Source organism: Rhinolophus ferrumequinum (assembly GCF_004115265.2).
Source record: "Rhinolophus ferrumequinum isolate MPI-CBG mRhiFer1 chromosome 15 unlocalized genomic scaffold, mRhiFer1_v1.p scaffold_54_arrow_ctg1_1, whole genome shotgun sequence".
Classification (NCBI taxonomy): Eukaryota; Metazoa; Chordata; class Mammalia; order Chiroptera; family Rhinolophidae; genus Rhinolophus; species Rhinolophus ferrumequinum.
The window spans coordinates 4,372,027-4,492,253 of NW_022680357.1; the positions used below are offsets into that span (position 1 = coordinate 4,372,027).

At 51.2% G+C, this 120,227-nt stretch overlaps 7 protein-coding genes, 1 long non-coding RNA gene and 1 pseudogene across 32 annotated transcripts; 6 read left to right on the top strand and 3 right to left on the bottom strand.

The window, feature by feature from the left end:
* Positions 1-1,799: 1,799 nt before the first annotated feature.
* Positions 1,800-11,948, top strand: ELOB (elongin B). Its single transcript, XM_033101216.1, has 4 exons — positions 1,800-1,878; positions 2,005-2,139; positions 3,400-3,505; positions 11,775-11,948. The coding sequence occupies exons 1-4, from the start codon at positions 1,876-1,878 to the stop codon at positions 11,885-11,887; spliced, it is 357 nt and encodes a 118-aa protein (XP_032957107.1). The 5' UTR covers positions 1,800-1,875; the 3' UTR covers positions 11,888-11,948.
* A 425-nt stretch (positions 11,949-12,373) lies between these two features.
* Positions 12,374-30,466, bottom strand: SRRM2 (serine/arginine repetitive matrix 2). 15 transcript variants are annotated; one of them, XM_033101203.1, is made up of 15 exons: positions 30,267-30,461; positions 26,719-26,991; positions 25,714-25,821; positions 25,363-25,527; positions 25,096-25,173; positions 24,569-24,631; positions 24,446-24,478; positions 24,184-24,234; positions 23,967-24,059; positions 23,120-23,318; positions 15,497-22,146; positions 14,464-14,751; positions 13,273-13,386; positions 13,024-13,134; positions 12,374-12,934 (listed from the first exon to the last, which is right to left on the bottom strand). In XM_033101203.1, the coding sequence occupies exons 2-15, from the start codon at positions 26,958-26,960 to the stop codon at positions 12,925-12,927; spliced, it is 8,205 nt and encodes a 2,734-aa protein (XP_032957094.1). In that variant the 5' UTR covers positions 26,961-26,991; positions 30,267-30,461; the 3' UTR covers positions 12,374-12,924. The 15 variants fall into 15 exon arrangements, with proteins under 15 accessions (XP_032957094.1, XP_032957093.1, XP_032957092.1 ...); XM_033101202.1 differs by having other exon boundaries at positions 26,719-26,990; positions 30,263-30,461; XM_033101201.1 differs by lacking the exon at positions 30,267-30,461 and adding an exon at positions 30,049-30,072 and having other exon boundaries at positions 24,569-24,628; positions 26,719-26,990.
* A 5,676-nt stretch (positions 30,467-36,142) lies between these two features.
* Positions 36,143-36,827, bottom strand: LOC117019482 (motile sperm domain-containing protein 3-like; annotated as a pseudogene).
* Positions 36,828-40,785: 3,958 nt separating this feature from the next.
* On the top strand, positions 40,786-43,575 carry LOC117019483 (uncharacterized). The gene is made up of 4 exons (XR_004422499.1): positions 40,786-40,937; positions 42,266-42,347; positions 43,059-43,160; positions 43,379-43,575. It is a non-coding gene; the product is annotated as an uncharacterized LOC117019483 (long non-coding RNA).
* Positions 43,576-54,494: 10,919 nt separating this feature from the next.
* FLYWCH2 (FLYWCH family member 2) lies at positions 54,495-66,870 on the top strand. Its single transcript, XM_033101456.1, has 3 exons — positions 54,495-54,758; positions 61,750-62,181; positions 63,868-66,870. The coding sequence occupies exons 2-3, from the start codon at positions 61,851-61,853 to the stop codon at positions 63,960-63,962; spliced, it is 426 nt and encodes a 141-aa protein (XP_032957347.1). The 5' UTR covers positions 54,495-54,758; positions 61,750-61,850; the 3' UTR covers positions 63,963-66,870.
* Positions 66,871-68,964: 2,094 nt separating this feature from the next.
* FLYWCH1 (FLYWCH-type zinc finger 1) lies at positions 68,965-93,633 on the top strand. 4 transcript variants are annotated; one of them, XM_033101454.1, is made up of 10 exons: positions 68,965-69,285; positions 71,083-71,199; positions 81,813-82,238; positions 82,485-82,943; positions 83,946-84,377; positions 84,500-84,763; positions 87,628-87,891; positions 88,871-89,143; positions 90,033-90,105; positions 92,488-93,633. In XM_033101454.1, the coding sequence occupies exons 3-10, from the start codon at positions 81,914-81,916 to the stop codon at positions 92,528-92,530; spliced, it is 2,133 nt and encodes a 710-aa protein (XP_032957345.1). In that variant the 5' UTR covers positions 68,965-69,285; positions 71,083-71,199; positions 81,813-81,913; the 3' UTR covers positions 92,531-93,633. The 4 variants fall into 4 exon arrangements, with proteins under 4 accessions (XP_032957345.1, XP_032957343.1, XP_032957344.1 ...); XM_033101452.1 differs by having other exon boundaries at positions 68,966-69,285; positions 82,482-82,943; XM_033101453.1 differs by lacking the exons at positions 68,965-69,285; positions 71,083-71,199 and adding an exon at positions 81,216-81,315 and having other exon boundaries at positions 82,482-82,943.
* A 3,762-nt stretch (positions 93,634-97,395) lies between these two features.
* On the top strand, positions 97,396-101,335 carry KREMEN2 (kringle containing transmembrane protein 2). Its single transcript, XM_033101699.1, has 9 exons — positions 97,396-97,690; positions 97,905-98,079; positions 98,844-98,935; positions 99,036-99,160; positions 99,359-99,512; positions 99,894-100,226; positions 100,300-100,425; positions 100,509-100,593; positions 100,788-101,335. Exons 1-9 carry the CDS (start codon positions 97,600-97,602, stop codon positions 100,996-100,998), a joined length of 1,392 nt encoding a protein of 463 aa, XP_032957590.1. The 5' UTR covers positions 97,396-97,599; the 3' UTR covers positions 100,999-101,335.
* A 987-nt stretch (positions 101,336-102,322) lies between these two features.
* On the top strand, positions 102,323-105,909 carry PAQR4 (progestin and adipoQ receptor family member 4). The gene is made up of 3 exons (XM_033101612.1): positions 102,323-102,814; positions 104,160-104,381; positions 104,528-105,909. Exons 1-3 carry the CDS (start codon positions 102,649-102,651, stop codon positions 104,959-104,961), a joined length of 822 nt encoding a protein of 273 aa, XP_032957503.1. The 5' UTR covers positions 102,323-102,648; the 3' UTR covers positions 104,962-105,909.
* Positions 105,891-115,004, bottom strand: PKMYT1 (protein kinase, membrane associated tyrosine/threonine 1). Of its 8 annotated transcripts, XM_033101609.1 has the most exons (9): positions 114,820-114,959; positions 114,322-114,429; positions 109,801-110,310; positions 108,373-108,866; positions 107,625-107,731; positions 107,316-107,488; positions 107,071-107,228; positions 106,119-106,196; positions 105,891-106,032 (listed from the first exon to the last, which is right to left on the bottom strand). In XM_033101609.1, the coding sequence occupies exons 3-9, from the start codon at positions 110,149-110,151 to the stop codon at positions 105,921-105,923; spliced, it is 1,473 nt and encodes a 490-aa protein (XP_032957500.1). In that variant the 5' UTR covers positions 110,152-110,310; positions 114,322-114,429; positions 114,820-114,959; the 3' UTR covers positions 105,891-105,920. The 8 variants fall into 8 exon arrangements, with proteins under 8 accessions (XP_032957500.1, XP_032957502.1, XP_032957499.1 ...); XM_033101611.1 differs by lacking the exon at positions 114,322-114,429 and having other exon boundaries at positions 109,801-110,168; positions 114,820-115,004; XM_033101608.1 differs by having other exon boundaries at positions 107,071-107,488; positions 109,801-110,168.
* Positions 115,005-120,227: the final 5,223 nt, after the last annotated feature.

The window sequence follows — 120,227 nt, forward strand, 5'->3', positions numbered from 1 at the left end:
CCACCCATCGCCCCCCCACACCCCCCCACAGCTGGTGAACAGGAGTTGGACCAACAGCTGGGCCAGCCCCAGCAAGTCAGGTGTCTACATGCTGGCCGGCAATAGAGCCCAGATTCGGGAAGATGTAGCCAGGCTGTACTGAGCTCAAACATCACGGGTGGACAGGAGGTCCCTCCTGTCCCTGTACCCATGGACTCTACCTTCACCTGCCTCATTCTAGGAAGTCTGCTGGCTGCAGACTTGGCCCTCACCACCCACATCCCTTCCTTCTCCTTCCTCAGCAACACAGTATGTAAAAGCCTCCAACTCTGTACACAAAGATGATGAGATTAAGAAGGAAATCTTCAGCCTGGACTAAGGATTCACCCCATCAGTTGTGTGTCCACCTCCCCATGACTGAGGATGAACCCAGGGCAGAGATGAGCACGGGGTTGGTGTGCTAGCAAGGAGCCAGGGCTGCCCTGGGGTGCAGAGAAGGAATTACAGGAGGGGAAGGGCCTTCAGAGGGCTCCCAAGGAGCCAGAGGATAGTCAAAAAGAACTAGTTAAGAGTTTACGAAACGTCTACTGAGTGCTAACTCTTGGAGAGGCTCTAAAAACTTTACAAATGGATCTTCTCCCATCTTGAAGAGGAGGGAGTTGGGCCTCCGTGAGGTTAACTGCCCAAAGCTGCACAGGCAGCGCTGAAGCAAGGACTCGAATACCAGCTGGTCTGAGCCCAGAGCAGCCTGTGAGGTTGGCCACCAGCAGAGTCCCCTCACTCTCAAGAATTCTCAAGTTGCAGCCCTAACAACTGCAAAGCTGTTCGCCGTCCAGGCCCATCCACTGGCTCGTCTCTCTCTGGGTGCCGTAGCACGCCTTCTCTGACACACACCAGCAACGATGCAGCTGAGGCTGCTCTCCCTCTGCCGGGAAGTGAGAAAAAAGCCTCTACCCCTCGCTCTAGCCTAACTGTAATTTGGGGTGACGCAGGACAGTGTCCAACAGCCAAGATGGAAGTATAGGCTGTCGGTAGCGATGCCCCCGTAAAAGGGCGGCTAGACAGGGAAATACAGTCCCAAGGCCCTTTCGGGGCTCAACTCCACCTACGCAGAGAGGCGGGGAGGTGCTCAAGGCCCGTGAGGCTAAGGGGCTCGCCATTCCTCCTCCTGGGCAACCGAGCACCAACTTCGGCCTGCGTCTTCCCGGGATGCTCGCCCGACCCAGTCCCTACCCCCAACAGCAGCTTCCCGAGGTCCTTACAAATCATAAAGCGTCTCTGAATTGGATGAAACAATTCTTACACCCAAGGCTAGGGCAGAGACAAGGTGTCAGTCCTCCCGTACGGTGGCCAGAAAGTCCAGAATTTAAAACCTCCTCAAAATGGCCGCCATGGAGCCTCAGAATCATGAGTCAGACCCCTCAGTATAGCGGCCCAGGTCTCACTGAGATGTGAAATGTCTTGCCCCTCCGATGACCAAGATACACATCACTTATTCACTCTCCCAGGAATGTCGGGGTACCCTACACTCGCGAAACCAGTCCCGAATACCCTCAAAATAAGGCTGGGCCCGCGCCTCCCCGACTGATGAACACGGGGACCTCGCCTTTGACACTCCCAAGATGGCGCCACTGCCTCCCGCGTCTCTCCAGCGCTCGAGGCCTGCCCGTCTCCCACCACCTCGGCCACCCTGCCAATCGGCACTGCCCAGCACCACGGCGCCAAGATGGCGGCCGGACGTTCGGCCAGCGCGAAGGCTTCCTGATCTTTTAAAATGGCGGCCTCAGGGGCGGGGCCCTTGGGCGCGGGGCACGCTGGGGGCCACCGCGCGGACCGCCGGGAACGGGGCGGAGCGCGGCCGCGCCGGCGCGTCGAGTGGGAGAGGCAGCCGCTGCGATGGTGAGCGGGCGCGGGGGGAGGGGCGCTGGGCCGGGGCCGGGGCCGGGGCCCGGGCCGGGGGCGGCGGGGGCGGCCGGCCGCGCGGGGTGCCCGGGCTCTGCGCTCACACCAGCCCTCTGCCCTTAGGACGTATTCCTCATGATCCGGCGCCACAAAACTACCATCTTCACGGATGCCAAGGAGTCGAGCACCGTGTTCGAGCTGAAGCGCATCGTCGAAGGCATCCTCAAGCGGCCGCCTGACGAGCAGCGGCTGTACAAGGTGCGGCCCCGCCGGTTCCAGGCGGGCGGAGGCCGGGCAAGGGCCGGGGCTGGTGCCGGGGGCGGGCGCTGCCCGGAACCGCCGTCCCGAGTCTGGCCGTGGGCGCACGGCGGCCGCGTCATTGATGTAAACAGTGGCGAACTCCCCCGCATAGGGGCTGTTGTTCCGACTCGGGGAGATGAATCACCAATAGCTCTAGCTACACGGGAGGTATCGACTAAAGGTGGCTTTAAAGTCGCGCGCCAGGCCCTGTGCTGAGCGCTGGGGGTCATAGTATCTGATACTTAAGAACGGTCCCACCCGCGACACGCAGGCCCGTGACATCTCTACTCTATGGTTAAGGAAACTGAGGCTCGGCGAGGTGGCCACTTAACAGCCCAAGGTCATTGGCAGAGGGAGGATTTGATCCCCGTGCCCATAATCCTCTGCAACCCCATCAGACTCACACTGCCCGCACACGCTCCTTAGTACAAAAAGACAAAAATGGAGAGTGTCAGGATGAGTCAGGTCTCCCAGTTCTTTACCCAACCGCTATTTATTATTCCCCAACCTGCTGCTGATGTTCGAAAAGCAACCTCCCTCCCCCGCCGCCCATTCCCCGCTTACAAACCAGCTATTATCCAGCAAGGATGGGATGGGGTTTTGGGGAATCTGGTGTGTCAGCCCCTGATTGAAGTCTCTGGCAGCATGAGGGCCCTCACCTAAGGGTGCTGATGTAATTTTGCCTGGAAACTAACTGGGAACCTGGCCTTTCACTCCCAACTGAACCTCCACTGCCTTGGTCTCTAAAGGCCTTTCCTCCCTGATACCTCCTGGGGCATCCCTGATAAGGATCCTTCTTGGTCTCTGTGGTATTTCCATGTGTTGTACTCCTTCACACATTGAAATCTCCTGGCTGCCCTTTGAGTTGGGAATTCCAGTAATTCCCATTTTACAGATAAGGAAACTCACATCAAAAAGATCACTTTGTCTAGGGTGGCAGAGCTGGGATTGAAGCCAGGCTCTTGAAATTAGATTCGCCTGGAGTTGGGGGTGGAGGGGGGACAGATTTCAGAACCCTACCCTGGGAGGTTCTGATTTGGAAAGTCTTGAGTGTAACTCTGGAAACTGTGTTTGATAAACTCTGGGGTGGCCCTGGGCCCTTCTTTGGGCTGCCTCTCTTACCCTTTCTGACTTCCAGTGTAGTTGCTGACCAGAGAAGTCTTTGGGACTCGATCCTCCTGGGGCCTGTCCTGAGACCCTGCCTGCCTCTTTCCTCAGGATGACCAGCTTTTGGATGATGGCAAGACACTGGGCGAATGTGGATTCACCAGTCAAACAGCGAGGCCGCAGGCCCCAGCCACCGTGGGGCTGGCCTTCCGGGCAGGTGAGAGGGGCAGCCGGGCAGGGTGGAAACAGCCAAAGAAAGGGGTCACAAAGGATCCTGCAGTTGTTCTTCCAAGCCTTCAGGTACAGTGTCTTCCCAGACCACAAACATCAGGCAGTATCCTGTGACAGTGTACTTGTTTCCCCACATACAAAAAAGAGAAGCAAACAACATGCGTGTAGAAACTGAAGCCTGTATCATACATGATTCAAAGATTCCTAGTCAAGATACCAGCTTACCTTTACAGAGGACTTTTTTAAATTCCCATCTCCGCCATTCACCTCCCCTTTGGCAACCATCAGCTCATTCTCTGTATGGGTCTGTTTCTGTTTTGTTTCATTTATTCATTTGTTTTGTTTTGTTTTAGATTCCAGGTATGAGTGAAATCATGGTATTTGTTTTTCTCTGTCTGACTTATTTCATTTAGTATAATATTTTCTAGGTCCAACCATGTTATTGCAAATGGCAAGATTTCATTTTTTTTTATTGCTGAATAATATTCCATTGTGTATATGTACCACCTTTTCTTTATACGTTCATCTGTTGATGGAAATCTGGGTTTCTTCTGTATCTTGGCTATTACTGACAATGCTACAGTAAACATAGGGGTATATACATCTTTTTGAATTAGTGTTTTTGTTTTCTTTGGGTAAATACCCAGAAGTAGAGCTGCTGGATTGTATAGTACCTCTGTTTTTAATTTTTTGAGGAGCTTCCATACTGCTTTCCTCAGTGGCTGCACTAGTTTTCAATCCCATCAACAGTGCATGAGGATTCCCTTTTCTCCACATCCTCATCAGCACTTGTTTGTTCATTTATTGATGATGGCCATTCTGACAGAGGAGGTGATATTTCATTGTGGTTTTAATTTACATTTCTCTGATGATTAGTGACGTTGAGCCTCTTATCATGTCTGTTGCCGTCTGTATGGCCTCTTGGGAGAAATGTCTATTCAGGTCCTCTGCCCATTTTTTACTCAGATTTTTTTGGTATTAAGTTGCATGCGTTCCTTATATATTTTGGATATTCTTATCAGATTATCCTTGGCAAATACCTTCTCTCATTCAGTAGGTTGTCTTTTCATTTTGCTCTGTATCCTTTGCTGTGTAAAAACTTATTTTCGTGTAATCCCATTTGTTTATTTTTTCATTTGTTTCCCTTGCCCAAGGAAATATATCCAAAAAGATACTGCTAAGTGATTTCAAAGAGTTTACTGCTTATGTTTTCTTCTAGGGGTTTTATGGTTTCAGGTCTTACATTTAAGTCTTCAATCCATTTTGAGTTTATTTTGGTATGTGGTGCATGAAAGGGGTCCAGTTTCTTCCTTTTTTTTTTCTTGCACACATCTGTCCAGTTTTTCCAATACTACCTATTGAAGAGACTCTTCTTTACCCCGTTGTATATCCTCGCATTCTTTGTTGTAGATTAATTGACCATATAAGCAAGGATTTATTTCTGTGCTCTCTATTCTGTTTCATTGATATATATATATATATATATATATATATATATATATATATGTTTTTATGCTAGTACCATACTGTTTTGATTATTGTAGTTTTGTAGTGTAGTTTGATATCAGACAGCATGATACTTCCCACTTTGTTCTTAATGTTTCTTTGGCTATTCAGGGTCTTTTGTAGTTCCATATAACTTAGAATTAGTTGTAATTCTGAGAAGAATGCCTTTGGTATTTTTGTAGAGATTGCACTGAATCTGTATATAGCCTTAGGTAATGAGGACATTTTAACAGTATCTTTCCAATCCATGAGGAAGATACATCCTTTTATTTATTTGTATTTTCTTCTGTTTCTTCAGTGTCATAGAGTTTTCAAAGTGCAGATCTTTCGCCTCTTTGGTTAAACTTATTTGTAGGTATTTTACCTTTTTGATGTAATTATAAATGGGATTGTTTTAATTTCTTCTGGTCGTTAGTTATTGGTATATAGAAATGCAACAGATTTCTGTATATTGATTCTGTATCTTGCAACTTTATGATTTATTTATGTATTTATTTCGGTGAAGTCTTCAGGGTTTTCTATATATAGTAGTATGTCACCTGCAAATAATGAGCATTTTACTTCCTTTCCAATTTGGATGCCTTTTATTTCCTTTTCTTGTGTGATTGCTGTGACTACTAGGACTAACAATACTAAATACTGTGTTAAATAGAAGTGGTGTTAGTGGGCATCCTTGTTTTGTTTCTGATCTTACAGGAAAAGCTTTAAGCTTGTTAACCTAAAAATAAAAAGAGCTTTCAGTGTGAGATGCAACAAACATTTATTTGGGATTAAAAAAAGAATAGTTATTCGGGAAGCATCAATTCTTTCAGAAGCCCAAATAATGTTCCAATTAGAAGACAGAGACAATGGGTATTGAGAAAGGGAAGGGAAACAATTATATTTATAGAAAGGAGGCATTTCTGTTGGTACAGATAACACAGTGACATTAATTTTAAACAATGTTTTTAATTTTCAATCCAGTAGTCATAATCATTGCTTTCTTGTTATCTTTTCAAACAGTTCTTTGGGGCATAATGTTTCTTTGGGCCCAGTCCAAAGGTTATTTTGCAGTAACTTAGAAAGTTATTCCAAACATTTGAGGTATAAGACGTGCAAGGCAGCTCCTCTGGTGTGGCAGCTCTGGCTCAATCTTAACAGTGGCTCTGTTTATTTTTTTTTTATTTTTTTTTGACAAGCTTTTCACCATTAAATGTGATATTAGCTGTGGGTTTGTCATACATCGCCTTTATTATGTTGAGCTATGTCCCTTCTATACCCAATTTGTTGACAGTTTTTGTCATAAAAGGATGTTGAATTTTGTGAAATGCTTTTCTCTATCTGTTGAGATAATTATATGGTTTTTATGCTTTATTTTGTTAATGTGATCTGTCATGTTGATTGATTTATGGATGTTGAACCATCTTTGCATCCCTGGGATGAATCCCATTTGGTCATAGTGTATAATCCTTTTAATGTGTTGTTGTATCTGGTTTGCCTATATTTTGTTGAGATTTTTTACATCTGTGTTGATCAAGGATATTGGCCTATAATTTTCTTTTTTTGTAATGTCTTTGTCTGGTTTGGTATCAGGGTAATGCTGGCTTTGTAGAATAAATTGGGAAGCGTTTCTTCCTCTTCAATTTTTTGAAATAGTTTAAGAAGAATAGGTATTCTTCTTTGAGTGTTTGGTAGAATTCACCTGTGAGGTCATCTGGTCCTGGATTTTTATTTTTAGGAGTTTTCTTATTATTGCTTCAATTTCATTGCTAGTACAGTAGTACCTCGGTTTTCGAACGTCTCCATTGACGAACATTTCGGTTTATGAATGCTGTAAACCTGGAAGTAAATGCTTCCGTTTTCAAACACGCCTCGGAAGTTGAACATGTCACGCGGCTTCCGCTGAGTTCAAGATCCTGAGGCCTCGCTGTCGGCTCTTTTCAAACATTTCAGAATTCGAACGGTCTTCCGGAATGGATTACGTTCGAAAACCAAAGTATCACTATAATCGGTCTGTTTAGATTTTGTATTTCTTTCTGGTTAGTCTTGGTTATATACTTCTAGAAATTTATTCATTTCTTCTAGATTGGATTTGTTAGCTTATATTGTTTGTAGTATTTTTTTTAAATTGGGGAATATTGGGGAACACTGTGTTTTTCCAGGACCCATGGTCAATCGTTGTCCTTCAGTCTAGTTGTGGAGGGCGCAGCTCAGCTCCAAGTCCAGTTGCTATTTTCAATCTTAGTTGTAGGGGGCGCACAGCCCACCATCCCATGTGGGAATTGAACTGGCAACCTTGTTGAGAACTCAGGCTCTAACCAACTGAGCCATCCGGCCGCCTCCTGTAGTGTTTTTTTTTTCCCACCCCACAGGCGTCTGGGGGGATCTTGGCCTTTCCTGAAGACTCGGAGTGGCTGTGCGCATGCCCGCCAGGCCCCATGATGGACATGGCGGGGGTGGGGGGGGTGCGTGGTGTGACCACGACCCCCCGCACCTGAGGGGGGTGGGAGTAAGGGTTGGGGGCGACGGGGTCCGTAGGGAGAAGGGCCAGGTCACCTGACTCCCCACGGGCAGACCGGAGGAAGGGCAACCCCCAGGGGTCTTGAAACCTGTGCACCAGGATGCGCTAGGTACCTGGAGGAAGGATAGAGGCGTGGGGTCGAGTGCCTGGGGCCGCGTCCCACAGCCCCTGCCTGGATGCCGCCCGGCCTGCGTTCGTGGTCCGCCTGTGGGAGGCAGAATCTTGGCGCTGCCCGCTCTGATGGGGGATCCCCGCTGGCCACCTGGCAAACCGCCCGACGCCAACCACCGCTCCAGGTCGCCGCCCGGGCCCCCAACCCTCCCACTCTGCCCCCGCAGGCCCGGCCCCTCGCCGCGGTAGGCGAGGGGCTGCGCGTAGTATTGATTGTGTTTCTGTGGTGTTGGTTGGGAAGGTACAAACCTCTTTCGTATTGTTTTTTTACGTTTCTATTTTATTTCTGCTCTGATCTAAACTGTTTCCTTCCTTCTCTTTACTTTGGGTTTTGTTTGTCCTTTTTTCTAGTTCCTTTACCTGTGGAGTTAGATTGTTTATTTGGGATTTTTCTTGTTTCTTGAGGTAGGCCTGTATAGTTATGAACGTCCCTCTTAGAACTGCTTTTGCTGCATCCCATAAATTTTGAAAAGTTGTGTTTTCATTATCATTTGTTTCAAAATAGCTTTTGATTTCTTGTTTGAGTTTCTCTCTAATCCATTGGTTGTTTAGTAGCAAGTTCTTTAGTCTCCACATCTTTGTGTTTTTTCCAGTTTTCTTCCTGTAGTTGATTTCTAGTTTCGTGCCATTGTTGTTGAAAACGGTGCTTGTTATGATTTCATTAGTTTTTAATTTATTGAGGCTCGTTTTATGGCCTAATACATGATCTGCCCTGGAGGATATGCACTTGGAAAAAAATAAGTATTCTGTAGTTTTTAGATGAAATGCTCTGAGAATGTCTGTTAATTTGATCTGGTCTAATGTGACATATAAAACCATTATTTACTTAGTTTTCTGTCTAGATGATCTATCCATTGATGTGAGTGAAGCATTAAAATCCCCTAGTATTATTATATTTTTGTGGATTTCTTCCTTCATGTTCATGTCCAGTAATAATTACTTTATATATTTTGGTGCTACTGTGTTGGCTGCGTAGATGTTTACAATTGTTACATCCTCTTCTTGGATTAATCCCTTTATAATTAATGTGCAGGGAGGCCAGGTCTTTGTGGTGATTGTTTGTTCCTTGCTTGTTCCTTGTTGGGAGGCAAAAGACTGGGCAGTGTAGTCAGGAACACCGAGTAGTGATCTGGCAGGTAGACCAAAGCACCCAAATAGAGCCCCCCACCCTCCCTAGGGGGATGTAAATAGCGGTGCTCACCAGGTCCTCTGGCCAGGAGAATTCTCACAACTGGCGGACAGCTCCCGTGGCTTCCCCTCGAGGCTTCCCACCCTTCTCTGTTCGGTCTCTTTCTCGTTTGTTGTTCAGAAGTTGTTCCTTCAGCCCTCAGTTGTCTCACCGGAGTAATGGCTCCCTATAGACGTATGTGTTTGAGTTTGAGCATGGGAGGTGGCGAGCTCAGCCTCCTTTGCCACCACCATCTTGGACCTCTCAGAGGACTTACTGATTACTGAGTACCTGGTGCTGAGCTCTGCATTTTATTTCTAACATACCATTTGATCCTCTCGATAGCTCTGGGAGGTAAGCCCCGCCATCCCCATTTTGGAGACGTGGACACTGAGGCTTGCCAGGAGCAGGGTTTCCAGACAGGAATTCCCGCCCGTTTTCAGGAATTTCTTTCACTTTCCCGTTCCCGAGATATAAACTGTTTTCTGTTCTCCACGATGAATCATTTCCACAAAGTGATGGCCGATACTACCAACCACCTGGGTTCAAGGAGCCAGTTTTCCCGATTTCCCAACCAACTTTTCTCAGGATTTGGGAACAGAAAAGCGAAAAAAATTCCCGAGAATGGGTGAGAATTCCCCTCTGGAAACCCTAGCGATAAATAGGAAAAATGTCTAAGAGATACGTTGTGAATAGTGTGTTTATTTTCCATTGTGGGTATTACTGGGTTCAAGGAGCCGATTTTCCCGATTTCCCAACCAACTTTTCTCAGGATTTGGGAACGGGAAAGTGAAAAAAATTCCTGCGAATGGGTGGGACTTCCCGCCTGGAAACCCTAGCCAGAAGGCACGTGGGGAGCCATGGTTCACAAGCAGGCAGCTGGGACCTTCCCACACACCACACCAGATGCTGTCTTTGCAGTGCATCACTTAATCTCCCAGCATCTCTGTGAGGCCAGACTTGTATTGTGCCCATTTTAAGGATGAGTCAGCCACTTCTGGGAAGTTTAAGGTCACTTGCTGGAACTGTCAGGTCCTGGCCCTGCCTGCCCCAGAGCCTATATCCTCATCAACCATGCGCCACCCAGCCCAAAATTTAGAAACACAAGGGTTGGGAGTGGTGTACTTCCGTCCAGTGTACCTCCTTCCCCTAGAAGAGAGATTTGAATTTTATTTTTTAACAGCTGCTATGTGTTTTCACAGCTGTGGACCCAGGGGCTATGTGGATAGCTGGGTAAACTTGGGTAAAGTTACAAGGAATTGTTTTTCTAGCTAAGGAGGGAGGTACAGCCTTAGCCACTTTTCAGTTTCGTAAGTGTGCTAGGCCTTAGCACCTGTCTTCAGGCAGCTACTTCACAATCCACCCCTCCCAGCCTGGGGTTCCTGTCTTCATGAAGGAGTGTGGTATTAGGAGCAGCCTCACAGCCAGGCAGCTTGAGCCCCCACGCCCCTCAGGCCCCAGCCTTTGAGTGCTCAGCAAACAGAAATCTTAGAAAACTCGCCTTTCAGTGAGTTCCCACTGACCCTCAGTGATGCCGAGGCAGGTGCAGAGCTGATACAGGCATGCCTTTCTGAATGGCACAGATGAGGGTTAAAAGCTCATCTTTTCTGCTTCCTAAGCCAGCCCCGGCACCATTCTCCTGGAGGAAGTGTCCCTTTCTCACTTGAACAAAGGCACCCCTATAGGTTTGCAGCAACTCTTGGAGTATGTTGATAGGCCTACTTTGCAGATGGCAGGGGTCACGGTGTGGACTGTGGACTGGGTGCTCTTAGCTTCCACCATGGGCAAAAATGCACTTCTGGGGGGTAATTGTTTCTTTGTGCAGCTTGTGGAAGGACAAGACACAGGTCTGTGTCCTCGCCCCAAAATGGGCTTGTTAGGAAGATGCCAGTATTCATATCAAGTGTTAAATGGCATTATCCAGACTTTACTTCCAAAGAGTGGGAAAGATGACGAAGGCAAGAACAATCACTGTCCGTCTGTGGCTTGGAACATGAATTAGTTCTTCAGCTGGTGAGGTGTCTTAGTTTCAGCACTTGACATTTGGGGCTGGGTAATAACGTGCTGTTGTCTTGTGCGTTGCAGGACTCTTAGCATCGTCTCTGACCACTACCAGAGATGGCCATATATCTAGCAGATGCTATTTGCACCCCAAATTATGACAACCCAAATTTTTGTCACCAGATAGGGCCAACTTTCCCTGGCGGGCCTAGTCCAGAACCCTGAGCCAGGTAGAGGAAAGTCTCCCAGGTAGAAGAAAACAAAGAGAAACACTAAGTGAAGGGGGTTTCCTTCCCTGTGCTGACAGGAACAAGACAGGGAAAGCTTTCCTGGAGCCACTGTTCTAGTGGGGGTCAAGCAGCTGGCCAAAAGCAATGGTCATTTTGGCTAGTGGTTAAGGCAACACACCGGGCATTTGGATGCAGTGATCGTTTACATGGGTGGCTGGGGAAGGCTTCTCTGAGGTGATGTGAAGGGTTGAACACTGAACGTCAGAGTAGCAGGCTAGAGACCAACAAAGTGACAGGCCCTGCGGCAGATAAGCTTGATATGGGAATATGGAGAGCACGAGTCAGTGATTGGAGAGACATTATGGCAAGGAGTTGGTATTTTATTCAGAGTATATTGGAAGGTTTTAAGCAGGGATGAAATAGTCTGGTTTGATTTTTAAGATCACTGGTTGGTAGAGAAGGGATGTGAAGGGAACAACACGGGGTGAGGAAAAGGGTCCCAGGATGGCAGGCCGGGGCAGTGGAAGGTGGGCGACATTCCAGTAGGGCTCCAGTCCAGGCAGTTGGATGAAGGAGGTATCGGCTGTGCAGGAGACTTTGTGGGGGTGGGGGTTTGCTTGGAGGGTCCCAGATGCCTAGAGGCAGCCATCCCCTCCAGCTCTCCCATTCTCCTCTCCAGATGACACATTTGAGGCCCTGCGCATCGAGCCCTTCTCCAGCCCACCGGAGCTGCCCGACGTGATGAAGCCGCAGGACTCAGGAAGCAGCGCCAATGAACAAGCCGTGCAGTGAGAGGGTTTGGGGCCCACCCTCCAGTGCCCCATCCCCCTCCAATAAAAGAGATTTGGGTGTCCGCCTGGTTGCTGCCTCTTTCTGTGCACCCTGTCCTGATCCAGGCATCACCCTCACCAGGATGGGGCCCACTCCCCACAAGGCTCCCCAGCCTCTTGCTTGCCAGGCTGGCCTGCTGGACCACAGGCTGTGTGGGCCTAGCAGTTTACTCCCATGCCAGCCTTCAGAGGCCATGGGGAGAGGACTGGAGGGAACTCGAGCTCCAGGCTAGCCTTCTGCTCACCCTGCGGACAGAGGTTCCTTCAGTGCCCCACTGGCTGCCAGGCAGGGACCTCTTGTCCTGCTCAAAGACCAGGAGCCAGTGTCCACCAGAACTAGTGTGGGCTCTAGAGCGGGCTCTATGGGGGGCCCACAGCTCCGGTGGCTGCAGTCAGTAGAAGGGCAGCTCCCCTCTCTACCCCTAATAAACAGTCTATATAGACCCAATTCCTGCATTTCTCATTTTTATTTGACAGAAAAAGTTGCTCTTACTGTACAGATTTTAAAAAACCAAAATGCCTTTAAGAAAGGTGAAGAAAAGTTGGGGGGAGGGGAGCACAATCTTACTGGGGGACAGTAAAGGCCAACAACTTTTTACTCTTGACCCTTCTTTCCAGGAACGCCTCACACAAGTTCCCAAGTCCCAAACCATCATTCCCCCAGAACTTGGATAAAGGGGGGCGATAGTGCCTCCCAGGCCTTTTCTGACTCAAAACTGGGGAGTCCTGAACTGTTTCCTCCCCACTAGCAACTCCCATTCTCATTCCCACCCACCCCAAACCCCCCAAAAAACGTGAACCAGGAAAAACTCACAGAGATTAACATTTCACAGGAACAAAGAAAAAAACGGGGGAGGGAAAGAAGGGAGCCCTCCCCCCAAGAGGCTGCCAGGGTTGGGGGGGCAGACAGGCACCCCTCCTGCAGCCTTGTTGGGGACAAAGGGATCACTCCATGTGGCTCCAGAACTTGGGGTACGGTGTGATTCCCCAATAAAACATTCATGGAGACCTGCAACAGAGAAGACTGGCATCAATGCAAAGGTCCCAGCCAACCCAAGCTCTCAGGAGGGGCCCAGTCCTGGAGTATGCGGGACGCACCTGGACGAGCGGTGCCGCGCAGGGCAGGGGCTAGGTGTCTCTCTCCTGCGCTTGTGGCCCGGGGAGTGGCTGTCCCCACGTTGGCCTCTCCGGGAACCCCGCTCACTGCTGCTGCAACACAGGATACATGTTTAAACCATATACACACACACCAACCCATCGCACTACTGAATCTCAAAACTTTGCAGAAGATGGTAGCCAGACCAGGTTGGCTACGGGCAGGAGGCAAGAACACACCCGTGGCCCTACCTCTGCTGGTCCCGTGGTGAGGGCTGGGGCGAGGGGCGACGGCGCTCAGCAGGCGAGTAGCTGAGGGAGCGGGAGTCTCGGAGGGAGTCTATTGGTTTCCGGGGGCTGCGGGACCTAGGGAGCAGAGTAGGTCTCCATAGTGCCACACATTTCCAAATCCACCTGCCAGCACTCAGGACCACCCTCCCCAGGTCTTGACCACCAAACCTCACCACACGGGGCCAGCCTCAGACCCACCTTTGTCCGCTCACTCACCCATCCGCCCGCACACCATCCACCGAGTGCCCCAGTGGGTTGGGCATGGGGGCAGCGGGGGACACAAAGATAAAGACAGTCCCTGCCCTTGGAGGGGCTCAGTCTGGTGATGAAGGCCAAGGGAGGATTGCTCAGCCCCGTGTGTGGGAATCGGCCCCGCAGGGACCAAAGTAGATGGGTCTGGGGACCCAGGGGAGGGAGACGAAGGGAAGGGAAGGGGCAGGGTAGTCGTCTTGAAGGTGCTGTTTGAGCGGAGTCTTGCAGAACGAGGAGTTCACCAGACGGACAAGGGAATTCCAGGCAGAAGGAACAGCATGTCCAAAGGCATGGGGTTCTCCTTAGACTGCAAGGCGCTGGGTATGGCTGGAGCAGAGGGCATGTGTGGGGGCGGGCAGGAGAGGAGAACACAGGGCAGGCAAGGCCAGTTGGTGAAGAGCCTCACACGCCATTCCCGCAGAGATGGGGCTTTATCCTGCAGGCCACAGGGCGTCCCGGAAGGATTTGTGGAGTGGAGGGAAGTAACCAGATGTGCGTTTTAGAAAGATCCTTCTGGCTACATGTGGAAGAGAATGGCGTGGAGGCAGGGAGACAGGGAAGAGGCTGTGGACAGAGTCGGGAGATGACGACGGTGGCCAGACCAGAGCACTGGCAGTAGCAATAGGGAGACTTAAAAGCTAGACTCCCTAGAACCTGGGACCAGGCTGCATGTCAGGCCGGGAGAGGAAGGAACCTAGGACTCCCCAAGTTTGGCTGGGGCACCCACTTGGATGGTGCAGCCCTTTTGTCAAAACAGGGCACAACAGAGTAGGTGGGGAGAGGAGAACCTGACTCCTCCCACACAGCCAGACACCACAAGTCCGTGTGAGACACCCAGCAGGCATCTCACCCCCCAGGGTCACACCCCACCCGTTCCATCTCAAGCAAGGCAGCACTCACCTCCGCTCGCCAGGGCTCGGCTTCTTGGGGCTTGCAGGTTTGGGCAAGGCCTGAGGGTCAGGCTTAGCAGGGGAGGGGGAGGAGGAAGTAGAAGAGGAAGAGGAGGAGGAAGAGGAGGAGGAGGAGGAAGATGAAGAGGAGGAAGAGGAGGAGGAGGAGGAGGAGGAAGAAGAGGAGGAGGAGCTGGAGCTGGAGCTGCTAGAGCGCCTCTTCCGCTTGGCTGGAGTTGGTTCCTGAGGACGTCCCTCTCGAACAGCCTCCTTTGGGGCTGGGGCCGGGCTGGGGACCCTGTGGGAGAAGTGGAGTGTCACAAGGAGACAAGCTGCCCCAGCCCCAACCCTACCTTCCTTGGCCTGGAGGAAGGGCAGTGGGGGAGGGGTTCCTGAGCAAGGCCCTGGGAGCTCTCCTAGCGGAGAGCCCGAGAGCCAGTGAGCGAATTCTCTGGAGAGCAGTGGCCCCGAGCTGACCCAACCTCTGCTAACACAAGCAACAGGCTGGGGCCCGCAGCACCAGGGATCAAGGTTAAACCTCAAGAAATGTCCCTGATGGAGGAATATGGCCCCTGGGCTCAGGTGTGGAAGCGAAGCTGGGTGGTCTCCTTCCTTGGAGAGCCAGCTTGGGGAGGCCCCTGTGTTTGCAGGCTGGCTGGGGATGGGGCCGTCCTGCCTGGAGGCAGGGAGAGGGATGGGATGACCTCTGAAGATCCTTCCAGCCCAGGGAGTTCCTCTTGAGGTCTAACTGCCATCCCTCCTGCTGTAAAATTAAGTCCATTTCCTCTAGTTCTGTCCTCTGTAGAGACGGAAAACTTATCATTATCCTCTAGAGAATTAACCTTTGGAGACTTTTCTGTCCCAGTCCTCCCTCCACCCCCGTCACCCCCACCCCAGCATTCTCTTCTACCCCCAGCTTAATGGTCAAGGTCCCCATACCTCCTCAACGAGCCAAGAACCTCTGGACAGGGCTTTCCCGTCCCCACCCCCATCCATCCCCCAAACCTTCCCTGTGGAAAAATTCTAAAAGTCAAGCCCCTCACCTCTTCACTGCTACCTCAGGTTGAATGGGAAGGCTAGAGCCCTCCGAGTCACTAGAACTGGAGCCAGAGGATGACGAGGACGATGAGGACGACGAGGACGACGAAGAGGAGGAGCTGGAGGATGAGGAGGAGGACGAGCTCCGCCGCTCCTTTGCCAACTGCAGGGTGGCCAATGCAGAAGGCTGCTGGGCCCCCGTGGAGGAAGGTGGTTCCCCACCCTCAGGGTGTGACACCCCAGGGCCAGGGCCAGACAGCATGCCATTGTGGTCACCAGCAGAGGATGTGGCCTTTGCCACCGTCCCAGAGGAAAGGGCCTGAGACCCTGCTACAGGGGTGGTGGTCTGGGCAAGCAAAGATCGTGATTGGTCAGAAAAAGCAGATGGCAGAGGGGACCTAGGCCGATCCTGAGTTGGAGGGAGAACAGACTGTGAGGGAGCCTGGACCATTCTAGAGGCAGGAGAGGGAGCCCGCTCAGAGGTCATTCTCGACTGGCTCGGGGCAGTTGGTGGGGTTCTGGAGCCTGGGCCTCCTGGCGGGGTTCTAGACCTGGCTCGGTCAAGAAGTGGTGGTGAGGTTCTGCCACTAACACGCTCATAGGCAGAGAGGGGCACCCTAGGGCTGGTGAGGTTTGCACCAGACAAAGCTGGAGCCATTCTAGCACTGGTGAGGCTTGCAGGAGCCAAGACTGGAGGGGTTCTTGAGCTGGCAATATTCACAGCAGCTGTGGCATGTGCAGATCTAGGACCCACCAGGTTTGCAGGGGTTGGAGCCTGGGGTGTTCTGGAGCTGGAGGGATAGTTTGCAGCGTTCGGGGGTGTGCCAGAGCCTGTGAGACTCAAAGCTGCCAAAGCCGCTGGGGTTCTGGCTCCTGCTAGGTTCACAGCTGGGGCTGTAGGGGTGCGAGGGTCAGCAAGATTCACAGCAGAAGGTGTCACCGCTGTTCTGGGGCTGGCCAAGTTCATTGCTGCTGCAGCTGGTGTTCTCGAGTCAGCCAGGTTCACTGCTGTTGGTATGGCAGGTGTCCTGGCACTGGCCAGATTCATGGCTGCTGCAGAGGCTGCAGGAATTCTGCTGGCAAGGCTGGCAGCTGGGGCCGTTCGGAGACTCATGAGAGGCACTGGAGCTGGAACCTGGGACATTCTTGCAGCAAGGCCAGCAGCAGACATGGATGGAGGAGGCCGAGCGGTGCCAAGACTGATGGCTGTCAGGGCAAGTGCAATTCTAGACTGAGCATGATTTTCTGGCACAGATGCTCTAGGGTGATCAGGAATTCGGGGACCTGGACCATCCATCATGGAGCCACCAGCTTGCTGCAGGACAGACATGGGTGTTCTAGAGCTGCCAAGGGGTTCAAGCATTCCAGGTGATCTACAGCGGTCAAGAGGAGTTGGTGACATGCTAGGGCGACTGAAGCAGCTCATTCTGGAGCTATTTAGTGCCACTGGAGGTGTCCGAGAACCAGAATGATTCCTTGTTGCTGGAGGACTAGCAGAACGTGAATGATCAGAACTACTTCCAGATACAGAACGCCTGCGGATGGCTGGAGGAGATCTTGTTAAGGACCGTTTGCCCCGGGTGGTCCGTGGAGTACGGGATCTAGACCTGCGGCGGATAGCAAGTGGTGAGCGACTTCGAGAACGTTTGCGTGGCAACAGTGGGGTTCGAGACCTAGAGCGGCGCCGAATAACTAGAGGTGTTCGGGACCTAGACCGGCGGCGGGTCACTGGAGAGGTTCTAGAGCGGGACCTCCTCCGAGTTACTGGAGATGTGCGAGACCGAGATCGCCTACGGGTGACTGGAGATGTTCTGGATCTCGATCTTCTGCGATTGATAGGCGAGGTTCTGCTTCGAGATCGCCGCCTCGTTACTGGTGGAGTCCTAGATCTGGACCTTCTGCGAGTCACTGGTGGGGTTCTAGAACGGGAGCGGCGGCGAGCTGGTGTTCTGGACCTTGAACGACGACGGGTCACAGGTGGTGTTCTGGACCTGGATCGCCTTCGACTTACTGGGGATGCTCTTGAGCGAGATCTTCGTCTAGTCACTGATGTCCTAGACCTTGACCGTCTCCGACTGACTGGTGAAGTTCGAGACCTGGACCTACGTCGGCTTACCAGGGGTGTTCTGGACCTGGAGCGTTTCCATGGGGCTGGTGAGGTGCGTGAGCGGGAACGCTTCCGACTGGTTGGTGGTGTCCGAGAGCGGCCTCTTCGACGTCGAGAGGAGGTCCGGGAACTCTCCTGCCGGGCAGGAGACCTTGAGTGGTAACCCGAGCCTCCCCTCCGCCTACGAGTAACCCGAGACCGTGACCGGCTCCGCTGTCTTCTCCTAGAAGTCGACTGGGAAGATCCAGACCTATCTCGACGTCGGGTTGTTCTGGTTTTCTCCCTCCTTGAGCGGGAACGGGACCTCTGGAGTCCACGAGGCTTTGGCGAAGGAGAACGGCCTCTCCTTGAAGTTGTCTTAGTGCGTGGGGATGAAGCTGAACGCCGCCGGCGTGAGGATCTTGACTTTTCTGCTGGCTCTGGGGAAGACACTGAGGGACTTCTTCGGCGTCTTGGGGGAGTTCTAGAGCGGGTCTCTGGTGAAGATGATGCTGAGCGACTTCTACGGGAGAGTCTAGCTTTCCTAGTCAGTTCAGGAGATGATCGAGAGCTGCGACGGCGAGGTGGCGTGCGAGACTTGGTCTTGGGCTCCGGTGATGACCTGGAGCTTCTTCTAGCCATTCTGGATTTGGGTGGGTGTTCTGGAGAGGACTCAGAACTGCTGCTTCCTTCAGGAGAAGGGCCTCTGCCTTTGCTTGATGAACCTGATCTGCTTCGTCTGGGAAGGGCCCGAGGGACAGGAGCCTTTGGTTCAGGAGAGGAATCAGAACCACTCTGTGCCCTGGGTGCTGCTCTTGGCTTATCTTTGACTTCAGGAGATGAGCCAGACCTACTACGCCGAGGGGAAGGTCGGGATTTGCTGTCGACCTCTGGAGATGACCCAGAATGACTCCTTTGTCTAAGTGGCATTCGTGTCTTAGCTTTAGAATCTGGAGAAGAGTCTGATTCACTTCTTTCCTGAGGGGATGCACTGGGTTTCCCATCAAGTTCTTGAGAAGATCCAGACCGACTTCTCTGCCCAAGAGGAGTCCTAGCCACAGTCTTCTGTTCAACTGATGATTCTGAGCCACTTCTTTCTCTTTGGGGAGTAAGACACTTGTTGAGCTCTGGGGATGATGGAGAACGACTCCTTGGCCTTGGAGTCTGAGGCAAAGCTTTGGGTTCTGGAGAAGAATCACATTCACTTCTCCCCCTTGATGGTGTCCTGGGTATATCTTTCATTCCAGGAGACGACCCAGATAAGCTGTGCCTTGAGGGCGTCCCAGACCCATCTCTAAGTCCTGGGGAAGACCCAGACCTACTTCTCCTTGAGGGGGTTCTGGGTAAACCATCTTTCAGTTCAGGAGAGGATGCAGAACTACTTTCCCTTGAGGGTGTTCTGGGTATAGTATCATGTACTGGTGAAGAAACACTCTGATTTGAAGACATTCCTGTTTTTTCCACAGCGTCTGGGGATAACTCAGAACTGCTGCGTCTGGAGGACCTAGTCGATTGTTCTTTCATGTCTAGAGATGGATCTGTCTCTAACTGATTAGGAAAAGCTACATTCAAATCTTTAACCTCAGGAGAAAATCCAGTATTCACTTCTGCAACAGGACCTGAGTTTCTAAATTCTAAAGGTGATTCATAGCTCTTCTCTCGTGGAGGAGAGTCTAACAGTTCTTTACGTTCTGGAGAAAAATGGGGCCCACTCCAAGCTGAGGCCATTGCAGGGACTTCTGCTTCCAAAGCACCCTGTGATTGGCTTTGGTCAAGAGTCAAAGACACAGCAGGCTTTTCTTGTATCTCAGGAGATGATTCAAAGTTACTTCCAGCCATTTCCTTAAGTTCTGGAGACACATGGGATAGAACCTGGTTTGAGGATTCTTCAGATTTCTCAACCCCCTCCATTAATTCCTCGTCTTGGCTTGGCTTAGCTAATGCACTACTTTGGTCTTTTGTATCTGGAGATGACCCGACACATCTTTCCTTTGTTGGGGTTCCAGGTGTGTTTTTGAGTACTGAAGACTCAGGTCTATCCTGCACTGAAGGAGGACTCAATTTGTCTCTTAGTCTACACGAGACAGTGACATCCTCCTGAAAGAGTAAATCTGTTTTCTCTTTTGATTCAGGAAAAGACTCCAATCTGTTCTGCCCCAGAAGAGATTTACAGTCCATTGCAGGATATGGGGAAGAGTCAGAATGGGATCTGTTCTGCTCAGGAGACAGTCCAGATTTCAGCCTAGGACTTATTGACAATTTGCTTCTATCTTGTGTTGCTGGAGATCTGGGCGCCAGCTCAGTGATTGGAGATGAGGACCTGGACTGGCCACCCTTAGGAGGTGTTTGAGATTTGCTTTGCAAAGATGGAGATTCATAACGAGTCTGTCTCGTTTCTGGACTGGAAGTATCACATCTAGGGTCTGGTGAAGTTTGAGATTGTCCTTCCTGTAGCAGAGATGAGGTGCCAAAATAGCTCTCTCCTGGTGGTGTGCTAGACTTTACTCTTGGACAGAGGGAGAAGAATCCAGAGCAACTTTGTGCTGGTGAGTCTTTAGACTTCTCTTGAGAACACGGTGACTTTGATCCAGAAAGACTGTGCCCTGGTGGAGTTTGGGACTGTACTTTAGGGCACGGCGAAGTAGACCCTGAGTAACATTGTTTTGGTGGTGTTCCAGGTTTCACTTTGGTATCTGGTGAGGAGGACCTAGAATGGCTCTGTCTTTGCAACAATCTAGATTCCACATTGGAGCAAGGAGACTCTGATCTGCTTTGTCTTGGTGGTATTTTAGACGTCACCCTACTAGGACTTGGAGAAGAAGAGCCAGAATGGCTCTGGACTGGTGATGTTATTGCCTTCACTTTGGGTTGTGGAGATGACGACCCAGATCGGCTCCGTCTTGGAGGCGTGCCAGATTTTACTGTAGGAGAGGACCCAGAGCAGCTATGCCTCAAAGGGGTCCTAGACTTCACCTCAGGGTCAGGTGACATTTCAGAACAGCTTTCTTTTTGTGGTGCTGCAGATTGTTCATTTGCCTGAGGACTTGTTACAGACCCTTGTCTTGGTGGTGTTCCCGATTTCACTTTAGGTTGAGGAGATGAACTAGAATGACTTTGTCTTGGTGGTGTTTTAGATTTCTGATTAGGAGGAGCAGAACCAGAGCGACTTCGTCTTGATGGTGTTCTAGATTTAGCTTTAGGTTGGGATGATCCAGAGCGACTGCGCCTTAGGGGTGTCTGAGACTTTTGTTTAGGACACGGAGAGGACCCAGAAAGGCTTCGCCTCAAAGACAAGCGAGATTTTGCCTTGGACCGCGGCGAAGAGAGAGACCTGCTTCGCCTTGAAACACGAGATTTTTTCATTTCTGGGCTTGAGTTGGACCTGCTCCTTCTCTGTGATGCTCTGGATTTGTTCTTCCGCTCTGATGACGAGCCAGACCTGCCTCTTCTTTGTGGTGTTCTAGAGTGAGATCTTCCCCGCCTAGCTAGACTTCTACTACGGGACCTTCCCCGTCTAGCTAGACTTCTACTACGGGACCTTCCTCGTCTTGCTGGTGTCCTAGATCGAGATCTCCCTCTCCTGGCTGGCGTTCTAGAGCGCGACCGACCACTTCGTCTAGCCGGTGTTCGAGAGCGCGACCGACCACGCCTGGCTGGTGTTCTAGAGAGTGACCTGCCACCTCGCCTGGCTAGCGATCTACTACGAGACCTGCGCCGTATTGGTGAACGGGTCCTGGATCTGCGTCTAGCAGGTGTTCTAGACCGAGACCTGCCCCTCCGGGCTGGTGTTCTAGACCGAGATCTACGCCTATTGGGCGTTCTGGATCGCGATCTCCGCCTGGTGGGTGTTCTAGAGCGAGACCTGCCCCGCCGGGCTGGTGTTCTAGAACGAGATCTGCCCCTAGTGGCTGGGGATCTAGAGTGCGACCTGCCTCGCCTTGCTGATCTAGACCTGCCTCTTCTCTGGGTATTTCTGCTCCTGGACCAGCCTGGTCGCTGTGGAGACCTAGAGCGGCCACGTCGCTGGGGGCTTCTAGATCGTCCCCACCGCTGTGCAGACCGAGATCTACGCCACTGAGGGGACCGGGACCGAGAATGACCTCTCTTAGTAGGGGTTCGAGACCGTGATCGCCCCCTCTTGGTGGTAGGGCTACGGGACCTCCCCACCCTACGAGGAGTATGAGAACGTGACTTATCCCGCTTTGCTCGGCCATGTGAGCGACTCTTAGATGCAGGAGAAGAAGAAATCTCTCGGCGGGACCCAGGAGCTGGTGTGGGTTTAGGACTTTCAGGAGAGGAGCTGGCATGCCGAGAAACTTTGGTCGGTTGAGGGGATGGTGGGCAGCTCTCCGAAGATGATGATTGGGGAGGTTTCTCAGGAGACTTAGGGGGTAAACGGCCCCGGGTTGGGGAAGCCTCAGATGGGGGATTCACTGGCTCCTGACTTAAGGGGGTTGTTGCAAGGGGTTGTGGGGAGCTGCCATGTTGCTCGGCAAGGAGCGGAGTGGGAGCAGGTTGTTCTGGGCCTGTGCTCTTTTCCGGAGAGGGACTAGGTCGAACTGCAGATTTCTAAGAGTGGAAAAGAAAGTAGGGATAGGGATATATAGTCACCAAAACTTCCTATCACCCATAAGATCCCAACACCATCTCCAATGAAACTTTTCTTCTACACACCCCATTATACAAACTGGTACTTTTCCTGATGATAGGTAGTCACATTCATTCAAGAACAAGAGATCATAAAACATAAAAAACATTTGGGGGAAACCATGAAGATATGCACAGTCTGTAACCTCAAGTCTTACAATCTAGAGAAAAGAATGCTAACAAATACCCATTTTACAATGACTATTGCAAAACGCTACAAGAACAGGAAAGAGGATATTTCTAAATGGAAAGCTAAAGCAGTTCCTCAAAGTAGGTCGCACCTGACTTTATCCTTGAAAAATAACTATATTCAAGTAAATGAACAAAGGGCAAGGTTTGAAAACATGATTTGTGTGAATAAAAAAGATGAGGATGGAGCACAAAGAAAGATACAGAACATGAAAAAATGGACAAAGCGAAAAATTTAGCAAAGAACAATTAAAACATACTGTAATAGTTGAAACATGAAAGTATTAGGGCTTAAATTAGAATAGCAAGTATGAAACAACAGGTGCTGAAAAGACCATTCCAGAGTAGTGTTTTCGGACTGCAGGCGGCTACCCAGTGGGTTGAAATGTTTTAGCCATGACCAACATTTAATGAAATAAAACAACGAGAAGCATCGTAAGTAGTTAAGACTAAGTAGTTCAAACAAATGTTTGAGTTCTATATACCTACGTGAACAGGATAATGATGAATGATGTAAAACCTAAATTCAATGACATTTAAAAACCACAATTCTAAAGGATTTGCAGCTGTAGAAAAAAATAACCAAGAATACAGAAAAAACACATTCGTTTGTTGTAAGTTCTTACTTCTCTCCTCCACTTCAAACACCTACTCTAAAGCCCATAACTCTGCAACTCAACCAACATCCATTAACTCAAGAACATACCTCCTTCTTGTCTTTAGCTTTGTCTTCATAAGGGCTACTAGGCTGCTTTGTAGAGGGCTCCGGGCTGCTGGGATGCCCTGTGTTGGTGGTACTTGGTTCCCTGGAAGGTGCATCTCCGTCCCCTCTACGCCCTGAAGCAGGGGAAGGACTTTGCCCGGTCAAGGCAGTTGTATGAGTTTTTGCTGCAGCACTTCGAGACCTGAGAGAAGTAATTAAGGATGGGCGAGAAGAAGGCAATCAGCTCAGGGGAGAACAGAAAACCCCCTCCCCAGCTCCCAACCACTTTTCCTGACTGGTACAAAACCCTCTTCCAAAAAGCCTTCTTTTTTGCGCAAGACTCAAATCACTCACTGAAACGGAAGTCTAAAACTCACTTTGGTCCTTCTCTTCCCAACACACTCCCAAAAAATGTTCTCCCTCTACCCCTTTATTTACCTCCCACAAACCTCCCCAATCCCTCCACCCAGCCATTCCCTACCCGCTTCATTCACAACTCACCTCTGAGCCCACCTCCTTCAGGAAGCCTTCCCCGATTAAGGAAGCCAGGGTAAGGATTCCTTCCTCCCCCAGACACCACGAACAAACCACAACCCCCCCTATTCTGGCAGTCCATATACATCAGAACAAAACAAAAAATAACAAAATAAACAAAAACAAAAAAAAAAAGAGAAGGGGAAATGTATATGTCTGTCCATCCTGTTGCTTTAGCCTGTCAGCTCCTAGAGGGCAGGGACCGTGTCTTCCGAATGGTCTGTGCAGCGCCTAGCACACCGTGGGCGCTCAATAAATATTAAATTGATTAGCCCACAAGTCCCTCTCCCTCCCTTCCTCGTGGACCACCCCTTACCGACTACAGGAAGTATCAGAAGAGGAAGCAGAGTCAGCAGAAGTTGAACGGTGGGCCCGGCGGCTCTTGGGGGCTGGTGTTGTACTTCGAGATCTGAAGGAAGACCACGATAATTTAGAGTGCTGTCACACCTGTACTGGATTCTATCCTATCCCTCTAAATGGCATTCATCTACTTGCTATGCAAATTTCCCACCAATCCACACAAATTCACTCACCGCTTCCGTTTCTTGTCCTTAGATTTACGTTTGCTCTTTGGAGTGGGAGACCTAGAAAATAAGATTAAAAACAATCATTTTTTTAAAAAAGACAGTAAACAAAATGAAATGTAAAGAACTGGAGTTAATAACAAAAAAAATCAAAGAACTAAGCTATACTCCAAGAAATAACCACCATCCCCCCAGAGACCAAGCAAGGCCATCAAGTAAAGGCTCACCACTCATGTGCCACCATGTCCCCTCTGCCCCAAAGAGCTCTTACCTATGCTTCCGTTTCTTGGATTCCGATTCTGATCTGTTGGGGAAAAAATATAAAATATAAACCAATATCTACGCCAGGACTCATGAAATCTCTCCAATCACTCCATGTACTCCCACCTCATACCTGTGCTTCTTCTTCTTAGAACTCTTCTTCCTCTCTCGTCGCGGAGAGCTGCTTTCTGACCTGCTAAAGGTGAGTTTAGAAACAAGGTCATTCTGCTTGGCCCTTCCCAGGCCCTCCCACTTACAATACAACCCCCCTCCAAAGGCTTTTAAAGTACCAAACCACTCCGACAGCATCAACATCCCAGACCAAAGTCCAGAATTCATTGCTCTCTAAGAACAGGTACCTCCTCCTTAAATCAACAAACCTCAAAATGAGAAAGAAAATCCTAGAAATCCAAAAATGCTGCTGGCCAGCTCCTTAATTAGCCAAGCTGCAGAATCAACACTTCCCACTGAAAAGCACACACATTCCTTCCCCCAGCTGAGACCTGAATGGTTAACTATCTCGTCCCTGACTTTTCTGATAACTCTCTCCTGCTTCCTAGAAGCAAAACCGGGGTGGGGGGGAGACTGAGATTGAGGAGAAAGCGCAAGAATGACAGGATTGGTCCTCTGGCTACTATAGTAACTTTCCAACTAACTTACCGTCCTCTGTCTTTCTTCTTTTTCTTCTTCTTTTGCTTTGGAGTTGGTGAGCGAGAACTGCTAGACTCCCGGACAAGACTGGAAAAGATGAAAAGAAGCAGGGATGGGTGCTAAGACAAATTTCCTCTGACGTTTCAACTTCAGAAAAACAAAATCTAAAGAGTTTTGGAAGAAATAGTCCACATTTAAAAAAAAAAAAAAAAGAGAAAAGAAAGCACAGTGCTTAGAATTAAGAGAAGCTAACACTGGTTTCTTGGTCTTGTATACCTATAAGGTTTGGGAGGCTCAGGAGCTGGTTGTTTGGCTTCTCGAGCACGACGCTGAGGATCAAAAGAGCTGCCATCCACATAGGAATCACTGATACCAAAGGCAGCACGGAGTCGCTCATTCTTTTTCTCATTCAATTCTGCCAACTGGTGAGTCTCAGTTACCCTAGAAGAAAATACAGCAAAGGTCTGAAGGACGTAGAGCAAAGGGCACAGTCATTTTCACACAATTGTAGGCAGACGCCAAATAGGATTGGGAAAAGGAAGACGAGAACAGGAAGCTATAAGAGAGAAGACAACAGAAGCAGCAGTACAGAGGCCAAAGGAAATCAAGGGAGAGTGAGACACTCACGCTGGCCGCTGCCCTGGGGTCTCCTCCTTGCCCCCAGGGTTCACATCCTTCTCCAACAACATGAGTCGAAAGGTCGCCACTTTTTCCTGAATTTGCTGTTCCTCGTACCTGAAGGACAAATCCCTTCCAGGTTAGAGCTTGACTACACACTTGCCCCAGTCCCAGACTTACAAATCCCTCATTCCCAACAGGGTGCCTTCCCTCTCCATGCACACATAGAACTTCTCACTCACTGTCACCCAAAGGACCCTTCTCTTAAATGCTTCTGATCTTTTCCTGTCATCTTTCTTCCTTCCACTCACTACACCCTCTAGAACAGTGGATTTTAAACATGCTACACTCAGGAGCCAAAAGAAGAAAGTTAAGCAGGCAGAGTTCCAGGTGCTCCTTCCCAACTTCAACAAGAACAGGTCTTTCATTTCCCAGAATTCCAACGTAAGGTGTATTACATAAAAGGGGCGCCACTGCTGAAGTTTGAAAACCACTGCTCTAAAAGGTTTTCTGCCTGAATGTGCTCCTATTCCAAAATTTCACTTCCTTACTCAACCCATGATCCCCTCTTATCCAAGTATTCTTCCAGTTCCTGTTTTCCTGCCTTTGCTACTTTCCAAGGCCTCAATCCTTAAATCCATTTACTTTCCTCTTCTCTACCAATGACAACACCTGTCAGCTCACCTAGCTCTTCTCTTGCCTGGTCTCTGCTTTCCCACCTTCCCCTTAAAGCACATTTTTGTTTCTCAATGGCCCCTTTCCCCATGTGCCTCCATCTAAATAACTTAGGACTCCCTCACGCTCCCTTCTATGTCCCAGGCACACAGTTTCCTCATCACCCACTCTGAACTCTCCCTTACTTCCTTTCAATTTGCTAGTTCCTTTACCTCCTCCACCCCTTCTACAACTCTTCTCCAGGCCTCTTTCAACCAGCCCTAAGCTTCCTACAACCCACCTAACTCCCCCAGCTCTGCACTCATTCAGTGCTTGGCTCTCCCCCAGCCCTCCCCTCACCCCTGCTCTTCCATCATCTCCTCCAGCTCGAGGCATCGCAGCTCCACGCGCCGCTTGCGCTCGTGGTCCAGGATGTCAGGATTAGGCCGCTTCACCAGGGCAGCCTCCAGGCGCCGCAGTTCCTCCTCTCCCTTGTAGTCAGGCCGCTCACCCCGGCGGCCCCGCACCAGGGACAGGTTGCGCTGGACGTAGCCGTTGGTGCCGCTGCCCCGGGGCGTCGGCAGCCCGATCCCGTTGTACATGGCCCCGTGCCCGGGGGGGCACCACCGCTCCTAAGGGTGAGCGGGGAGACACGGGTCAGGCCCCTGGCCTCAAACTAACAACTTACCACCACCCAAATTGCTGCTCATCTTCATCCCTATGTCAACATGTGTCTCCACACTGAATCTCCTTTAGCTGCACAATTCTCCTGGATTCCTAACGAAACCTTCTTCCATCCTTCCCACACTGCTTTCTTTCCACCAAGTCATCATAGCTAAGCTCTTACAGCCTTTTCTCTCGATGTCCAAGAACCATTCCTACTTGCACGTAGATTTTCTCCTTTTTTCCACGCTAAGCAAACAGGGATCCTATTTCTCTCAAATTTCTCCACTGTCCCTTTATTCTCCTTTGGCCCAAATATGCACAAGTGTTGTCTCCACTAACTACTCTAATTCCTAACCTCTGGTAACTGAGGCTTCCAAACCAGGCACAACGAGCACCAGACCTGTGGCTCCCAAGGGCCTGCAGTGCAAGTCCAAAGACTCTTCCAAGAACTAATCCCAGGATTTCAGACTTCCCTGTTATGAACACAAAATGGACCAAACAGCCCTTACATATCTAACAGGTAGACCAGTTCTAGAGATAAACCAGAAGTATCCTGTGCAGCCTCACACCCAGACTAAAGGCCAACATGCACACCAGAAACTCATGAACCCTGGATATATAATTCTTGTCCTTTACTTCCCAGGTGAAGGACCATTTCCTCGATTCCAAATATTTATACCTCCTATCAACTACCCTAACGCCTTATTTCTTCAATTTCCTTCCAATGGGATTTCCCAAAAGACTGGCAGCTCACCCAAATCTCCCTAGCACCTGTTAAATATTACCTGTTTTCAACATAATGCTCTAAATATATCAAACCAGCCTCCTCTGTTCATATGGTTCCCATACCTTCTCTACGATTCTTTGCCTTAAACTTATTATGAAAACTCCTACTCTTTATACCTCACTTTCACTGATGTCAAGGTGTCAGCTTTCCCCATCAGTCCCCTGTATCTCATTTCCTAATTTTTCTCTCCCAGCCCTGCTTTATCCCTTTCATATTGTTATCTTCATGCCTCCCAGTAGGTTCTATCCTCTATCCCCTCAACCTGTCCCAACCCCAACATGACTCTGAAGAGCCCTCAAGCCCGTTTTTCTGGTTAGATTTCTTGGCTACACGTACTCATACTCCTTTCTCATGCTACATACACTCTATTTCTTTCTCCAACTCATCCTGGCCAACATAATTTCAGAGCATAAATGTACAAGGAAAACCACCCCAGGAAAAAAACCCAGGAACAAAGTGAATAAATTAGTTAAAAGTAGAGGGAAAACATACTGAATTGGGTAAGAGGAATGCTACATTTTTTAAACCAAAGAAAAAAGAAACATGCAAACGTCTGGGAAAATGTTCTAAAGTGCAAAAAAAGAAAGAAAAAAAAAGGACAGCAAGATGTTGATGGAAGGGAGCTAGCCCAACCTCCCAACTCTAAGGCTGGGTCCCTGCCCAATCCCAATAGCAGACTCGAGAGAGGGGAAAAAAAAGAAAAAAAAACCATACTAGGGTAAAGAGAGCGACAGATGAGGCTACATCTAGAAAAGGCCAAGTGAAAATGCACAATGAAAAACTTCTTTGTAACATGAAATCAGTTTCTGTACCTTCCAAACCTCACTTTCATTTTTTCAAATACCAATCCTCCCTACTCTTAAAACTGTCCTCTTTGCCTCTCTATACCCCACCTAATTTCTGCTTCCCTTGCAGAATGCTTCTGACCTGCAATTAATTCTTCGACTTAACCATTCACCCACACTTCCATACAGGCTCACACAATAATCCTCCCACTCCCTAGGGAGGTTAAACCAACAGCTAAGCAAAGGGTATTAAGTCACAATGAATTGGAGAACTTTAAGGGAATGAGCCAAAAAAACGGAAGGGAAAACAAAAAAAGGAAAACAAAAAACCCCACAAACCACAGCATCCAAGGCAGTGCTGGAAACACTAAAAGGACAAACCAGGGGTAAACACACACACACACCCCCCCCCACCAAAAACCAGTTAACTTTATAAAACAGGGAGTCTTAAACTGGGGTCCACAGACTACGGGTATGCAAAAGTTACTCAAACTAAAGATAGAAAATAAAAGCTACAAAAGAAGACAAAATACAATTTTTTCTACTGGAAAATTATCACGATGCCAAGCTAACAAGGCGGAGGAAGTGAAATCTTGAAATTCAGTATTAAGATATCCAAGAAGCAAAAGGCACCAAAAGGGATAGTGGTGGTGGGGAGCGCAGGAAAACGGACATAGGTAAGCACGGCATTCTCAGCACTGCTGCATTGTATAGCTGAGCGGACACTATGCAACCCAAAAACTTAAAATCTTAGTTCAAGAAAAGGCCTAAGCACACACACTTAAGACGGAAAACAACAATACAGACTCTTCGAATTTTTGATCCAGAAGACATCTTAGATAAGCGTGAACTGAAACCAAGGCTCAGGAGAGCTGTGTGCCAAATAATGCCTGAAACAGAGTCCAGTGTTGTCTTTCAAAGGAAGGGCTCCAACAGCCTCCTTCCTAGCTTTAACACTTTTGGGGAGATAATAAAAAAGTGGGGGGGGGGGGAGAAAAGCATCTGGTCTGCTCTAGGCTAAATTTTTTTATTAAAGGTTTGGGGCTTTTCTCTCCCTAATACTTCACGGCAGTTAACGAATCCGAACGATCTAAATATCAGGGGCATCTAGTTCAAGGCCTTCTCCACACAGACTGGGCCGCCAAGGCCTATTTTCGGCTTTCAGGGATGGGGGAGGGGGCTGCGCGGCGCCCCGTAGTCTGGGAGGCTCCCAGCCCGACCACAGGCCCCCAGGAGGGATGGGGAAGCCGGACGCCGGAGTGGCGCAAGGGAAAGGATCCGAGAACAAGCCCCCGTCGCTGCCGGCCCCTCCCCGCCAAGAAAAAGCCGGAAGGGGCAGCTGCAGAAAAGCCCCCGCGGCTGCATGCGTGGGGGAGGCTAGAAGCCGAGTCGCGCGCTCCCCCCTCCTCGCCCAGAACGCGCGCGAGACCGAGTGCAGTCGGCGGCGCGCACCGTTGCCATGGGGGAGGGGTGAGAGTAAAAGCCCGCGCGCGACAGGAACCGCGAGAGGGGGGAGGGGAGGCAGGCAGGCAAGCGAGAGCGTCCGCGCGAGCTAGGGGCGGCGAGAGCGCGTGCGCGCGGCGGCCTAGGCCGTTCTCCGCGCGTTTTGGCCTCGCGCCGGTGCCACTGCCCCTCCCCCACCCGGCTCGCGCGCTCCCTCTCTCACCCGCCGCCGCCGCCGCCGCCGCCGCCCGCCGCCGCTGCCGCCGCCTCCGAGAGAAAGAGATGCTGTCGCTGCCGCTACTCAAGCTCCCGAGTCTCTCGAGGCCTGGAGCCGCCGCCTCAGCCGACACTGACGCCTCCTCGCTTCCTCAAGGGCCGCAGCGGGCACCGACTGCGCCACTCGCACCTCGCCTGGGCCGCGCTGCACGTCAGCACAACTAACTAAGCGCGTCAGCACGCAGCCGCGCGCGTCGCAGAGCCCGCCGGGAATCGTAGTACGCATCGCGGTCTTGTGCGCAGGCGCCGAAACCCCACCGGGAAGTGTAGTTTCTTAAGGCCTGAGGGAAGTTCAATTCCCTTGCCGAAGAACTACAAGTCCCGTCGGCCAGTGCGAGAAAAGACTGGGGAGGGGACCAGAGCAGGCAACGTATTCCTGAGGGTTTCCGCTAGGGGGGAGGGGCACAGGGCCTAGCGCCACATCGAGCGACCTCTGCCTCCCGCCTTCGACCCAGAGCATTTTGGGAGTTGTGGTTGTAGCGTGGCCCGGAACCCGTATGTAGTTTCGGCTCGGAGCATGGTCGCCATTTTGTCTCCCCATGTTGGGAGGCGATGGCCCCGAGTCCAGGGACACTGCTGCTTCCGTGTGACTTCGGGCTTCTCGGGCGAATCCGCACCCGCGCCGCACTCGGTCTTGTGCACCTGGGAGAAGCCCCCTCAGACACCAGCCAGCGGGCACCCCCGCGAGCCCAGAGCCCAGCTTCAGGCCCAGGGCCCGAGGCAAAAGCCCGTCCAGCATGAGGTCTTTTGTGTTTTCAGCTTCCACAGTTGCAGACGGTGCTCAACAGGGTCGTCTGCCCCACGGAATAATTTTCTGTTACCTCTGGGTAAGGCAGCCAGGCAACAATGCAGTCTTCTCCTACAGAACCTTGGATGTGATACCTATACTTGGCAGGGTAAAAACGCTACAGTCTTAAAATTTTCACCCTTTTACAGACTGTCTCCTGTTAATTTTCTGTAAGTTCATTTTTTTGAGCCTGAGAGCCAGCCAGTGTCAGAGCAGAGCTGAAAAATGCTGGGATTCTCAGCTGGGCCAAAGTTTCAACCTGACACCACTCACTTGCCCAAACAGCTTGGACTACCACTCAGTGGTCCTGGTTATGGGGCGGGGCTGGGGGTGGGGTGGTGTGTCTTACACCCTCAAAAAGAACCAGCACCTGATAGCCATTGAGTTGTTGTTCGTTTGAATTTGAGGCATTGTATTCGCTATTACTAAGTTTCCTTGTTAATCTGCCCATGTAAGGGTAAACTTTCATCAGGTGCTGTAACTGGGAGCCCCACTATTTTGTGCAGGAGCTATAACTTCAGCTTACAGTACCCACGAGTTGTTCTAAGCCTGCCTCCTTGAACTTGGACACCTTGGGATAGATTCCATGAGCTGCTGTTTCCCCAGAAATAAGACCCAGCTAGACAATCAGCTCTAATGCGTCTTTTGGAGCAAAAATTAATATAAGACCTGGTCTTATTTTACTACAAGACCGGGTATAATATAATGCCAGGTCTTTTATTAATTTTTGCTCCAAAAGACACATTAGAGCTGACTGTCCAGCTAGACATCTCTGGAATAACTTATGGCAATGTGGTGTCAACAGCAGCTCACTGTCACCAACCTAATGTTCACTAAAGTCCTAAGTTGAGAGTATGGGAAGAAGAGAAACTATTCAAGAGAACAGTTTGCAACCACAGAAATAAAGCCTCCAGCAGAAACCAGTGCATTCCAGAGACAAAGGCGAGGCTGCATTTTATGGAGAAAAGTCTCTGCCCTTGTCCCTGATTGGTCCATTTCTATGCAAATGAGGAATCTAAATGTGCACAGTCTGATTGGTGCAAGTAGTACTCTCCTGATTGGTCAGAATTGCATGTGATGATTGGCTGTTATGGAGCTACTCTGATTGGTCAACAAAGATGCAAAATGCAGTGCAGTTCTCAGCCCATGGCTTGAGAGGCATACCAGGAACTCTTTTATAAGAGTGGGCTGGCAGGAGCACAGGAGCACAGTACACAAGGCTGAAAGTTCAGTTTGTGGCTTCTCCCCCTCCCCACCACCCCACCCCATCCCCTGAAATGCAATGAGCATGAGAGGCTTCTGTTGGCAATGGCAGCTAGACTCTAGTTATGAATTTGTGCTCAGTTAACCAGGAGGCGTCCTCCTTGGCAGATATATTCCTTGTTGAGGTCCATAATAGCAAAGCCTTTGTCTTTCTGTTTCCTTTCTGTTTCTGTTACCAGCCAGAGCTGGTATTTCTGGTTGAGAATATAGAGTGGTGGTTCCTTGAAACCCACCACCTCCAGTGAAACCTCCAGTGTAACCAAATTCCCAATGATATTCTTCTCTACTGAATATTTTGTGCTAAATTTGGTACGTGAATCAGTGCATTTACTGCTCTTGACAACCCTTTGGTGTAGGTGTTACTCTCCTTTTCCTATGGGGACAACAATGAATTCCCTTATATAGCCACAGTACTGTTTTCAAAATCAAGAACGTAACATTGAAACAATACTATTATCTACAGACCTTACTGAGGTATTGTCAATGTTATGATAATACCCTTATGGCAAAATTCAAAATCATGCAAGCTTTGTATTCAGTTGCCATGTCTTTTTTAGACTCCTTTAATCTGAAACAATTCCTGACATTTTTTTTTTGTAATTCACAACATTGCCATTTTGAAGAGTACAAGCTATTTATTTTGTAGAGTGTTCCTCAATTTCAGTTTCATCATGTTTAGATTCAGGTTATGCACTTTTGGCAGGAAGACTACAAAAGTGATGCTGTGTTCTTAGTGTGTAATATGAAGAAGTACATACTGTCCAATAGTTCCATTACTGCCAGTGCTGACTTTGATCATTTGGTTAAGAAGGGGTCAACCATGTTTCTGTGCTGTGAAATTTCTAGTCCACCTTTCATAGTTTGTTGTTGTTGTTTTTCAAAGTGTCTAGTGGGAAACGTATTTAGAAACCAGGATCTGAGTACTAGGTGTACTTATAGTTCCTCTGGCATCATTACCTCTTGGAGGATAGAGCTGGGAAATGGATGAGATGTATATACATTCATGAGTTTACACTGATATCTCCAAGCTAATGCTACAGGATTCATTCTATCCTTTCCCCTCTCCATATTTGTAACTCCAACCATGGAGAACTTGGCTTCATTCTCCAACCATGAAGAACTTGGATTCCATTTCCCCAATATACTTACTAATTTGTTCAATTCTAGAATTCTAAAAAGTAACTTCAGAATTGTTCCTTCATGCTCCTGGAAAATAATGCCTACCAACTAGAGTTCAATATTTGCTTAGAATTCTTTTTGTTTTTACCCTGAGGGCATGTTCTCTAAGTACTATTTTCAAAAGTTATTTGAGTTAGTTGGTTTTATTTTTTCTCACCCTTGAGTGTGTTTGTTATTCATTTGAAATATGCTTTGGTTCATTTTTTTCTGTTTGTATTACATTGTAGGATTTTTTTCTCCCATCATGGAGATTTTGTTTATTTTTTCAAATATGTAAAACAATAGCATGGTACCAAAAGGTAGATTTGTACAAAAAAGTATATTCAGGGCCGGCCCGGTGGCTCAGGCAGTTAGAGCTCCCTGCTCCTAACTCCGAAGGCTGCCGGTTCGATTCCCACATGGGCCAGTGGGCTCTCAACCACAAGGTTGCCAGTTCAATCCCTCGAGTCCCGCAAGGGATGGTGGGCAGCACCCCCTGCAACTAAGATGGAACACAGCACCTTGAGCTGAGCTGCCACTGAGCTCCCAGATGGCTCAGTTGGTTGGAGCACGTCCTCTCAACCGCAAGGTTGCCGGTTCGACTCCCGCAAGGGATGGTGGGCTGCGCCCCCTGCAACTAGCAACGGCAACTGGACCTGGAGCTGAGCTGTGCCCTCCACAACTAAGACTGAAAGGACAACTTGAAGCTGAACGGCACCCTCCACAAAAAAATACATAAATAAATAAAAAAGTCCTGGAAGTACACACTGTTCCCCAATAAAGTCCTGTTAAAAAAAAATTGCTTTAAAAAAAAAAGTATATTCAGAGAAATGTCTTCTCCCCCATTTCCTCTGTCCTCTCTAGGCAATTCTTGCCCACTGCCTTCTGGTAATCAATCTCAGTCCTCTCTGCTTTTGCCTTCCTATGTTTCCTTTTGCTCAAGTGAGGAGGCAAACATATTTTCTTAATTCCCCTTCTTTCCTACACAAAGGTAGCACACTGTACTCTTTCCCACTTTATCTTTTTCACTTAGCATTATTTCCTGGAAATCATCCCACCTCAGTTCACAGAGATGTGTGGATGAACTTTTCATTCAACCACTCTTTTATATATAAGCATCTAAATTGTTTCCAATATTTGGTAATTACAAACCATGCTGCAATGAGTAACTAATTGCATATGTATTTTCATATGGTTGAGAGTATATCTACAAGGTAAAGCCCTAGAAGTAGAATTGCTGGGGCAAAGGTTAAAGACCTATGTAGTTTTGTCACGATCGACAGATTCCTCTCCATGACAGTCACACCAATTTGCATTCCCAGTAGTAAAATATGAGAGGGCCTGCTTGCAAACCACAGCCCTTCCAACAGAGTGGGTTGCTGTACTTCTCAATTTTGATAACGTGATTGGTGAGTGATGGTGTTTCCATGTAGTTTTCTTGCGGTAAAATTTACATAACATAAAATTGACCAGTTGAACTACTTTTAAGTGTACAATCCAGTGGCATTAAATACATTCACAATGTTGTGCAAACATCCCCACTATCCATTTCCAGAACTTTGTCATCCCCCAAACTGAAACTATACCCATTAAACAAGAACTTCTCATTCCTCCCTCTCCCAAGCCTCTGGTAACCTCTATTCTACTTTCTGTCACTAAGAATTTGACTACTTTAGGTAATTCATATGAGTGGAATCATACGATATTTGTCCTTTCGTGTCTGGCTTATTGCTCTTAGCATAATGTTTCGAAGGTTTACCCATGTGGTGCTGTGTATCAGAATTTCATTCTTTTTATAGCTAAATAATATTCCACTGACTGTGTAGACCACATTTTGTGTATCCATTCATTCATTGACAGACATTTGAATTATTTTCACACTTGGCTATTGTAAATAATGTTGCTATATATAAACATTAATATACAAGTTTTTGTGTGGATACATGTTTTCATTTATCTTGGGTATATACCTAGGAGTGGAATTGCTGGCTTATATGGTAATTCTATGTTTAACTTTGAGAAACTGCCAGACTGTTTTCCACAGGGGCTGCACCATCTTATGTTTCCACCAGCAAAGCATGAGGGTTCCAATTCTCCACTAACACTTATTATCTGTCTTTTTTATTCTAGCCATCCTAGATACACTGTGGCTTGCATTTCCCTAATGATTAGTGATGTTGAGCCTCTTTTCAGGAACTTATTGTTGATTTGTCTTCTTTGGAGAAATCTATTGAAGTCCTTTGTCCATTTTTTAATTGAGTTGTTTTTGTTGTTGTTGAATTGTGAGAGTTCTTTATATATTCTGGATATCGATTCCTTATCAGATTTGTGACTATTTTCTCTCATTCTGTGGGTGGTTTATCACTTTTTTTATAGTATCCTTTCATGCAATAAAGTTTTTAATGAAATCCAGTTTATCTCAGGATAGTTTTTTTTTCAGTTTAATTTTACAAATTTATTTTATTCATCTTGGAAAATAAATACAAATGCCTGGGTATTTTTTGTCGGGGAGTGGGCAGGAAGAAGGGAATAGGAGACAAGGCAAGATATGAGCATCACAGTGGCTATCTCATATCCACATCCCTTCCTGGGGAGACGGGTGGAGGCTGAGCAGGGGGCTCAGGTCCAGAGGAAGACCATGGTGAGGAAGCCCAATACATACGCTGTCACCAACTTTTGTCCCAGTGAAACGTGTAGGATTTGGGGCGGCTGGCCGCTGAGTTCGTCCTGGAGCAGGAGCAGCAGGAAGGCTGCCAAGACTATGCCCCTCCAGCAAGACAAGGAAAAAGGAGCTGGTGGCCAGTTGCGAGCGGGATTTTTCTAGGAGGTGTCTGGCCATGGGTGGCGCTATCCAGGAAGGAGGCCCTGGATGGGGCATTGGGTGGGGCTGTCCCTGAAATTCATGGGGGTATGCTGGGGCCCTCAGAATCGAGGTGATGTCCTTGTACCCCGAACTCGGCCCTCAGACAGCTTAATGTGGAATGGGTCCCAGACATTACAGTGGTTGGGAATGGGGGCCACATGACGAATTGTAATGTCAATTCAGGACTGAGGCTTCACATATCCTTCGGCATTGAATACTGTATGCGAGTATATGGCAGGTGCTGTGCACAGAACTCGGAAGCAAAGCACACATCCCATGGGTTATAGAGGGTCAGCAGCTGCCGGGGTCCACTGCGTCGGTCCACCCTGAATACTAGATCCGGGGAAAAGACGAGGACTGGAATAACATGGCACCCCAGGACCCCTGCCCAGGATCCCCCAGACCCACCAGCTCCTGGTCCTGGGACACCCCAGGGCGCATGCAGGCTTTGGGTGTAGGACACCTGAGGGCAGAGCTGGGGTGGGGGGAAGGGCCCAGAGTCTAGAGCTGGGGAACCAGAGGGGTGAAAAGGAACAGATGAGATCATGGAGCAAGGCCTGGACTAATGACGCTGCCGCCTCCACCACCTTGGAACCCCACTAGATGAGGCTCCCACAGATCAGACCCAGGGCCCCCAAACTCTTCCCCTCTCTCGCTCTGCCCTGTCCCTTTAGGCCCGTATCTCAATATGGTTTTAATTTACATTTCATTTATCACAAGTGAGGTTGAACGTGAGATATGGTTTTCCCCTTATAGAAGTTTACAGTCTGGTTAAGCTAAACAGCATGGGTAAAGCCATACATTCTGAACAGTACATGCTAGGTTTCAGTTTCCCCATCTGCTAAGTGGAGCAATTAAACATGTATGACAATTAGAAAATTATGCTTGGCATGAATAGGAAACTACAAACGCCTTTCCCCCAGGATTCTTTAGTCCTAGGACTCCTCCTTCAGAGAGCATATGCCCGTCATATGATCTTGGTCACTCTTGGAAGCGGTACCACCAGCTTGTGGAGAGTTTTCTCATGGCTCTAGCAGACGCCCTTTTTCCGAATGCACTCCTCCCGTCCTTCCCATCTGGATAAGTGGCACTGTCATCCAAGCCAGAAAGCTGGCACCTGGCCCCACTTGGTTTCCCTACCCAGTTAGCCCTGGAGTCTTATAACACGGCTTCTACAGCCTTTCTCTCACGCTGCACTCTGTCCTCCCAGCTGCTGCTGTCCGAACCCGGGCCTGGACTCCAGCGACAGCCTCCTCTCCGGCTCCTGGGCTCCGGGCTTTGCCTCCAGTCTTCATGGGGCCTCCAGAATATTTTAAAATTTTGCTTCGATGCTTTCTTTGTATCTTACAGGGTAGTGGGTTGAACAGTAGCCCCCAAAAACTTCGTGCCTGTTCAGAATCTCAAAATGTGACCTTGGGCTTTGCAGATAAAATGAGTTAAGGATCTCCAGATGAGATCATCATGAATTGGACCCTATATCCAATGACTGGTGTCCATATGGAGTAAGAAGAGGAGAGGACACTCAGAGACACACAGGAAGAAGGCCTCGAAAGATGGAGGCAGAGAGTGGAGTGATTCGGCCACAAGCTAAGGAATGCCAGGAACCACCAGAAACCAGAAGAGGCAGGAAGGATCCTCCCCTGGAGCTTCTGGAGGGAGCATTGCCCTGCAACACCCTGATTTTGGACTTCTGGTGCCCAGAACTGGGAGAGAATGAATTCCTGTTGTTTGAAGCCACCCAGTTTGTGGTCCTTTGTTATGGCAGCCCCAGGACACTAATACATATAGGTAAGCCATGTTCATTGTGGAAAATATGAGAAAATGCAGATAAGTGAACAGAAAAGGAAGTAAACAAAAGAAAATAAAAACCATACACAGGCAATTCCACCTCCCAGAGACAACCACTATTTAACAGTTTTGTGTCTGTCTCATTAGAGTAATATTTCTAAAACTCAAACTTCTAAAGTGCTCAAACCTCTCCCAAATGCCGTCAGGATAAAATGTAAAACTCTTTAATTGGGCCTCCTACAATATGGCCTTTTTGTCAGCTCTTTTCCTGCCACTCTCAGAATGCAGGTTCACACCTGCCTTTGCTTGTTCTTTGGGGACAGGCTTGGCCTCTGCCTTCAACCTCGGGTTCCGTGGCCTTGTCACAGCACCCCACAGTGGAAGCACTGCTCCTCTGGAACGGATGGACGCCACTGGACCAGTGGAGCCTGTGAAGCAGAACTGGTGCTGGTGACCCCATTTTCACCCCTTGATTCCTGGAACCGGAAATCCAGGAGCTGCTGTAATGAAGGGTCTCTGGTCCCGCTCCCCGCATAAGAACGCAGGATATGGTGAGGCCAAAAAGGAACACCCACGGAGCCATAGATAGGGGAGTCAAACGGCTACATTCTCGCTGGTGGCTGACTGGGTTGGAGATACAGGAAACAGGAGCCGCAACCTGCCGACCGCTTCCCTGCCAACCAACCAACCTTTTGCCAGTGTAGCCACGGCAGTTATAACAGTGGCTAATGGCTAATCAGTAACAGCTGATGGCCAACTAGTCACAGCTGATGGCCATCTACTCCCCAAGCCAGCACCTTTCCACGTGAGGCCGAGAGTCTGGAAACTGCTCTCTGGGGCTCTGTCTCCACAGCTGCCATTCCACGGAGGCAAGACAGAGCATAAGCAAACAAATAAATAGGCAATTACCAATCATGGGAGCAGTTGGCGCATATAAGTGGTGGCGCAGTCTGGTAAAGGAGCCCACCCCCTATCTCTAGAAGGAGACCAAACCCTGGTGGAAGAGCAGCTCCCAGGGCTGATGCTATAGTGCCCTCGGCTGGCTGGCAGCCTGTGAGGGTTTCCAATGTCACCTTTTTATCTGAAGGCCTGGCCCCTGCCCACCCCTTCCCACAGGCCTGCAAGCAGGGTCCTGGCCAGGCCTGGTAGCCTCCAAGCCCTGTGTGGCATCAGCACAGGTGGGGCAGGGTACACGGCAAGCAGAGCATTTGCCCCCAAAGAAGCCTCGGATTGAGCTCCTGGAGGATGCCCATTTTTCTGTGCCCAGGAAGGAGCCCAATAAGGGAAGGCCTTCCCTCAGGCAACAGGGACTGTCCCCAGTCTGTGCCTTTGCAGATGTTACCTCCTTTGCCACATGCAGAGATCTTTGTGCAGCCCCGGCCCAGGTGGGCACTGCCCTCCCCTCTCCTTCATTCTCCTGGTGGATGCTCTCTGTAACGTAGGGTATTCTAGAACTTTTAAAGCACTAACATTATTTTCTCAGGATTGTTTATTTAATCTCTTAGGAGAGGTTAGCAGTCGAAGTTTTATTTCAGATGAATTATGACTGCCAGCCTTGGCACTTTTTATTTTAAAATACTGGGGGCGGAGGGGGCGGGAACTGCTGAAAAGTGAAAGATCAATCACTTGAAAATTATAAAATATGAAGTGGCGATGCCCCAACCGGCTGGACCCCTCAGCCCACAGAGCAGAGCGTCCCCCCACTCCCCCCAGAGCTTCTGTGGGAGCTGCTTGCTGGAGGGGCCACAGAGCACTGTGTGGGCTAAAGCTCCAACAGAGACATTCATGCAAGCGGAGTGTTGACATAACTTTGTAATACAAAAAAAGTGGAAAAAACCTAAATCCCTATCTATAGGGATATTAGTTAAATTAACTGTAGACTAACCATGCATTAAAAGAGGAACTCTGTACTCTCGTGGTTCTCAAAGCACGAGTCAGGCAGGCTACATTCTCAGCAAAGGAAGGAAGGAAGGAAGGTAGGTAGGGATACAGAGATGGTGGATGGTGGATGGTGGCGAATGTGTAGTTGACAGATGGTGAGGCTGAGTGGCATTTTGCATGTGTCAGGGACCCTAGCCCCTCCTGACCCTCCCCTGCCAGATCTGTCTCCAGGAAGCTCAGGTCCCCTCCTGCTGGCCTTCCCCAGGATGCCCCGTGGTCACTGCCCTCCCAGGCCTAAGTGTCATCTCCTCCAGGAAGTCTCCCAGCACTGAAGGCTCCCAGCTGTGAGCTCCCAGGGTGGCCTTCTGCCAAAAATGTTGGCTCCAGGGATTATGAGTATGGGGTGGGGGCTGCAGACTTGGGTGGGGGGACTGGACACAGGCTGGACCTGAAGGTGTATTTACACAAGGAACTCAGGGTCCTCTTCAAATGGCTCAGAATTGTAGAGTCTTTGTTCTGACTCCCTGCTGCTCCCTGGCACCGGGGCTTCACCTACATTCCTTCTCTACCAGCCACCTGGAAGCCTGCCCAGGTGCTGGTACTCTGTCTCCCTCACCCTGCTGTCCTTAATTGTTTCATAAAAAGTTATATTTTAACTGGTTTTCCTTCAGAGCAAGTGAAAGAGAAAGCAAATGAACCAAATCACAATAACATCAGGAAAATGTCACGTGATTTCAGTGAAACTCCTGCTATTCTAAGAAGCTGTATTTGGTGTACAGTGGGGAGGAGCAAGGAAACAAACTCTCCAGTCTGTTTCCTAGTCTGGCTCAGTCGGACAGCGTCTGAAGGAGCTCAAGCAGAGAACTTGGTCTGCTCCCCAAGGTGAGAGTTGGGTGACTGGCAGGGAGACCGGGACGGTGGGGGTTAGAGGAGGGGGTGGAGAGCTGCTCCACCAAAATGTGGGGTTCCAACAGGAGGTTCATTATCTGCAATGGCGCAGCTGGCTTAGCCTCAGAGAATGGAGTCCTCAGCCAAGGGAGGCCTAGGAATAATAGGGAAATGATTTGCATACAGAAATCAGATCTTCCTTCTAGAAGGGGCAACAAGGAACAAAGGGTGAGGCCCATGGTCAGCTGGGACATCTGGCCTTGGAATGTGTGCCTTTGAATTTGCTGAGGGGTGGTCAGGGAGTGTCAGTGGGTCGAGGGCCCCAGCTACTCCTTTCTCTGCACTGAGAAATCCCTGGGGTGGCCCAGCCCCCTACCCCACTGTCACCTGCCAAAGTACCATCCCTCTCAGGTCCTCCCCAGAGCAGGTTCTCACAGCAGGTCCTGCTGGGACAGAGTTGGAGGGGGTCGGGGGGTGGTATCAGGATTCTGAGCAACCAGACACAATAGCCTGGTGGACAAGGAATTGGGGGCAGGGGGCTGCTGGTGGATATCCCATATGACCAAAGGAACAGAGGAGAGGGGGCCCAAGGGCCAAGCCTAGGGCTGCAAGATATGGGTAGCAGCGGGAGGGGGCTGAAGAGGAAAGGGCTGGGCTTGTAGCCACAGGAGCTCCCCCAGAGGACAGTTTCCCCAGGTGGTTCTGGAGACAGGAAGCCATGAGGGCTGACCCCTTGGGAAGTGGTCACTGTCCATAGGCCCTAAGGGACCCTGGGAGGAGTCCAACAGACCTGTAGTCTGAAGGGGCGAGGACCAGAGCAGGACAGCACTGGCTGAGCAGGGTGAGGTGGGTCAGGCTGACCTCCCTCCTCTCAGCTCCGGCCATCTGCTGTCACCTCCCCTCCAGGCCTGGCAGAGCAAGAATGAGGAAACAGTGGAGAACAGCCTCTGTGAGGGTCCCTGGTGTTTTCAGGCCTGGGGGCAGTAAGGGGCCCTGTGGCAAGGGGCTAGGGAAGGTGGCCTCGGCAGGGCTGGGGATCCTGGAGTCAGTGGGCCCTCAGCCCAGTCCCGAGGGGAAGGTGAGCTCTTCCTCCAGGCCTTCATAGGCAACTCTGAGCCTGAGGCAGAGTGGGGCCCTGGGACCTCTACAGCCCCCCGGGAGAATGGGCACAGGCAGCGCTGCAGGCTCCAGGGCAATCAAGACTGGGTTTCTTGTCCAGGAAACCCCTCCAGGCAGGGTTCCTGTGCAATTGGGACCTGGCCTTGGCATTCGAGGGGGAATGGGTGTATGTGGAAAGGTGACTTGGGGTGTCCTCCCCACAGGGGGGAGTTCTGATACCTTGAGAAGATGACTGCAAAAGAAGTAGGGTCCGCGCTTGCCTTCTCACTCTCCTACTCCGTCATGGTGAGAGTCAAGATCAAACCCCCACCCCCGCACCCCCCCCCACGCCCGTGGCAATCAGCCAGGCCTGGCAACACCCAGCCACAGCTACTGAGACGGAAACAGGACACTGGTGATGTCCCGCCATTGACAGGGTGCACCCAGGATGACCAAAATCTTCAGAGGCCTCTGCGCTGAGCCCCCAGGACACCTGGGATGGGGCAGGAATTCCCTGGGGACTCAAGGGACTCTCCCTCCCCCCAGCCTTCATTCCCTACTGAGGGTCCAAGGCCTGGCCAGAGCCATGCTGGGAGAATCAGCAGGACCCCATCCCCCAGAGCCTGGAGGCCCCTCTGCAGCGTGCCCGGCTCACCGGCCAGTTTTGCTCCAGGTGTCTCCATATGTCCACCTGCTTTCTCCTGCCAGCCCAGGGGGTGGAGGGTGCCCATGACCTGTGAGGAGGCAAGGCCCAAAGGGGTCATGGGACCACCCCGGGGGCCACCAGTTGCTCACTGCAGAGGGTAGAGCAGGGCCAGCATCAGCCTTGGAGCCCATTCTTCCCACTGAGCTCCGTGGGACTGGGCCATCTCGAGTGTCCCTGTATTTTCTCTGGTTTCTGCTCCCACCCCCCCATCAGCCTGGGACCCTGAGCCCCACAGTCCCTTCATTCTCTCCATCCTGTGGGGTCAGCCTGGGGTCACTGAGGTCACGCTGGCCCATTTTTCCTCCATGTAGAAAATGTCTCTGCATGCAGGAGCCACTGGGGCTGCAGTGTGGCCCTGTGTTGCTCTGGGCTGCGTTGCTATCCTCGCTGTCACCTTCCTCGTCAACAATAAGGTCAGAGCATGGCTTGGATGGTGGGGGTAGGGAGTGCTCATGAGTAAGAGGGAGGCCTGGAAATGGCTTGGGGGAGATGCAGCAGGGTGGAGACGGTAGTGGGGGCCTCCATTAGCCTGGAGGCCTGGCAGCCCCTCCCCACTGGCTGCCCTACCCTCCTCCTGTCATCGTGGTATCAGCTCTGGACACTGCATGACCCCGCCCCGCTTCTCTTGCAGATGAAAAATAAACAGAAATAGTAAAATGTGTTCACAGGAATCCTCTACAGTCCTCCCCTCACCGTGGACATGGGAGGCCCCACCTTCCTGGGGAACATTGTGAAGCAACGTGGTACACACGGTTTATATTTTGGGTGTGAATGAAGTCAACTTTTGGGCAAAATAAAAACTGACCTGAAGCTAATGAAAAAAATTAATTGAATACACATTTATTTATTGAGTGCATACTGTGTGCCAGACTCTTGCAGAACCGAGCCCTGAATCCCAGGATTCTGGGTCCTTTGAGAACAAGCGCCTCCAGTCCTGGGGCCTTCCCACCCAAACCCCCGTCAACCCTGGCCCTTCCCAGGGTTGCCTGGCCTGGTCCATCTATCTCTCAGATCTAGAGCGGCTCTTCTGGGGCCTCCTCAGGGTCTGAAGAGGGAAAATCAACTCTGTTTCTCATCTACAACACTCACAGCCACGTACCAACACTTCTGACAACAGATGCGTGGGATTTTCCACACCAAGCAATTTTCCATTTCTCTGTCGACATCAGCCGGGTTTGCTCTGCTTTAGCTCAATTCTGACACTAACAGGAGTAATCAGAGACCCCAGAGATTAAGGGCTCAGTCCCACAAAACTGCCCCCACCTCAGACGCCAATTTCAGGTAGTAGGTCCCTGGTTACCCACAAACTTTTATCCTACTCGGCTACAGATCAGGGGTTTCCACAACCCCTCCTTGGGTTCAGTAATTGCTAGAAGGGCTCACAGAACCCAGGAAAATAGTTCATTTACTAGATCACCCATTTATTATAAAGGCTACAACTCAGGAACCACCAGATAGAAGAGATGCACAGGGCAAGGTGTGGAGGGAGGGGCAAGGAGTTTCCATGTCCTCTCCAGGTGCCACCCTCTCCATGTGTCACCAATCTGGATGCTCTCTGAGTCCCACAGTTCGATTTTTATGGAGGCTTCGTTCCATAGGCTCCATTAATCATTAACCCAATTTCCAGCCCCTCCCCCCTCCCCAGAGGATGAGGCTCTAAGTTCCTTGTTTAATCAAGCTTTGGTCTTTCTGGTGACCAGCCCCCATCCGGGAGCCAACACAGCATCACCACATTAGAACAAGAGACACTCCTGTCACCCAAGAAACTTCAAGGGATTTAGGAGCCCTATGTCAGGGTCTGGGGCCAAAGATCAAATATTAGAAAAAAAGATGCTCCTAGCACCTCTATTACTGAGGAAGTCACAGGGGTTTTAGGGCTCTGCATCAGGAACCCCAGGCAGAGACCAAATACGTATTTCTTATCGTGTCACAGGGCCTCATACCAGTGCGCCTCCTCAGCCCGGAAAACCAGTCGCCAGCATATTCACTAGATGGGGTCCCTGAGGTTTCCCCCTTCCTGGTGCCCTTGACCTAAAAGGAGGCGAGTGAGACCTCCAGCATGGTCAAGACCACTGTCCCCTTCACCTGGTGATCTCTTTTCCAGTTGTCACAGCTTCTGTCATTTTTAGTTCATAAGACAGTCCAATGACACCCACACGCACACCGGCCTCGGAGAAAACCCAATCCTCCAGACACAGCGAATCTAGCAGTCTCCAGTTCTCTGTGCTTGCCAGGTGGGATGACCTCCAGCCCCGGGTCAGCGGTGCTCTCCACTATCTATCCCCTCTGCCCAGATGGGCTATGACAAGGGGGTCAGCCATGTCACCTGCATCCGAAGTAGTGGGAAAATTTAAGGTAGAATAAAGGGCTGGCTTGGGACTGCCCTACGTGGAGGCAGTGGGCCTGGGGAAGCTGGGACGGCTGACGTGGAGCAGGCGAGCGCTCTGTGCGATGGGCGTGAGGAGCACATCAGGATTTCTCTGTTGGTCCTGAGTTGGAAGCAGGGGCAAGAAACAGAGAAGCCATGGTCAACGGCAGAGTCCTGCCCAAATGGGCCAATTACTGCAGAGACTGTAGTCTGGCTTCCTGGGACAGTGGTTGCAAGAACTAGAGTCAGAGTTCTCTTGTCATATGGTCTGGCCACTTTCTCTTACCATATTCCCACCCATCCCATTCTTAACGACGAACCCAGCGTCTAGATGTCTGGAGTCCCTTTCCCCTGGCCTGCTGCTGTCCTTTCAGTGCTCAAGTCACACCTGAGCACATAGCAGGGGTTCATAGGGACTAGTGGGGTACATGGGGTCCAAAATGCTGGACACAGGGCTGCCAAGTCACCTCCAGGCTATGGCCCCAACAGCTGTGCTGTTTTCTAGAACACTCAACTCTCCCAGCAGCATTCACCTGTAAGCCTGAAAAAGAATTGTACTTAAAGTCCAAGGTGAAAATATAAAAATTGCCTCAGGTTGGGCCAGGGTCAGCCAAGAAAAGGGACATGAGGTGGAGTCTGCAGCCAAAAGGGGACACAGGCCCCTGCGGTGAGTAAGGGGAAAAACAGGAAATGGAGGGAGAGGCTGGGCTGAGGGTGGGATGAGACCCAAGCCTGAGAGGGCAAAGTTAGGTGTGCCTGGAGGACAGAGACCGAGTATCCAGCTGCCTCTGTGGCATGTGCCTCCTTGAACTTCTCTTTCCATTATTAATTGTTTTCCAATGATGCTATTTCACAGCTGACATCCCTCTCAGAAGAAGCTGAGAGGCCTAGGCTGCTAAAGCAAAGACTGACCCTGGGCCTGGGGCACAAGGCTCGAAGGTGGGCACACTGCCTGGGCTCCTGTGAGGGTGGCCAACCTGCTGTGGTCCCCTACCTCTCATCGCCCACCCCACCACCTCTCAGGCACTGCCCTGCCAGCTCCCCCAGTATTCCTCCTTGCTCCATTCCCCAGAAGTGAATCCACAATAAATTATCAGCCATGGCAACACCAGGCCTGCTGGGTACCCCAAGGACCACAGAGGAATTTACATAAACATAGTTATGGGATCACAGCCATAGCGGTGACACTTGGCCATCCACTGCCCATGCTGGGCAGAAACAAGCACCTGGCAGCGTAGGTGAGCATTACAGAGCCAGTTCAAATCCCAGTTCTGCAACTTACTGTGTAACCTTGGGCAAGATACTTAACCTCTCTGGGCCTGTCTGTACAAGGAAAATCACAACACAGCTCCCTCATGGGCCACTGGGAAAATGTAATGAGGTCCTAGATCTGTCTTAGTATAGAACAGGCAGAGGACAAGCACTGCCTGGCCCCTTCCCTGTCTTCCCACATGACTTGATCCCCCTACCCCAACACCATCCCACTATGGAGGCACCATCTCACTCTCCGGCAGTGCAAGGACTTGTGTTTGTTTTGTTCCCAACGCAGGTGGCTCCATAAACGTTAGGAATAAATGAATCAATGGATGAATGAATGAGATTAGATGAGTTACCTATTGCTGCCATAAATTAGCACAAACTTAGTGACTTAAGAAAACATAAATTTATGATCTTGCAGTTCTGTGGCTAGGGGAAGGGAGGAATGGGAACAATTGCTTATTTGGTACAGAGTTTCCTTTTGGGGTGGTGAAAAAGTTTTGGAAACAGACAGTGGTGATGGTTGAACAACATTGTGAATATAACTAGTGCCACTGAATCATACACTTTAATATGGTTGGAATAGCAAAAGGACTCTCCTTAATTTTGTGTGTGTAGGTCTTAGTAGCAGTGTAACAGACAGATGAAATCTCATTTTGCCAGAAGTGTCAATCCTGTAAACATGTCACACTGTAAAGTAAAAGCACAATCTTTCTATCCCATCACCCCCAATTACACTCCTCATTTCTGGTGGACTGGACCTTGTCCCTCCAGATGTTTTCAGTACAAAGGTAGTCCAAATAGGTATATTAGTCCCCTGGGGCTGCCGTAACAAATCCCCACAACTGTGTGGCTTAAAACAACAGAATTGTATTCTCTCTCAATTCTGTAGTTCAGAAGTCTAAAATCAAGGTGTCTCTCTCCCAGAAGCCTCTAGGGGAGGATCCTTCCCTGCTTCTTCCAGCTTTGGGTGGTTCCTGGAGTTTCTTAGCTTATAGATCATTCCAATCTTTGCCTCCATCATCACACGTCCACTTCCCTGTGTCTCTTTGAGTGTCTGCATCCCCATCTCCTCTCCCTTCCTCTTATAAAGATACCAGTCAATAGATTTAGGGCCCCACCCTCAATCCATGATGATTTCATCTTGAAATCCTGAACTAATTACACCTGCAAAGACCCTATTTCTTCCCCTTGCCACTCTGGTTCAAGCCATTGTTTCTCAGTCTAGTTGTGTAAGACCCAACTCGCTGACCCATGAGCCTTGCACTCCCTGCTGGCTGAGGCAGTTGGTCGCCGGTCGTCGGTGCGTGGCTCACAGTGGCTCACTGCAATTCCCAATGGCTGCTGTATTGTAGCCCACGGCAGCCCACGGCAGCCCACGGCAGCCCACGGTAGCCCACGGCAGCCCACGGTAGCCCACGGCAGCCCACGGCAGCCTACGGCTGCCCAGCTCCAGAGAGAGCTGTTATTCACAATCTTAGCTGTAGAGGGCGCAGCTCACCAGCCCATGTGGGAATTGAACATGCAACCTCGCCATTATGAGCAGGGCTCTCCAACCACCTGGGCCACCTGGCCGGCTCCAAGACCCTATTTTCTAATAAGATCACATTCACAGTTACTGGGGGTTAGGACTTAAATATATCTTAGGGGACACAATTGTACATTTTTTTACACACAAGGGAGATCATACTATAAATGTATATATTTCTATGACAAAGTATAGAAAAGACATCTCTTTCTAATCACAAACTAGAATTTTTAAAACTTTGATTTTGAAATAATTTTAAATTTACAGAAATGTTGCCTAAGAAAATAGAGATTTTCCATAAATCCTTTACCCCGATTTCCCTAATGTTACTGTCTTATATAACCGTACTAATTAACCATAGAAATAAACTTTGATACAATCCCATTAAGTAAATTCCTAAAATCCCAAACTTACTCAGATTTCACCAGAGTTTTCACTAATGTGCTCCTCTGGTCCAGGATCTAATCCAAGATCTCAAATGCATTTATTTGTCATGTCTCCTTAGCCTCTGCAATCAGTGACATCCAACTAGCATATTTTACGACCATTAGTAATTTAAAAGGTATGTACGATCAAATTTTTCATCCGTCCTACTTTATTTTAAAAACATGAACCAGGGAATTAAATAATGTGTGGCCTCATCTGCCAGCTTGCACATTAAATTTCAAGCTATAAAGGAAAAAAAAAAAGAAGATTCAAGCTATATTTATCCCAGGATTGAAACTGAATACTTTGGGAATGAGAACATCTCATGTGGATATGTATGCATGAAGTTAAAGGCACATTTGTAATCTGATTCGGACAACACACCAACTGGAGTGCACATTCCTTCTTTAGCTATGTACAGGCCACAGCTTTTCAACTTACCTATACCATCTAATTAAAAAATAGGCACACAGTGGAGCCTGGATCCACACCGAATCCAATGAGATCAGGATAAACACGAAATATATCTCAGTGATCTTTACAAGTATTGTTTAAACAGTTAGTGATTTTGGTGTGAAAGAGGTTATGAAAATATGCAGAAAATGCATGTCTAGAATCAATGAACAAAAGATATTTTAGTGTCTTTTTTTGGTATTTAAAATGAAATTACGTAAAATAAATGAAAGTATGGATGTACAAACAACCTATGAGGGAGCAGTTATAATACATCTGTCACTTTTTGATCCTTCATTTCTTCTTTTCTAATTGAGAGTTAATTCATATGCCATAAAATTCCCCATTTTAGAGTGTACAATTCTCAATTCTGTGGCTCTTAGCATATTTACAAGGTTGTGCAACCATCACCATTATCTAATTCCAGAACATTTTTAGCACCACTATCAGAAACCCGGCACCCACCAATAGTCACTCCCTGTTTTCCCCCAAACTTCCTGATCCCTGGCAACCATTAACCTACTTTCTGTCTATGGATTTGACTAATCTGGACACTCCAAATAAATGCACTTATATAAAATTCGGCCTCTTGTGTCTGGCTTCTTTTGTTCAGTGTGTTTTCTGAACTCAGGTTCACTCATGTTGTAGCCTATATCTGTACTTCGTTCCACATCATGGCTGAAAATATTGCATTGTAGGGATCAGCCACATTTGTTTATCACTGGATGGACATTTGAGTCACTTCATACTTGTTTCACTGTTATAAATAATTCAAAAGGCCTTGTGGCTAAGTCCCTGTCACTTCAGGAAAGGCCAAGGAGTGAAATGGCAATGAAACAACTAAATCAGAGGGATAAACAAGAGGTCTAATTATTCAGAAACGGGGCGGATGGGGGCGCTGATGGGGGCAGGGGTGAGGACCAAGCAAACAAAACAGTTTCATCCTTGCGCAAGCGACCTCTGTTTCTGGTGAAGGCAGAGAGCAGGTAGGTCATGGTCTCACTCGCATCGGCCTCCCGCGGAGACTTTGTGACAGATACTCCCCTGATGCCTCTGGAGGCCTGGAAGGGGGCCCGCGGACTCAGCGGAGGCCCAGGTACCTCCCCAAAACCCGCGTGGTGAGAGTCTCCAAGAGTGCCATTCTGGCCCTGCACTGCGGACCCAGACGCCCACGCAGGCCATTTGAGGACCGCACACCGGCTCTAAGGTGCCCTCTGCGGTGCTGTGGGTGGGCGAACCACCGGCAGATGGTCCACTAGTGGGAGGATGTAAGTGATATCCTTACTCCACCCCAACTTCCAATATAAATTGCAATATTAATGGCGGGTCCCCACTTGATCTCCTTTCCCTGTTTCCCTTTCCCCCCCATAACACTTTTCACAAAATCAACTTTCTTGAAGTATAGTTGACATAGAATAAAATTTGCCCTTTTGAAGTGTACATTTGGATGGGTTTTGCCATATGTAACCACCACCCCAATATTAGCTATGGGACACACTCTCGTTAAATAAATTCCAGAACATGAGACAAGCAAATGGAAAAGGAGATAGTATCAAACCACTAGAAAAAAGTAAAGGCAAATGTTATGGGTTAAATTGTGTTCCCGAAAATAAGATGAAGTGCCTGTGAATATGACCTTATTTGGAAACAGATCTTTGCAGATGATCAAATTCAGATGAGGTTTTTAGGGTGGACCCTAATCCAATGTGACTGTGTCCTTATTAAAAGGGAAATTTGGACACAGACACACATATGCAGGAGAAACGCCATGTGAAGATAAAAGCAGAGATCAAGTGATGAATCTATAAGCCAAGGAGAGAGGCATAGGGCAGATTCTCCCTCACAGCCCTCAGAGGGAACCAGCCCTGTGGACACCTTGGTTTCAGACTTCTGGCCTTTAGCACTGCAAAACAATACATTTCCGCTGTTTAAGGCCCCCTACTTGTGATACTTTGTTTGGCATCTCTGAAAAACTAATACAGAAAATATCAAATATTTATCCAAGTCAGTATGGGAAGAATTTGCTAAGATCATTTTTTTTTAAAAGAAGAAACTCGAACTGGAAAAGACCATTAGATTGAACGTTTTATACACATATATCTATTTCCCTACGCCTCCACAAATGCAAATGCTATTTCCATTGTATGTGGAATTCTAGGATTAATCTGAGTTTGTTAAAAAAAAAAAAAAGATTTCTTAAGTTGGTAAGAAAAAGATCGACAACCCAATAGAAAAATGGATAGCACAGCAGTACTCAAAGCGTGGCCCAGTGACCCCTGGGCGTTCCCAAATACCTTTCAAGAGGTCTGCAATTATTTTCGTAGTAATGCTGAGAAAACAACAGTTTGCCAGTTTCACTGTGCTGACTTTGCACTGACGATACAAAAGCAATGGTGGCTCTTAGTATGAATTGAGGCAGTGACATCAAATTTACTAGTTGTCGTTGCATTCTTCACCTCCACATGCTGGCAGGGAGGAAAACAACTTTTTCACTTAAGAAAATCCTTGGTGAGCAATAAAAAAAAAATATATATATATTAATTTTGTAAAATCTTTGTCCTGAGGCACACACATTTTTAATATTGTTAGTTTAAATGGGAGACGGGAAGTGCACATAAAGTACTTTCGTTGCATGTCATTGTTTTCTCAAGGAAAAGGATGTGTGCGATTAAGTTGCAAGATGAATTAGCTGCTTTTTCCATGAAACACTATTTTTACTTGGAAAAAATGACCAATAGGCATACTGTGGTTATTCAGACTTTGGTAATTGGCAAACATTTTCTTAAAAATGAACAAAGTGTCTGTTACTTCAAGGAAAACAACTGGCAGGATTTGTTGCCAATGATAAAATTCTATCTAGCCCGCTAGCAAAAAGTAAAATTTTGGAAAACTTGTATTTGCCATCTTTAGCTTCACAGCTTCCCAATATTGTAAGACTTTTGTGATGAGATGGTGGTGATATTAATGGACATTATATTTTTATATTGTATAATAAAATGGGTCAACATTTGCAAGATCTGCGTAAGTCAATGAGCCAATATTTTCTAAAAGACCAACACATGATGTTACAAAAGCATATGTGGGTAAAAGATCCTTTCAAAGTGTAAAATAGACCAATGGATTGTAATGTAATAGAATACAAAAAGGGCACTGATGTCATTTCTGATGTTACTTGCAACTAACCTTCAAGAAACTACCACTAGTTGAGTGTTGGTGTAGGATCAAAGAATAATCACAATTGCCTGTATAGTATATTAAAATACTTCTTCCTTTTCCAATTACTTACCTGTGTGAGGCTGGATTTTCTTCATAGAATTCCAAGAAAACAACATATTGCAATAAAGTGAAGAGGCAGTTATGAGAATCCAGCTGTCTTAAACCAGATATTGAAGAAATTTTCAAAAATGTAGAACACTGCCTCTCTGTTCATTTCCTTTCTGGTTTAAGGATATAATTATGCAGTGAATTAATTATTGTTATTTTAAATTCTCAGCTTAAATTTCTAAAATGGTAAATATTGATAGATGTGACCCCACATGACCAAAAGCTCTTTGAGCTGCTTAATAATTTAAAGAATGTAAAGTGATTCTCAGGCCAAAAAGTTTGAGAACCTGCTGGACTGAGGAACAGAAATGTTAAAACCCAAGACCCACATGATAATACTCTGAATTCTCACAATGACTCCATCCAGGAGGTGGGGGCTATTATCTCAATTTACCAGATGAAAAAAACTCAGGCACAGAGAAGGGAAGTAATTGTTCAAATCATGCAGCTAGCAAATGCCAGAGCCGGGATTTGAACCCAGACATCTGACTCCAGGCTTATGTATTTCCTTTGGCAACATGTTTAAAAAGCCTTTAAATTTTTCACACTTTGACCCCTTTTAGGAAATTAAAGAAAGGGAATAATCAGAGATGTCAGAAATGTATCTACAAAGATCCCTATACCATAATAAAATTAGGAACAACCAGTAGTCAGTGGCTGATTAATGGGTAATGGCAAATAAATCTATAAAGGCCTTTGTACAACACTGGAGAATGTAAAGGTGAAATCCAGGGAATCAATAACGCAGTTAGACTTAGCTAGTTTTCAGTTTGACTCACCATATAGCTCACCATCCTGATATTCAGCTGTTTCCTCTTTGGTTTTCCCCTCACTGATTAATTTAAGAACTCTATTTTGTTCCCTTTCTCAAGGCTACCCACACCTCCGTTAATCCATTTAATTAACAGAAGTCTAACCTGGAAAAGAACAATTTCTTAATCCACACAGGCAGTGCCTGAGGCCGAGTCTGTCCGGAGTCCGGAGATAACATTATCTAAAGACATACCAGACCCCAGGAAGCAACGTCAGCCCTCAGACCTGCCTGAGGGACTCCCCCTTTCCTTTACAAGAAAAAGCTAACCTGAATTAGGTGCAGCTGTCCACTCTGAGACTCTGCCCCTGGCACCACCTCCACCACCACCAATATTATCCCCTACCCGCACCCCCCATACCCCCCCCCACACACCCAACAGGTGTTTCTCTCCTTACTATACTACCAGGGGCAGCCCTCTTATCTAAACACTGCCATTGGCTTCCTAACTTTAATAAAACCTTTTCTTGCTCTCCTTCTTTTCTGAGTCTTGTGAATTCTTTCACCTTCTGCGAACGACCAGGGGTTAATTACAGAAAATGACCAGGAAATGATGTGACCCGGGAGAAAGGACTCGGGGACAAAGGAAGCCATGGAAGCTGAACCTAGGGTGAGAAGCAAGGATCTGCAAAGGCCGGGTCGGGAGGAAGCAGGGAACCTTTCTGGAAGAGTGTGCGGGCCCTATTGATATTTGGAGATGAGAAGGAGGAAGATGTGGGTGGGGATGCTGGAGGGCGTGGGAGAACTGGAGGACGCACAGGATGCTCAAAAACGTGGGAAATGCCGGAGGCCTAGGCCCGCGGGCCCCATAGCAGCTGGACCTGCACCGGCCAGGAGCCAGGGGGCGCTACCAGCAGCAGCTTTAGAGCGACCGGTAGAGGCGGAAGGGAAAGGTGTCAGGGAGGGTCGCGGAGAGCGGAGTGCCTGGGGCTCTGGGAGGGAGAGGAGGCGGGACATTCCAGTCACGCACCGGGACTTCGCGCCCCGGTCCCCTGAGGGGCAAGGTGGGCGTCAGCTTGGATGATGCTGGGGTTGCTCCAGCAGCGACCTGCCAAGTGTCCAGGCTCCCCAGCTTCCTGTACCGGAGCAATTCCGGTCCACACCACACAGGGTGGTCGGAGAAAGACAAAGGTCCAGTGGCTGTGCTCAATGAGTGGGGGCTGGATCGATGAGCGACCGCTGGAACAATGGGCGACCCTGGACCAATGGACGAGGGTGGTACCGAAGGCGAAGGCTGGACCCCTGGGCGAAGGAGGGACGTATGGGCTAGGGCTGAACCGATGAGCAGGAGAGGGACCAACGGTGTGAGAGGGACAAGTGGGCGAGGGCGGGACTGATGGGCCCAATGGCGAGGATGCTGCTCAGTCAAGGATGCTGGGCCAAGCGGAGCCAGTGGCTTCAATGAGGAGAAAGGGAGACCTTCCCACTGCTCGCTCAGGAAAGAGACTGGGGCGAACGAGGCCTTTAAACAAATGCTGCGGCTTCCTCCGCAAGGAGCCGCGCTCAAACCCTGGGGGAGGCCGGGGGGTGAAACCCAACCACCTGTATCTGGAGAGCCCTGCAAGGAAACCGAATCCAGGCTTCAGAATTGCCGACGCCCCGCCCCTGCGCGCCGATTGGTTTGGTAGCCAGTTCGGTGCTGCACAGGGAAGACCTGGAGAAGCGGAGTTTGCCCAAGGAATGGGCCCCTGCGGCACTACTGCGCATGTTTGAGCCGTGACCCTAACTTGAGGTGACTGCCCGAACTGAGGCGGGGGCCTGGGGCACGGAAGCTGAGGGACTTGCCACGGCTCGGTCGTCGGAGAGGGAGGGCTCCGCTGCCGTCGCCGCCCGACCGGTGCCTGGTGAGGACGGGCCCCAGCTGGTTGGGGAGGGTCCGGGGTCCCGTAGCGTGGACGCGCCCACCGGCCGGGCTTTCCCAAGGGTCCCAAAGATTGCTGGTACTGGGGGTTCCCCCTGGGTCTGCGTCCGGGTTTTAAGGCCGCCTCCTTATCCTCATCCGAGATTCGCCTCGTTTCTCTCCTCCCCTCTTTCCCCCAACCCACCTGCCCTGGGACTGAGCCCTGACAGAAACCCCAGATCAGGGAACCCCACACTGACCTGCCTTTCTTTGACCTCACCCAGTACTGCCCCCCTCCCTGTACCTATCCCCAGCCCCGTCCCACCCTTGTGGCTCTAGAGGTCCCTGCAGGGATGGCAGAGTCAGAGGTGTGAGATACTGGGCGGGGAAGATGCTGCGAGCCGTGGTCAGGAAGCGACGGTAATTATGGGCGAGGGTAGGGGCAGGGAGCTGGGGCCATTTGGACGCAGCATAGACAAGTCTGCTGACAAATTACAATGGGTTAGGATTATGAGACATGGTGATTAGGGAAAAGGAGGTGCCATTACATGAGATCCCAACTTTGGAGCTCTGTACTGCATACTGTAGAGTAGCAGTTCTTCAAAGGTAACTGCTGCTTTGAAAATCGCCCTGTAAGGATGGGTACCTGCACTGCTAAGTGAACTCATTATCCCACCAGCGATCCAATCACAGCCCCAGTGATTATGGGGGGTGGGGCAGTTGTCAGTATCACAGGGAACTTTTTTAAACAACCACTTCAACCCATCGCCTATTTGCTATTAAGAACCTCTGCTACATTTGCCACTATTCCCATTACACAAGTGAAACCAGCCCAGAGAGGGTAAGGGACTTGCCTTGTGGCTGACACACAGGTGTCGGTGGGCACTGATGGTATTTCTCTCCCATACATATGAAGGTTATTCTGCTGATCTATCATCAGCTGCCAGGCAGGGATCCCGGCTTCCAGGACCTTGCCTCCCTTGTTGGTGAAAAAGGGACTCACCTCCCTTTAGTTTCCCATTGCTTCAGTAACAAATTACCACAAATTTAGTGGCTGAAGACAATACAGCTTTGTAACAGTCTTACAGTACTAGATGCCAGAAGTCTGATATAGGTTTCACTGGGTTAAAATCAAGGTGTGGGCAGCACTATTCCTTCTTGGGGGCCCTAGGAGAGAGATGTTTCTTTGTCTTTTCGAGCTTCTAGAGGCCTCCAGCTTTACTTGGCTCATGGCCCCCTCCCTCCATCTTCACAGCCAGCAGCATTGCATCTCCCCTACCTTGCTTCCATCAGCACATCTTTCTCTGACTTTTTTTTTTCTTTCCTCTTCTGCTTTTTAGGACCCGTGTGATTGTAATAAGACCCACCTGGATAATCCGAGTTACTCTCCTAGTTGGGTAACCTTCATTCCATCTGTAACCTTAATTCCCCTTTGCCACGTAAGGCGACATATTCACAGGTCCCAGAGATTAGGACCTGGACATCTTTACGGGGGGGCATTATTCTGCTTCCCAAAGACCTGATGGTGTCTGAGGGGCTCTTGCCACCTCTTAACATTGTGTGATTTGGGGCTTACACTGAGCCATCTTTACACTTTTGGGTCCCCTTTGTGCAGAGCAATGTCATGACAGCTGGTTGGGGTGAGTGGGAGACTGGAGGTCAGAGTGATATCAAACCACCAGACTGCAGAGTTAGGGAGAAGGTGTAAACTGAGCGAAGTAAGGTAACTGTTCAGTCTTTTGATCTTTTTAATTCATTTCTGCTTCACTTTTAAAACTCTTGTGTACTTAATGAACTTTTATTGAGTTAAAATTTAATTTTCAAAATATGTACATTTGGCTTCGAGTGGTTGCCTTTCAACCCTTCCCTTTACACCTAGAAAATAAATTACTAGAAGGCTAGGGATGAATCCAGCAAAGAGACTGATCTGGGACCTGTCCATTCCTGTTCACAGAGTAGCTGAAGAACAGTGAACCTAGGAACTAGAAGTAACAAGCTTCTCAAGTAGAGGGCCCGAGGCATTGTCACTTTCTCAAAGTATCAGAATCAGATGGAGTACTAGGGAAAAAATGTAGATTTTTGGATGCCTCTCCAGATTCTCTGAGTAAGAAGCCTGGGGTTGGATTAGCCTGGGACTATGCATTTTTAACGAGAACCCCAGGTATACTGAAGTTGGAGAATCATTGGTCGTAGACTTAATTTGCCTTTGTCTTCCTATTTTTATTGAGATAACTCACATACTCTGTAATTCACTCACAGTATACAATTCAATGGCTTTTAGCATATTCACAAACTTGTGCAACCATCACCACAATGTTTTAGAACATTTCCATTACCCTAGAAACTCCTTACCGACCAGCAGTCACTCCTCATTCTCCCTTTCCCCAGCCCTCCCACCCCCATCCCTAGACAACCGCAAATCTACTTAATGTCTTTATGGATTTTTCTACACTACAGATTTGCTAGACTCCAGGTCATTTCATCTAAATGGGATAATATAATGTGTGACTTGCTTCCTTAGCATGATCTTTTCAAAGTTCATCCATGTTGTAACGTGGATTTTTTTTGATTACCAAATAATATTCTGTTGTACAGATAGTCCATATTTTATTTACCCATTCATCCATTGATGGATAGTTGGGCTGTTTCCACTTATGGGCAACTATAAATCATGCTGCTATGAACATTCATGTACAAATTTTTATGTGGACGTAGGTTTCCATTTCTCTCGGGCATATACCTAGGAGTGGAATTGCTAGGTCCCAGGGTAGCTCTATGTTTAACCTCTTGAGGAACTGCCTGACTGTTTTCCAAAGTGGATGCATGATTTACATCCCCACCAGCAGTGGATAAGTGTTCCAGTTTCGCCTCATCCTCACCAACACTTATTATTGTCCATTTTTGTTTGTTTATTTGTTTTATTATGTGTGTCTTAGTGGTGTGACGTATCTCATTGTGGTTTTGTTATGCATTTCCCTCATGACTAATGATGTTGAACATCTCATGTGCTTACTAGCCATTTGTATGTCTTCTTTGGAGAAAGCCTAGTCAGAGCCTTTGCCCATTTTAAAATTGGGTTATTTATCTTTTTATTCCTGAATTAGAGTTCTTTATACATTCCAGGTACAAGTCCTTTATCAGATATGTGATTTGCAAAAATTTCCTCTCATTCTATGGGTTGTCTTTTAACTTTCTTGGTGTTGTCCTTTGACTCACAAAAGTTTTAAATTTTTTTCAACTTGTCTTTCTTCTTTGGTTGCCTGTAGTTTTAGTGTATCATATTAAAGAAAGCTTTGCCTAATCCAAGGTCACAAAGATTACTCTTATCTTTTTTAAATGAGTTTTATAACTAGCTCTTACAATTAAGTCTATGATCCATTTAGAGTTCATTTTTATATATGGCGTGAGGAGGGGTTCCATCTTCATTCTTTTGTATTGGATATCTGGGTGTCCCAGCAGTCAACATTTGTTGGAAAGTCTCTTCTTTCCCCCATATGAAGCGTCAGATTTAATCTTTACCTCCTGAAAAGGGAAGTGTTTACTGTTTGGAATTCTTCTTAAAGATGACTTGTCCCTTCTCCCCCATTTATGTATTTGTTCATTCAATTGTTTATATCAGTGTGGACTTATGGATATGCATTGTATTCTTTGGGTTATAATCCTGATGACTTGCTCTGAAGTCCTGGCTGCAGCTCAGTTTTCTCTGTAACTGGTGTTTCTCACGTTAAGCCTCAGCTGCTCACGGCAAAGGAAGGAGTGTTGGCTCTGGACCAGCCAGGTCTGGGTTCAAGTTTTGCCTCCTACTAGCTCTGCTGTCCTGGGCTACTTACTTAAGTCTCTGAGCCTCAATCTGCCTAGAGGCAGAGCGGAAATGATGGTGACACTTGGAAGAGAGATTGTTGGGTTACAGTACTGGAGGTATGGGCTGATGTCATAGGATTTTTGTTCATGATTCAGGTCCCTGCTTGAGGACTAATGACGTGGTCTGGGCAGGTCACTTTAATGCTGAATATGGACAGGGGGGTGGAGGGAGGGCGGGGGGGCGGGGCAGGTGTTCTGACTCAGTCTCAGTGTCTTTCTCTCTCTCTCCTGCACAAGAGGTCTCTGGGTCATTCCTTTTATCTGTCAACTTCCACTGTGTCTATAAATTTGAAACCAGGATTTTAATATAGTTAATTTCATTCATTTTTTATTCTGGTTGTTTCTATTTATATTTATTTTCCTGTATAACATTATGTTACATAGGAATGGGGACCTTTTTTTCTGAGTAATGGACTAATAAATTACCATCTGATAAATTGTATCCTTTTTTTTGTATCTTATTTTTTAAGTGTTAAATATTTTCCCATTGTAAAAATTAGTTCATGTACATTACAATTGGGGGAAATAATAGAAAATTAGCAGAAAAACGAAGTCTCTCTTTCCCACCACTGCTAACATTTTGTAAATTACTTCCTAGTCTGTAGGGCACTTTTATATAATTCTTTGAAAACAGACTAGAAAGCACCTGCTTTTTAAGTTAAGAACAAGCCAAATAAAGTTAGTAAATACACAACAAATATGACTGGAATGGAGAATAAATAGAAGGAAAGGCAAGTGGGTTGAGGGAGAAAGATGCAGGACAGTGACCAAAGTTCTTAGTCTTTTGGGAAAATGCACAGTTGTTTGGCCTAGAAAAGATCGTCTTTGCTAAATGTGTTCATTGGACTTTCTAACAACGTTTGTAAACCAAATATAAACACTTGAAAACTTTAGAGCCTTTCCCCACCTTGGGTCCTCTTTTCTTATCTTGGAGAAAATGGCTCATTTAAGGAGCAACATCGCCATCTTGTGGCCTTCTAGAATACTGTTGCTGAAGATGTACATTGAATTTTCCACAACTATGGGGTGAATTACAGTGTGCTCTGGCTCTTTATAAGGGTCTTTACATCTGGTCTCGAGGCTGGTGGTTCCTACCCTAATAAATGGAAAGAAAACAGGAACTACAATTATTTGAAAGCTTTGCTTGCAGCTATGAAAAAAATGGATGTAGAAAATGCAGAAATGAAAGCAGTTTCTGATGGGATGGTGGGATTATGCAGATTTGCTATTATAGCGTAATTTATTCTACATAACTTCTTTCAATTAATTCAAAATTTTAAAATAACCTCAATATAATCCATTTTATCACTTTCCTTTGGTTGGAAAACTAAATCCAGAAAAAATAAGTGTACAGGAGCTGTTTATTGTGCAGGAATGTGTTTTCAAACGGAAAAAATAAGTGTACAGGAGCTGTTTATTGTGCAGGAATGTGTTTTCAAATGGGTGGTTCTTGGATGAAAGTAGTTTGTACAAACATTTCTCTTTCTTTTTTTTTTTTTATACTTGGATGATGATCTCAAGACAAAAAAATCCATGTAAGTATATTCTGGCACCCCTGAATAAGGAGCAGAGATTTTGGAGCTGTGGTGGCATTTATGCTAAGATCCAGTTAGCATGAGGGCTCCTTCCTAAGCAAATAATCCCTGGTCTCAGGGGCAGGCCCTGCTTGCTCCCACCCTCTGGGAACATGCTTACGGACTGAACATTCATGGAAGTTTCAGATCCAAGTGTAGAGATACCACAAGCCAGGATCTATTGGGCATTTACCAGGTTCTATGCTGTTGAGGGCTGAATTGTGCCCCCCGCCCTATGCATATGTTGAAGTCCTAACCCTCAGCACCTCAGAATGTGACTGGATTGGACATAGCGCTTTTAGAGAGGTGATTAAGTTAAATCACCTCTCTGTGTGTCCCGTAGGTAGGCCCTGATCCAGTATGACGAGAGTCCTTGTAAGAGGAGAGTAGGATATAGACACACAAAGGGAAAACAATGTGAAGACACAGAGAGAAGGAAACTGTGAGAACCGCCAAGCCGGCGAAGAAACAGGTCCAGGGGTGCAAGTCGGCATCTGTGGGACTTTCTGCTGCCTGGGTCCTGGACAGGGTGGCCAAGATGTCTTCCCACACTGCAGCCTTGTCTCTGGGCTAACACTGTAACCTGGGAAGACTTGCCACCTACCCATCACCCCCAAAACAAAAAAAGCTACCCTACACTGATGCCCATAGCCGCGGTCCCAAGGCCAGCCTGGGCCCCGTAATCTGTCCTTTCTGCTTCTCTAGGCTGGAAGCCAAGGAATCCTCAGTGACCGTAGATTCTCCGGACACCTTCACACCCCCGTGCTCACCAAGCTAAGGCAGTGCCAGCACCTGCTCAGGCATAAGATCTCTGCCCTCATGGGGCCCTGCCACCTCCTAAGTGCTGGGTGGTCCAGGGACTCTCACCTGGGGGTGGGGGCGGGGCGGATCTAGTGAGTGCAGAGTCTAGTTTCCCAGGGCCAGCCTTCCCTTCTGTGGTCTGCGGTGTCAGGAGGAAGGACACAGGGCATTCTGAGAGAGTCAGTGACCTCAGCTCCTGTCCCCAGTGCCTGTCTCAGATGCTTGGTCCTCAGGAGCACCAGTGACTGTTATCCTGGACCAGGTACACCACGTGCCACGTGGGGATGGGCTCTGGTTCCACCTGGACTGGACTCCCAGCTCTGCCGCTTCGTGGCGTATCTGTGTCCTCATCTGTAAACTGGGTCAATAAGAATGATGGATTTTCATAACATGGAGCTGGAAGTTTAATGGAAAAACCTGTGAAACCCTTGGCCCCGTATTCAGTACCCAGGGGCCTCGATTCATAGTAACCCACAGTTATCAGTACCTTAGTCCCCCATTAGCCCCCGAGAACCCTATATTTGGCACATTTTGCATCCAAGGAAAGTGAGGTTTGGATGGGGGACAGGTAACGTACCCAAGGCTGCCAAGAGAGGAATTGGCTGAACAGAAGCAGAAGCACAGGCCCAGCGTTCTCCAGCTCCGTTCAGGGCCTCGCCCAGCCTGGTGCCCCATCTGCCCGACCTGCACCCAGATCCATTCTCCTAAGCCTCAGGCCCTAGGGCTTCTCCACTAACGGGGTTTTGCCTCCTCTCCCAGGACAGAGCCCTGGACTGCCAAGTTCGTTGCCAGGGAAGAAGAGGAAAAATCCATCTGCTGGGGCCTGAGTGTGGCCTTGGGGACAGGCCATTGGTCCCGAAATGCCCCTGCCTGAGCCGAGTGAGCAGGAGGGCGAGAATGTGAAGGCCGGCCAGGAGCCATCCTCTGAGTCCCCTGAGACGGGCACAGATGTCGTCCCCGCAGCCCCCAGGAAGCCCAGGAAGTTCTCCAAACTGGTCCTGCTGACGGCCTCCAAAGACAGTGCCAAAGTGGCCGGGGCCAAGCGCAAAGGAGTGCACTGTATCATGTCCCTGGGGGTGCCCGGCCCTGCCACCCTCGCCAAGGCCCTCCTCAAGACCCACCCTGAGGCCCAGCGGGCCATTGAGGCGGCCCCTCAGGAGCCGGAGCAGAAACGCAGCAAGCTGGACACAGGTGAGGCCCCAGTCCCAGCAAGCAGGATTGTGAGCAAGACTTCCCTGGGGCTGGAAGTACCCTGTCACCTGGGCAGCCGAGGGGACAGACAGGCTAGTCTGGCTCTGGCGAGAGTGTGCCTGTGGCTGTGAATGGGTCTGTATATTTTCTCTGTGTTACATCTTAGTATAAATCTCTGTGAGTCTGTAGCCTCTGCATGTGTGTGTCTCTCTAAGGTTCTGTCTGTCTACAATACGTATTTGCCTGGGAGGGTGAGTCTATGTGTGGATCCTGTGTGTCCATGTTCCTAAGCCTATTTCTGTCGGTTTGCATATTTATATGTCTGGGGGTCTGTGTGTGCATGTTTTTGTGCCAGAGTCTATTTAAGGCCCCAAGCAGACCCCCGTACCCCTACCCTCCACTGGGCTTGGTGCATGGAATCTTGAAGGATGCCCAGGGAAAGGGATGCCTAGTGTCTGGGAAGGAGATGAACTGGGGTTTCTTTCCAACTTAGGGTCTCTTGTGCCCTAGAAGACGGAGACAATAAAAGCCACAGTGGTTGGCCTTGTTTGCTGCCTATGAATAGGTAGTCCCTTGGAGTTAGCCAGGGCACTTGGACTGGCAGCCAGTCCCAGGAAAGGGAAACCAAAGCCTCTTGGTTTCTCTCAGGGAGCTGGGCAGTGCAGGACACCCCACCTCACTGATGGAAATTTAGTGGTGAGTGCCCTGAAGTCATGGGGGAAGCCTCACTGCTTCCCTCAGGCTGAGACCTTAGGGCTTCTCAGATGGGAACATCCCCAGCCATAGGCCTGGAGCTCACAGGGGACCTGAGGAATCCCTCAGCCTCCATCCCCTGCTGGACAGAAGCCATACTCAGGGAGTCAGGGGGACCCCATCTCCCCAGAGCCTGGAGGCCCCTCTGCAGCGTGTCTGGCTCACCCTGTGAGCTCTTCCATCAGCCAGTTCCGACTCTGGTGCCTCCACGTGTCCACCTGCTTCCTCCTGCCAGCCCGGGGGTGGAGGGTGCTGTCTCATGACCTGTTGGGAAGCAGGGCTCAGAGGTACCAAGTTACTACCCTGATTCCACCCACTGATCACTGCAGAGGGCGAAGAGGGGACATCTGGCTCAGAGCCTGTTCTTCCCACTGAACTAGTGGATTGGGCCACCTCCAGGGTCCCCTCCACCCTGTCTGAGACCTCTGCTCAGAGATCTGCCCAAGTTCTGGGACCAGGTGGGCCCACCCCACACATATCATGTGAGAATTAGAATCAAGCCTCCCTTCCTCAGATGGAGACAGGAAGAGCAGAGCAAGGGCTGCCTCTCAGCCCCCCCAGGCTCCCCCAGGCAAGCGAGCTGGAGCAGTCAACAACCCCCTCAACTTGCCACCCATCTTTACCACTGTACCTGGTCCACGACTTCCCCACCTCTCGCCCAATTCCCGGCCAGGCAGTGGGCATAGCACCAGCTTCCTAGTGCTCAGCCCAGATTTGGCCCAGAGTTTTCTGGAAATGGCTTTAGCAGCGTCTGTGTCCCCGGGCTACTGGACTTGGAAAGCACATCTCTGGAGTCGGCAATTGTCTCTCTAAGTTGGTCAGTGATGCCCCAGATCATCCCCCGGTGGGCTGAGCTCCAGGCCCTGGGTCTGCGCCCCCCTCACGCCTCCCTTTTCCTCCGACACCAGCTTGACCCATTCCCTTCTCTTCCAGACGGAAAAGAAGACGGAAAGTTGGCAGGGTGGCCTGCCCCCCGTCCTGCAGTGGACAGGGAGGAGTCCACCATGGGGCCCCGTGAGGCCCTGTAACCCAGACAACAGCAGGCGCAACCATGGTGGGTCAGTGAACTTGGCTGTGACTTCTGCTTGGGGCCCTGTCCCTGACTGATTTTCATTCTCAGCATTGTGTAATTTTTTTCAGCTCAAAGCATAGGTTACTTTTGTAAGCAGAGGAAAAAAAAATTCAAAACAGAGAATAAAAGAAGCTGTATGCTAGATCCCATTGTGGGATTGTGAAACTTCCAAGATTCTGGATGCTCTGAGGCCCAGCTCCAACACCACCACCCCTGGGCACCTCCACCTCCCCTCCAGGCCTCACCTGGCTCTTCTTCCCCAGAGCTGCCTGCGCTGGGCCATCTCTCAGACCCAGGGGGGCTCATGGAGGCCTCCATCTTCCATGGCCTCATATCCCTGGCTATCCTCAGCCTGGAATACCAACCCCTGGCCCAGAGACTACGTGGGGTCTCTGAAGTTCCCCTTCCTACTGCCTTGGTCTGAAAGGGGGGCAGTGGGACCTCCAGCCCTAACCCCCCAGGAAGCTGATCTAGCCCCTCCCTGACTCTCCTTCCAGGGCCGGTCTCCCTACTGGAGCCTCAGAAAACTCACCTCCTCTAGGCAGCCACACGGGACTGACAGCGCCCCTGCACAGGAGCTCTGCTGTCATGGTGGCCCAGGGTTCTGCTGAGGAGGGGGTGGGCCTACAGTCTAGCGGTGGGGACCAACAGAAGTTAATGGTACTCCTATCATGTTCCTTCTGGATGGTTTGGGAGCTGAGGGAGATGCCTGGGAACCTGAGCCCCTCTCCAGGCTCTGAGTGCTGCCCCTGCGGGAGAAGGAGGTGAAGTTCCCCTCTAACCTGAAGTCAAGGTCCCCCCCAACCCTGGAAGCTTTCACTAGAAAGGCTTCAGCCTTGTGTAGTCCTTATTCTTTGAAAACAGCCACCAGGTGCAAGGAAACGGATTATTTTTAAACTATAAAGTTTAGTGGCCTTATGTTTTGGGTTTTTTTAAGGAGGGCACAGCTCACAGTGGCCTATGTGGGGATCGAACCGGCAACCTTGGTGTTATTAACACCACACTCTAACCAACTGAGCCAACCCGCCACCCCTAGAGGCCTTATGTTTTGAAATATTTTTTAAATATAATCAGTGTGGACTCCCTCTTAGGAGAATGAGGTACTCAGTATGTTTTTCTTGCCAGCTCTCCATTTTGCTGTTATTTTTACAGAACGTTTGTTTGTAACAGTTATATTCTGTAACCATAATTTGAGACCTTCCTTTGTCTTAATTCTATATGTAAATAGATTTCCCTTACCCACCACTTTCTCCTTTCCTGAGTTCTGAGTTGTCCTCTTGGTGGGCTGGTTTTGTCCCATGGTAAGAACACAGGAGGAGTTGCTCAGGATCTAACGTGTGATGGTGGAGTGCCACCAGGGGAGCAACTGAAGAAGAGGACATGAGGCGAGGGGACAGGCAAGGTGACTTCGTGCCACTCAGCCTGGTGTCCAAGCAGCCCTGGCCTGGGGGGTCAGAGGATTGACTGGCCCAATCACTGGACAGGGTCCCACTTTAGTATGGCACCATTGACTCCTCCTGTTGCTGCTAGAGAAGCCATGGGTTGAGCTGGCACTCGGGTCCCCAGTGAGGGGGCCTGGCTGACAGGGTGGCCCCTGGAGGCTGCGTGGGGGTAGCAGCAAGGGCCCACCTCCCTCCTGGGGCCTGAGTAACCAGTGACGCCGGTCAAATTTTGTAAGACATTTCTAATGAAAAAATATTACAAATGTCGTACAAAATATTACAAGTATTACAGTAATCCACCATCTAGAGATAAATCTACAATCCATATTTTTTATATTCAGAAAATTGGGGTGATAAAGCTCGTACTTTTTCTTAACAGATTACAAATGTCTAACATCCTTTTACTGACTGCACAACATACTACTACAGGGGTGGGTGATAGTTCGTCCAACCATTCTAGTTCATCCAGCATCCCTTCTGATTGCTGGATGATCCCAGTTGTTTCCAGATTGTTAATAATCCTTTAAACAGCTTTGGGTTTTCCAAGGACAAAGCTCTAGAAGTAAGATTGCCTGTGAATACCTGGCTCTCAGACATCCTGCCAACACCCGGTACTGTTACTGAATCACTTCCCCCAAATTCAGGTTCATGTGCCCGATGCACTGGCAAGCCAAAACACTGAGACACCAGTGGCCGGAGAGAGGGAAAGGTTTATTTGATTTGGCCAAAGCAAGAGGACCGGCGAGCACTATCTCTCAAATCCATCTTCCTCAAAAAGCAAAAGTTGGGAGTTTTTATGCAGCTAGGGAGTAAGGGAGCGGGAGTTTCAGGGAACCAAGGCGGGAAGTCTGTGTTTCTTCAATCACAGATAACATTTTGTGCAGCCAGACTCCCGGGCAGCAGCAGTTAGTCTCTACTTTCTTAAAGGCATTTATTCCTTCTACAAAACAAACTCAACTCCTCCTTGACAAAGAAATAGGACGTCAGCAACACAAAATTATATTGTGAGAACAAGGGGTGCTTGGTCGAAGAACCCCAATTCAGCAAAACATCTCATAATTATGTATCAGTGATGTTATCTTAAAGCAAAAAGCAGAAACTAGGCATCTTGTGACATTATTTAAGCTATCATTGTTTTTGCACTTAACTAGCTATATTTTTCTATTATCTCAAGCTAAGTGTACTTTTAAACATTTCTCCTGGAACTTGCTTTATAAGCAGACCTTCAGAACATGACTAACATATTTTCTTCATCTTTGACTATAAGCTACGTACATGACAACCAAAGTAATTGAAACATTTAGTTAAAGCCTATACCTGTAACTCCAGACTCCACCATCTAATACCTAAACATGTTTATTGTTAACTGTCGGTTTCAGTACTATCATTAAAAAGAAAATAATAATAGTACCCACCACTTCACTGTTGTGTGCACAACTTCAGCGTGTTTTTCTCCTGAGGGTTGGTTGGCTTGGACAGTTCGTCATGGGCTCCCCACACGCGCGATTTTCTGACCGATGCTCCTGGTGGCCGGGAGGGGGCGCCCGCGGTCTCAGCGGCGGTCCAGGTGCCTAGCCAATACCCGGGCTGTGAGGACAGCCAGGAGTGCCGTTCTGGCCATCTTTAAGTATCCGGCACCTGCTGTGAGGTCCCTTCCGCAGGGGTTAGGGGTGGGCGATTGACCCGCAGATGGTCCACTACCGGGAGAATGCGAGTGAGATCCTTACTCTTTGTCATCCTCCAACCTAAATTCCAGCGCCAAGTTGCAGCCCCTCCTCTTCCCTGTTTAATGACCCCATAGCACCTACTACTTCTAACAGACCATTAACTCAGTGTTTATATCTACTGCTTCCTGCCCCGCCCCCCATAACACAAGCTCACCATCACCAGGGCGGGGGATTTGATTGATTTTGGTCCCTGAGGTGCTCGGTGTGGAGAACAGAGATGGGGAGCGGGCGGCGAGGTGGAGTGTGGAGGGGGTACAGGACGCGGAAGACAGGTGGCGGGCAGAGATGCGGAGTTAGGTGAAGAGTAGGTGTGAGAGGAAGTGGAGAATGCGGCAGGGGGCCGGGCGAAGGGCTGAAAACGTCCGGGGTTGGAAAGGGTGAGGAAGAACGCTGAGAAGGATCAAATATATGCTGATGGAAGGAGAACTGACTGGGTGGTGAACACATAATGGGATTTATAGATGATGTAATGCAGAATTGTACACCTGAAATCTATGTAATTTTACTAACAATTGTCACCTCAATAAATTAAAAAAAAAAAAGGCTGAGAAGGAGAGGACTCGGAGGAGCGGAGGATATGGAAACCAGGAGCAGGCCAGAGGCTCAGGGCAGGAGGGCCCCATGGGACCTGGGCCTGCACCTGCCCCGAGCCAGGGAGCGCTTCTAGCATCAATTTTAGAGCGACAGGAGGGAGGCAGGAGAGAGGGGTGACCGGAGAACATGACGTTTCCTAAAGAGGAGCAGCGTCATCACTCTACAAACGCCGAGGACGCGCAGTCAGAAGAACCGGGGCTCGGGATCCCGCGGAGCTGGGTACGGTCGCGTTGAGCGAGGTCCGGGAGCGCGGTGCGGGAGGGGAGGCGGGACACCCCGGAGACCTGCAGGCACTTAGTGCCCGGGGCCCCTGAGTTTCCGGCCGTCACGTGCCAAGTGTCCAAGAAAGCAGCTCCGAGGTCGCAGAATGCCAAGTGTCCATTGGCTGTGAGAAGGGCAACAGCTGGGCGGATGAACCAGGGCGGGACCGATGGGCGAGTGCTGGACCAATGATGCTGGACCGATGCGAAAAAGATGCTTTCCTTCCTGGAATGCAAAGGGACAGATACTTTTGTTTGACGGTTTATTTCGACATAATTTCACACCTACAGCAAAGTTGCAAGAAGTGTACAAAGGATTTCTATATATTCTTCACCCAGATTCACCAAGTGTTAGGAATGAAGCCAGCCACAGCAGCAATATTCATAATAGCGAGATTTAGAAACGAAGCGTCCAACAGGAACATAACTAAATTATGAAGGCAATCATAAGCTCATAATATATTTTTTATTTGGCTTCCTACAATAAGGAAGAGCTTTCCTTTCGCCCCCCATTTGCTTATTTCCATCAGTATCATGTCATGGATTATTTTATTCAAAGTTATAATCTATTATCACTATTTATTTTGAATCTCAAATTGGCCCAGCTTGGGGTGGGGTCATTTGAAGGTATCCATGAGGTACGTAAGAAATTTCCTTCTGCTGTGACGGGCCTAAGGACGCATTTAAACAAATGCTCTCGTTTTGTGAGCACGAAGTCAAATCCTGGGGGAATTCTGGGGGTCCCAGTTGAGCCCCCCACCCACTTGTCTTAGAGCTCCCGGAGCAGGACCCCGGGTCCAAGCCACAGGTACTACTAGGCTCGGCTCCCGGACGCCGCCACCCAATCCTGGGCTTTCCAGGTGTCTTTTGCGAGCCCTAGCCCCGCCTCCCACGCCGATTGGTTGGGTCGCCAGCTGGGCACAGCGCTGGGAAGACCCGGAGAAGCGGAGTTACCCCCAAAAGTGGGCTCTGCTGCGCATGCTCACCAGGAGCCCGCTTAGGCGTTCCCAGAGGCGTGCTCCCCCGCGGAATGGCGCGCGCTCCCGACAACCCTTCGGGACAGCGCGCGCGGGCACGGGCTCGTTCCCGAGAGAGCAAGTGGGGGCGGGGAACGGGAGTCCGGGTTGCGGTGGCCTGAGGGGCCTTGGCCGCCAGGTTGACGCCTGTGGCTGTAGCGGCGGAGGCCAAAGGAACTGCCGCCGCTCGGTCGCCGGAGAGGGAGGGCCCCGCTGCCGTCGCCGCCCGGCCGGTGCCCGGTGAGGACGGGCCCCAGCGGGTCGGGTGGGGTCGCGGGTCCATGGCTTGGACGCACCCCCGGCCAGGTTCTTCCGGGGTTCCCAAGGGCTGCTGAAGCTAGGGGGAGGGTTGTCCCTGAGCTCTGCGTCACGGTGCTCAGGCCGCCTCCTTGTCTTTCACCCGGGATTCGCCTCCTTTCTCTTGGCCCCTCCTTCCCCCAATCCACCCAACGGTGGGACTGAGCCCTAACACCCCAGGGAGCCCCACATTAGCCCGTCACCCCTGGCGGTGTCCGCCCCATCGCGTACTGTCCCCACCCTCTCACCCACCCCAGCCTGGTCCCATCTTTGCGTCTCCGGAGGTCCCAGTGACCTTGCACTTTTTGCTGTTGTTACACCCCTCCTTTTACTTCTGATTATGTCGATTGCCCGCTGTGACTTTCAAACTTTTTTTTTCCAACTTACCCTGAGAAATATATATTACATGCAAACCCTGTGCCTGTAGATATAGATTACTGAAAGATAAGTTTAAAGGGAGATATTACCTTAACCTCACATGATGCATCCCCATATACTCGTACTCTGCTTCTATTCTTCTAGTCTATTCTAGTCTATTCTTTCCACTCGAAGACTACTGCTAACCCATGAAATTGATTTCAGGAGCTAATGGGTGTGACCATAGTTGGAAACACTTGCTTTAACCATCAGTCTTTCTCTTCCTTTATTCCTTGCCTTTGGAGGATGCTGAGCTCCGATAATCAGAGAATCACGTGTAACCTTCAAAAGGGTATATTTTTATTATTTCGACATTTCTGCATTTCAGAGCCAAAACCATTTCCAGAACTTGATTTGAATTTTCTGGTTTGATTCAATCAGGTTTCTCGTGTTCCTCTTCCGATAAGCCCCTAGTTAGCCTGGGGGAAGAGATAGTGTGTGAGGTTAGGGCTAGATTGTGGACACAGATGGAGACGATTTTTACTGGAGAGAGAAATGATTAAAGTAGAACTTAAGGAAGATTAACACTCACCACTGCACTACGTAGGGAGAATTGGAAGACGGAAGCTAGAGGGGAAAACCATTAAGGAGGCAGTGGGGATGAAGCTCTGAGGTAATGTGCAGTGGAAAGCGTAGAAGATGGCCGGATCAGGTGTAGAGAGAATGAGAGTTGAGAACACATTAGTCCCGGTAAGGGAGGAGTAAAAATAGTTAGGATTCTGGTGGAGAATTGAGGGTTTGGGGGCCGTGAGTGCCATTGGCTGGAATCTCCCTTTCTGGAGCCTCTGCAGCTCTAAGTTGTTTTAGAGCAGTGGTTCTCAGGGGACATTCACAAAGTTGGTTGTCAGGACTTGGGGGTGCTCCTGGAATCTAGCAGACAGAGGTCACAGATGCTGTTAAACATCGTTGCCCAGGACAGCCCCCACAACAAAAATTATCTGGTGCAATGTGCCAGAGGTGCTGAGGCTGAGAAGCCCTGCTGTAGAATAGCAGTTCTTGATCTTTATCACCGCCACCTTCAAGCTCTCCCGGGAATAATGGCCTGTATGCACACTCAGAGGCTGTGCATATAATCATGGGGGGTTCACGGGCCAGTCAGTGTGCACCTCTAACCCACATAGCTCAGTAGTGGGGGACGGTAGGGGGACAGCAATTGGTATCATCCAGGAGTTTTGTCAAATATCAGGACCTTCTCTTCTCCCCTTACACTACTCAGGACCCCTGGTGGGGCCTGGACAAAAAATTCCTTGTTCTTGTGTGATGATTTACAGTTTATAGAATTTCACATACGGTATCTCATTTGCTACTTTTTCTGTTTCACAGGTGAAACCAGCCCAGAGAAGTGATGGGTTTTGCCCCAGGTCTTCCACCCAGCAAGCCAGCTCTGAGGACCCAGGCGTTGGCAGCTGACGATGGTGGTGGTTGCTCTCGTGTATGAAGGTAATTCTGTTAATCTGCCATCAGCTGCCAAGCCAGGCTCTGCCTTTCAAGACCTTACCGATGAGGGCTTGGACCCAGGGTGTCTGAGAGACACCTAACAGTTCATGATATTGTGTGTCTCTTGGGTGTTGGGTTTACACTGAGCCCTTTGTGACCACCAGCAGGACAGCACTATGAGCAGGCAGTCTGAGTGCTGCACTCAAATTGCTCTGTACCTCAATTTTGGGGATGGGAGAGAGGCCAAGAGAGCGGTGAACCATAAACTGTGAAGCTCTTGAACTTTCCGTTTACATCTGCCTGACTTAAAAACACTCCAGACACTCAATAAGTCTTTATTGAGTAAAAATGGAATGTTACAAAATAAACTCATTAGGGCCCAAGATTTACCTTAAAACAATGACCATTCAAAGTGAAAAATTTAAATCCACTTAGAATAAATATACACATGTTTAACAAGTTTCATATGGTGATACTCACTTTTGTTGCATGCAGTGCAGATTGGTATAGGCTATGTAATTTTTTTAAATTGCTAGAACCCAAAGACAATAGAACCAATGATAAGGGCAATTTGAAAAGCAGAGCCTTAGACCAAAACAAAGGAAATAAAACTCTTTCATACAGATATAAAATGAACATGGGTGAAAGCTTTTACTCCACTTATTAATCAAGGAACCAATAAGATCTTCAACCAGTTTACAAGAGAACACAAAGAAGATTCTAGAAGACTATAGATCAGGAATATTGAAATGAATGTGCAGATGGAGGCAAAACTGGCTTCTTCCACTGTGGGGAGAATCATTTACATGTCTATATTTATTTACCTGGAGAGAGAGAGTTTATTGTCCGTAGACTAGATTATTTTGCACTATTCTCAGTTTTTAGTTCTCATTATTCTCTACAGTACACAGAGTTGTAAAAATAGCTCAAAGGCAACAAAAGGCTAGAATCATATAACCTGGAAGGGTATATTCTACACAATGCAGTTTTCCATTGTAGAACAAATTTTCCTTACAGTCTCATAATCTCAATGAAAGATATTTTTTTTATCACGAAATAAGGCTGGTCTCATTAGATTTGGCCTGGTCATTTTCTTAGGGGCAGCAAGTGTGTTAATTCACCACATAAGCCCTCTTGAGTTTGCTTTCCTGGAAGTCTTTGTAAGGAATCTCAGACTGGATTTTTAAAAGTCTAGAATTTGCTCTCCTGAGGTACAGAAGCCATCCCCAGGTAGCTGTCTCCACCACATTTCACCAGTACTAATAAATTTGGGCAACTTCCTCTCTTCTTCAGGTCTCCAAAATAACCCAAGGTGTCTGAAACTTATTAAATTATTATAGGATCTTTACAAAAAACTATGAAATCATGACTTTCCCGCTGATATAAAATAAACACATGGTAATGATTTTATTTAACCCATTAACAAGGGAACCTATACAATGTGACAGATTTAAATGAGACAACGGATGTGAAACACTTCACGTGGTGCCTGGCACAAAGAAAATCTGAGATCCCTCCCCAGTTGGTCACTTAGCTGCGGGCCACCTGTTTCTTAAGGGCAAGTATTCCAGTATTTCTCAAAGCACAGTCCATGGTCTACCAGCACCAGAGCCTCATAGGGTACTTATCAAAAATCCATATTCTTGAATTCCTGTCCAGAATTTTGGGTGGGAAATCCAGACACCTGCATTTTTGTCACATGCCGCAGGGTAATTCTTAAGGAGATCGTAATTATACAAATTGTTGAAATAAAAATTTCATGAAAACTGTATAATTAACCTCTTAGAGGCACTCTTTCTATTTTAGTAAATTATTTAAAAAAATTTTTATTGGGAAATATTGTTTTTCCAAGTCAAGTCATTGTTGTCCATCTAGTTGTGGAGTCACTGTTTTCTTTTTTTTTTTTTTAACATATATTATTTTCTTTTTTTTAAAGATTTTATTGGGGAAGGGGAACAGGACTTTATTGGGGAACAGTGTGTACTTCCAGGCCCTTTTTCCAAGTCAAGTTGTTGTCCTTTCATTCTTAGTTGTGGAGGGCGCAGCTCAGCTTCAAGTTGTCCTTTCAGTCTTAGTTGTGGAGGGCGCAGCTCAGCTCCAGGTTCAGTTGCCAGTTGGCAGTTGCTAGTTGCTAGTTGCAGGGGGTGCAGCCCACCATCCATTGCGGGAGTCGAACTGGCAACCTTGTGGTTGAGAACTCGCGCTCCAACCAACTGAGCCATCCGGGAGCTCAGTGGCAGCTCAGCTCAAGGTGCCATGTTCAATCTTAGTTGCAGCGGGCGCAGCCCATCATCCCTTGTGGGAGTCAAACCAACAACCTTATGGTTGAGAGAACGCGCTCCAACCAACTGAGCCATCTGGCCACCCAGGAGCTGAGCAGCAGCTGATTGACTTCATTCTAGTTGCAGAGGGCGCAGCTCGCTGGCCTGTGTGGGAATCGAACCAGTGACGTTGGTGTTATGAGCACTGCGCTCTAACCAACTGAGCCAACCGGCTGCCCCTCTATTTCATTTTTTAAACACCGGTCTTAAGCAGGATTTCTCAACCGTTGCACTGTTGGCATTTTAAACCAGATCCTGGGGTGGGGGCAGAGGGAGGGTGGTGTGGAGGCGTGGAGAGGCTGCCCTGGGCACTGTGGCATGTTGAGCAGCTTCTTTGGCCCCTACCCATGCCCCACCCCCCAGTTGTGACAACCAAGAATGTCTTCGGACATTGCGCAATGTTGCCTGGGGGACAAATCACCCTGACTGAGAATCACCAGTTTTAACCCACTGATACCTATGGTCTGAACTGTTTTAACTTATTTTCAGAGTTTAGGCCCTGAAGGCGGACTCAGGAGGTTTGAATGCTAACTCGGTCCTTTATTGACCTGGCTCTTGGTCTCGGGGACCTAAGATTAAGCCTTATGTTCCTCCTCTGTAATATGAAAGAACGGTAGACTCTAACTGATGAGGTTATTTGGAAGATAAAATGAAATAACGCACGCCGAGTGCTTAGAGAAGTGCCGGGCACATAGCTGCTATTTGGTAAATCACAGTCCTTTAGACTCTTGAAAGACGTATCACTTGACAGAAACCACTATAAGATTTCAGCTGGGTATTTCATTGCTCTCCCTGGTGGTGGAAGAACTGAGAAGCCAAACACGAAATGTGAGTACCCCAGAGATTAGCGGTGGACAGATGCAGCCACCACAGCCATGCTGGGGATCCAGGGCAGCAGGCGGGAGACTGCAGAGCTGGAGCAGACAGCACCGGTGGGGCCTCGCCAGGCAGGCAACTATGGGGACATCTTCCTTCCTCCACCCTCTAGTCTCCCATGGTGCCCCTCACTGGCCAGATCAGCTGGAAGCCACTATGATAAACTACAGAAATAACTGGTTCATAGGGACACATTAATGCAGGTGACAACTTACTCTGAAAGCCTGGCTGCAGCTCTGCCTCAGTTTTTTTCTGTAACTGCATTTTTCACTTTAAGCCTCAGCTGCTCAGGGCAGAGGGAGGCACCCCATTAGCTCTGGACCAGCTGGGCCTGGGTTCAAGTCCTGGCTCTCTATAGCTATGCAGTCCTGGACCACTCACTTTACATGCTAGCCTCAGTTTCCCCAGAAGGAGAGCAGGGTTGATGATGACACTTGGAAGGGAGATTGTTGGGTTATGGTGTGGGAGGTATGGGCTGATGTCATAGGATGTTTGTTCCCAGCTCAGGTCCCAGCTGGAGAACAAACAGTATGGTTCGTTTTCTCTCTCCCCCCGCCTTCAACCCAAGAGGTCTCTGAGTCACTACTTTTCTCTGTCAACTTCCATTGTGTATTTAAGTTTGAAACTTGGGTTTTCAAAAACCTTTTCTTTTTAGTTGATTTTAGACTTTTTAAAAATTGCAAAAATAGTACAAAGAATTCCCACATACCCAGTCTCCCCGAGTGTCTATATCTTCCCTAACATACAGCGATCAAATCCAGGAAATCAATATCAGTTCAATACTATTAACGTAAACTACTGACCTTACTCAGATTTCACCCATGTTTCCCAGCATCCTTTTTCTATTCCGGGATCCCACGTTGCATTTAGTTGTCGTGTCTCCTTAGTCTCCTCCAGTCTGTGACAGGGCCTCTGCCTTTCCTTGTCCTCAATGACCTTGAAAGTTTTGAAGTGTTTTGGTCAGTTGCTTTGTAGAGTGTCCCTTCATGTGGTTTATATTAGAATGGGGGTGCCCATTTTGGGCAGGAATATCACAGAAATAACGTTGTGTCCTTCTCAGTGCCTCTTATCAAGGAGGTCATGGAGTTGGTGTCTTTTTACTGGTAAAGTTGACCTTGATCATTTAAGGGGGTGTCTGGAGGATTTCTCCACTGTCAAGTGACTGTCTTTCCCTTTGTAATTAATAAATATCTTAGAGGAAATATCTTTGAGGCTATACAAGTCCCACAACAGGGACTTTAGTATATTATACTTGATTTTTGTTCATTTCTCTGTTCTTTCGTTTATATTACTCTTTAGGTCCTTGTATGACATCATATCACATAGAAATGTTCCCTGCTTTTCCTGAGAGTTACTGAATTAAAGAAAAAAATACCAAGCAAGGAGATACAGTTTATATCTTTAGAGCATTTAATATTTCCCCACTGTAAAAGGAGTTTATGCACATTGTAAACAATTTTGAAAAAAGCAAGAGAAATGTAAGGAAAAAAATTAATCACTATACTTAACTTTGAACAATCACTATACTTTGAACATTTTGAGATATTTCTTCCTAGTTATTTAAGGATTTTTTTTTACGTCGCAAATACATAAAATAAAATTAGTCAATAAATAAAAAATATGACCAGAATCAAAAAAAGATAGAAGAAAAGGAAAGTGTATTGAGGGCTAGCTGTGTCCAAGTAATACTTTGGTCTTTTTAAAAAATAAATTAAAAAAAACTTAGCTTAGAAAAGATAGTCTTTGCTGAATTTTGGGAATTCTTCTTGAATTATTTTTGTGACACGTTCAAATTCCCAAATTCTTGTTTTGGAAACATTGTGCAGTGCATTTAATTTTTACCAAACCTGCCATGTGTTTATTTTAAGGAGCAACATCGTCATCTTGTGGCCTTCTAGAGTATTGCTGCTGAGGACTTAGATTAGTGTTTTCGTGAGTCTTACGGGCCTACGTTATGTAATGCTTTGGTCCTTAACAGGGGCTCTATCTGGTCTGCAGGTGGGGCTTCCCACTCTAACGTAGAATAAATTGCAAACAACATATCAAACACAATGTGTGTGCAACAGAAAATAAAGTACGTTAAAGGCACAACTATAAGAATGGAAAGAGCTGTGCATTCCAGTGACAGGATTATGGATGATTTACTAGTGTTTTGTTCTTAACATTTTAAAAATGTTTTCTATGTAGTTTTTACAGTATAATGTTAGCAACTTACAAAATATCTCAATATATAATTCACTGCACCCCTCTCCTTTGATGAGGAAACCAAGCCCAGGAGAGAGAAGCCTGCTTATGGTGTAGAAAACTGGTTTTCATCCAAGTGACCCTGGGGACCTGAGTCATACCTATAAGGACTTTTAAAAACATCTTTAGTGAAATATGATTTACATACCATACAATTCCCCCATCTAAAGTGTATAGCTCAATGTTTTTAGTGTGTTCAGAGTTGTGCAACCATCACCATAATCAATTTTACATTTTCATTATTACCCCAAAAAGAACCCTCACATTCCTTAGCGTCACCCCCTAATCTCCTTCCCCCCAGTCCCGTGCAGCCACTAATGTGTTTTCTGTCTCAATGGATTTGTCTATTCTGGACGTTTCATATGAATGAATCATACATACTGGCTTCTTTCACGGAGCATCGAGTTTTCAAGGTACATCCACATTGTAGCGTGTGTCAGAACTTCATTCCTTTCTTTTGCTGAATAAATTCCATTGTATAGACCACATACAAGCCTGAGCAGGTGTTGCAGAGGGAGAGCATGGTTTATGGACCCAAAGAGGAGAGTGGTGTCTGCAGAGTTGAGGGAAAGCTGCCAGAAGGCCAGGGTGAGAAAGAGGGGATGTGGGCTGTTCTTGCAAAGTTGAAGGAGGGGGTGTTGGTAGGTTTTGTTTTAGGATACAGGAGACCTAAGAACCTAATGGTCTAAATGCAAAGAACCAGCACACTCAGAGAGGTTTGGTGACCAGAGAGAGCAGGACATGGATGGTGGAGAAAGGGCCCCCCTTGGGAAAGGGAGATGTGCGAAGAGAAATGGATGGAGACACTTCATTTTCCAAATTAGGATAAAATATGTATGCCTTCTTTATCCAGACAGATTAAGAGCTTATGAAGATATTTATCTCCAATGGGTAAATTGTGAAACAGATAAAAATTGTAAAATTCTGAATCATGGAGAGATAACTTTAATCAGAAATCTGCTTTTTTTTTGGGGGGGGGTGGTTAGCTCAGTTGGTTGGAGCGTGGTGCTAATGACACCAAGGTTGCTGGTTTCATCCCCGCATGGGCCCCTGTGAGCTGCGTCCTCCTTAAAAAAAAAAGAAAGAAAGAAAGAAATCTGCATTTTTTGGAGAACCTTCTTCATCGCTGATGTTAGGTAAATGGGGTATTACTATATATAGTTTGTTACAGATTTCCTTTTTGCGTGTGTGGTAAAATATACACAAAAATGTACAACTTTAATCATTTCTAAGTGTACAGTTCAGTGGCATTAAATACATTCACATTGTTGTGCAGCCATTACCACCATCCATTTTTTCATCATCCCAAACTGACACGCCGTATCCATTGCACAACTCCCTGCCCCCTTTCCCCCGGCGCCTGGCAACCACCATTTGACTTTCTGTCTCTATGAATTTGATCACTCTAACTACATCATATAAGTGGAATCATACAGCATTTGCCCTTTTGCGACTGGCTTATTTCATATTACAGACTTTTTAAACATAATTCTCATTTTCTATCCTTTATACTTAATATTTTTGTTCCTCTCACTGGATTACCAGCCTTTTAAACATGATTATCTGAGGGGTTTAACATTTGTGTAACATGACCCCTGGAGTTCAAAAGTACTTTGATGTCGGATATTTCACAACCATGAGTATTATTCCGTCCATCAAAAAGCAAGAATGCCAAAGTTCAGTCACTTGCCAAGAATAGCAGTTGCTGCTGCTGCATAACAAATGGTCCGGGATTTTACTGGCTTAAAATAACTGTAGTATATCATTGATCAGGGTTCCATAGGGCTGTCCCTCTGCTGGTTTCCTTGGGCTCCTTCATGTGGCTACACACAGCTGGAGGGTCTGCTGGGCTGGAAAGTGCGAGATGGCTTTCCTCCATGCCTGGCAGTGCCTCTGTCCCCTGCATGTGGCCTCTCACACAGCTTCCTTTCCTGGCAGTCTCAGGACCATGTCCCCTGAGGGCAAGGATTTCCAAATCCCCACAGCGTGTTTCTGCCACGCTCAACAAGTCACATAGCAAGTGACCAGTCTGGGCTGGAGGCCAGTCTAGATTAAAGACAACAGTGCAAAGGGGCCTGCTGCATACTTTATGGAGATGTGGTCATTAAACAATTGATACTTTAAGGCCTTTTAATAATTGAGAAGGGAACTGTCAATCGAATCCAAATTCTAGTCCATTGCAATACCCAGGCCCTTCCACAGATGGTGGGTGGTCAGTCGTAGTTCGTCTTTTGTGGAACTGGAACTTTTTCTGTATCCTTTGAGGCACATGGGTCTTGAATTTAAACAGCAGTTTTAGTTGAGAGGATGGCAATGTCGCCCGACTTGGGGACCCATGACTCCAAGTACAGTTCCACGGGAACGTGGGGGGGGTTCTTTGCCATGCTGACCCCCGCTGGTCATGGTTGGTCATGCCTGGTCGTGCCGAACCCCGCTGGCCTGGAGGAGGCCGGGCTTCGGCGTCAGACAGTCTGAGGCTGAGGCTGTTGGTGTGTGGGGGTCCCTGCAGCCTCCACTTCTGTCCACCTGCGTGGCGGGGACCGACTGTCCTGTAGAAAAGTGCATGCTGGTTAGACAGTGACCGCACTGCTTTGGGTGGCCTGAGTTGTCTGAAAGGCTTTGTGTGGAAGGGGGAGCCGGCTTCTCTGTGCCCTTTCGGTGAAAGCCGCAGGGAGGGAAGAAGTGCGGACAGCTTGGGGGGCGTGGTAAGGACGCGGGGTCTGGGACCCGCCGCTTTCTTTCATCCTGGGACCACGGAGCCTGCGAGCCAGTGGGGCGGGCTGCAGGCCGAGGGATGTGCCCTGGGGCTAATCAGCGAGAGGGGTGGGGGCGGGGCTCAGCCGTAACCCTTTCCTGCCCAGAGCCCCGAGAGGCTCCGGCGGCGGTGTCTTGCTGCTACCGGTCCCCATATCCCCCGGGTCCCCGCCCCGCCACCCTGTGGGACAGGATGGGCAAGACCAGGAAGGACCGCATGGGAGGAGCAGGGGTTGGCTTGACCGGGAGCTGGACCGGGACAAGGACGTGGGAGGACAGCCCCAGGCTCCCAACCAGATGTCCCGCTACCTAGCTGGGACTCTCCTCTCAGGAGATTTCGTTGGGTCTCTCCTCTCAGGACGTGGTTTCACTGCTGCCCGAGGCGAGCGTGTAGCGGGGGACGGTGTTGGCCACGTGGGGACCCTGGGGCCCACACTTGGGCTGACCAGGCCTTGGGGAGCTGAACATGGGCCCCACACCAGGGAGCTTAGGAGTGGCAATAGGGAACCAGGAGGAAGTGGACTGCAGGACTTGGGATGGGGTGACAGCTCGCAGTGGGGACACTGAAATGTGAGGGGAGGCTGCCAGGCTTGTTTCTGGGCTATTACTGTGGGAAAGACCCCACAATCCACGTGTGGGGACAGAGCCCCAGAGAGCAGTTTCCAGGCTCTCGGCCTCACGTGGAAAGGTGCTGGCTCGGGGAGTAGATGGCCATCCGTTGTGGCTAGTTGGCCGTCAGCTGTAACCACTGAGCCATTGGCCACTAATAATAACTGCCCCGGCTACGTTGGGGAGTCAAGGAGAGTCCAGTCGGTCGGTTGGCAGAAAAGTGGACAGCAGTTCACACGCCGTGTGAATCCAGCCTCCTGTCAGACTATAGTGGTATGATTCCCCTACCTATGGCTCCGTGGGTGTTCCTTTTTGGCCTCACCATGTCCTGCGTTCTTATGTGGGGAGCAGGAGCAGAGACCCCGCAGGCCGCCCCGCAGGACACCACCCACCACCCAGTCCCCCAAGAAGACAGAAAGACTGTTAGGCGCGGCCCCAGGAATGAGTCACGGGAGACCAAAACTGGTGTATTAGAATTTATTTGGTGTATTTGAGCAGCGGGAGGTCAGGTTAGAAAAGACCAAAACCTCTCTGAGAAAGAGAGGTATGGAGGTTTAAAGGGTGTGTGGGGAGGGGGTGGTATACAAGGCCGCTCCTCGTCCATGCTTCAGGGGCTTCTCGTTGCATTGTTCATTGCAACTGAGGGTTTCGGGCTGTGGCTGTGTCCTCTTGCTCCATACCCTGGTTTCCATGCCGTTGTCCGGGAATGTTCAGGTCCGTTGATCATGGGCTCCTGTGCGAAAAATACAAGCCAGCAGGTACAAGGAAGCAGGGAGCAAGACAGGATGGCTTCTAAGATGAGATGGTTTCTATTCAGCACATTCCAGGCAGTTTCTCTAGACCTAAGGCGGTTTCTGCTCCTAGCCTAACAAAGACCACCCCACACGGATACCCCTGGACCCATGTCTCCAGGTCTGGCCCCGATAGTCCGGCCTTTCTGCTTCTCCATGGCAGGAGCCAGAAAGCCCTCAGTGACTGAGGATTCTCCAGACTCCTCCATGGCCTGTCCCGGCCCAGCTGAGGCAGTGCCAGGAGCAGCTCAGGCACAACGTCACTGCCTTCATGGGGCCCTGGCATCTCCTGAGAGCTGAGGCATGGGGTGCAGTGAGGGGTGGAGGCCTCTGGGATGGGAGCTGGGTCTAGATGTGAATCCAGAATCCCACCTCCCAGGGCCAGCCTTCCCTTCTGTGGTCTGCGGTGTCAGGATGAAGGACACAGGGCGTTCTGAGAGAGTCAGTGACCTCAGCTCCTGTCCCCAGTGCCTGTCTCAGATGCTTGGTCCTCAGGAGCACCAGTGACTGTTATCCTGGACCAGGTACACCACGTGTCATGTGGGGATGGGCTCTGGTTCTACCTTGACTGGACTCCCAGCTCTGCCGCTTCGTGGCGTATCTGTGTCCTCATCTGTAAACTGGGTCAATAAGAATGATGGATTTTCATAACATGGGGCTGGAAGTTTAATGGAAAAACCTGTGAAACCCTTGGCCCCGTATTCAGTACCCAGGGGCCTCGATTCATAGTAACCCACAGTTATCAGTACCTTAGTCCCCCATTAGCCCCCGAGAACCCTATATTTGGCACATTTTGCATCCAAGGAAAGTGAGGTTTGGATGGGGGACAGGTAACGTACCCAAGGCTGCCAAGAGAGGAATTGGCTGAACAGAAGCAGAAGCACAGGCCCAGCGTTCTCCAGCTCCGTTCAGGGCCTCGCCCAGCCTGGTGCCCCATCTGCCCGACCTGCACCCAGATCCATTCTCCTAAGCCTCAGGCCCTAGGGCTTCTTCACTAACGGGGTCTTGCCTCCTCTCCCAGGACAGAGCCCTGGACTGCCAGGTTCGTTGCCAGGGAGGAGGAGGAGAAATCCATCTGCTGGGGCCTGAGTGTGGCCTTGGGGACAGGCTATTGGTCCCGAAATGCCCCTGCCTGAGCCAAGTGAGCAGGAGGGCGAGAATGTGAAGGCCGGCCAGGAGCCATCCTCTGAGTCCCCTGAGACGGGCACAGATGTTGTCCCCATGAAGCCCAAGGAATTCTCCAATCTGGTCCTGCTATCAGCCTCCACCGAAAATGGGGATGGGTTGGGCTGCCAACCCAAAGGAATGCACTGTGTCATGTCCCTGGAGATATCTGGCCCTGACACCCTGGCCAGGACCCTCCAGATCCTGCCGGTGGAAGAGCAGGGAGGGACAGTCCAGCAAAGATCCCAGGCCCCTGAGCAGAGACGCGGCAAGGCAGACACAGGTGAGTTCCAGGCCTGCTAGCCCTGGCCCTGCATGCTCATGTTTGGCCCCTGTGCACCCATCTTTCAAGCGGGGTGACCTTGGCTGTTCCATCTCTGCTCTGAGCCAAGCCTCGTCTCTAATTTGACCTTGTCCTAGGCTGATGTGACAATCCTCATCTGTGTCCACCCCCATCGCTCCCGTTTATGTCCCTGGCCGCAAGTTTGCTCCACGTCAGCTAACTCGGCCCTCTCCTTGCCCTCAGCAGCCCCCAAGCCCCTGGAGTTCCTGAGGACCCCATTCGGGGGCCGCCTCCTGGTACTTGAGTCCTTCCTGTACAAGCAGGAGAAGGCTGTGGGTGACAAGGTGTATTGGAAGTGCCGACAGCACACCGAGCTGGGCTGCCGGGGCCGGGCCATCACCCGAGGCCTACGGGCCACGGTGATGCGGGACCACTGCCACCCGCCTGATGAGGAGGGCCTGGAGGCCCGGCGCCAGCGACAGAAGCTGCCTAGCCCAGCCCTGCCGGAAGGCTTGGGGGGTCCCGCGGGCCCTGGAGGCCCGGTAGAGGAGCCACTCGAGGGAGTGGGCCCATGGCTGTGCCCTGAGGAGCCGGAGCCTGCCCCTGGGCTGGTGCTGAGCAAGCCCCCCCCAGAGGAGGATGAGGGACTGCGAACACTGGCGCTGCTGAGTTTGCCTCCGAAGAAACGCCCAACACTCGGCATTGGTGAGTGCCTTCCACCCCGGCTCCACCCTGGGGCGGGCAGGCCCTTTGCCCAAATATTATGGAAATGTAAGGTCCCACATGGTTTTTCAAATGCGCTCCAAATCAAAATGACTTTTAAAAATATCAGCATGTCCCAGCAATCCTTAAGCCCATGGGATAGAACTAGAACAACTGAACCAGGGGTTCTGGGTTCTTCTGGAATTTTCCAATGCCGCAGGTTCTGGTGTGGGGTCCAGAAACATGAATTGGAACTGGCTCCAGATGATTCTGGTAACCCATGAAGTTTGGGAAGGTCAGCCTGGTGGGAGAGTCTTGAGCTTTGGGTCCCAAGCTCAAGTTCCAGCCCTACCTCATGTAGTTGGGTAACCTCAGAACATTTGCTGAACTTCTGGGGTTTCAGGAGCTTTATCCTAAGAGGGGTGATAGCCTAGGTGTCAGGGAATTTGGCATTTGACTCGTGGGAAGTGCTCAGCACTGGCGCAGTGCAGTGGTACTGAGTAACTGGTAGATGGAATGTTCGTGCGGTTTTTATTACCAGTAACTGGGAGGTGGGCCTGGTCCCAAAGCTGAGTGCCTTCGGACCTGGAAAGGATTCAAGGACTCAAGGGTTTAAGGCAGCCACTGGGACAGGACGAGGCAGAGGGACTTGTTTTACACTGTGTATCTTTTGGTACCATTTGTATTTTATGGCACATGCATGTATTACTCAAAAATTAGATAAAATTTTCAAACAAACCCTATGAAAAAGTATGGCCAGGAGTGACTGTGCATGTAGTCCGTGGAGTCAGAGCCAGCTTGGCCCTTCCAGGTGTGTGACCTTGGACGTGGCCTCACTGACCACCAGGCGAGGAAACACACGTGCCCCTTGGGTCTCTGGGTGGGGGGCGGGGAAGGTCAGTAGGATGCATTTGGACTGTGCATGCCTGGCCACGTGTTCTACTACCGGTAGTCACAGCGCCTGGCCTCCCCTCGGCCAGCGTGACTGCCCGGTTCCTCCTCCAGGACAGCGCCCATCCCTGGAGTTCCTGAGGACCTGCTATGGGGGCAGCTTCCTGGTACATGAGTCGTTCCTGTACAAACGGGAAAAGGCTGTGGGGGACAAGGTGTACTGGACGTGCCGGGACCATGTGCTGCACGGCTGCCGCAGCCGAGCCATCACCCAAGGCGAGCGGGTGACCGTGATGCGTGGCCACTGCCATCCACCCGACATGGAGGCCCTACAGGCTCGGCGGCAGCAGGAGAAAGCCATGGCGACACTGAAGGCCAGGCCGGGTGGCCCCGGGGGCCAAGTGGACAAGCTGCTCCAAGGTGTGGACAGCTTGCTCTACCGCAGAGGGCCGGGTACCCTGACTCTCACCAGGCCCCGGCCCAGAAAACGCGCAAAGCCCCAGGCCCTGCAGGGGTCCCCCACCGAGGACCAGGATGAGGACGTGGGTAAGTCTTCCATACCCACTGACCAGAGGGAGACCAAGTGGGGAAGGGGCCTCAAAGTCTCACTTCCTGAGGGCCTGGGAGGACGGAGGGGGTGGCATTAGGCCTGGCCCGTTTCTCCCCAGGAGGCCCTGAGTTCCTGAGGACCCCTCTGGGAGGCAGCTTCTTGGTGCACGAGTCCTTCCTCTACAGGCGGGAGAAGGCTGCCGGCGAGAAGGTGTACTGGACGTGCCGGGACCAGGCCCGCATGGGCTGCCGCAGCCGGGCCATCACCCAGGGCCAGCGGGTGACCGTGATGCGTGGCCACTGCCACCCACCCGACCTTGGCGGCCTGGAGGCACTGAGGCAGCGGGAGAAACGCCCTGAGTCGACCCAGAGGGAGAGTTCAGGTAGGACAGACGAGTAGGCTTGGAGACCCAGCCAGCCAGCCTTTCCCTCTTGACCCCATGTACCCCAGCAAGCACCCTCCCCTTCCTTCCTGGGAACACTCTGGGAGGAGTTACAGCCCTCTCCTCTCACTCTTCCCTTCCCTTGCCTCCTCCTCACCCACCTCACCACATTCCCTGACCGGACTCTGGACGGCCTCACCCTCCTGCTCAGACCAGCGCGAGCTGACCCGAAATCTCTGCAGCACACGATCAACCCAGGCTCCCTTTCCTCCTCCTCCTCCCTTCTTTGCTTAAGAATTTATAGGTTCATAAAGGGAGAAGTGAATTGGACATGGCAAGTTTCTCATTTTTCTCTGTGAGTAGATAATACAGTGCCTAGTAACAAGCACGTCCTACAGACCAAGTGGTTGAAGGACGGAGGGTGATATTTTCATGTGATCAGTCAGCTACTTCTCTCCTCCAGCTCTTCTCCATAAATATTTATCACCGTCCCTAAAGGAGGGTCACAGCCCCTCTCTTTTCCTCTTTGTCTGCTTGGTCAGCCCCACAGGACCTGTTTGGACTCTCAAGGTCACAATCACATAAATGATCCTGTGATCATCTTGCTAAGAAGAACAGCTTCAGCCCAGCCTTTTCTACTTACCCGGCTCTTCATTCATGTCCACGAGACACCTGCCTCCCTTCAGGGGTCCTAATCCTATCATTTACTGAGTGATCTGCGTCACCTTAGTCTTTTTGGCCCAAAATTCTCTCAAACTTGAGATCTCTGATTTTGTTTCCTTCTGACTCTCTTTATTCCATTTCCATGTAACTTCTGTGTACGTGAAGACGAAGCTACAAGGCGTATGGAAGCTCCGCCCCATCCCCACCCCAACACCCATCCCAAATAACCACTCTGAGCTCCTTCCCTTGTTTCTTCGGGTATCGGCTGCCCTTGTTTCTTAAAACGTGCTTCTACCTCTACCAACTGGTTTAATCTCTTGTTGACTTACAATGATCGAGAAAGTAAAGCTTCAGCTGTTACCCGCTGTCCCCATTCTCTCATTGCAGTCACTGCAGTTTTTTTGGTTTTATTACATAAATCTGCTCATGGCTGAGCTGGGAATACACTGCAATTGTTTCTTACTCACACAGCTCTTTGTTTTCTGGGCAGTTTTCTGGGCAGTCCAGTAGCCACTTTATTTGTTGGCCTGGTGGTGTGTGTGCCCGCTTCTCTTCGTCACACATCGGGTCAGCGCAGCCGCGGACAGCTCCAGGCTTTGCTCCCATCCGCTTCCGCATCTCCCCAGGATCCCCTGGCTGGAACCCATGTCTCTGGGCTCTGTTTCTCTTGCTGTATCTTGCAAAGTCTCTCCTCTAGTCACTCCCCGAGCAAGAATCCCTGGAGGCCACACCGTTGAGACCACACGCGTCTGAAGGTGTCTTGATGGAGAGCCTGGCTGTCTGTGGAGCTCCAGGTTGTAAATCCTCCTTCCCTGGTTATCGGGTCTCTGTTCTTGAATGACCTCCAGCTTTCTGAAGACTGATCCTACACATCCGATGGGTCTTGGCTTGGAATTTTAGGGCCATGTCTCAGTACCTGGGCTGGTCAGTGCCCACGGGAACCTCCCAGAGTGGTATCAGCCTGGCTGCAGGCATTCTGGGACTTGAGCAGGGAAAATGAGCAGGTAGCACGTTCCAGATGAAGACGTCCACTTCCTCCTCCCCCACCCCGAAGACTCTTCCTCCCCCAGGTGCAGACATCCTTCTCTCATTGCTCTTCCTACAAACAACCCACACGCAGGCCCCCTGTGGAGGGCTGCCCTGGACCCCACCTTCAGAGGGACCTGCGGCCTGCCACACTCGGCCACTGGCCTCCACTGTTCTCAATGGCTTCCCCTACAGGCTGGTTTGCGGAGTCTGTGACCACACGTCCTCCCCCATCCCAGTCTCTACCATTCTGTCGGCATCTCTGCCGGGCTGACTCTCCTCTCCAAATCTCTGGCCTGGTGCTCTGTACCTTCATCATTCCTCAGGGGACATTTTCCTTTCATTGGGTTCAGGAGAAGCAGAAACATGGCCCGAGGTCACCGAGCTAGATTCTACAGCCAGATGGCCCCACCTGATCCCCACGCTCTTCAGGGTGTTCTCACGCCCGTGGCTTCTGCTGCGCCAACACACGCCTCAGTCTGTCTCCAGCTCCTCTGTGTGGTCCTTGTGCCTGGACGGAGAGAAGGGGGTCCTCTGGGCAGAAAGGTGCAGCCACTTCCCTCTCAACAAGTCCAAGACATGGCCCACACCACTGCTTGCCTCCTCCTGCTGCCCTTGGGTCAAATCCCCACTCAGCCCGGCTGCCAGGGGCGTCTACACTTCTATAGCCCGTTGCTCGCTGCACACAAGTCACTGAACACAACACCCATTTTACTCCCGATTGCTTGTCCCCCAGAGGAGCTGTCACTTATTTCCCCATCTCAAGAGGGACATGTGGCCGCCTGTGTGCGCCCCGTTGCAGGCACCTGGGATAAGCAAGTGGATGTAGCAAAGACGCCACCTTCATGAAGGCACCATGAAGGGGGGAACAGCCCTCCTCCTTCAGGGGCCTCTACCTCACAAGTCTCCTGCCTCCCTTCCCTCCAGACTCAGGAAAGGAGCCCTCAGGAGCTCAGGCTAGGCTGGCTTTGGGGCTGGGGGATCTGTGTCCTGGGCTCCAGGGCCATCTTGCTGTAAGGAGGTGGGTTCAGCATGAGGCGGGGGCCATGGGGGTCACTCCAGGAGCCATGCTGCTCTGGCTGTGAGAACAGGGCCCCCACCCACCTCACTGTTCTGCTCCAAGGTTTGCACTCCAGGCTTTCCCACCCCTAACCGCCTCCCCCATTTCTCCCCAGGAGGCCCTGAGTTCCTGAGGACCCCTCTGGGAGGCAGCTTCCTGGTGCACGAGTCCTTCCTCTACAGGCGGGAGAAGGCCGCTGGCGAGAAGGTGTACTGGACGTGCCGGGACCAGGCCCGCATGGGCTGCCGCAGCCGGGCCATCACCCAGGGCCAGAGGGTGATGGTGATGCGTAAACACTGCCACCCACCCGACCTTGGGGGCCTGGAGGCCCTGAGGCAGCGCGAGCAGTTCCCCAGCCAGGCCCAGAGGGAAGGCTCAGGTGTGGGCAGGCGCTGGGCCCTGGTCTCCCTGCTGGCCTGGCAGCCCCCCAGGCCCACCCCTGAACACAGGCCGGGAGCTGCCTGCTGGGACCTTCCATCCATGGCCCATGTCCAGTGGGCTCCAGCCTTTCACATCAGTGTGTCCACCTGGGCTGTGAGCTCCCTGAGGGCAGAGGTCACTGAGGACACTCATGGCACTCGTCCCAGTCTGGGATGGGCTGTCAGCAGGAGAAACCCACTCAGACTGCTGGAGAAAAGGGGGTGGTGACTGGGGTGGCATTATCGGCAGCTGCAGGAAGTGCTCAGTACCCATTTATGGGGCAGTGTGCCTGGAACTTGGGAACCCTCCGTGTTTCCTCTCTGGGTCTCTTTCATGTCTGTTTTTCTCTGTCTCCTCTCCATCCCCGCCCCACCCACCCAGTTCTCTATGGCCATCCCAAACCCAACATTGCATTCCAGTTAAGGTTCTTAAAAGTCTCAAGAGAGAGAGTTGACTGGTTGCCAGCTGGCCAAGGGGAGGGTGGACAGGGAGCTGGGAATCCCCTGGTGCAAAAGGTCCAGACCAGCCATAGGCCTCCCAGAATGCCCCAGCCCAGCCCCTGCCCTAGGGCACTTGCCAGCAAATTTGGAGTCCCTACCAAGTCAGGAGAGGCCTGCAGGAAACTTGGGGTTTGGGCAGCTGCAGGGCTAGCTGCCCCAGGCAAAGACCTTAGAGACAGCCATTCTTTCCTCGAGGGTATCAGAGCTGTGGGCCCTGGGCTGGTGACCTTGGCTTTAGTCCCCAGGGCCCTGTAGCACAGGCAGGGGTAGAGGGCAAGGACCAGAGTGAATCCTTCAGTAGGGAATGGATCACAGTTTCCTGGCCGTTGCAGGCGAGCTGGACAAAGAAAACAGTCTCTATCGCTGGCGCCCAGGCTCCATCCTCTGCTTCCAGGGCCTAACCCACGCACCCCACTCACAGCTTTGCGTTCCTTCCAGGAACCCTCCAGCCTCTGGAGTTCCTGAGAACTTCCCTCGGGGGGAGGTTCCTGGTGTATGAGTCCTTCCTCTACAGAAAGGAGAAGGCTGCTGGAGAGAAGGTGTACTGGATGTGCCGCGACCAGGCCCGACTGGGCTGCCGCAGCCGGGCCATCACCCAGGGCCAGCAGGTGACCGTGATGCGTGGCCACTGCCACCTGCCCGACCTGGCCAGCCTGGAGGCCCTGAGGCAGCGGGAGCGGCTCCCCAGCACAACCCAGCAGGAGGACACAGGTACAGACCGGGATGGGAGGCAGCGGTGGGGTACAAAAGAGCTGTGGGATCTTGGTCTCAGCCAGCCCAAGGTTCAGGTACCTCGGGGGACAAGCACCATCTGGGGAGCTCTGTGCCGTGGCCTTTCTGCCTCTCCAGAGTCTTCTATCTGTCCTCTCTACTGGCTCCTCCTGAACCTGAAAACCCACCTAAATTTGTCCCATCCTTAAAAATAAACTACCATTTTCTTTTTTATTTTAAGAGGTCTTAACTCACTATGGATTGTCATCTCTTTTGAAAATCTGATGAACAATATAGACCAGCCAGAAGAATTTACCAATGTGTGTGCATATGGATAGGTACACACGCATGTAAAGTTTTGCAAATAATTAACTGTATTGACCTGAAGTGGGTTCCCATCACATAAACAGAATATAAAACCAGTCTTTAGACAGCATTGTGTGTCTCATACCAATTCATGCAAATGTTAAAGGCCACATCTTCTAAAGTACAGAAATGAACCCAACCTGTATAAAACAACCAGAAGAAACTTAATTTCTGCCTAAAACAAAAAAAGATTTCCTTGAGAAAGCCACAGTTTGGCTTAAATAGGAAATGGAAGTTGTCGGATGCCTTTGGCCTGGTAAAGGGTGGAGCATCTTTGATAGCTGGTTGATTCCCAGTTTGATGACAAGGGCTGCAGACTGACGCTTAGGATCTCAAGTAGCTTATTTTACCAGGCACAGATAGTTTGGGGCTTCCCAATGACTCCCCAAATCAACATCATTCTACCCGGTTTTCTTTATCCTCAAGGCCTTGAGGTCATCATTACAAGGTGTGTACCATTGGCTCTAGAAGTTTCCACAAGAAAAGAATTATTAATCCATGTTTTCAATTTTTTTTTCCTCAGAAAAGATCAAACTTGTGCCTAAAGTTGAACTGTGCTTCAAGACTTGTTCTCCTGAAAGCCAGCAGATTAATGGGTAATTAATTGTATTAGTTATCTAATGCTGTGTCACAAATTACCCCAAAACTTAGTGGCTTAAAAGGACAAATATTTACTGTCTCCCACAGTTTCAGTGGGCCAAGATTTCAGGAGTGGTTAGGCAGGGTGGTTCTGGCTCAGGGTCCCTCCTGAGGTTGAAGAAAAGATGTCAGTTGGGGTTGCAGTCCTCTGAAGGCTTGAGTGGGGCTGAAGAAACTACTTCCAAAATAGCCCATTCACTCCCAAGGCAATGGGCTGGAGGACTCGGTTCCTCACCACATGGACCCCCTCCTTAGGGCTGCTTGAGCATCCTCAGACATGACAGCTATCTTCCCCCAAACGAGTAATCCGAGAGAGAGAGCAGAGCAAAAAAATTGCCAACAACAGCAGATTCCATATTCTTCTCAAGCACACGTGGAACATTCTCCAGGATCAATCATATTTAGGCCATAAAACAAAACTCCATAAATTTAAAAGGATTAAAATTATACAAAGTCTTATCTGATCACAGTAGAATGAAACCAGAAATCAGTAACAGAAAGAAATTTGGGAAACTCACAAACATGTAAAAATTAAACAACACTCTCCTAAATAACCAATGACTCAAAGGAGAAATCCCAAAGGAAATTAGAAAATACATTGAAATGAACAAAATGGAGATACAGCATATCAAAACTTATGGGATACAGCCAAGTAGTGCTTAGAGGGACATGTATAGCTGTAAATACTTAAACATTAAAAAAGAAGATCTCAAATCAATAACTTAAATATACATGTTAAGACTCTAGAAAAAGAAAAAAGTAAACTAAAGCAAGTAGAAGGAAGGAAAAGATAAAGATTAAAAATTAATTAAATAGAGAAGAGAAAATTAACAAAAGCAAATGTTGGTTCTTTGAAAGGATCAACAAAATGGACAAACCTTTAATTAGATTGACCCAAAAACATTTTTTAAAAGTAAAGAAGACTCGGGCTGGCCCGGTGGCTCAGGTGGTTAGAGCTCCATGCTCCTAAATCTGAAGGCTGCCGGTTCGATTCCCACATGGGCCAGTGGGTTCTCAACCACAAGTTTGCCGGTTCAGCAACTCGAGTCCCGCAAGGGATGGTGGGCAGCGCCCCCTGCAACTAAGATTGAACACGGCACCTTAATGGCTCAGTTGGTTGGAGTGTGTCTTCTCAACCACAAAGTTGCCGGTTCGACTCCCGCAAGGGATGGTGGGCTGTGCCCCCTGCAACTAGAAACGGCTACTGGACCTGGAGCTGAGCTGCGCCCTCCACAACTAAGATTGAAAGGACAATAACTTGACTTGGAAAAAAGGCCTGGAAGTACACACTGCTCCCCAATAAAGTCCTGTTCTCCTTCCCCAATAAAATCTTAAAAAAAAAAAAGTAAAGAAGACTCAAATTATTACAATCAAGAACGAAAGAGGAGACATTACTACCTACCTCACAGGAAAAAAAGGTTTATAAGGAAATACTAGGAATAACAGCATGCCAACAAATTAACTAACTTTGCTGAAATGAAAAAAATTCCTAGAAAGACAAGCTACCAATTTGAACAGACCTATAACAAGAGATTGAATTAGGAATTTTAAAACTTCCCACAAAGAAAAGCCCAGGCCCAGATGAATGACTTCATCGGTAACTTCTAACAAACATTTAAAGAAGAATTAATTAACACCAGTTCTTTACAAACTCTTCCCAAAAATGTAAGAGGAGGTAGAGGACTTTGGGGGTAGTGAAAATGTTCTAAAAGTGATTGTGGTGATCGATGCACAACTCTGTGAATATACTACACTAAAACCCTCAAATTTTGCTCTTTACATGGCTGAACCCTGTGGTTTGTGAATTACAGGTCAATAAAGCAGTTAAAAATAAACAGAGAAGAAAGGAAGCCACACTGACCTTATGTCTGTTGTCACACCCCTTCACTCCTGCTTTACTCTGTTCCTTAGAAGCTAGTCACCACGTCCAGCCAACACCCTTCCAGCCAACACCCTAGGGAGAGGAATTAGGCTCAAATTTGCAAACATGTTCTAAACCCATCACAGTAATACAGGAGAACTCTGTGTTTCTTGACAAAGAATCTTGAACAGGCCCAGCGACTTCTGGAGCAGGAGGTGGGACTTCTCAGGAGTGTTGGTGTTTCCTCCCAGGACATGCTGATGTAGAAAGCTGGGAATTCCCAAATTATATGGCAATGGAGCAATTTCATGTTTTAAAGGAGTTGATAAGCTGTATGTATACGAGTGTGTGTGTATAAAAATGATCTGGTGGTTGGTTTTCTCTAGAGGAAAGTTTTACAGGAATCCTTAACTTTCTATGTTATCTATTTCCACTGTGTTTGGATTTTTATAATTAATATGTGTTTCTTTGTAATCAGGAAGGTCAAAGATACCGTAAAACCTGACGGAGAGTCCCAATGAGGCCAATCTCCTCCCCGACTCCAGCAGAGGAACCACATGTGTCGCCAGCGTCATGGATGCTTTGTGTCCACGCAGGATCCCGGCATTTCCCACCTGGTTAGCTGTCGCTGGACAGAAGCTCTCTTTCACTCTTTCAAAGCATCAATGATCTTCACACTTCCTCAAGAGGCCTCCCAGGAAGAATACTCTGATGGTATCTTTGCTGATGGTATCTTCCTGTAGGCAAAGAAGAGCACTGGGAGCTGGCGTCTTGCAGAGACCTGGCAGCTTACAGGTGTGCGTGATGTGGGGAAGGACTGAACTCCGAAAGATCTGAAGAAGCATCTTTTGACAAAGTCACTCTTCCCTGCTCTGCCCCCCGCCCAAAGCCACAAACACCCATCTGTTTTCAGAGCACTCGTCTTTGCCAAGGACTTTCGGATTGGGTGTGGCCCGGCTTTGGCCAGGGCATGTTTAGGGAAGTTCTTCCTTCTTGGAGCTGAGCTGAGCTGCATAGCTCCAGCTGCCTAGGTGTTGTCTGGACAGGTGCCAGATGGACCTTTGTGCCCCTTGGCCACCAGCTGCTGGGGCATGGCCATCCCTCATAGTAACAGAGCAGGCCAAACCAGAGGCCCCACTACACAGTCTTTCGGACTTTGTTTCCTTCACTGTTTTCCTAATAAAATTAAACCCAGTGTCCAGCATCCCCACGGCAGGTGTCGTTCCTGGCAGTGGAAGCCAGCACTGGGCAGACTACCTGGCTGAGGCCAGCCATGTCCTAGGTCACCCGCATTCATCTGATGCAGGAGGAGAGGGAGACCCGGATGGCAGTGGAGGCGCGTCCCTTTCTCCAGTCTGGTCTGGCAGGTCCAGGAGAAGCAGGCTCACGGGCCCCAGGAACTCCACAGGCTGCTGCCTGCTACCACGGCCTCGTCCTCAACCAACCTCAAAGCTCCTTGCCCCCACCCTATAATTGTAGAAGAAGCGTACACGTCAGGCTCCCTTCTCTCCTGGCAAGCTGGCCATGGAGCCTGCCATCTAGCTGTAGGACAGTGACACCTCAGATGCACCCTACTGTCCCTCTGCTTATCCATTTCCCTCAATAAACCTTATTTTATATCTCATGGTGTAGAGCTGGTGTGTGTGTCTGCATCCCCTATGCATCAACAGCTGGCCATCGCAAAGCCACATACTCCACAGATGTCAGCGCCACATAGTTAGAAAATGGCGTTTCGCTCAGTCCCCAGAGGAAGGGGAAACTCACAGGCCTGAGGTGCCCACTGAGAAGCAGAGTGCAGCCATTGCTACCTGCAGAGCCTGCACCGTCTGCCTGCTCTGCGGCCTCCGTAGTAGGGCCTCTGCAGGGCCAGTGACTTCCCTAGTCCCATGTCCCCCAACCATCACCGTGGCTGGGTTCTAGGTGCCCAGAAGTTGGGGTGTGGTGCCAGAAGGATCAGAGGAAGACACAGACTTCTTCCGTCCTGGACATTCACGTTGAAGGGCTGGTATACTCTCCCTTCACCTGCCTTGACCTTAGAAGACGGATGTTTTGTGTTGCTCAGACTGAGGACGCCAAAATAGACATGAATTTGAATACTGCTGTCGCCTTGGGTGGCCCCACTGCCACTCAGCCACTGAACTCCAGAAGTGTTCCCCTCCTAAGTCTACTTCCTCCACGATTCCAGAGCCAAAGAGATGTCCCTAGCCCCGTCACTGTCACAGAGTAAAGTGCATGGGGCAGATCCCTCTTCTGGAAGCTGGCCCCCTCTGCAGACAGCGACATCTTAGAGGGGCCGTTCCCTACTTCTCTGCTCCTGTTCTGCTGCTAGTTTCCCCCAATAAATCCTATTTTATTATGTCTGCACTGTGTGGCACTGATGGTGTCTCTGTGCCCCTTTGCATGACAGTACATAACATCTCAGTTATTAAATTTAAAATAAAAAGTTCACAAGGATTAACAAAAGTATCAGTAAGGAACTCAAATTTTAAAAATGGGGAGCAGTGGCTGGCTCTAGGAGCCCCGGCCCCCAGCCCCTGTCCCCAAAAGGTTATAAGGTGAGCATCACAGAAATGCTTCTCATGGCCTCACTCCCCCTCTGGCCCCAGCCCAGCCTGTGTCCTCATGCCCTCTGTCAGAAGGGCTTCTGCAGGGTGGCACTAAGGATCTCTTTGTCACTAAAGTCAGCAGATGCTTCTCAGAGCTCACCCTCCTTGATCCCTCCTCTGGGCTCCCCATCTCCCTCCCAGCACCCTTCCTAGCCTCCCTCAATGGTTCCTCCGACTTGTAAGCTTGGTGGTTGGTGTTATGGAGACTGGATCTCAACCCTTTTCTGCCCGGCCACTTTCAGGGTTCATGGTTTGTAAGTCTGCAGCACCAGGCTGGCCCTCCCTTCTGCAACCAAACCTGTGTGTCCAGCTGCCTCCAGACCCCTGGCCCTGGGTGTCCCGTGGTCACCGGGTGTCGGCAGCAAAAGGGAGTGTCTACCTGTTGTCCTCTTCTTCTGATGGTCCTACCACAAGGAGAAACCCAGAGCCTGTCCCTATACATTGCATCAGTTTTCAGCCCACCAGTACCACCACCCTGCCTAGTTCTTTCTTTTTTAGTATAAGCTTTACTGAGATTTACTGCATTACGCACACATCATACAACTCACCCAATAGGTCATCACAGATGTAATTAGTGAAGATGAAGGCATACTGGAATAGGATGAGCCGTAATCCAATGAGTAGCATCCTTCTAGAAAGGGGAAATTTGGACCCAGACACCTGTCACACACACAGGGAGAATGCCATATGAAGATGAAGTTGAAGGTCAGGGTGATGCTTCTACAAGCAAGGAAAGCCAATGATAGCCAGCAAACTGCCAACGCTAATCAAGAGGCATCGAACAGATTCTCCCCCACAGCTCTCAGAAGGAACCAACTCTGGTGGCATCTCGAGCTTGGACTTAGAGCCTCCAGACGGAGACAATATATTTCTGTTGTTTAAGCCCCTAGTCTGTGGGGCCCCTCAGCAGGGAATGAGAGCCCAGGCCTTCTTAGTTGGAGGTTCTGTGAGCTACCTGGGACTAGAGCTTGCAGTGGGGACACTGGCCCTCATCTCAGCCCCAGTTCTGCAACTGAGAACCCCCTCCCTCTCATCTGACACCCCTTTTGCAGGAGACTGAGGCAGTGGGAGGTGAGGGGTCCAAATGGACAGTGCTTTTTGGTCCACCCTCCCATGAGGGAAGGGGCGAGTTCCTCCTCCACTCCCCCCCACTGATCCCCATTCTGCACGCAGGGCCCTAGGTGTCCCTATCCCTCACTTCACCTTTCCTCAGCAGGCTGTGACCATGGGAGGCGAGGCTCCCTGCGTACCAGCATTGCCCAGACCATGGCCTCTGCCTGCAGCCCTAGGGTGCTGTCCCTGGGGCAGAGACTGGGACAATGCCACTGAGCCTCTCAAGCCATGGCGCTCTTGGGCGGGAAGGAGAAGGGTGGCTACCCAGTCACCAGTTACCAGGTGAAACTCCAGTCAAGTGCTCTGTGGGGCCAGGAAACTGGGAGGTGAGCCTTGGTCAGCCTGAGCTTCCCCCAGCGCCAGGAGGCGACTCAGGCACCAGCCTCTGGTCTCAGAAGGCCCATGTCCTTCGAATGATCCCCTGTGCACCACCTGCTCCTAGACCCAAGAGCCTGTGTGTGAGTCACTAACTGTGAGGTCTCCACTGGTCTCATCACCATCAGCGGCCGTTCTAGAATCCTTCCTGCATCCCCCATCTTGGGGGCGGGCTGTTACTGACAAGGCCGGAACCTGTCCTCCTAAGGTGGACAGCCTGATTTGGTGAGGGGTGGGAAGGCTGGACTAAGGGGCAAGGGATCTGGGCGGGGCGGGGCCGCTCTGGGCCCCCAGCCACCACCCATCTCCTCCTCAGGCCCCCGCCCCCGCCCTCCCACGCACCTGCGCTGGCCTCCCCCCAAGCCCTGAGGGCAGCGGGCGGGCGGCGCTAGGAGATCAGAAGACTCGGGCCCAGGGGGAGGGGGTGGGGAATTTCCCCCCACGCCTGCCTGGGCCTGCTCCCCTCCCCCTCCCCCGCCAGGTGTGTGTGGGGGGGCACCGCTGGGGGAATTCCACCGCGTAGCGATGGCTCCGGCGAGCCTGGGCTAGGGGGTGGGGGGTCCCAGGGAGAAAAGGGGGAGGAGAGAAGGGGACAGGCTGAGACTAAGGGTGCAGCTGCCTTCCTCCCCAGACACCAGCTGCCAGTGCCTGTCGGGGACTGAGCGTCCACCATTCCCGCCTCTTTGGAGGGTGCGGGGGTCAGGGAGTGGCACTTCCTCCGTCAGGCCAGAGGCGTCGGGACCTGTGGAAAGGCGTGAGCATCCGAAAGAGGGTGTGCGTGTGAGCGTATGACAACGAGTGGCTGACTGAGAGGGAGTGCGTGCGTACATTTCATTCAGTTGTGCCCGTGAAAGGGTGTCCCGGGGGCATGTGACCTCGGGAAAGAGTCCTGTATCTCCTCCACAGTGCGCGCCTCCTCCACACACTCCCCCTAGAACCTGCACCGGCCCTGAGAGGGGGAGCAGCGAAGAGGCGCGCGCCGGGACGCCGAGGGTCCCGGGGCAGGCGTGGAAGGCGTCTGGACCTGCTGCCTCCGCTTCAGTCTCGGGCGGGGCTTCCCGGCCTGGGGGGAGAGGGAGGGACCCAGGGGGGAGGGACCCGCAGAGGGACGCGAAGGGGGTAGGAGGCAGCGCCTTAGAGATCTGGGCTAGGAAGATTCGGAGAGCAAGGCGCAGCGGGAGGCCGTGGGTGTGGAGGTCACGGCAAGATCCGGAGCACAGGGAGGCAGAGACCGAGACAGCCCCTGGCCAGAGACACACCCCCCAGCGCCCAGTTAGAGGCAGGAGGAAAGAGACGCCTTCAGGGGCAGAACTCCTGGGAGGCAAATACCCCCGGGAGCTATTTCCCCGCCCCAGACGGAGGGCGTTGCCCAGAGTGGGACGAAGCGGCACTGTCAGTGGACAACGCCCCCCAGGTCTCCTGGGAGACCCCGGAGCGACCCCGGGGGCAGCACTGGTCGTATTCGGGCCACAGTGACCTCTGCTAGGTTGGGGGCGATGGGGACACGGGCCTCGCAGGGTCTCCTCCTTCTCCTCCACGTCCTCCCGATGCTGCGCGTGGCTTCTGCCGGGAGCCTGCATAACCCAGGTGAGTCTTGGCCGGGCAACTGGGCCTTGGCTACCACTCCCTCCTCCGCCTCCGCGCCTAGGACCCTGAGCCTGGGGAGGGGGCAGAGCAGGTGGCGGGAGCAGCTGAGCAGCGCCGGGGGCTCTGGCTGGGGAGCCGGGCGGGAGTTGGCGTCAGGGGGTGATGATGTCGGGCGAGGCTCCGGACTTCCCCAGGCCCCGCCGTCGCCGTGCAGGCCTGTCCGAGTGCTTCCAGGTGAATGGCGCCGACTACCGCGGCCGCCAAAACCACACCGGCCCACGCGAGGCCGGCCGCCCATGCCTCTTCTGGGACCAGACGCAGCAGCATAGCTACAGCAGCGCCAGCGACCCCCAGGGGCGCTGGGGGCTGGGTGCGCACAACTTCTGCAGGTGAGGGCCACGGGCGTGATCTGCTTGAGGAGGGACCTTTTGGGGCGGGGCTTGTGCTGCGGCAGGGGCTGGGTGCACTATTGCCGGCGTAGGTCTGCCGCTGGGGCTCTGTGTTGACTGAGCGGAGGTTTCCGCTGGGCAGGTATTGGGTCCATCCGGAGGGTTTAGGGGCAGAGCTGAAGGGTCCAGCCTGCGCTGGGGGCAGGGCTGGGCGCTCAGAACATTTTCTGACACGTGTCCGGGCTTAGGTGATCAACTCCTGCAGAGCCTCAGATCAGGCCTGGGCACTCAAGGGGCCAGTGCGGGCGGGGCCAGGAGTGAGGGGCCGGGCTCCTGCCATACAACTTCTTTGAGGGGCATCCACTAGCAGTGATGGTGGGATTGGGGGTTCAGAGCCACAACTGCAGTCTGGAGCAGCAGGGACCGAGCTGAGCGGGAGAACACTTCTAGGCTGATAGGAGTCACCACTTCTGCTTTAAAGCAGGGTTCTGAAGCCAGGCACTTGGCAGAGGCCCGTGGCGGAGTTGGGGGCGAACACTAGAGATAACCTCAAAGTCCTCATATGTGAGGTCACGTCCTAGCAACAGCTGAAGACCATTAGGACCCTTTAATAACTTCCCACCGTCCACTTGGAAGTCGACAGGCAGAACAGAGAGGAGCTCTATTACACACGCTGACCATTTTGCCAATAGGCCCTGGGGTGGGGCCTGGGATTTACGGCCCTTGGGGTGGTAGGATCCCAATCACTTCTCCCCCATCTGCAGGAACCCAGATGGTGATGTGCAGCCGTGGTGTTATGTGGCCGAGACAGAGGAGGGCATCTACTGGCGGTACTGCGACATCCCCACATGCCACAGTGAGTAGGCCAAGCTGGACAAGGGTGGGAGAGCTGGACTGCCTGAGTGGAGTTCACTTTTGGAGGCAACAGACAGAGCTTGACTCCCCTGCCCCTTCAGTGCCAGGTTACTTGGGCTGCTTTGTGGACTCGGGGGCACCCCCGGCTCTCAGCGGCCCCAGTGGCACCTCAACGAAGCTCACGGTCCAGGTGTGCCTTCGCTTCTGCCGCATGAAGGGCTACCAGGTACTGCCCACCGGCCCAGACCAGTGATCCCTGACCTTGACCTCAGGACCCAAATCAACTCCCAACTCTGACGCCAAACCTTGACACTGATTTCTGAACGTTCAGCCCAATTCCCACTTCCAAACCCGACCCCTGGCTCCCACTAACTTACCCCTACCCCAGACCCTGCCCTTGGAGTCACCCAGTCTATGCTCCCAGCTGGCGGGCGTGGAGGCTGGCTACGCCTGCTTCTGTGGCTCTGAAAGCGACCTGGCCCGGGGACGCCCGGCCCCGGCCACAGACTGTGACCAGATCTGCTTCGGCCACCCGGGCCAGCTGTGCGGCGGCGATGGGCGCCTGGGCATCTACGAAGGTGAGGAGTGGACAGGCATGAGGGGCCTGGGTGAAAGGAGGAGTCTGGTGGGACGCGGAGAGCGATGTCCCGTTAGGGGGCGAAACGCGGGAAGGAGAGGCCGTAAGCTGGGGGCGGGGCCTGAGAAGAGGACTGGGTTGAGTGAAGGGTCCGACGAGAGGGCTGGGCTGAATGTCCGGGCCAAGGGCGGGGTCTGGGGTTGAGAGCGGGATTTGAGGAGGGGATCAATGTAAACCTATGGAAGGGGCCGGAGGACGCGAGTGGACCGGCCTAGGGGCGGGGGCTGCTTGGGAAGCAGTGGAACTTCAGCGGTGTGGAGCCCCGTTCTGTGAAGGTGAAGCCCGCGGGTTTCTGGGATCTGACCGCCGGCCTGGCCCACAGTGTCAGTGGGCTCCTGCCAGGGGAACTGGACTGCACCTCAGGGCGTCATCTACTCCCCGGACTTTCCGGACGAGTACGGGCCGGACCGGAACTGCAGCTGGGTTCTTGGCCCGCCGGGCGCGGCGCTGGAGCTCACCTTCCGCCTCTTCGAGCTGGCTGACCCTCGCGACCGGCTGGAGCTGCGCGACGCGGCCTCCGGCAGCCTGCTCCGCGTCTTCGACGGCGCCCTCCCACCGCCGCCCGGGCCGCTGCGCCTGCGCGCCGCCGCGCTGCTGCTCACCTTCCGCAGTGACGCGCGCGGCCACGCGCAGGGCTTTGCGCTCACCTACCGCGGTGAGTCCCGGACGGGTCCCCCCCTCCCCAGGCCTGCTCCCCCCGCCACCCTGCCTCACACCCCTCTCCGCAGGGCTGCAGGACGCCGCCGAGGACCGGGCGCCCCCCAAAGGCTCGGCCCAGACCCCCGCAGCGCTCCCCGACGGGACCAACGTGAGCTGCAGCCCCCGGCCTGGGGCTCCGGAGGCTGCGATGGGGGGTGAGGCGGGCGTTCGAGGCGAGAGGGAATTTGGGGAGCATACCCTTCCGAGCCCTGTCCTCACCGCACCCGTGTTCCCGCAGCCCGGGTCTTCTCAATGGTGACGGCCGTCTCAGTGCTGCTGCTGCTGCTGCTATTGCTGTCACTGCTGCGCGTGCTGCGCCGACGGTGCGCGCGCTGGGGCGCGGTGCCCTGGTGGGAAGCTGGGGGCCCAGGAAGGGAACGGAGCTGGGAGGAATTCATGGGTTCTTGAGGGACTGGCCTTGGGTCCACACAGAAAATCGCGCGTGGGATCGCAGGTGAAACAGGATGCTGGAGGTGAGATTGGTTGGGTATTCAGCTGAGGTCTATTCTCTGTCTAGGAGCTGTCTGCTGGCTCCGGGGAAAGGTCCTCCAGCGTTGGGGCCTTCCCGGGGCTCGGGGAGAAGCTGGGCCGTGTGGTACCGCCGTCCTCGAGGGGTGGCCCTGCCCTGTCCCCCCGGGGGCCCCCAGGCTGAGGGTCTAGCCTCGAGTTACCGCCCCCTGAGCACCTCCAGCCAGAGTTCCCTGCGTTCGCTCATCTCTGCTCTCTGACTCGGGACCCCCAAGGTCCATTGGACCCTCCTACAGTGGAATGGACACTTGCGATGCTGTGCCGCACTCTATCTTGGCCTTCCACTTTTTTAAGAGCAGCTCGGTCTCTGGTCATTTCTCAGAGGCCGGAGGTCGGACAGAAAGTATCTGATGCTATTATTGGGAACTTGGCCTTATTCTGGGGTCCAGAGGGTCGAAGCCAAAGGGCAAGAGGAATCGGCTCCCCTCCTCTTAGACCTTGATACGGGCATCTCTGATATCAGGAGTCTTTGAGCCCCTCTCGGGGTGGTCCTGGACTGCTGCCCTAAGTGAAATGTGAGAGACCAACAAAAGTAGCCAAAAGACCATCCACAGACTTTGAATAAAGGACCTATTTTGGTACAGGGCTCTGTAAATTCTAACGTGGTGAGTGAGAAGAGTAATGTTGATGAAGACACTGGAGCCAACGGTTGGGTGTGTCCATGCAAATTAAGGGCGTTCTACGCAAAGAGTTTTTGGGAGCCGCCTGAAATGCCCAGGCGGAAGGATGGGTGGGCGGGGTCCCGGAGAAGGGGAGGAGGAGGCCGGCTGTGAGCCAGGTTAGGCAGAAGGGATGCCGTCCTGGGCCCGCCTTAGTATGAATCCAGGCGGGGACCGACCTTTCTCCCCTGCCCTCTTGCCCTCTGTCTCCCCCTCCGTTTCCTCCCAGTCCTGGGCGAGGCCAAAGGTGCACCTGTGGGCGATAACAGGGAGAGTTTGGTGGAGCACAAGCTCGAAGAAGCCTGACCCGAAGGGTTGGGCGTCGCCCAAGGACGCTGGGCGCGTCACGCACAGCCGTAGAGGCCTGGGCATCTCAGTGCGCCTTGCTGCGCTCCTGGGGAGCCGGGCCAGTGGAGAGATCCCCCCTGGAGTGGGGTAGCACCGGCCCTACACTTGACCCGTCCGAACGTCCCGGGCCGGTAGTACCTTGGACAGAGCCCGGGCTGCGGAGTGGGGCTGTGCCGGGGAGGGTGGGTCCCCAAAGGTGCGTTGACCAGGGGGTCGCGCAGAAAGCCCGGGCACGCACTGAGGAGGAACGCGAGACGCCGGGGTCACTCCGGCAGAGTCACGGGGAACCTGAACGTCGGGTCCCAAGTTAACAGCCACCCCATGTAAATGAGGCTGGGACCGCATATATTATACTAAGAAGGTGAAGGCCTGGGCGGTCTCGGGGCGGGGCCAACCCTCCAGCCGCGACCATTGGCCCTCGCAGCATCTGCGTCAGGGGCCCAGCGCGCGAAACGCTAGCGGGATGGCGGGGGCGGTCAGCTGGGGCGGAGCCTGGCATCCCCGTACGCGTCCGGCCGCGCCCGTCCTCGCGGCTGCAGACACTACTGGCCGCTGCCGCCGCGGCGAGCTGTCCCTGCGGCGCGCCTGCCCCAGCGGAGCGAGCCGCAGTGCGCTCCATCGCCCCGTGTGTCCCCAGCCTCCGCCCCGGCGCGGGGGCGCCAGGCCCGCGCTTGCGCAGCGCGGGGGGGGGGCGACGCGAGCCAGGACCCCAAGGCCGGCGCTTGCGCGGACTATGCACTAGACGGTGGGCGGGCGTCGCGATGAACCTCCCGCCGCTGCAGCCCCACTGAGGAGAAGGCCCGGGGACAAGAGGAACGCAGACAGCCCGCGCCAGGCTGGGCCATGGCGTTCCTGGCTGGGCCGCGCCTGCTGGACTGGGCCAGCTCGCCGCCGCACCTGCAGTTCAACAAGTTCGTGCTGACCGGCTACCGGCCAGCCAGCAGCGGCTCGGGCTGCCTGCGTAGCCTCTTCTACCTGCACAACGAGCTGGGCAACATCTACACACACGGTGAGCCGCGCCCCACATTCTACAGCCGGGGCAGCCCTGCCCGCACCAGGCCGGGGGCCGGAAGGCCGAGGAGTGCCCTAGCGCTCAGGTCCTGGGCTGCCCGGGCTCTGGCACGGCCAGGAGCCGCGGTGACAAAGCTGCCATTGTCCCGGGCGGTGCTGCCCGCTTCCGTTCCCCTGGCGGGGCCCCGGCACAGGCGAGGAAAGCAGAATGGGGGACTGAGTCTGCTTAATCTCCCTGAGCCCCAGGGAGAAGCCTAGGGTCCAGCCTCTTCATAATCCCGGTGCTCTACGCACCTTCCCCTGCCAGTACCCTTCCCGGAGATAGGTGTTTACTTGGACGAGGAGGGGCCCAGAAGGGGAAGCCAGGACCCAGCCCCACCCCGTGCAGCAGCCCTGCCACCCCCTTCCTGGGCAGCCCAGTCTTGGGGCTCCGCCTGGTGGCCACTCCTTCTTCCCCCACCCCCCGCCCCTCCTCCGCGGCCTGGTTGAGCTCTGCTGACACAGCCCTGTCCGTCCTTGGCCTGCCCTGGCCAGCAAGAGGGGCCCTGAGCAGGCTGGGCTCAGCTTACTGGAGGACTATGGCCTGGCCAGACCCTGCAAGAGTGGGCAGCCAACGGCCCCAGCCTGCTGTGCCCACCTTTTACCCCTGTGAGGGCAATGCCAGAGTGCCATCGGCGAGTGAGGAGTAGGACACCTAGGTTTGGAGGAATGGAGCTCACCGAGAAGGTGCTTGGGTAGATGGAACAAACTCCTTTCAGTCCCCTACCCCCTGCCTGGCCTCACCCCCTTATGGAAGACAAAAAGGCCTAAAGCCTTCCTTTGTCTGGTCACTTATGGAGAAGAGGACAGAGTTAGGATGAGCAAGCTAAATGGCCCTGGATCTGGTATCATTGCCCACATGTCCTATTCAGAACTCCGCTTGAGGTCATGCCTACTTCTGGCTTCTGCTGACACACTGAGGTGGCCAGGTTGGAGGCTTGGGGGCCTCCTTTCAGAGGAGGTGATGTGGCTGCAGGGGTGGGAGCAGCTTGGGAGTTAAGACTGCCCAGGCTCTCTCTTGCTTGCTGGGGTCACCTGGGAACGGGTTACTGTTTCTTCACCTGCAAAGTGGGAATAATGGGTTCTACTTCCAGAACTACTGTGAGCTCTTCTGAATAAGTTCCTGAAAGCCCAGGGCCTGCCTGTCCCAGGTCTGGCGATGGCTGGCTGGCTGGCTATCAGCGCTGTCAGGATCTGTGTTGCTCTCATCCCGCCCGTGTCATCTCTAGACTGTGGACTCCCTGAGGACATGACTCGTCCTCTGTGCTAAAGTTGTGTGATGGATAACTGTCTCCCTCCCCCAGGGCTGGCCCTGCTGGGCTTCCTAGTGCTGTTGCCGATGACCATGCCCTGGGGTCAGCTGGGCAAGGATGGCTGGCTGGGGGGCACACACTGTGTGGCCTGCCTGGCACCACCCGCAGGCTCTGTGCTCTACCATCTCTTCATGTGCCACCAAGGGGGAAGCCCTGTGTACACCCGGCTCCTTGCCCTGGATATGTGTGGCGTCTGCCTTGTCAACACGCTCGGTGAGTCAGGGATGGGGGGGCTCAAAGGATGGGCGCTGGGGGGCAACTAGGGAGGTGGGGGCAGGGGACACTCACATGAGCCCTGGGGAGGAAGGGCAGGCAGATCCCCAGACTGATGTGCCCTCTCCTGCCTCTTTTCTGTGCAGGGGCCCTGCCCATCATCCACTGCACCCTGGCCTGCAGGCCCTGGCTGCGCCCAGCTGCCCTGGTGGCCTACACCATGCTGTCGGGTGTGGCCGGTTGGCGGGCCCTCACTGCACCCTCCACCAGTGCTCGGCTCCGTGCTTTTGGTTGGCAGGCTGGTGCCCGCCTCCTGGTATTTGGGGCCCGGGGAGTGGGGCTGGGCTCTGGGGCCCCAGGCTCCCTGCCCTGCTACCTGCGCATGGATGCGCTGGCACTGCTTGGGGGGCTAGTGAATGTGGCCCGTCTGCCAGAGCGCTGGGGACCAGGCCGCTTCGACTACTGGGGCAACTCACACCAGATTATGCACCTCCTCAGTGTGGGCTCCATCCTGCAGCTGCACGCTGGTGTCGTGCCTGACCTGCTCTGGGTTGCCCACCACGCCTGCCCGCCAGACTGAGCCACCTGCCATGTCCGCCTGCCCACAGTCTTCTAGGGCCACCAACACCAAGCTTCCCTCCTGTTGATCTGCAAGGAGCTGGCTCCCTGGATGCTTCCCAGCTGGGAGCCCTGGTCTGTTCACCCATTCTTCCCCTGAGACAAGCCTCTCCTCCTACCCATGCCTCGGAGCTCCAACATCCCTCCTTGCCTTCTTCCAGGGGCAGTCTTCCTGTGCAGGCTGAAAGGAAACCAGTCCTTCTCAGGGCCTCAATTGGCCCACTGTGACTTGTGAGGGTTGGGCCAGAGGGGCTCTGGGGTCAAATCTTGCTCACAGTTAGAATCCTGCCAGCCCACAGCCATCGCCCCACCCTGCCCCTCTTTAGATTTTCATGCAAGTTATTTTGTAGGTGCCTGGCCCAGCTACGAGCCTACGATTCCTGACTTGTCTCTGGGCCCTGCATGCCAGCCCTCCCAGCAGCCTGAGGCTCAGCCACCCCTTCTCTCTCTGTCCAGACTGTGGAGTGAGGGGTTTGGGCAGGAGGACTAGCCCCTTATCCCAGGACCAAGAGGCAGGAGGGCTGCTGCCTCTTTCTCCAGGCAACTGGCAGAGAGATACAAAGAGCTGAGTGGCCCTGGACCCAGGCCCATTGGGCTGGGGGCCCATTCTCCACCGTGAGTGCCATGCTCTGACAGCTCAACCTGCCCGTCGGGGATGAGTCTGCTCAGGAAATCTCTGCTCCACACAGTGTGGGGTTCCCAGCTCCAGTCGGCTGGCCAGGGGCCCTACGCAACATCAATAAAAGGGGCAAGAAGCGCTGTGTTGCCATGCAAGCAAGCTTGGGTGCTCCCAAGTTTCAGATACCTTTTATTAGACATGGCCAGGCAGAAAGGACCACTGGAGTTCCCAGAGGGACCCCAGCTTCCAAGACGATGTAGGGATAGGCTAAAAGGTTAAAAGCGCCAAGGCTGGGCTGGGGCTCAGGTGGGGCCCAGCGAGTCCTCAAACATGCTGAGGAGGTTCCGTGGCTCAAAGGAGGGGAAGGAGCCGTGAGGGGGCTCAGAGTCAATGTCACTTAGGTCCAGGGCATCCCTGGGGGAAAAGAAGCGAGAGAAATGACCCTCAGGATCTGAAAGCTGCACCTTCCATCCCCTCCCCCTGACCCTGGGCCTATGTACCTCAGTGTGTGTGTGCTCCGGGGAGTGGAGGTGCTCCTGGTGGCCCTGGCCAGCATGGCCTCTGGAGAAAGCGAGGGCCTGCACGGGGTGGGTGAGACAAGCAGGCTGTCGGCTGGGGAATGCACGGTGAGGAGGCCTTGGGAGCAGCAAGACCACCCTGTCCCTGGGCTGGCTCCCGCTGGACACAGGCAGGAGCCATAGTCTGGGACAATGGAAGTGTGGTACCCTCTGAAAGAAGCACTTTCACTACTTTTAAAGTCCACCTGATCACATTCAAAGGCCACCTCTGTCCCTTTGCAGAAGACAGGCTTCAACTGAGCTGGCGTTGAAGTGAACCTGTGGTACATGAAGTTTTTCTGGCACTTCGTGTCTACTATAAAGTGTCCCTATGGCAATGGGATAACATTTTTGTAAGGAAGGGGTTAATGGCGTGATTCCTTCTGAGAACTGTGCGGAGCATGTGATTTTCCTTTGCAAGCAGTTTCTTAATTACAGCCTCTTGCTTGGCCACCAGGCACCTGGGACTGGAATTCCTCCCAGGGCAAGGCTCGCCAGGCTCGGGGGGTGTCGTCTCCCAATAAGGACAATGCCTTGTCCTTGGACACTGCAGGCTCAACTAGAGTGGGGGCTGCACGGCCTACCAGTCCCAGTGGGGGCCATGGCCCTTGGCTGCTCGTTAGTGTGTCAGTGCCCTAAGTGTGAAGTTGCCAGTTCTGCTGTGCTCTGCACAGCGACCGTTCCATACACTGAGCGCTGAAGAAACATGCATTCAAACTAAGCCAGGCCGCACCCCCACCAGCCTTGGTGCCCTTCCCGGGGTATGACGGGCCAAGTTTGTGGGCGGGGTCCCAGTTCACCACTAATTCCTGTGAGGCCTGGACATCGGTGTGGGGTTTGGCCACACTGAGCCCATTTCCCCACCCCCACCCCTCCATCCTGAGCTCTCACCCACCCTATGCTGTCGTCATCCCAGTTGCTGGAGTGGCTGCTGTCCAGGAGGAGGCTGCAGGGCGGTGAGCCAGGCGGAGTAGCCGGCGGGCCTGGGGGCTGCAGCCAGCTGGCAGGGTGAGCCAGCCAATGCCAGAGCCAACACAGCAGGGCAAGCAGGGCCTGTGGGGACAGGGGGGCTGAGGGAGGCTGGGCAGACCCAGGGCCAGGGAGCAGGGCAGAATAACCTGTCACTGTCACCAGGCTTACCTGCCACAGGGCCCACCCTCGACTCAGGGCTTCAGCAGCCATGTACCACAGGACGCTCCAGGGCCGCGGCTGCCTGAGCATTGGCAGGGCCAGCAGGGCCTCAGCTGTGGCCCGCAGCTTGGGGTCAGGCTCGAGCATCATGATGAGGACAGACCGCAGCTCAGAAGACAGGCCTGTCCACAGAGCAAGGCTACGTCAGGGGTGACTCGTCCCTGAGCCCAGAAGCCCCCCACTGCCAGCCATTCCCTCCAACATGAGTGTGCCCTCCCCATGGCCCCATGGCCCTTCCCATCCTTGCCCCCAACTCACCTGCAGTGAACTCGGCGGGCAGGTAGCCTTGGCGCAGCTGCTGCCAGCCCTCCCCACCATGCGGCAGCTCCATGTTGCATGCCACTTCTAGGATGGTGAGACCCAGACTGGGGAGAGGACAGGGATAGAAGAGGGGCAGGATTGGCCTTAGGGCCACAGACCCCAGAGCCCAAGGCTGCCCCTGAGAAAAGGGTAGAAAAGGGCAGCTGTCTTCCACCATGAGCAAGGGAGGTGGGGAAGAAGGGGCTCGGGCCCCAGAAGGGCCAATGATGGGACCATGTCATGAAGCATGAACCTAGTGCTCAGTGCAGCCCACAAGCCACCAGACAGGTACTATAGTTACTAGTGTTCTTACCGTGGTCCTGTGGATATGGATGGATAGACTATTAGAGGCAGAGTAGTAGTTACTGGCATAGACCAGGAAACCCAGCGCCTGGTCCAGTCCCAGCTTCACCATTTGCTAACTGGACTTCAGGCAAGTCCCTTAACCCCTCTGTGCCTGTTCCCCTGTAAATGGCATAATAATAGTCCCTCCGTGGAGATGGGTAAATCCAAAGGAACAGCTCCCAGGTCTTGCTGCTTACAGCCTGACAGAACCCCCTCAACTAGAGGGTGGGGCCTCCACCCCCTTAGGGCAGCACCTCCCAGCCTGAGGCCAAATCCTCCTGACTTTGGGCTAGAATGGCATTTCCCTCCCTCTGCTGACCTGTATGCCACCCAGGAAGGACCTCCCAGGCCCAGCCCTCACCTGAACACGTCGGCCGCTGTCCCATAGGAGCCGTGCAGCAGCTCGGGGGCCATGTAGCGGGGGTCTCCCTCCTGGGCCTCACTGGCTCCGGATGCACCCAACTCCACCAACAGCCCAAAGTCACCCAGCTTGCAGTGGCCCCGGGGCCCCAGGAAGATGTTGGCAGGCTTGATGTCAAGGTGGACCAGGCCTTGGCTATGCAGGTGGGCCAGAGCGAGCAGGATGTCCCGCAGGTAGCCCCAGACCTGGGCCTCGGGCAAGCTGGTACCCCAGGCCTCACAGTGCTGCTGCAGGTTGGGCCCACACAGCTCCGTCTGCAGGTACAGGATGCCGCCCTCCTCCCAGGCTTGCTCCAGCCGCACACAGCATGGGTGCTGCCCCACTTTCTCATGGCCACTGACCTCGGCCAGCTTGCGGGCCCGGTCCTTGGGGCCCCGGAATGGCGACATGGAGCGCTTTACTGCATAGAGCTGGCCGTCTTCCTTGGAGCGCACCTAAGAAGGGAGGTAGTACCCACAAGCGGGGTGGGAAGTGGCACAACCACTAAGCAGAACAATCCAGCAGATTCTATTAAGATTTCACATATGCAGAAGGTGCAGCATGCATCTACTTTAGACACACCCCTGCATGTACAATAGCAAAACCGGACAGACCTCCAGCCTGGGCACTGGTTTGCTGGAGCCCAGCGAGGAAGAGACAGGGCAGACCTCTAAGTACTAACGCAGAGGGTCTCTCAGACCATTGGGAAATGAAACCAAGCCACCTACAGAACAATATAGGCAGTGTGATCCACGGTGGAGAACAGAAATGGGTTTGTCTCTATATGGTCAATCTAGAGATGTATGGAGAAAGTTCTGGAAAGAAGGACACCCACCTGAGAAGTGGTTTCCTCTGGGAAGGAGAGCTGATCTAGGGGTCTATGTTGTTTGTACTTTTTAACAACAAAAATGTCTTTATGTAGTATGGAAAACTACCATTTTAAAGGAAATATAAATTATTGGAAAATATATTTTTTTAAAAAAGGTGGCATGGAAGATGTAGCCTAAGTGCCTGCAAGCCTGGGGGTGGCTGGGGGCTGGGTGTGCACTGCACTTGGGGGGCTGACTCGGGGGGCCAGGCAGAGCTCTCCAAGGACCCCAGCACGGCTGGCTCCAGGGCAGGAGGAGATGGCAGCTGGGAGCCCCCGCCAGGCATGCCAGGCTCTAAGCAAGGGGAAAGTATGCACTGAGGGGGCCCTTGGAGGGGTCTGCGTGGGGGATTATGAGAAAGCAGCCAAATCAAGCACTGAGAAGGGGAGCCCGTCAGCCCAGGAGGGGTGGGCAGTCAGGAGAGAGGGGAACAGGCTTCCCGGGACACTATCCCATCCAGGCAGCGGGGGGAGGCAAAGGGCACCCCCAGACAGGCCCAGAGAGCTGTCACCCCACTCACCTTGAAGACTTCTCCATAAGAGCCGTGGCCCAGGCGGCCAAGCCTCTGGAAACTCTGCTGGAAGAAGGACTCGGGCCGGCTCGGGTCATAACCAGGGCTCTGCAGGGTCTCAGAGGCTTCGCCTTGGAATGACACCCTCCGGGGCTGGGGCTGCTGCCAGCACGGCGTCCGCGGAGGGAAGAGGCGGCTGATGGGAATGCTGCCCTTGACAGGGGGCCGGGGTGGGAGGCTCCGACTAAGCCCCCTGGGCCTCTTGAGGGAGAAACCAGGTTCTGCGTGGCGGAAGTAGGCCGGGACGGGGATGGGGGTGCCACTCAGGGGTGTCGGGGTGCCCTCTGTGGGCACAGGCATGGCCAGCACAGGAGGTCCTGAGAGGCAGAATACAGAACAGTGTGGCCACTCAAATAGCGCCTTGTCCTGTGGCCCCAGAAAGGCTGTGGAGGAAAGCCGCGTCTATTCTGCACACATGTTCTGCTTTAAACCTGGCAGCCGTGGGCACACAAGCACCTGCTGGGAAAAGGCAGAGGACAAATATATACACGCCTGCACATGCATCTGTACCTGGAGGTCAGAGAAACATAAACTGAATTGCACGGGGCCATATCCTGGAGGCTTCTACAGTCCATCCGAGGTTGAATCAAGGCAGGTTCTGGAGCCAGGCCACCTGCACATACTTCCCTGCCTCCTCACAACCGCTATTTGACTTTAAAACATGCAGCCTCTTCCAAGACTGTGAGGCGGATATATGCACACAGGGCCACACTTCCTTAACTTCAATTCCAAAGTAAAAAAAGAAGGTCTGATTCCAAAAGTTTCTTCTTTGCTTTCTTATTCATAGTTGGGATGCTGAAACTCATGTAATGGAGTTCCACTCCAGTTCCATGTTGCAGTGGCTAAATTCCAGCTGGGTATAGCGGAGAAGCCGAGTCTCCCTCCTTCCACCAGCCTCTACTAATAGCGTGGGAGCTCTGCCTCAGGTCCAGCAGGCTGGGAATACTGCAGCCCAATCCCTCGAGCCCCAGCTCCTTCCTAGGAAGGAGGTTCCACATTGAGAGAGGCAAGCCTAAGGTAGCAGTGTCACTCAGATGGGTATCACTGTCCCTGCCCCATCTCCAGAGCTGCAGCTCAGAGATTCTGCTTGGGGCAGAGGAAGGTCATAAAACAGACAGCTCCAAAGCCCTCCCTTCAAAAAACTGACTATATTTGAAACAGTGTGGGAAGTTCAAGTTGAAAGGTGCTCTCAGAATCAGTGGAGGTTGGGTAGTAAGCAAATAGGAGGAAGCTGGTGCCTCCATTAGCGCAACAAGCTACACCATGGGCAGGCTAGTTTACCAGAGAGAACCGCGGAAAGAGGTAGTTAAGAGCCTTTCCAGAGTCAGAACAACTTCCAACACTGAACTCAAAAGCGCCCTTCTAAAGGAGTCCAAATTTAATTGCATCAGTCTATGGAGCAATTGATGACCCAGGGTAAAAACAATAGAGCAGACAGCCGGCAACTGGGGAAGCGTAACAGGTGGATGTGATTAGGGAAAGGACAGTCAAAGAGAGCCCCCCCTAAAACCACTGGTGTCCCAGGGTAACTGTGCACAAGCCCCACGCTGGGCCCTCTGAGGAGCAATGTCAGAGGCTTCATATTGCAGAAAGATGTGTCACTACAATGATCTAGGTAGTCACTAAACAAATAGACAAGCAAACAACAATCACAAGTCCCCGAGCGGGTGAGGAACCAGGATCCACAGCTGCTAAAACATTATGTAAAATGTCCAGTTTTCAACCAAAAAAACTAGAAGATATGCAAAGACACAGGAAAGTGTGACCCACACACAGGAAAATAGACAGCAGAAACTGCCTGTAAGATGGACCAGATGTGAGATTTAACAGACAGACTTCAAAATAGCCGCTATAAATATATTCAAAGAACTAAAGGAAACCACGCTTACAGTAAAGGAAGCATGATGACAATATCTCATCAAATGGGAAATATCAATAATGAGATAGAAATTATTAAAATAACCAAATGGAAATTGTAGAGTTGAAAAATGCCATAACTGAAATGAAAAAATTCACTGGAGGGGTTCAACAGATTTGAGGCAGAAGAAATAACTAGTGAACTTGAAGGTAGGTTGATAGAGATTGTGCAATCTGAAGAACAGAGAGAAAAAATGAAGAAAAAGGAACAGAGCTTCAGAGAAATGTAGTGTACCAATATAGGCATAATGAGTGTCCCAGAAAGAGAGAAGGAGCAGGAAATATATGCTAAGAAATAATGGATAAAAACTTCCCAAATATGATTTAGAAGAACATTAACAGAGCCAAGAAGTGCAATGAATTCAAGTAGGATAAATGCAGAGATCCACACACAGACACATCATATTAAAAGTGCTGAGTGAACCAAAACAAGGAGAAAATCTTGAGAGCAGCAAAAGAAAAATGACTCATCACTTACAAGCCTCTCCATAAGATTAACTGCTGAATTCTCATCAGAAACAATGGAGGCCAGAAGGCAACAGGATGACATTCCAAGTGCTGGCGGGGAGGAGGGAGATTTGTAAACCAAGAATCCTGTATCTAACAAAACTATCTTTCAAAAATAAAGGCAAAATAAAGACATTCACAGATAAACAAAATAAAGAATTCATTGCCAACAGACCTGCTTTACAAGAAAAAGTAAAGGAAATTCTTCAGGCTGAAAGCACTGATCCCAAATAGTAATTCTAACCTACATAAAAAAACAAAGATCACCGATTAGGATAAGTATGTAATATAAGACAGAATAAATACATATTTCTTCTCCCTTCTTCTCTTAACTGATTTAAAAAGAATATGTATGTAATTGTATTGTTGAGCATATAACAGAGAAATGTAATATACTTGCAAATAACAGCACAAAGGAGGTGGGTGGGAACAAAACTATATTGGACTAGAAAATGACACCAGATGGTAACTCAAACCCACAGGAATAAATGAAGAGAACGAAAAGTGGTGAATAAGGTCAACATAACAAATATTATGGATATGTACGCTCTTTCCTTTTCCCCCTCAGCTTAAGAAATAAACAACAACCTAAATAAACAGAAAGACATTACATGTTCATAGATCCAAAGACTTAATATGAATGAAATGGCAATACTTTCCAAATTGATCTACGGATTCAGTACAATCCTTATCAGAATCCCAGCTGGATTGTTTGCAGAAATTGACAAGCTGATCCTAAAATTCATATAGACATTCATAGGCCCCAGAATAGTCAAAACAAAACAATCAAAATGAAGTTGGAGGACTTGCACTTCCCAACTTCAAAACTTACTTCAAAGCTACAATAATCAAAACAGTGTGGTACTCACACAAGGATAGATATATATATCAATGCACTAAAACAGAATTCAGAAATAAACCCTCACATTTCTAATCAATTGACTTTGACAAGGGTGCCAAAACAATTGTGGGAGAGAATAATCTTCTCAACAAATGGTGCTGGGACAGCTAGATATCTATATGCAAAAATCATTTAGCAGAAAAATCTGGTCTGACCTACTTTTTTCCTCTCAGTGTGAATATTCATAGATTTCTTGACAGAAATATTAATGTGTTTAATTGTTGGATGATGTCCCAGACTCATGGGTGGTGTTACATATAAATGTTATATGCACCCTATTAGCTTTCTAAAATCTGACATATTTTGAATTCTGAAACACTCCTGGCCTCAAGAGTTTGTGGACCTGTAATGCTGAAGTCAGGGAAGGCTCAGCCCAGTGTCTGGCATGCAGAGTCCTCAATAAATGCTATATAATTATTCATTATATAATAAATAATATATAATAAATAATGCTCTGAGTAGTCATTGAGAGAACACACAAAGTTGCAATGGTCCCATGGGTGTAAGTGACTGTGTATTGGAGCAGAGATACACAAAGATTGTGTATCTGCACCCGGCTGCTGTGTTATTACACAATTACATTGTAATTGAAACAAAAACAAGAAAACAAAAGGGAGAGGAGTTTAATTTTTGAGAGAAAGGCAGTGTATCAAAAGATGCCATACCCAACAAGGGGTGAGTCAGTAACTGAAAAGGGGGCAGTCATCTGAAGTGTGCCCTCCTGTCCCTGGGCGAGTGAGGGCTGAGGGAGGGACCCCCAACAGTGCCATCCTGGAAGGCTCACCCTACATAATGTGTGGACCTTTCCTCTGCCCCTTTTACCTCAGGAATCCTACGGGTTTCTCAAAGTAAAGAACTGGAATGTCAGGATCCCCAGGACGCTGGTTAGAAGCTGGTTAGAAGTATGTACAGCCTCCAGGCGCAGTCCTGGCACATTCTGAGACACTTAAATCTTTTAAGATCTGCATCTTAAACCAGTTGTCAGACCATCCCACTTTCATTTACATTCTAGCACCACTGGCCTGGCCAAACAGCTTTGGGGGTGGGACAGGGAAGGTAGAAGGAGCAGGAGCTCCCGGGAGAATCCAGGGTGGCCCTGAGCAGAGGACGGGCCAGGTGACCTCTGCAGCTTCCACAGGCCTCACCCTCTCACTGGGCTGGACACATCTGCTGACCACGGTCTACCACGCTAGACTGTGAGCTCCTCGCGGGCAGGCCCACAGCTGATTCACCTCCGTGGGCGTGGGGAAACCCTGGCGAACAGAGTAGACCGACTGTCACGGGGGAGGGGCTGTAGGGGGAACGTGAGTGGGGCTTTTCCTGGGGAGGGCCAAATAAGGGAGGGCAGTCGCTAGGGGAAGGGGTTACCAAATGAAAGGGGACAGGGAGGCTGGGGAAGGAGAGAGGGCAGCAAGGGGACTCGCCAGAGAGGCTAGAGGGGAGTGGGAGGGGCCGCCCGGGGCTGGACTGGCCCAGAGAGGGGTTAGCAGATGGGTAGGGCAGAACCCAATTCGACAGGGAAGGGGGGCTGTAGGAGGGGGATGAGGAAGGAGGCTGGAGCGGGGTGAGGCTGACGAGAGGGAGGAGGAGAGGAGGGGAGGGCGGTCCGGCTCGAGAACCCTCAGGGCCGGGCCTGGGCTCACCTGGGGCGAGAGGGCGGGGAGCAGCTCCGCGAGGTCCCAGATTCTGGGTCGGCAGAGGTCGCGGGAGACCTCGGGGGCGGTCAGGAGGGCTGAGGTCTGCCGTCGACAGCTCTCTACGACGGGGCAAGAGGACTCTCTGGAGGGGGAACTGCCCGTGAACGCGCGCGGAACTGACTCGCGCCAAAAATTCCAAACCGGAATCGAGGCCCCGCCCAAGAACTCCTCTTGCCCTGCCCCCTTCCCGATGCAGCCCATCAGAGGCGCCCAGCCTCCTGGGGCTCCGCCCCCTACGTCCCTGCGTGCGGGTCGCCGACCACGCCCCCCAAGCGCCTCAGCCCTTGCGCTCTCATTGCGCAGGCGCAAAGTGTCCTTGGCGCCGGCCCGGGGGCGGGAGTGGCCGCACCGCAGGGCCTGGAGGCTGAGGCGCTGCGCCCGGCCTGAGCCAGCTTTGTGCCCCTTCCGCCCGGTTCTCGGAATGTCGACCGACCCCTAGTTCGCTGTCCCAAAACCCACGTCTCTCGCTGGGCTGACAGTATTCGCGTCTGTAAAAGGAGTGGTCACCGCATTTTGCCCCAGAGGTGTCGCCTCAGGAGGCGATCACCTCAGGGTAGGACTGGAAGTCCCTGCGGCCTCTGGGATCCTGACGGGGCGGAGTCCCCTGGGCTCGCAGGCTCCCCCCTCACACCTGCAGTGCACCACACCGGGGATGTCATGGGCAGGCCAGATAGACATTTCCCCGACCCGCGGAACGCGCGGCTTCTGCTTCAGGAACCAGAACATTCTGCCCCTCTCAGGAAGCCCCCTAGACATCCAGGCCGGATCCCTCCCTACTTCCAGGGCTCAGCCACCTCCGAGGCAGCCCTTACCATCGTTTGGATTTGAGCCTTGAGTTCAGCTCACAGCTACCTCAACTGCTTCCTGGCGGAATGACCTTGGAATGTACTAGGGCCTGAGATTCAGATTAGTCTCCTCTCCCGTGAAAACTGAGCTGGTGAAAGTTACCTCACGGAGCTGGAGGTTCATATGGAATGATCCCCTTAAAGTTCTCAGCAGGGGAGCAGCACAGAGCAGGCGCTGATTCCTAACCTTAGTGCTGCAGGCGTTGCTCCTTCACGGACAGCATCTTTTATCCGTTGAACAAGGCAGGGGGGAGTCACGCTTCCAGGCCATCCTCCCTAGAACCCTCCACATCTCATCATATATCCTTTCCTTTGCGGATTGCACTTATCTCTGTCTGAAATTCTATCCTCTTGGTTCACCCTTTGACCACCCCTCCACCAAGTCTGCAAAGTCAGGGACTGCAGGGTTCCCAGCCCACTGCGCTCCTGCCCTTCAGCGAACACTCTCCAGTTAATGGACCAGCCCGTCCCACATCAGGCCCAGAACTTCTCTGGGGCCTGCAGCCCCCACCCCCTCCATGCACCGGTCCTTTGCACTAGCACCTCTGGCAGCCACAGCCCCTGTGACTCAGACTGAACCCCTGTTAAGGACCCCAGACTTGTCCCCAGGAGGCCTGAGAAGAAGGCAGGCCCCTCCCCAGCTACCATCCCCTCTGCCAGCCCCATCTCCAGGACTTTGGGACTCAGGCCCCTTTCCAACTGCTCATTCTTGGAAGTTATTCACAATGACTTAAAAAAAAATTATACATACATATATATATATATATATATATATATATATATATATATATATATATATATATATATATTTCTTTTTAATTCAAAACATGCTTCCAATGGACATTTCACTGTGTGGAAGGGATATAATGTAAAGCTAAGTACAGATAGCAGGTAAGAGCATGGGTCATAGAGTCAGGGCAATTAGGGCTCCTATGCCACACAAAAGCTGTGCAATCATGGGCAAGTTGCTTTATGTCTCTGGGCCTGTTTCCACATTTGTAAAATGGGGATAATAATAGTTCTTACCTTCTTGGGGTATGAGCATTAAATGAGAAAATGCATGTGAAATGCTTAGCACAGAACCTAGCACACAGAAGGAGCTTACTCTCTTTAATAATAACAGTAACACTCCCTCATTTGTATAGTATTTTGCAGTTTTCAAAGCAGCTTCCTGGTTCAAAAGGAGGAACCTGGAGGAGAGGGGCCGGGACTTTTGCACCCGGGGTCACAGGGATTCGAGACCAAAGCGCTTGGCTGGGGATCAGTCCAGGAAGAAACCCCCAATCCCGGCCCAGGCGCGGGATTCCCGGGGTCCGGTCGCACACCCAGGTAAGAGCCGGTTTGGGCCGCGCACGCCCCCATGTGTCCCGTCGCGGCAACAGCACCGCGACCCCGCCCGGACTACCCCCCCCCCTCCCCCGCCACACACACACCGGGATGTCCCTTCAGGGATGGGGCCACAAAACAGGATACCGTGAGATAAGAAAGGTAAGGAAATGACGGCCACTTACGCAAACCTGGCTACATAGCAGGAAAGAGGAGATCGTGATGGGTACTTCTGGGGAATCTGGCCTTGTTCTATTTTTTGACCTTGGAGCCAGCTGCATAGGTGTTTGCTTTAATAGATATTTATTATATTGTACATTTCTGTTTTATGCACGCTTCGGAATGTATGCCATATTTCACACTGGCATAAGGTTTTAATAAACTAACAAGTGGGTGAGGAGAAGAAGTTAACAAAGGTCAGCTTTGCACAGTGCAAGTGCTTAGGGATGCCTGGGAAAGTGTCTCAGAGATGCTAATCCCGCGATTGGGGCTGAAGAGCTGCCAGATAGATTGCTGAAGGGGCGACCTAAGGAGCCTTTAGTATAGCTGCGGGTTCAGAAGGTGTCTGCCCTGCAGGCGCCTGGCCACCCCTCCAGCTGTCATCCCCAAATTCCCACCCTGGCAGGTGCTGCTACCATGAGCAGCTGGCTGGGAGTCTACTGACACAGGCTGTGCCATTTTAGGCGATGTACTTCCTGGGCCTCCATCTTGAACTTTTAACACCCCAGCTGTCACCTTGTCCTGGGCTTCTAGCTCTACCCGTCAAAGTTGCTCCTGTAGCCAGAGCCTGGGCCATGTGCCCTCATGCCTGGGGGTAAAGGGTAACTCAGGTCCAGGCTCCATCAGGGGTTCTTTTAGCCCCCAAGTGGTTGATGCGCTCTTAGGCCCTCCTTGCCTGGGTAGAGCTGGGGCTGAGCTGACGGGATCGGCTGTGCTGGAAGTGGGGGTGTCAGCAATGCAAGGGCTGTGGGTACCCAACTGGGCCCAGCCCTGGTCCTGAGTGGCATCAAGCTGGCCCAAGGCCCCTGGCTGGCTGACTGGCATTTCCCACAGGCCCATGCCAGCACCCAGGCAGCCTGGCACTGGTGGCGGGCACCAGCATTCCCTCTAGCAGTGGCCAAGCAGGCACCCGGCCTGTACCTCCTGCATGGCCCCTCCTGGTCTTCCCGCCTGCCTCCTCTTGTGCCAAGTTTCCCTGGCACCCTGCAGGGTGAGCTGACTGTCTGTGTGTCTGGGTCTGTGTGGGGGGCCCTCAGCTATCCCAGGTCTGAAACAGATACCTTGGGCCCAGACTGGCATGAGGCAGGCAAAGAGCAATGCAGTGTCTGGGGCAACTGGTCTTGTTGCTGCCCAGAAGTGTGTGGAGTATCAGAGGGCAGAGGACGGTGGACTCAGGGGGCGCTGTACACTGCCAGGCTTCAAATCCCAGCCCTGCTGCTTAGGGGGTATACAATCGGAGCTAAGTCCCTTCTCCTCTCTGCCTCTGTTTCCCCATCTATAAAATAGGGTCCAAAGTAGCTCCCCCAATAGCCCTAACACGGTGGTACCATTAGTGTCGTAATTTTAAAGAGAAAACAGACTCAGGGAGGGCAGATTCCTGCTCAAGCTCCCCAGCCAGGTAGACTGAGTACTTGAAGCCAGTCTGAATCCGAATCCAGCACCCAGCCTGCTAACCATGAGGCCACTCAGCTGCCCTCCATGAGGATACCAGGGAGCCAGTACCTCCTGCCCTGGGGAGAAGCAGGTGGCCTGGCAGAAAAGCCCTCTCCAAGGAGCCTGCCTGGACTGTCCTAGGTATTCCAAGCTCTCATGGGTGGTTGGAGTCAGGGGCCACCCCTGAGCCACTCCCAGCAGCCAATGGCAGGTCCAGCCTCCAGGACTCCGGGTCACGGCTCTCTGCTGGACAGGGCAGGAGGTGGGTATGTGGGGTGCTCTGCCAGGGCATTGGGCTGAGAGGACCCAGCCGGAGCCTTGTGCAAAGGTGGGTCTATGGGTACCATGGGTAGGGTTGTATGTGTGTGTGTGCACGTGCACATGCCCTCAGACAAGCATGATCCCTGGCTGTGGGCCCTCGTGTGTGGGGAGAAAACACAGCAGGGGTACAGCCCAGGGTGGGTGTGCAGGCACAGCTCAGTGTTGGGGGAACTATAGGTGAGCGGGTACTGGGGAAAAGCCCTGCAGTCCAGTGAAGGCTGGATCTGCCCCCATAGGTGTTGTGGGCTCAGAGGCCTCACACAAGAAACAACACCCCCCGGCTGCCTACTCCTCACTGAAGCCCCTCTCGAGGTCCCCCACTCCGCCAGGCCGCCTGGTTTGGCAGGCCGGACTCCTTAGCCACAGGTGCCAGGAGGCGCTGGCAGGGCAGGGGGCAGGCCAGCAGATACACAGGGTGTTGGGCCTTCTGGACTAGAGTCCAGGAACTGAGTCATTGCTGTCCCCAGCCCACCTAGTGGGATCCACAGACTCACTGGAGGAGGGGAAGGCTGGTATCCAGACCCCCAACTCCTGGCATTTCCCAAGCCGGCCTCTCCTGCCCTCCCAACTTGGCTCCCCACCAAGCCCCCTATGCCTGGTTCAGCTCCATTTGCCCACCCTCTAGGAATGGAAAGTGGTTACTAGCCCCCCAGGCACCCATTTTTGCAATCCTGCCCCCACCAAATCCTGAGCAGTGGCCCCCTGAGCTTCTGTTCCCAAAAATTAGAGCCGGTGCTGCTGGAGTTCAGCAGCAGATGGAGGTGAAGCTCGGAGGGCCTCCTGCTGCAGGTGGGCCCTGATGGAGTCTTCAAGAAACAGCAAGGATCCTTGGACAAGCCTGAGCCTTGGGTGACCCGTTCCTGTAGTTACTGACCCTCGTGGAAGGGAGGCTTCAGGCCCACTTTCAGCCTCAGGTGGGAACAAAAGGCCATCTCCCCGTGTCATAACTGTGGCCTTCAGGGTTAATAGTCTCTCTTCTTGTAGGTAAGTCTACTTGTCAGATACAATTGGCTACAGTTACCTCGCCCCAGGCCTTTGTAACACTGTGGCCTCTGCCTTCTCTCTCTCTCTCTCTCTCTCTCTCTCTCTCTCTCTCTCTCTCTCTAACACAGTAACTCATTCTGAGTCTCCCCTGCCAGTCACACCCACATTTCTGGGCCTGGCTCCCCCCTCTCCCCAGCTGTGTTTGGGCTGGGCCAGGGGTGCCCC

Excerpts from the sequence above, each read along its gene's own strand:
- ELOB (XM_033101216.1), top strand. Across the intron at positions 2,140-3,399 it reads ACGAGCAGCGGCTGTACAAG|GATGACCAGCTTTTGGATGA; the intron begins GTGCGGCCCCGC and ends CTCTTTCCTCAG. Across the intron at positions 3,506-11,774 it reads GGGGCTGGCCTTCCGGGCAG|ATGACACATTTGAGGCCCTG; the intron begins GTGAGAGGGGCA and ends TCTCCTCTCCAG.
- SRRM2 (XM_033101199.1), bottom strand. Across the intron at positions 25,528-25,713 it reads ACCCCAGGGCAGCGGCCAGC|GGTAACTGAGACTCACCAGT; the intron begins GTGAGTGTCTCA and ends ATTTTCTTCTAG. Across the intron at positions 13,135-13,272 it reads TCACCACGGGACCAGCAGAG|CAGCAGTGAGCGGGGTTCCC; the intron begins GTAGGGCCACGG and ends CCTGTGTTGCAG.
- FLYWCH2 (XM_033101456.1), top strand. The coding sequence starts at position 61,851 with ATGCCCCTGCCTGAGCCGAGTGAGCAGGAGGGCGAGAATGTGAAGGCC. Across the intron at positions 62,182-63,867 it reads ACGCAGCAAGCTGGACACAG|ACGGAAAAGAAGACGGAAAG; the intron begins GTGAGGCCCCAG and ends CTTCTCTTCCAG.
- FLYWCH1 (XM_033101452.1), top strand. The coding sequence starts at position 81,914 with ATGCCCCTGCCTGAGCCAAGTGAGCAGGAGGGCGAGAATGTGAAGGCC. Across the intron at positions 84,378-84,499 it reads GGACCAGGATGAGGACGTGG|GAGGCCCTGAGTTCCTGAGG; the intron begins GTAAGTCTTCCA and ends GTTTCTCCCCAG. Across the intron at positions 90,106-92,487 it reads GAAAGCCAGCAGATTAATGG|GAAGGTCAAAGATACCGTAA; the intron begins GTAATTAATTGT and ends CTTTGTAATCAG.
- KREMEN2 (XM_033101699.1), top strand. The coding sequence starts at position 97,600 with ATGGGGACACGGGCCTCGCAGGGTCTCCTCCTTCTCCTCCACGTCCTC. Across the intron at positions 100,426-100,508 it reads TCCGGAGGCTGCGATGGGGG|CCCGGGTCTTCTCAATGGTG; the intron begins GTGAGGCGGGCG and ends GTGTTCCCGCAG. Across the intron at positions 100,594-100,787 it reads CTGCGCGTGCTGCGCCGACG|GAGCTGTCTGCTGGCTCCGG; the intron begins GTGCGCGCGCTG and ends TTCTCTGTCTAG.
- PAQR4 (XM_033101612.1), top strand. The coding sequence starts at position 102,649 with ATGGCGTTCCTGGCTGGGCCGCGCCTGCTGGACTGGGCCAGCTCGCCG. Across the intron at positions 102,815-104,159 it reads GGGCAACATCTACACACACG|GGCTGGCCCTGCTGGGCTTC; the intron begins GTGAGCCGCGCC and ends TCCCTCCCCCAG. Across the intron at positions 104,382-104,527 it reads CTGCCTTGTCAACACGCTCG|GGGCCCTGCCCATCATCCAC; the intron begins GTGAGTCAGGGA and ends TTTTCTGTGCAG.
- PKMYT1 (XM_033101610.1), bottom strand. The coding sequence starts at position 110,151 with ATGCCTGTGCCCACAGAGGGCACCCCGACACCCCTGAGTGGCACCCCC. Across the intron at positions 108,867-109,800 it reads CTTATGGAGAAGTCTTCAAG|GTGCGCTCCAAGGAAGACGG; the intron begins GTGAGTGGGGTG and ends CTCCCTTCTTAG. Across the intron at positions 107,732-108,372 it reads ACAGCGGCCGACGTGTTCAG|TCTGGGTCTCACCATCCTAG; the intron begins GTGAGGGCTGGG and ends TCCTCTCCCCAG.